We start from the raw sequence: 144,179 nt of genomic DNA on the forward strand, positions 1-144,179 counted from the left end.
GAAATCATAATACTACCGGCATACGGGCCTTTCTCAGTCGACAGCGCAGCAGGTAGGCTGAATTTCTGGACTGTGGATGTGTTGAAAATAAATCGTAGAGTAACGTTCGTACACCTGTTACGCGCACCAAAACTATACATTATGCAGTGTACATGCGTCATTGTAAAATGTAGCCTACATTATGACAGTATTTATGTGTAATACAAAAAACATCTTATCATCATTGTACCAATATATTCATAAACAGATATCGAAAGCGTAACAGAAGTAACCATATCCTGATAGGCTCTCAATTTATAAGAAAAAGAATTGCGTTTGTTAAGAGTGGGAATTATAAAGCTATTGCATTTATGCTAACTTTGTAGTCACTTTATTTGTTTGGGAAAACTGTTCTTGATAGGCTTAAGATTGTTGTCTACTTGTAAGTTTAGTTGAGGCACTTAGAGCATATGGTTGATGGGAAGACAACAGCATGCTCATTAGCCAGGTGTGGAGAACTAAGCCCCCCATGGAGTTTAAGTAATAGTCAGAATAACACACAAGCACACACGGTGTGGTGATTCACTCTTGGCTTTTTAATTAAGATTCAACCACTGTTTGCATTATCTGATGTAACATTTATTAGCAGTAATTCTAGGTATTAAATAACAGTAAAACATGAAATACATTATCACAATTGTTCATATTCTATTGAGAAAACACATGATGTGCAATATCTTTGGCAAATGAGCAAACATTTAATTTCATCTGGCTTCAACAGTGACTCAGTAAAGTAAGCATTAGCATACAGCTAATCAGACTTAGGTGAAGGTCAATATGAGTTTTCCCATTGTTGTTTGCTTAGTTAAATAACTAGCTTGAGAGAAAGCCTTTGTTTACTGTGTTGGGAGGATTGAGAATGCTCAAATGCTACACTCTGGAAGGTGTGGCCCCAGTAAATACAGCTTTATGCCATGATGTCATGGTATTTTTTTGTGTTGACACTGAGGTGTAAATCAATCCATATTGCATTTTGTCATATATTTCATCAAATGTGCAAGTGTGTGCGTGAAAGAGGAGCAGTGAGACATAATGTGTGTGTGTGTGTGTGTGTGTGTGTGTGTGTGTGTGTGCCCGAGAGAGAGAAAGAGAGAGAGAGAATGTGTGAAACCAGTATCATGATCATGATATTGATAACTGGTACTTGACCAAGGAGGGGATGGTTATATTTACCTGTAAACGCTGACCTGAGCCACCCATAGCTCAGACGGCTAACTATAGCCTGGACTGGACTGACCAATGGCTATCTAGGCCCTGTAGTATCTCCGCTAGATAAAGTCTGTGCCATTCTACAGTATCTACAGTACAAAGTCAGTGTTCTTTGGGCTGAACTTTACTGTTGGTTATCTATAGGCTATGTCCCACCTCTGTCATATCATATGTCTTTGTGTTGTGCCTGTGTGCCAGTTTGGCTGGTAATCATGCTGACTGGTGATATTTGCGTAAAAACAGTGAATATTCAACAATGCCCTGTCTAGTTCTTAACAGGGCTCTGCTCTGCCTCCGCCCCTGGTGTTCGACAAATGAATCTCGCCGAAAAAACGCGGACATCGCTTTCAATGAATGTCCACTTCAGTGCATTGTCCACACGTGATAGGCAACAATGTGTGATATAATACAATAAAACATTGTGTGAATGCAAACGATGGACTGCGTATTCCACTACACCAAGTCTCTGTATCTCAAGCCTTCGTATCACGATCACAGTGCCAATGAAGAAATTGTCTAAATATTGAAATAAAATAAAGGCTCATGTTGTGACAGTGACACAGCTTATTTTGTCAAACGAAATTAAAGATATACATTTAATATTGAACCCTATGTGAAGCTTCAATGCTTAAGGTAACTTTGTTTTATTTTTCTGGTCACATAGCATGTTTCATATTGTGTGTTGATAATGCATAAGTGGACATGCATTAGACATTAACTGGTGCACATTTTTCAGAGATCCTCATATCTGTTATCTCACTTTGCAAACACTTTGTGGAAATGACAACCTCTCCAGGGGCGAAGGCTGAGCAGAGCCTTGTTAATGAGTAGGCAGGAGCCTTGAATATTCACTGATTTTATGCAAATATCACAAGTTAACATGATCACCAGCCAAACTGGCACACCTGCACTCTTTGTGATCATATTGTTGTGTCTGTGGTCTCTGTAATACATACTGTATCTCTATTGTGTCAGTACTACGTGGTTGTCTGTGTGGTCTACCGCACGCTTACAAGTATTGTATTGTATGTGGCCTGTGTTACGTCTGTGCACTGGGATCTCTCTGTGGAGTTTGACCGTGTTCTGTAGAATGTTGTCTATGACTCAGGAATTCTAATACCTGAGCATTTAGTTTGATGCCTATTGCTTGTGATCTATCACAAATAAATAACAGTTCTTATTATTACACAGGTCATAAGAGCAGTGACATAGTTTAAATTTTTGATGAAGTCTCTGTAGAGTAACTCTCTGTCTCTCTCTCGCTCTCTCTCTCTGTCTATTTATTTATTTGTGTGTTTGCATGTGGTGAAGCGCCCAATTCGTAATGGTGGCTTTGGGAGGCACATAGACAGCCTAAGGCTCCTGCCATCATAATAGCAGCCTCTTCCACAGCCCCATGACAGTTCATAATGAGCCTGTTTGTTTGTTGTGTCATCTCATTGCCTCCCCCCTGCTATTACTGGTCATTGACCTCAGTCTAGTCATAACACTGACTGTTTTAAATTCAACGGAAAGATATCTCAAGAACAAGACCATGTGCACACTTTGGCAAGGGCAGATTGAGGCTGCCCAGGGTGTGTGGAATGTTGGAGGGAATGCCCCTTTACAGATTATATTATTTGATGTTAAAATAGCACAGAAACATTAGATTACCAAGTCAGATTCAAAAAGATTAGCTAGTCAAATAAAAAAAAAAACAGATGAACAAAATGCTGCGAACAAAGTTAAACTGGTGGTGGATTGAAAAAAAGCAAATTAAGGGACAGGTTCCAAAGCACTTATAGGCTACCAACATCACCACCTCACCCCGCTCCTAGTACACACGCAAAGGCCTACATCCTGCATCCTAACCACACACTGTATATTATGTATATGTTTATGTTTATGTAATTAAGCAGACACTTTTGTCCAAGGCGATATAACAATACAATTTAAATACAATTATATAATACAATTATGCAATTTATTTAAATAAACAATACACATTGGTAGGACTACATTAAGGATAGTAATGACAACAATAATGTCAATACAATATCAACGAACATACAATATTACAAAAGGACTCAGTATAGAAATGGTGGCACATTTGTAAGTCATGATGGGGTGACCTCAGGAGAACACATTTTTGTATACCTATGTTGCTATGACAGCATTCAGCTCTAGCAACCAGTGCCATGGTAACGCACCTGGCTTTGCCTACCTTATGCAAATGAACAGGACCACAGACTTGAGGTGTGGTCACCTGTTTTCATGGCTGTTTAGTATTTCTCATAAGTTATTGTACCAAAGCACTTTATGCACCATAGTGGAGCTAATGGTTGATCTGAGATTATTACCTACTAATGCCTTTACTCATTATTTAATCAGAGGGTTGATAGGGGAGGGTGTTCCCATAACAAAAGGAAATAGGTCCTGAAAATGACTTCATAACCACTTTGCAAAGATATCAGATTGATAAGGAAGAGGCAAATTATGTTGAGATTATGCTGGGATATCTTCTTACCTTTTGACATGCTGAAATGTTATGATAAGATTTTATCAGTTTTCCTGGGGAAAAAATAGTTTGTTGTCTTTGTTTTCTTATCATTCTTTGATACCACACCCAACTCAGGGCCAGATGTACTAACGCTTTTGCGCCCACTTCAGGCTTATTTGTTTCGCAATGTGCGTGTAAAATCATTGCGAGGTATGTACAAACAGGCAGCAATGATGTAAAAGCGCAAACTGCCTGTCGCGGGAGCTGAAAGTGGCAGATTGCGTTTGTCATGTCATGCATATGCATTCATGGGAGGATCCAGGGGAAAGTGGGAGTTTAGCTTAAAAAGATGGGAGGGGAAGAGTAAAGAGTGCCTAATTATGTATTCCGCGGTATGTACAAAGACTGCTCCTGAAAGCGCACGTCTATTCTGCGCCTAAATATATCCGCCTTGTAAAAGCAGGTGTTAATCCAAATTGCAGTTCAATGTGTCAATAAGAGAACCTTTCAAAGACAACAGAATCACTATTTAGAGCAGCAGTTTTTGTGGTGAAAGTATTTGTACTACCAAAAGCAACCTTAACTTTCGTTGGCCTTTCGAATGTCTTACTTTCATTTTCACGTCATTCACTTAAACTTTCCTACTTGCTACAGTAGATTTGACCAATTTTCCATAGCCTACGTGCACAAGTACTTTGAGTAGAACTGATCTTCATTATCTCCCTGCTTGTTTACATCTTATCATGTATGGTATATTTCATGATCGCTAAACGTTTGATTCTTTTTAATGTTGTCATCAGTTAGCTTCATTCAACTGTGCTTGTATGTAGGCACTGCCATTAAGTTGTGGACGTTCGTAAATTGCGTTTATGGGCGGAGAAAGGCAGAGAAAGGCGCAGTTTACACTAAGGATTGAACGATTGATAAATACGCCGGAAACTTGGGTCAGAGAGCGTTCGCTATCTGCGGTGTGTCCATGACGTTGATAACGCTACGTTCGCAAATGTACGTACATCTGGCCCTCAGTACGTAGCGTTATCAGCGTCATGGACAAACCGCAGATTGCGAACACTGTCAGACCCAAGTTTCCGTCGTATTTATCAAACTAGTGTAAACTGCGCCTTTCTCTGCCTTTCTCCGCCCATAAACGCAGTTTACGAACGTCCATAACTGAATGGCAGAGCCTATACAAGCGCAGTTGAAGGAAGTTAACTGATGACAACATTAAAAAGAATCAAACGTTTAGCGATCATGAAATTACATGTATACCATACATGATATGATGTCAACAAGCAGGGAGATAATGAAGATTAGTAGTTTTACTCAAAGTACTTGTGCACGTAGGCTATGGAAAATTGGTCAAATCTACTGTAGCAAGTAGGAAAGTTTAAGTGAATGACGTGAAAGTGAAAGTAAGACATTCAAAAGGCCAACGAAAGTTAAGGTTGCTTTTGATAGTACAAATACTTGTGGTATTGGTGTTCTAAATAGCGATTCTGTTGTCTTTGAAAGGTTCTCTTATTGACGCATTGAACTGCAATTTGGATTAATACCTGCTTTTACAAGGCGGAAGTATTTAGGCACAGAATAGACGTGCGCTTTCAGGAGCAGTCATTGTACATACCACGGAATACATAATTAGGCGCTCTTTACGCTTCCCCTCCCATCTTTTTACACTAAACTCCCACTTTCCCCTGGATCCTCCCATGAATGCATATGCATGACACGAAAAACACAATTAGCCATGTTCAGCTCCCGCGACAGGCAGTTTGCGCTTTTACATTATTGCGGCCTGTTTGTACATACCTCGCAATGATTTTACACGCACGTTGTGAAACAAATACGCCTGAAGTGGGCGCAAACGCGTTAGTACATCTGGCCCTCAGTGTCTTTTTTACACACTCAAACACAAAATATGATATGTATTGTTCCATACAGATAGGAGTATTAATGTAAGAGAGGTAGAGAAGGAACCTGTTATTCTGCTTCTCAGGATACCACACCCTCTCCTACATGTTACCATCATGACACAGATATGCCTTTACTTTGGCCACCTTTACTGTAGCCACATCTTGACTTCATTCATACAAACTTGCACATAGACACTTGCTTGCATGCATGCACACACACACACACACACACACACACACACACACACACACACACTACACACACCACCCACACACATTCTTATATACACAGAAACATCTTTCAGCTCTGGTTATATAAGTTAACCATTGTAAGGGCATCACAGAGTCAGTGGATGTCACTTGTTCACATCACCACTGGTGCGCTAGTATCGTCATTCTATTGTGAAAGAAAGAAATTAAACACTTAATTTCAGTACATCAAAAAAAGCCTGGCGAGAACTTTTGAACTAGGCTGTGTGGTTAGATATTAATTAAATTGTTTCCTTGGCTTGGAGAGATGATCCATGATGTCAGGCATGTCATGTTTGTACTATCAACACAAGCCCACACATCCACCAAGTCTGTCAGCAGTGTTCAAACAATAATACTTAACACTTCACCAAAGCATGCCAGTTTTTAAACCAGTTCTTCAAAGTTGACTTAACCCTGAATTTGCTGTGGGTATTTGCAAGGGGTGAGTCTTTGTGTGTGTTTGTGTGTGTGTGTGCTGTGTGTGTGTGTGTGTGTGTGTGTGTGTGCTCTGTCAGAAGGTTTAAGTCTTGTGTATGTGTGTGTGTGTGTGTGTGTGTGTGTGTGTGTGTGTGTGTGTGTGTGTGTGTGTGTGTGTGTGTATCTGAATGTGTATTCTTGAGATGTTGGTTAAACACTGTTGTAGAGTGTCATATAAAGTAGGTTAACACTCAGTATCCGTTCTTGCCTGGGGTGTTTACCTGCTCACAGGGCTGTTGGCTTTGCCAGTTTTGACAAACCACCAGCGTCTGTCAATGCGGCCAGGCTCTTTGAGGACTTTACCGCCTTTTACATGAAAAGGGACCAGCGATGTGAGCTGCCCAAGTGTGGAGAATGCACTCCGCCATCCGTGGCAGTGCTGTAGTAGTGCTGAGTGTGTAATGTTATGGGTGAAGGGTATGTATGTGTGTGTGTGTGTGTGTGACGGATTGGAGCAACTTGGCTTTGAAGGGTTTACAGACTACAGTGTGAGGTTTGTGTCATACAGCTGCATGGACTAAAAGGGCCATGTATGTGTGTGTGTGTATGAGTGTGTGGATGTGTGTGTGTTTGTGTGTTAGGGATTCACCGATTGTAAAATTCTGGGCAGATATCGATACCAATGTATAAAATAACAATTTGCCAAAAACCAGTGCTGATACCAACGTTTTTTCTTTCTTTGTTTACATAGTTTTTGTTATTAATTATTTCCTTCAGTAGAGTAGAACAAAAACATTAATGAAAAATGTATAACTGAACAATTTTCAAGTATAAATTTGCAGATAGCTGATGTCAGTCAGCAAGGGTGATATTGGCTGCTACCGATGTTAGCCAATGGTGCATCCCTTGCGTGTGTGTGTGTGTGTGTGTGTCTTTATGTAGTATTGCTTGGCATGCTTACGTTGCTGTTCATGCGATGATGTGTTTGTGAGGTGATGATGATAGTGTGTGTGTGGTGGAGAAAGTGATGGTGTCTTGTTTATATCTAATATGTGTGTAATATATACACATGCATACATATCTATATTTATATTTCACAACTACTGTGCTTTAGTGTTGCACGGTGTATCGATACTAATCGATACTCACGATGCCTTCATGCAAAAAATGATATGATTTCCGACGTTTTTAGAATCGATACTTTATTAAAATTAACGTTCTGTGTCTGCGTGAACTACTGCTCTCACTGCTCCTTGCACGCATCTAGGCAAGTGGGCGTGTCAAGCAGGCAGCTCTGAGTGAGTGAGTGAGTGAGTGCGCAGCCAACGTCAACATACAGTAGTTCTTTGCCGACCGTCCTCGGTCTTGTGGATAAAACAAAAGGTGAAGTGAAATCTGCAACTATTTCGGATACATCGCGAATAGTGAAGGCAAGCCATCAGGTACACAGAGGCCCGTTTGTGAAATATGTTTCAAAGTCATTTAAAAGCAGTAGGCTACGCATGGAACTTGGCTTAACACCTCGCAGACATATCCCAACATTTTTGTTCAAAGAACGACAGGTTAACGAATATGCTATAGAAAACACGACTACATGGTTAGTGGCAAGTTCTTCTCTTCTGTTTTAGTCTAGCCTAAGTGAAACGAGTATGGTTCTCTGGGATAAAGCTAACCTTCCTTCATCAATGAATTTTGACGAGACATAACGAGCTGTAATCATTTTGACGAGACATAACGAGCTGTAATCATTAGGGGTTTGCACGACGTGTCATCAGATTTGGACGTTGCCATATTGGAGATACTCGCCTCATTAGAAAGCATTAGGCACTGAAGTAAATCCCTAACATCGTCAAGGAAAAGGGTTAGTTATTGCCGTGTTTTAGGTTGTACCAATAGGTCAGACTGAGAAAAACATCTGGTGTAGGTATCGACTTCCAAAAGTTATTAAAAAACCAGGGAGAAAGGAGAATAATGCCAGAAGTTATCAGAGGAAGGGGGGCTTTGTGGTTGAACTTGGTACTTCGCTCCCTCACCCAACTCATATGGATCTGCGCTGCCAATAAAATGTAATTTCTCGAAACATCACACATTTTCTTGTGGTCCAAGTCCTGCCCTATATGCCTTTGCATCTTTGACGCATTTTGATGAGCTTTTCTGTTGTTTAGACACAATCACTTAAGATATCCAAAGTGCATAATACTCGCGTGTGCCGCGCGTGCTGGGTTACCATGGTTACCGGCCAGAACGTGACGTCCGTGCAAACCCCTAATAGGGTGCTAACGTGATGAAAGTGCAATGTTCACGCCAGAATAACATTACCATAACTTGTAAACAATCTATTTCATGTTCGGTCAGTACTACTGGTAATATTTGTCATGCCATATAGACTGCAATTTGTTCAATAAGTATTGCCCAGATGTAGGATAGGATACCCGAAATGCGCTAATTAAAGCCCACAGCATATAATACCACCAAAGCGTGTTGAGTCCTAATAATAATAGCGGCTTATTGTTACGTGGTAGCAAATCATGTTATCAAAGAAATAGACGTAGGCTAATGTAGGAATGCACACAGACATATTGCAACAGGTAATGGTGTAGGCCTATCTGACGAAGACCTGAGTGGTTGGAACGTCGTACTTGTACACTGGGCTCAAAGAAGACTATCCTCACATTTTTCCCTTTGCAACTGTCAAAGAAATTTTTTTGGTGCGAGCAGCACCAAATTCCTGGGGGTGCACATCAGTGAAGACCTCTCCTGGACCACCAACACTGCATCACTGGCGAAGAGAGCTCAGCGCCGCCTGTACTTCCTGCGGAAACTCAGGCGAGCAAGTGCTCCACCAGCCATCATGACCACATTCTACCGAGGCACCATTGAGAGCATCCTCTCCAGCTGTATCGCTGTGTGGGGAGGTGGAAGCTGCACTGAATACAACAGGAAAGCCCTGCAGCGCATAGTGAACACAGCTGGAAGGATCATTGGTGCTTCACTCCCCCCCCCTGAAGGACATTTACACCACCCACCTCACCCGCAAGGCGACCAAAATTGTGAGTGATGCAAGTCACCCCGCCGCAATCTGTTTGATCTACTGCCCTCTGGGAAGAGGTACAGAAGCCTGCGCTCCTGCACTACCAGACTCACCAACAGCTTCATACACCAAGCTGTAAGGATGCTGAACTCTCCCTCCTCTCCCCCCTCCACCCTCAGCTACATAACATCCTGGACATTGAACCCACAATGGCCATGCACTACCCACTTGCACACTTGAACACTTGCACACTTGTACACTTTACAACTTGGTGTTGTTGTCCTGAAAAACACAACACTTCTGCTGCTCCTACATAACTTGCACCACTATGCCACTTTCTTTATTACTTAGGGTCAAACAGAACTACCCAAGCCTTTTATTGGCCTGACTTTGCACTAGTATTTTATTGACTGTCTATGCACAATTTCAACCAAATTTTGCTGCTCTTATTTTTTCATTATTATATGTGCCCTCTTATTTACTTATTTACTTACTTTTTTGTTTACTTGAATGTTATGTTTGTCTGTGGACTTAAATTGGTAAAATATGTCTTGTCTTCACCGTGGGATAGTGAGAAACGTAATTTCGATCTCTTTGTATGTCTGGAACATGTGAAGAAATTGACAATAAAGCTGACTTTGACTTTTTGACTTTGAGAAATCCCATGAACACAGGAAGGCCTAGGGAAGCCTATACTGTACATCAGATGGCCTAAAGATTAGGCCCCTCTGCATAGCATTCAGTGATTTGCATGCAGTAATTTCAACACTGACCTTGATCTAGCCTAGTTTGGCTATTTAAAGCTACTTTATTGGCAAAACACAACACAATGTAAATGAACTATAACAAAAAATAAAGGACAAAGTAGGGCTACTATTTTACTGACTATAAAAATAATAATTATGTAGGAAGTTTAGAACCCAGAATTTCCCTGCACACTACAAAAGTGCACCGAATTCAACACAAATGACTCAATACACTTGGAGGAGGTATGAGTCCTTTCTTTTCCAGATATCTTAGGATTTCGCCGTAGTATCGTTTCAGTATCGAGCATCGTGATATTTATGGCAGGTATCGTATCGAAGTCATAATATCGTGGTATTGGTATCGTGACAACACTACTGTGCTGATCTACATTATAGATCACATAGTTAAGGGGTTCAGAAGAAAGGCAGAAGAGGAGGAGGAGGACTTTGCTTGGTGTGAGCCTGTGCCAGTGTTCAAGTTGAGCTTGAGACTCTCGCAGCCCTCCTGTAGCAGGTGCAGATTGAGGGCTAGATGGATAGATCAGTCATCTCTTCCTGCTCTCTGGCACGGAGCAGGACCCTTCTCCCTGGAGGACCTCTTACGGCCAAGTGAAGGAATAAACCCCACCACCACACACACACACCACACACGCACGGCTGTATGCACGCACACACACACACACACACACGCACGCACACACACACACACACACACACACACACACACACACACACACACACACACACACACACACACACACACACACACACACACACACACACACACACACACACACACACACAAAATCCAATTTGTTTAAATGGAACAGGGACCCGGCAGCAGAATGGCCCTGCGCCTTCAATCCCCTTCAGTGGTGCTGGGAGCAATCGCCGGAGCTATCTAACTTTTCTCTCTTTCTTTCTCTATCTCTCACAAACACACACACACACACACACACACAAACACACACACACACACCTCCTTGGCCACTCTTCCTTGTGGTCCTTAACTCTCTAGTGACACTCTCCCCCCTCTTTTTTTACCCTCCTTTCCCTCAAGATGGAACGTTTCAATTTCCCCTGCACTGAAAGACACCCTGAAATGATTGGGAAAATTGGGAGATTTTTTTCTCACTTCTGTTTTCCATCAGGTTGTTTTTTTAAAAACATTTCCTGCCTTTACTATAATCGTTCTGCCATATTACGAAAGTTACTTACCATCACCAGGAACTGAAGTTGAATACATAATAACATACGTGTGGATACTTCATGCTTCAAACGTAGAAATTCTCAAATGCCTTAGACATATTTTTTTCATGTAAACATGCATATATCATACGGTGCAATGTGAACCTGTCTGGCAGAGGCTGGTGAAACCACACACAATTCTTTTTTGGAAAGGGCTGGAAGTCAGGTGTGTGTCTGAGCAGCTGGGTGTCGGACATCTGTGCTCTACTGGGCACAGGGGTTGGCACTCAGCTGGCACATCACATTCAGAGAATCGAATCACACACACACAACGTTATTTTCACTCTCTGAGTGAACGCCCTCAGCAATTGAAGCAGAGGGTTAGGCCCAGGGCTGGTCCGTAGTTGACATTTTGCTCTCAGGAAGTAAGAGTTAAAAATCAAATTACAGACATAATTGTCCAGCTATTTTGAAACACCATAGAAAAAGAATCTATAACCTTAAATGAGATCATCCAAAATGTTGGTCAGTATTCTCGTTCTCCCTCCTCCCTTCCCTTCTAATTGTCTCTCATTCAACCTTCACTTCATTTTAAAACATTTTGCTCAGGTGACTTCATTTACATTTAGTCTTTTAGAGGACTTCAGTCCTCTGGCTTTGCTCTGTACTCCTGAGTTCCGGTTTGTTCTAGTGGGTTCTGTTTGACAACAGGCCTTCTCCCTTCGGTGTCCTTTCCGTACTGTTGGTACCACTTCCCACACGAACCAGCATCTAGCGAAACCGTGGAGCGAAATAACGCAAACATTAACCGCCAATGAAACACAGACCATAATAAACAGACCATAATAAAACCCTGCTTTTGTGTAAATAGAGGGAAAAAAATGAAAAAGCCCTCAACGGAGTACCAGTAGGCTGTAATTGCATCTTGGCGCTTTTGATCTGTGTAACAGTGGAATTGAATGGTGCCAGAGTGCTTGCATGCTAGTAAAGTCAATTAGATACAAAAATGTCTTGTTGAGAATCTCTTGTTGTTTAGTATTATTAGATGTTTCTGAGGATATCTGCAGGCAGCAGAAGTTGAATTTGTGGCATTCTGCTTGTAATTTTAATTAGGACCATTGAGTCTATGTGGGTGAATAGACATGAATGTATTACCTTCAAGAAGGCTGTATCTCACTAAAGGCCCAGTGTTGATCACAGTCTGACCCTACAAGCGCTAGTCACACCAATCGTGCCCATTTGTCAGTCCTTACATCTGTAATCACAGGGTTTTGACGGCGGGCACCGAAGACTGTGAAACCCTTTCAGACATGTTCCCACTGGGCTAATCACGTCTCTCCGCAGGTCGCCAGGTGTCTGCCACTGGCTGCAGCTGGGCACTAATTATGAGACCAGAGCGATTAGCGGTAGCGTTGGTGTGACTGTCAGGCATTGGTTTGTGCATGTGGCACACAGTAGGTGGATGGATGGGTTGGGCAGGGCAAGAGTCACAGAAAAGGGATTGAGCTCCACATCTCCACAGTATCCTGTATTGACAACCCCCCCCTTCCTCCGACTCTGTGGTTGTCAGAGAAATTGAATTGAACTCTCTGGCGCAATATTTTACTATCCTGTTCCTAAATTAGAGTTTTGTCAGGCTCATTTGTTTTTGCGCTAAATGAAGAATGCTCTGGGATAACCACCAGACCGAACACTGTACTTATCATTTGAGAGAAAGTGGAGCACTCCTAATTATGATGGCTAAACACATTTGTAGGTTCATTACTCCAGTTAGTCAGTGTTGCAAATCTATGGCTCTCTATGAATTCAATAAAAAAAAATAACATCTCTGAATGAGTTACTCTCATCTTGTTCTTCAGCATGAGGTGCCTCAAGTCATTATGTTAATAACTACACATTTAAATGACGAAGCCTGCATCAAGTCAGTTAATGAACCAACAGAATGCAAATACTAAGCATTTGCACAAGACCACATTATTTACATGTAAATTAGAAACCCATAAACCACAGTGACGTGTGCTTAGCGTAACCTGTTTGCTGGGTGCTAATCCTCTCACAACCTGCTTGCACCACATTAGTTATTGCCCGTAGATCCTTCCCTATTGCAAAACTATTGGGCAAATCCAACTGGTAGTTCAGCTATTTGAGGTCAGAGCTGGGCTTTGACTAAAGCCTGTGTTTCCAATAAGCACTGCGTCAGCTGACAAGTTTGCCTGTGGAATTTAACACTGCTGCAGTGAACACTCACCTATGAACATGCTGACTTTGAATAGCAGAACATTTTTGAAAAATGACAAAATACACAAGTGTGTGTGCGAGTGTGTGTGCGTTTGTGAATGTGTGTGTGTGTGTGTGTGTGTGTGTGTGTGTGTGTGTGTGTGTGTGTGTGTGTGTGTGTGTGTGTCTTTTTGTTATTAGCCTCTGGAGGGTGGGTGTACGTACGGGCATGCAGAAATTAAATAAATAAACAGCTTGAGGCCATTTTGCAAAAAGGCTTACTCGTGTTTGAAGAAGATAGACTAGGATAAAGGTTTGGCAGCACTGACGCTCAGAATTTGAAAAAGGCTGTGTCCTTGCCATTTTCAAGGAGCTATTTAGATGTAACTTAGTGGGAGAAGAGTTGACGCTTTCAGGGATATGTTTTTTTTTCTCTCGGTTTGCTCACTGAAGTGAAATGTATGGTGTCCTTCTCCAGAGCCCTCAACATAAAGACAGGTCAGAAAATGTTTACAAAGTGAATGGGAAAGAGAGAGAGGCAGATGTGTTTGCTGTCGACTTGGAGAGGAGGATAAGATACCACAGAAAGGAGAAGTTACAGAGAGAATGTGAGAATGACTAATGACAAAGTTTGATAATGGTAAATGGACTGCATTTGTATAGATAGCCCTTCTTTCCGAAGCACTTTCATGCCTCACATTCACCCATTCACACACACACACACACACACACACACACATACACTGCCATACACGTGTTACCGGCCTCAGACCTAGGGGAATCTGGGCAGGTACAAGGCCACAGGCTGGATAGCACTGTGGGTTGGAAAGAAGTGGAGATACAGAAATTATGTCTTTCTCAAGTGCTGGACGTGCCATGTGTCACCACCATACCCACCACGCCACTGCCACATACATACTGTACAGTATATGGCAGGAATCATGTGTCAGAGTGAGTGGGAACCTCAAAGACAAAGTTTCTCTGTCTCTCCATCTGCCTCTCACACAAAATAATAATGGAACAACTCTAGAGGCGTATCACTGTGGGAACACTGCCAAAGCACTCTTATTAAAATACTGATAAAATACCAAGTGTGCTTAAAAAATTCCAAATGCCTGCTTTTCTTGTTGCTGCATCTTTTTGACTCTACAGAGAGAGGAGGCACAACTAATGCATTCCCAGAAATTAAAATGCGTCATTTTGTGATGTAGCTGGTATTTTTTTGTGATGTAGCTGGACCATTTTTCTGAAGGATAAATCTGATGTGGTCTTGGTCTTTTGGATCCGGGCCTTAACTAGGCCTTAACTGGGCCCAGTCAGGGCCAGGTAAAATTCTGTGTCTGCTGCTCTCTGGGCCCTGACTGACCTTCACTATATATACCCCCACAGGCACTTCATGACAAATCTACAGTATATGCATAGGATAGCTATAACAGCTCCACTCTTCTAGAAACACTTTCCACAAGGTTGTGGAGTGTGTCTGTGGGATGTTCTTGCCCATTCATCCACAAGAACATTTGTGAGGTGTTCGAAGGGGTTGTGGTCAGGGCTCTGCATGGACAAATCACGTTCTTCCACACTAAACACACCCAACCATTTTTATGGACCTGGCTTGGTGCACCCTCTGACAGTAACATGCCTGAATTCACTGAGCTCTTCAGAACGACCCATTCTTTTACAAATGTTTGTGAATTCAGACTGCATGACTAGGTGCTTGATTTTATACACCTGAGGCAATTTTATTTTATTTTTTTATTTTACCTTTATTTAACCAGGCAGATCATTAAGAACAAGTTCTTATTTACAGTGATGGCCTGACAAGAAGCACAAGCTTCTTGGAGAAGAAGGGGAAAGGGGCCGTGAGAAAGGATAGAGAAGCAACAGTACACAAACACAGCTGTCCAGACATACAACAAGACAGCAACAGGGACCCACAGGGTTCACATAAAAACTACTCAGACATACAGGCACGAGCAAAGAACAGGGTTACATAAACAGCACAGAATATATATATATAAAAAAAAACAATTATGAAAACATAAAAACAAAAAAAGAAAACAATTGATTGAGAGGAGGGTCAAATGGAGGGGAAGCAGTTGCAGGAATCTGTGAGAAGGTGTGAGATGGTGTCTTTGAAGGCTGAGATGGAAAGGAATTTGACCAGTCTGAGGTGTTTTTGTAGTGCATTCCAGTCAACGGCAGCAGCTGACTGGAATGATGCAATGGGTCTGAATGAAAAACATTAATTCAGTGATTAAGTGGTCCATACAGTGAGCATTTCAGACAGTCTGTTTGACTTTGGGCTCACATAGCTGGGGGCAGCAGGTGTTCTGAGCCGAGAGTAATATTGATCTTTCCATGCCTCAAGGCTCCACTGCTACAGTGTCTCCCCTTCTAATGCTGGTATGAGTGAAAATTTTCTTTTTAAATGGTTTTAATTTTTTTTTTCTTTTTTTTTTTACCTGACCCTCCCCAAAATATGTTTTGTCTCCTCCCAGCTCCTGTACCCAGCTGACCAGATGGGTTGCAATTGCTGTCGGATGATCAAAAGGTAAGAGTGCATTTGCCCACTTCTAATTCATCTATGATTGAGCATAACACCTCAAAGCGGCTCTTGTATGCCGAATGCTTTTTACTGGACACAGGAGATAAAGAAAAAAAAAGAACTGATGGTGGGGGATCTGTCGCAGCATCTTAAATCACATATGGGTTCAGTGCCCACAAAGACCCAGGTTCAGTTCTGGCCTGAGGTCATTTTTCGATTCCACACCCCATTTCTCTCCTACTCATCTCCTCTTTACTCTCCATTGTCCTATAGACCCTTTCAACAATAAAAACAAAAACAATGTTAGAACGTTCTATTTGGGCCCCAATCTACTTCCTCTGCATTAAGATAACATATGGAATGTTAAAACGGAAGCCTTGTGGGGCCAACTATGATGCTGATAATGGAACTCTCTTGAAAGGGATTTATCTTATCTTATAAGATAAGATAAATCTATGACTGTAGAGGCCATGTAAAGACATCATAATAGAGATGACATCATAATAGAGATACATCAATATGGCTCCTTATTGTTTTGAACCATATGGTCCACGTGTACATAATACGCATATAGGGTGCAGATTACAGATGTACTAAAAGATGCTTTATGAAGGGAGTGAGCATAGGTGTGACCAAAGGATTGTCAGTGTCTGTTTTCTGGATGGAGTTTGAGTGTTTAGGAGTTGCTAACATGCTGCTGTAGCAGGTGCTTTGCTTGTGTGTCGGCCCAGGGAGGAGAGCAGGGATTAGGTGGAGTTTGCACTTGCTGTGAACCCTGGAGCTGGCCACTAGTTTAAAAGAATGAGCCAAATTTTTGGGATATTAGCTTATTTGCTGTCTGCCCCAGAGTTAGATAAGAGGCTACCATAGCTGCCAACTCTCACGCATTGACCGTGAGACAAACGCATTTGATTAGTTTCACACACTCACACGCCACACCCACGATTTCTCACGCTGAAGTGTCAACCCGGTCGGTCAGGTGCCTGAAAAATGAGTTTAGCCTATAGATCTACCTGTTGAGCCACGGTTATGCTTTCAGAGACGGTGAGAGGGTTCAAGAGCACCCCCTGTCTGTGGAATTTTCTAAATTTTCTCTCATTTGCGATGCTACTTCAAAAGCCATCCCAGGCGCATTCCCCCGGCTTCAGGTAGGCCTATGCTTTGAGTATTTTTCACGCTGAAGTGTCAACGTGGTTGGTCAAATACCTGGCAGATGAGGTTCAACTAAACTAAACCTATACATGATATCACACATCATGTGAACGAGCGGAATCTAAGCTTTCCAATGATATTAGCTTGCTGTGATAAATGGTTAGAAAAAAATTATCATTGAACCGGCGTGCAATTTAGGCTAATCATATTTGCATTTTGCACACAGTGCACACCCATTACTCTCGGTTGTAATATCTCACTAACCCTTCACACAACATGTGGCAAACCTAATATCACAATAAACAGCAAACCGTACCGAATACGAGGATATAAAGCATGCCTCTGTTTTTGAAATTGCAACACATTTCTACATAGCCTCATTGGGGCGAAATTATAATGTATTCTAATGTAAACTATTTGTCAGTAGGCCTACATACATTTTTGTAAATTGCTCAGTAGATTATCCCACTATCATGGTTCTTATATTGTCAGGTTCCAGCCAATCCCACTTACACAGATAAATGATATTTATATTGCCATGCTTTCTAGTGACATTAATGCAAAAATATAAAGAAAATCAAATAAGGAGACACAAATATTGATATAAAGCCTGACATAAGCCATATGCAAACATTCACATCATGCAGATATGGGTACATCCTGAAAAAGGAATAGCCTGTAGGCTATGGCCATTACAATGACCAATATATTATCTTAAATGAACTAGCTGAAAAACACAGGTGACCACTTCTGCATAATTTCATGGAGTGCTGAACATTTCTGAACTGTGAAATGGACCATATGTTTTTGTGGTTGTGAACTTATTGCAATATCACCATAACTATTCCACCTGTGTATGCATGGTTATAATTCTGAAGTGCAAAATAGCTTAGGCTACAGCACAAATATTTCCATAAAATAAGCAAGTCTGACCTCTGAATTTATTTTTAAAAGTGCACCAGATTGATGCATTTAAAAGTTAAAATATACAAACATTTCTTAAATTCTTACAAAACACCCACCCACTTTTTAAAAGTGTTAGTTTGGACCCCCACTATTGCCGTCGAGAAATACCAGTGCTGTTTGTGCGCCAAATAAATAATAACCTATAGGTTTATGTAAAACTCCCCATTAACAGCATCCGTCACTAACCACAGCTAGACTGCACAATGGTAGGCCTTCAAAAGCATGACATTTTCGCTTTAGTTTGATATTTAATTTACTGTATCATCATTGAGCGTCCGCAGTGCTGTAATGGAAACCTTATTAACAGCCAAGTAGCCTATATATTGAGTTATTTTTAAATTATGCATGATTTACTTTTATTAATTTCGTAGGCTGGCTTTATTTTGTTATATATAGAAGTATCTAAATAACCTGGTAAAATGTACCAGAATTCAGGAAATTGCATCTAGTCCAAAAAAAAAATTCTGGGGGAGGACCCCCATACCCCCCACTGAAATGTCCCACCCACCTTCAGAATGCCTCCATCGCCCATGGTCCTAGCATTAGGCTAGATCCCTTTGATACCAATGTTAATTTAACTCTGGGACCCTGGTCCCTACACCTGAGAACCAATGTACTTTTTTTTTTTTATGCGGTATAATGCTGAGCAGAGCCAAACAAACATTTCCGCAGCAAAATTTTGGTTGGCCCCACCAAATCTCACTCCAAGGTTTTTTGAAAAGTTGGCAGCCCTGGGCTACATACCCTTCTCTTCTCTGTGTGTCAATAACCTAGTCTGACAACGTTAACCTAGCTTAGCATAATTTACTGGAAGTGGCTTAGACAAGTTAGCCTACAGCTAACCTATAGCTAAAAGGGAGCCATAGGCTAACTGGTTTCTAGCCGTCTTTTCTAGCAATATATCCAATCCTATCTCTGCTGCATCTCACCTTGTTTATGAGGAAGATTTATAAAGAATTGTCTTAGCTCACATTGACCTCAGATACCTTTCTCTTTTCTTTGCTTGCCACCTTTCTCCCTTTCGCCTATTCCTAACCTGCTATACTGGAGTAATATATCACTCGTGTTTATTTTAAGGCCTCACATTAGTTATTAGTTATGTCCTCCCCTAAACATTACTTATACATGACCATTTAGCAGATATTATGTAATGTGTGAATTTATAACCTCCGGTTTCGTTACCCATCCTTCTCTCATGAATTGTTTATGGTGAGATAAGGTCAGATTTATACTGTGTATTATATGGCTGGGGAGTGGGAATTCATTCCCTGTGGTTCCTGGTGTGGTTAGCTGGATTTGGGCCACTGTTTCCTATTCTCTTGGAAAGATATACTCAGATGCTAGGTCAGTGGAAAGGACAAACAGGACTGAACAGAAACACACACACACACACACACGCACACAACTTCTTAATTGCTCTCAGTGTCACATTTCTGGGCTTAGCTTGAGAAGGCTAAACAGATTGAACTCAGGGGTCATGCAGATCTCTCACTACACACACGAGACTTGGCTCTCTCTCTCTCTCTCACACACACACACACACACACACACACACACACACACGCTTACCTGCCTCACCCTACATTTTTAATAATCAACAGATTTAGCAGTGTAATTATAATGCTATAGTGTTAATGAGGTTGCATTTCACTCTTTGTGTATGTGTGTGTGTGTGTCTGTGTGTTTCACTCTGTGTGTGTGTGTGTGTGTTTTACTCTTTGTGTATGTGTGCGTGTGTGTGTGTGTTGGCAGTGCAAATATTTTAGTAGCTTTGTCTGGGTGATCCAGTGGCCTCACCTCATCTTAGACTTCTCTACACTATCACCCATCCCACACAGGAGGTGTTTTCCAACAGTTTGACCAGTATTGAGAACAGTTTGTGTCCCTCCCTTTCATAATGAATACCTGTCCGTCCAGTCTTTCATATATCCCCACAAACCAAAACCTAATAAAGCCTCTTGTGGTTAATATAATTGGGGAATCCAAATATGCGGTATTATCTATAGTATTTCCTCTTATCTGTAGTAAACTGCTAGCTTGGATTACAACAATGTCATACGTTTTAGAGGGTGAGTAATGAGTAATATCTGGTATGGTAAGAGAAACAAAGCCAGGTACTGATAGAGAAATGAATGTGAAGAGCGAGAACAGCAGATGGAAGAAGAAAGTTAGAGAGAGAGAGGGGAGATGCTAAGCAGAGAGGACAAAGATGCAGCGCTTGATCTCCAGCTGCTGGCTACATGCTTTGCTGTGTGTGTGTGTCCCCCACCTTCCACACACCACGCACACGCACACACACACACACACACAACACATACACACACACACACACACACTCTTTCTTTATCCTTTTAACCCCTCCACTTCTTTGTTTTCACCTGCCATTCACACTGTCTCCCATGACCGGTACAAGTACACCATTACCATTAGTTATTAATGGATCGTGTAAAGGTGTGTGTGTGTGTGTGTGTGTGTGTGTGTGTGTGCGCGAGCAAGTTTGTTAAACTACAAAGACAAAAGAGCTAAACTCATGTCACATAATACAAACAATGGTTACACATGAACATGCTAAAAACCTACAGTGTATTCCCAATATTCTTAGAGAGCAACATCATGGCAGAGTGAGGATATGCCAGTGGCGTTCCACGCAGTATCTTTCAGTAATGTAAATATAAGTGGCAAGTGTTGAAAACATGTGACTTCCTGAAACAACATGACCATTTTGATTAGGAAGACAGAAATAGGATCATCAATGAGGAAACCAAAGATATGGAAATCACACAGGCACATTTGTGGCCATTTCTCTGCTGTCTAATGGTTGCCTGCCAACGCACAAGCTTCAGACGTCATACACCTGGATAATAAGCTCCATGCAAAGTCTGGTGGATATTCAAATCCAGTCAGTCATCAGAAGTATGGGAGATGCACAGGGATCACTGTATGGTGCCCATTGTTAATACAGTGGATGGCTTTGTGTGTTTAATGATCGCAGGCAAATGCCAGTGTAGATTTGTTTGTTGTGTTTGTGTTTGTAAATAGTGATAGGCAGTACCCACTAGTGTTGGTCTAGATGGTAGAGGATTATCTGTTGTGTGCATGGGGAAAATGAATGATTATCTGTTGTGTGCATGGGGAAAATGGATGATCATCTGCTGTGTGCATGGAGAAAATGGATGATTATCTGTTGTGTGCATGGGGAAAATGTATGTAGTGGTGTTTTTTTCTGAACAGAACAGGAATAGATTGTAGTATTCACATTTTGATTGTTTTATTTCCCTCTCTCTCTCTCTCTCTCTCCCCCCATTTCTGTGCTTCTCTGTCTCTCTCTCTCAGCTACATCTATGACCCCTCGGTGCCAGTGGACGTTCATGGGCGTAAGAGGGACCTGCCGGGCAGCTCGCTGTACGTTCCCCACCTGCAGGAGCCCGAGGACAGCGACAGGCTCCAGAAGAAGCAGGGCTTCTACAACCTGGGCTACAGCAACAGCGGCGGCGTCGGCTCCGGCCCCAACCCGGGCGCCGACGGAAACACCAAGCTCGACATCGAGAACAACCACATCAACCGCCTCCACGGAAACAGCCCTCCTGCCGGCAACGCCAACCCGGAATGGACGGGCGTCGGAAAGGGAGGAGGAGGAGGAGGCAGAGGAGGTGGAACGGACCCTGACATACTAGGAACTCCACAACACAAGGAGCAGCCCACCCTGAGATATGCCCCTCCGCTCCCAAGTGTGCCCCCCATCTACCAGCTCCCCTCCTCCGGCGGCCCCACGCGGCCCTGGGACAGAGAGCTCCTGAGTGGCAACGCGGTGATGCGCATTGAGCCCTACATCCTCCAGGACAGGCTGGACGGGGTGGAGTGCTGCGTGGACGGCCGCAAAGACCCTGACGACGACGACGACGAGAGGGAGAGTGGCGTGGGCAGCACCCCCGAGTACCTGGGGGACACGGGGGACGAGGCCAGTGTCCTCTCCGGGGACATCAACACCAGCTCCACCAGCCTGTCCTCGGCAGACACTAGGCCGGGGACGGGGGACGACAGGAGGGGACAGAGAGAGGTGGACGGACGGGAGGACAGGGACGACTGCCAGAGCGTCACGGACTCCATGGTGGCCGAGGCTCTGGCCGCACTAGAGGCGGCCACTGCAGGCGAGGACTGTGACTGACACCCACAGGGTCATGTGACTGAGATGGGAATAGATAATTTTGTAAATAAACGTGGAGACTGTTCGGTAGTTTTTATATCTTTGATGGTTCTACAAGGCTTTTAGAAAGCCTCTGTAGATCAGCATAATGAAGTTCCATGTCTGAATGAAAATTCAAGTCTTGCCATAATGGTGGACAAAGAGTGACTTGAAACTGTTTACGAAAATCTGCTTGTGACTTGGCTGTGAAAGCTCATTTCCACTGATAAGTGAACTAGATATTTTTGCCACTTTGCCAAGGAGGCTCTACCTGAGTAACTCATGCATTTTCCATGCGCACCTGGGGAATCAGACCTTACTTCAAACAAACCTTCCTTGTTCCAAAGTTCCAATTGTTCCAATTCCCAAATATTCTATACAACCATTCTGAAGGTTAACTGCCATGTTTTTTCCACTCTTGCCATTTTAAAAATACCAAATATCCCAATTGTATGTGCACCGATTCTAATGGATGACATACTCCAGTTTGTGTGTACTTAATGGGCACTCTATTCTTTTGTTTTAATAATAAGTCTTTTGTTGTAATCTGTATATTTATTTGATGTCCCAACTACAATTTTCTCATGGACTTTTGGTTCAGGCTTCATGGGAACCTGCATTTTCCCAAACCCAGACATTCAGACATGCTTTTGTACCCAGGCCTTGTGTATGTGATAGTTACAAAAAAAGAGAAACTATCTTCCTGTTATTTATACACTGCGTATAATGCAATGATGTCAGCGGTAGCGCTGCCTGAGGTCCAGACGTCTGACACGTGACTGGGAGCTGGCAGACTGTTGCTCGGAGCGATGGCGGCGGGGGTGTCTGTCTCCGGTCTGCCGGTACGTCCTGTCATCTCATTGCGCACATGTCGTCAGCGTCTGTGCCGCCGCCGCAGCCCACTCGGCGGGGCAGGCAGGTGTGAGTCCAGGATGCCACCGCCAACGACGACTCGAGGCTACCAGGCAGGGACTCCCTTTGGCTGTGATCCCAAGAGTGGCCTCCATAGTGTCAGATATCCGACATAAAGAAGTGGCCTACGAGAAGGACCCTCGGGAGGGATAGCGGAGGGGGGCGAGGGAGACATTTGGAACGCTGCACTCGGTGGAATAAGCACATGGATGCAGGACTACAGCTCCTGCCATGAACAGCATGAACTCCTGCTCCATCTGGTACATGTTTGTTTTTCAACAAGTATGCCTTTCAATGAAGGAAGTTTTTGGATATTCAGACTGAAATGGAGACAAAAATCCAGTCAACGTTTATAGGCCAAATTCATTTCTCAGTTCTGTTCTTTTTTTATGTTACGTATGTCTTGAAAATAGCCAATGAATGTGCTATGAAATGTACTGCCAAGTAGCTTGAAATGAAGTCCACATATGACTATTTTTATATCAGGGTGGATGACTGTACATTGGAAAGAGGAGTGAGTGAGATTATATTTTTGTGGTTCCTCTCTACAGTACCATGGAGGCTTCTCAGGAGACTGGCAGGAGGTGTTGTCTTGTGTACAATGGAAAAATAAATAAAATATTTGATTTCATCAAGGCATGAAACTGCCACATGATCAGCCATCTAAATGGGGATAAACTAGATGTACCGCAGAGCGGTGCAAAATATGACCGCCGCCCAGTCCAGCACATTTTTTCCACAAAAATAAGTCACATGAACGGAATTCCACGAAACTTGGCGTGCATTCAGAGGGTGTCATAATGATCCTACACTTCGTGCAGTTTTGACCATGTTAGGTCACAGATACCTGCGATTACAACACCTCATTTTTACTTTTTTGTTTTTAACTAGGTGGCGCTATACATGAAATGAGTGGTTATGGAATGGGATGACATGGCCCCTTAATATCAACATACAAAAAGGTGGTCCTCCTAAACCCTACGGTTCTCGAGATATTCACAGAAAACTGTGTCTGCCCTATCCTCCTTTCGGGGGGTCCAGTCCAGCGGGGGGGCTACAGATTAAAACGAAAAATGTGTGTCTCGGGAATCCTTGATAGAAAATTGGCCATGCGAAAAAGAAAAAAAAATCTGACTAAACCTCTAAGCGGCGGTCATAATTAGACACATGAGCCTCAGTAAATACATTATGGCCACCCCTTCAGCAAACTCACCTATTTATACACACACACACACACACACACACACACACACACAATTGTGTCCTTAAGATGTGGAGATATGAACTCACATGCTCTATGTTGGTCTGTGTGTATACGTCTGCCTTTATCCATTGCCTGAGAGGCAGCAGTTATTGTTTTGTATTTCAACGTATCATTGGCTCACATTACACAAGGCAGCCAATAATACTAGATCTGTGATTGTGGTTGTGTGTATCCGTGTGAGTCTTAGCAGACTAGACCCTGAGGTCATGAATAGTGACAGGTGAACATAAACTTCTCCGTCCAAGACTGTACTTTAGACATCGACACCCACCCACCCCCCTCCCTCACCCGTTCCGCAGTGGAGAGAAAAACAAGCTAAGTTTGGCCTGGCCTCCTGATGGCTATTAGAATGTTTTTCACAGACTGACCCCATCCTAATTATGCCGACTCCCTGTGATGTCCGCTCTCTTAATAGCCCCAAAATAGCCGCGGCTCTCTTGTCTTGTCTTGTTTTGTTTTTTTTCTTCTTCTTTCTCTTCCTCCCACTTGTCTTGCTCTCTCACCAAAGTGTCACGATTTCCTCTTTCTCTCCCAAGGCCTTTTAAGGTCAGAACAGAGAGCTGTTTTAGAGGTTAGTTGTGACTTTGGGTTACTTCTCTTTTTCTCCTTCCTCCCGTCTGTCCGTGTCTCCGTCCATCATCGATCCCATTAGGCGTTTTTAAAGAAGTAGGAGCGCTGTTAGAGGTTGTGGTGGAGCACCCATCTACCTCCACCAGTGGCATCAGCCCCTCCTGATTTAAACTGCATTATAATATGTATATACTAAGCACAGAAGTTCTCTATAACGGGAGCACTTAATGTAAAATGGAGCTGAAGCCACTAATGCTAACCTGTCAGCAGACACTGTAGCGCATCTTATCTGGGGTTTGGCTGAGCTGTTCAACTCAGTCCAAATGACAAAGGTCCAAAACAAAGCCTGTGATTTCCCTTTTCCTGGGGGTGCATGCAAGAATAGCCTGTATTAAAGCTTGTAACCTTATCACACTTTTCCTCATTGGTCAAACAATATATATTTGCACCAATCATAAGCTTTAGTATTGGTGCATGAGTTCACATATTTTCTTCTCAACCAAAGATCTTGTCAATCAGTGTGTACATCACATAAACACTAACGCCTCTATTTAGAAAGCTGATGAACAGAAATCTTCAAATGTGGCTGTATAATCTATGGTAAAAGCTGAGTGACCTTTAGAGGGAAGCCAACTTTATTGTGAATGCACAGAAAAACAAGAGCCAAAATACCACAAGCACTAACTGTCACATTCACAACCCTAGAGCTTTGCAAATATCTCATAACCCGTGTGACGGGTTCTTAGTGGTCTTAGTAACTCTATAAGCACTTGCCACTACATCATATCTGTACTTTTAACTTGCATTAAATGTATTCTGGTGGTTGTCCTGAACAGAATATGAAAAGGTTACTGTTGGAAACTGCACATGATGCCAGCACATAAATGTAATAAAGTGTAAGCACATTTCCTTTGAAGTCCTTTTCTATGAATACACCATATCAGCGTTAGCTCAAACATGTAAAAAACTCATTACTAAGATCTGCTTGGAAAGTTTATGTGGCCTGTGGTTCCTGGAATGAGATACATAGTCCACACAGATCCATAAACTAGGATGGAACACATTTCTGTTTCACTTGAGACCAAAAGGAGCAGTTAATAATTGACGCATGACTAGAGCTGGCAAAGTCAACATTTACCCGCCCTCTCACGTTCAAAGGGTTAACCATTAATGTCACCTTAAAACTGACCCAACATCCCAAATGAATGAGTATCTTGTTGAGTCGTAGAGTAAACACACATGGCAAAGGGGACAGTTTTGGGGGAAACGAAATGATAGGAACACAGTCTGGGTCACCGTAGAACATAGAATGAGAAGGAAGTGGTTGAATTCTGGATGTGAGCCAGAGGACAAGGTCAAACCCACTGACCCTGATAATGGCCAAAAGAGATTAATAATTAGCCAACTGGGTAAAAAACACAAAGACCACCTGTATGCAATTATATCTAACAGGATTATATATCTAGACATTAAGTCTAGATTGATACATACCATCTATTGGTTAGAAGAATGCAGCTTGGTTTCGTGTCCACCTGTTATGAAAAGGGAACAAGAGTCACTTTCCTGTGCAATTCAATAGTGGAAAGGAACTAACACTCACCGTTGGAGTTCACTGGCCTTGTTAAGTCACCCTGTGTAATGACACCATTTCAAACACCCTGTTAAACTAGTTCTTCTATGACAACACACTTTTGTTTGAGTTGACTGTAACAAAAACTGTTGTAGCAAAGTGCACTTTCTGTTCCACTCCATGACTTAAAGTTAAACCTTGTCATTTTGGTATTAGTTATACCTCACAAAAGCCAAAGCCAAAAGTCTGGTTTCGAAAAGTTTATAGACAGACACTGGAGAGTTATGGAACCATACTCCCTATGCATGGTGAATGGTTAAGGGACAGTTTACAAAGTCCCCTAAAAAGGAAGCTGAAAGGAATTTGGAGTCGTCTTCACACGTTGGAATGTTGGACTCGGGCATATAGTGGATACTTTCAGTGTGGAAGATGGAAATCAAATCTATAAACACCACACTTGTCTCGTTCAAAGCACTGCGGTGGAGAGTGTGTGCTGTGAGCATGGGCTCCTCTCCACCCGTGCATCTCATTGATGGTTGAGAGGTTGTGAGCACTCTCCGCCCCCCTACGCTGCAGGCCGTACTTTACACTCCTTTGCATGGCGCAGAAATGCTAATCTGCTCATGAACACAGGCTCCACTCAAACCTGTGATTAGCCCAACTGCGTTAATTGAGTCACGCTTAAATGAGTTGATGCTGCCATCCACCTATCTCCTGGTTTGCTCATTCAGGCCACTTCTATGACAGGCCCGAAAGGAGAAAGGAATTACCAATGTCGCTTGGTGGTGGAAATAACAAGATCACAGGAAATCCACAGTAGACAGACAGGCATACAGTAAGTGTACGGACACACGGTATCACTCACCTTGCCCTTTATTAGAGCATCATAGGCAAGCTGAAATGAACTGTATAATTTTACCTCTTGGAAAAAACAGAAAAGAAATCAAGCATCACTACCATCGTAATCTTTTTAATGTATAAATGCATTGTACAAAAAGGCTCTTTGCACTCAAGATTCCACAACTCTTCCCTTGCACATTTCTCAATATATTTATTAGTGCTTTTATTATGAAATATTATTTGCATTTATAATTACAATTTTTTTAAACTAAATATTTGTTTCTTTATTAAATATATTTTACACACAATTTATATTTATAAGTCTCGCAGAAAACAGTGGAACTGTCAAATACATGCAGACTTAAAAGACACTAGGAGGCCCTGATGCATAATAGGATCAGGGAATGACCCAGACTTGTTTGTGGAAGCTTACCCCAAAAATCACCTTGGGGATCTTCCACCTTGTACAGGGTATTGTTTATATGGGGTTATTAGTTTCATGTTATGTCTAAGGGAACCATTATAACTAATTATATACAATTTAGGGCACTTTTGTTTTTTAAAAGATTTTCCTTTTCAGACTCAAACAGGGTTATGATGAAAGTGCATAAACCATGAGGATTAAAATGTTTAAAATTTAAAGAGATGTGGTTGGATTATTCTCCTGCTCAAAACACATGTGCAGAGACAGATGACGCATCATCATACAGGGATAACCAATAACCAAGGAGGTGAGCAACTCACATTGGGTGCCACTGGTGTAAGTTCAGTCCCATACAGCTTCAATGCATGATAGAAAAAGGCCATTTTTTCCATTCATTCAGATTTCATGAATCACAGTCAGTCAGTCATGCTGTGCACACTTATCACAGCACAAACCACACCCTGTTGGAAGTTTTTGCCTCTTATTGTCAATCTGGTGAAATGCTGAACTTGCTTTGATTGAGACAATTCCCTAAGGCAGAGAGCTGTAATAAAAATAAAAGGATCAACTCTTTGGCTGGACCTCTGAAACAAAATAGTATTAAGTTCAAGTCCAGCTGTGCGTTCTCTGTCTGCCCCCAATTTTGGACAGACAGATAGACAGAACTATTTTCATCCCACAAAATGAACTATTGATTTCAGCATCACACAGGGGAAATAAGGAACAAAAACTGAACTCATCACTTGGAATGATGGTCTTGGAGCCTAACAAGCACAAAGAGCTTTTTTAACAATTTTAAAAAAAAAAAAAAAAAACAATCCTGTACAAACTGATGAATTCATTCACAAAGGAAAACAAATAAATACAAAGAAGGTGTGTTACAAAATTGTACATTTTTTTTGGCAAAACCTCAAGTGCACAGATAGCAAAACAAACACACACAAATATTCTAACTTGGCTGTCCCCTAAAGCAAGGCCACTGTTTTTTGTTTTTTTTTCTGAGGTAATTTTTTTGGCTTTACAAATAAGCTATGTTTGGCAACATCGTCACAGACTGGGGTAGACCGTCATGACCATCATTGAGAAGCTGATGCGTCTGCAGCTTCATTCACTAACCTTGTCAGATGGCAATGCAATGAAACCACACGCTTTCACTTGAGCCTTGCTTTCACTTTAAGTCATGCCAACATCAGGCCAACAGAAACTGGTCCGTCTACCCCTATGACAGTATCAGCAACAACCAAACAGAGCGAGACAAAAGCAAACAAAACCTTGTTAAAATATCTGGTCTTTGCATCTATTCTTTTCATACAAAAACACACACCTCTTGTACACACACACCAAGCTGTTAACTTCCGCAGCACATCATCAAATTTCCACTAAGACTCAAAACCCTCGCTGGTATGGTCTGTCTTTACTCTTTATCCACCTTCAGTGAGGGGCATGGAGGACTCACTATGCTCAGTGAAATGCTAAACCAAACGAACGCGCGAGGAAGCACGAGAGAAGAAACACATTCACCACCTCATCTGTCTGAACGGGTCAAATAAACATGACAGAAAAAAGGAGTGATGAAAGGAGGAGAGGGAGAAGTGTTTTCCGTTCACTAAAATCAAAAAGATGAAGGGAAGACAAGTGATTTATAGTTAAGCAAATGCTTTGAACAAGCACTTGTCAAAAGCGTTGTACATTAACACTAGCAAATATTCACAGAGGGGATATATCTGTAGACGGCTCCATGAATCTACTTTCAGTGTGAGGTAATACAACATTGTGAATTTAGGTGTCCAGTGTGATACCCGATTACAAACTGGCAGTTAGTGTATAAGCAGGACTTGCATTTATCTTCATGGAACAGGACATAAACATTCGTTGATAAGATAAATGGCTAGCTAGCTTTGAGTAGCATTTGGATAAAGACATTATATTATCATTATATTATTCTGTTACATTTCTTTTAGGCAGTTAAGCATTTTGGAGTGTGTGCACAGCGATCAGTCTTGTCCAGGTACTTGGTTCCAGGATGTGTATTTTGTGTCAGCGCTCCAGAATACACACTGAGGAGTCTGAGGTGTCGGATAAAAGATTGTACCCTGTGAGAGCTGAGTGTGTGAACTCCAGGACCTTTTTGTAGTCCTTTTTGCAGTCCTTTTTGTAGTCTCAGTGAAATGAAAAAGAAAATGGCTCCAGGGATCACACCCGCTGCAGCTGCCGCCTCCACCACCGCTCATGTGACATGATGTGGATTTGGATCCTATGACCTACTGGAGACATCAGGTCACCACCCTTCCACTCTTAAACCCCACACACACACATACCTCTTGTCTGACAGTGGCACCATGAGGGTTTAACCATTAACAGTTGCGCCTCTTCACTTGACAGTGATGTTTTTTTCCCCCTTATAAAGGGCAGGTCACGACTGAAAGCGACGCCATCATGTGTTTGTGAAGGGAGGGGGGTCATCACGGCAATGGATTGAGTGGGGTCGAAAGGTCATCCGACCCTTGTGCTTCGGTCCGTGGCCCTAACCTGCTAATTGACCTTGGATGATTTAGGGCCTTGATCATGGTCGATTGGGACAAGAAAAAGCTTCTCTTTTTTTTTATTCTCTTCACTCTGTCTCTCATCACCACCTCAACCACTGTCAATCATCTCTGTGAGCCAGCCTCTGATTGGCTGGATTATGGCTAAGGAGGATGGACAAACTCCCCTTACCGACACAGCTGTCCACCAACGGGAGAGTGTGTGTGTGTGTGTGTGTGTGTGTGTGTGTGTGTGTGTGTGTGTAGGTGATGCTGGCGTGTTCATACTGGTTGCTGCTGTGTGTGTGTGTGTGTGTGTGTGTGTGAGGGTTTTTCAGACCGCTGATGTGTTGTCTCATTGGCTGGTCATAGCTTGGATTTACTTTGGGATTAAAATGCATTATAAACGTTTGTTTTCAGTCTCTCTCTGCCGGTGCGCTGTGCCTCTCCTCAGTCTGTCGGCGTTGGTCCTCCAACTTCTCTCATCTCACTTTGCATCCGTCTCCTCCTAGGACAGAGGCAACAAAATGCATTTTCACTTCAAAGACCTTAAACTCAAACTCAATAACACTTAAATGCTGAATGCTTTTCAGATATATACTGTAGGTGCAATGTTGTGTCATGAGTATAAAGCTTTTTTAACTTTAGTTCGTCTTGGGCAGTCCATTGTATATCCAGATAGTGTTTCAAACAAAACTAGACTGCATTTCCGGCGGGAACTGCGAAAGTGTGCTTGCCCTGGTCCGGTCACCAACGTGAGCAGACAGTGGCATACGCTATGCTGAACCTGGCTTGATCCAGGCATTGTAACAGTGCCTTTCAGTGTTGGAGCAGTGGCAATATCTCAAAAGCTCTAGGAGAGGGCTATTTTCCTAGAGCTTTTGAGATATTGCCTTGCGGGTTGAATGCGGTTCGTTGGATTTTACCTTTGGCCTGCCTTCGAATTTAGCTTCTATGACTGAGATCAAATCAATAAAATAAAATGACAGCAGTGATTGGCTGCAAAAATAAATAATGTCACGTGTCTTGCGCCTCTCAAACTGGGCTATCAGGTAACCTACAGAATTTGAACCTACAGGAATTGAAATTATGAAATATGACCAAGGCATTAAAAAGCTGCTTGTTTGTCAGGATACTTTTTCACTGATTTATTTAAAAAAAATATGAGCTATGAGTGTGAATGTTATATATTCCATCCCATGAATTATGTTTTACTGGTTTATTTAGCAAATAATCTATATGGATTTGCTCTATAAAGACCTTGTGTCTGTTTGGGATTGTTTTGTGAGCCTGGGGTTGTTTTGAGAGCCTATTGATGTAGCCTATCTCAGATGTATCTCAGAATAAAGGAATACTTCATATTACTCTAAACCACCGTCTGTAAATCAACTGTATACTACGGTCTACATTGCACTATATTTCTTAACCTGTCTCTGTATATTTCATCACCTTTCTATACTTTTCCTCACATTGCAACACAGCTCAGATCTTTGGTTGCTGTGAAGGCCAGTCGTTCTAAATGGATGGTTGCTATGGCCAAAGGCCAGTTCTATCTCTGCCGTTGTCAAGCGGGTATATCGTAGAATTAACCTTATCTTATTTGAAACATCTCTATTTTACTTAGCCCACTTCCATACAGTGGGTCCCATTAAGAAGTGGCCACTTCTTTTCGCGCTTACCGTGATTCACACAGCAGCATTATTAAATGAATCTGTCACCATATGCCTATGCCTACGTTTGCAAAGAAAACATTTTAATTTGATTCACATGAAACGTTACATTTAATGTACATGTTGACAATGAGTAGGCTAGTTTTGGTCGTTGGTGGTGTTATTGCATCTCTTAGTTATGCCTACAATGCAAGTTCCCTCGCGATTGGAAGCTCCTGTAGACAATAGTAGACGCATTTCAAAACATCGCGTTAGGAGTTAGGAGTCCTCGCCACTTCTTTTAAGCTGTCACAGACTTAGGTGCTACTTTTAAGGCTAAAGTGCTTCGTGAATTACTGTTAGTAAAAATAGCAGTCCTAAAGTTACAAGTGACGAAGTTACGAGTGCAAGGATCTCATATCAAATGACCATGGCATTACGCTAAACAACATAAATCCCAATTAGCAACATACACCTCCTCCCTATAGCTAGCCACACAAGAAATTAATGATACTAAATCTCTGCTTAGCATGCTTCTCCGCTTAGCATTCTAATAACAGAAGGGGCACATTTATGTTGACCACTACAACATGACTCATTATGTCTGTAACTCTATAAACTTTCATAAAGGACGCACACCATCCAGCACATACACATGGAAACCGATATTTTAGGTAGGCTACTTGGCCACGAACTCAAAACGTGTCTCTCTGAAGCTCTGTTCTAGAATCTTTGCTCTGAAGGCTGCGTTGCTAGGCAACATCAAATAAACGAAATGAGAGTCTTTTCAAGGTAGGCTATTAAAAGTGTACGTGTGATTACGAATGGATGTGTGTGGTTTGCAATTAGAATAAACAAGAAATAACATTTCCAATAATTTCCCATGATAAATTACATAATATTTGCATCTTCCTTACTTGTGAAGCTCACACCGTAGGCCTATTTAGTGAAATGTAATACAACGTTGCCACCTAGCGTTCAGATGTATTTAACATTAACGTGACATTTCCTGCTTATTCTTTCGTCAACTCCATGCTTTTAGGAAAACAATCCTTTTATCATAGTTCCCTCTTCAATGAGCGACTACCAGCTCATTTTTGTAACAGAGATAGCTGTTTATTGTCCCTAGGTTTACAGAAACACCTATTCATATTAATACGTATGGAGTGCTGCCGACCACTGTCATGATTAACAATAATGAAAAATTTAATTTGAATACCGTCAATGTGAAAATAACTGTACTACGTCAGCAATAAATAGCTAATGTTCTCCTTGACATTTCAGTTCGTAAGTCCATACCATCCCATGGCTGAGCAAGGATTTCATGATTGGGCAAGGATGCCCAGAGACATTGTGCATACTTGGAAGGCATTGTGATAGGAGTGCAACTGCAAAGGTGCAAGGTGGCAGTTACCAAATACGGGTGGGTGGTTTGCCAAATGCTGGAAACTTTTGGAATATTTCTTTTTTCTTTTTTAGCTTATGCACCCTCACATTGGAGTCCCGAGTTCATATACAAAATTAGGTATCAATATGTGACAGTGTTCCTGAGATATGGAAGACTTCCTGTTTGAACACCCGCCGATTTCGTTTTGGCTGTGACAGGCAAACGCTTCTGAAAATCAAAATCCTTTCAGTAACTTTTGTGAGGCTTGGTCCAAGGATCAAATATGTCAAGTTTAAGTGAAGTTCGGACCAAATTTGTGACCTGTGAAACTTTAGTTTAAACTTTCTATTCAATCAATATGGCGGAAGAATGACAAGGGTCAGTGACATCATTTTCAATTTCCACACTACACCGGTTCCGGCCGGACGTTCCAGAGTTGAACCGGTGGCGATATCTCAAAAGGTCTTGGAGCAGGAGCTGGCCAAAAATCGGGCTTACAGGTATAAGAAAATTTAAGAAGAACAATAAGTGTGCTGCTTTGCAAGCACACTTAATAACATGTCTTAAATACAGCAACTACCTTGAATGAAAGAATCATGTTCACAATGGGTTCAGTGACCCAAAGACAAAGAGTGTCAAATGGCCCTGATTCTTATCCAGTTGCTGTGTGGCCACCCACTGCCCACTGAAAGTGGACCAGCAATTGGACTCGTACACTGCTTTGTGGAGGGAGTGTCATCTTCCCCTTCCCCTGATAACTGATGTGTGTGTGTGTGTGTGTGTGTGTGTGTTTTTGGGGGGGGGGTTGGCTTCTCACTTGTGCCTGTGAGGGGCGTCGCTCTTCAGGGGCTGCATCTTCAGTGGGAGCGGCGGCGGACACCGTCCCGTTGGGTTCGGTGATCAGGAGGGTGCGGCGCTCCTTACCTGTTTTGGGCTCACACTTGGTCACCCGGAACCTTAGAGAGTGGAAAAGGAAGGAGGGGAGAGAGAGAGAGAGAAACATAGAGAGATAGATGAACAAGGTAAAGTGAGACAAGGAAAAAAAGAACCCATACAGAGAAAAAAGGGATAGAGTGAAGTGAGAAAGATCAAGATGGAATGGAGGGAGAGCGAAAGACAAACATCACTGGTTAAATTGTTGTTCGACTTTACTAATGCATGACTAACTCATCTAACATATTTCTCAAGGGAAAAAAACTCTACAAAAAAAATTACTTGTAATGAGTGACATATTTGGTACAATATTTGGCTTGAGTAATCAGCCCTAACATTACGCTGGCTGCACTTACAGACTACACTGATAGCAAACTCAGACCCATTACAATCATGGCAATGGTGGAACAAAAACACTCTATAATGGCTGGTCTAATTGGGTTCAGTCATACGCTAGCCAGCGGCAATTCACTTCGCTTCTTCATGAAAGCATGTGCAATGAACAAAGTCAAGTGATTGTTAAGTGTTATGGTTGTCTGAAGCTAAAAGAGGCATCAGAAAATGACAAGGGTCTCAGAAAAAAAGAGCTGTGCTGCTAGCTTTAAAAAACATCCTTGATGAAGATCAATCCTATAGAAGCTAAATGACACAGAACCATAGCATCTACGGAGATCAATATAAGTATAAGTATATATACTCTTTTGATCCCGTGAGGGAAATTTGATCTCTGCATTTATCCCAATTAGTGAAACACACACAGCACACAGTGTACACACAGTGAGGTGAAGCACACACTAATCCCGGCGCAGTGAGCTGCCTGCATCAACAGCGGCGCTCGGGGAGCAGTGAGGGGTTAGGTGCCTTGCTCAAGAGCACTTCAGCCGTGCCTACTGGTCGGGGTTCGAACCGGCAACCCTCCGGTTACAAGTCCGAAGTGCTAACCAGTAGGCCACGGCTGCCCCCATCGGAGCGCAAAATCAGATACAAACAACCTTTCACAGAAGTGCACATAATACATCACACACACACACACACACACACACACACACACACACACACACACACACACACAGAGCGTTTTTCAAATCCTAATTGAATCAGTGCATTAATAACCAGGGCAGGTCAATGCGACCTCTCAGCCATGTGGCTCCATTCTTCTGAATGGGGCAAATGAAAAAGAGGTGCACTTAGCATTCAGGCCCGGGCTTTACAAACGACAGCTAAGGCATGAGCGCTCGCTCGCTCGCCACATAACACCTCCATCCAAACACACACACACCTAAGAGTTGAAGAGCTGGGGAGTCACCACTTTAATATGTGGACATCCGAATGCAAAAACAAGCATTAGCTTTATATTATATTTATATCAATGATGAATCTATTTACAGACCTAATACACACATACACACACACAAATATGTGGAATGTTAAATGGGAGTGCCACACACAAAGTAACATGTATTCATGTGCAGACACACACACACAAGCAAATGGGGCTTTGTCAATTCTCAGCAGAACAAAGAAGACTGACATCTCCTCGCTCACCCACTCATTCACACCGGCTCTGGCCTACATACGAAAAGGAATGGCCATTTTAAAAAAAAGTTATCAATTCATAATGACATGCCACACACACACACACACACACACAGCACGCCCACACGCATACACACACACTGTGCGCACAGACACAAACATGCATGTGCACACACACAAACATGCACACACAAACATGCACGCACACCACAAATACATGGAAAGTTACAGATTGCCAATGTTTTCACATTTTCTCACACATATGCATTCTTACACTTCTTTCACTGTTTGTTTATTCAACCAATCTCACACAAACACAAACACACTCTCGACCACTCAAACACTCACTCACTCACTCACCGGCCTACAGCGAGCACGGTCACCTCCCGCCGGTCAATCGGCTTCCTCGCGGAGTTTCGGCGCATCAGTGGCCACTTCTTCTGGCTGCAGCGGTTGCAGATGTTCTTCTGGGTCACCGCGCCACCAATGGTGTGCAGGTGGTTGCACGTGTGCTTCGTCGCCGCGGCAGCGGGCGCCCCCGGAAACCTTGGTGACCCCGGTGACACTGGGGTCCCTGGCGTTGTGGGGGTCATAGGAGAGGTGGGGGTGACAGGGCTGTGAAACAACACACACACACACACACACAAATAGAAACTGGTGAGGATGATGGTTTATGGAAATAGCACTGGCGTGTAACATATGACCGATCACGCAGCTACAGTGGTGGCGAGAAGCAAGTGCCCATTCATCATCCGTGTGTGTGTGTGTGTGTGTGTGTGTGTGTGTCACAGCATTCCGATCATATAACACACCTTTCCAAACGCCACTAAATCCCACACAGCTCAGCTTTACTCACAGAATTACACACAACCCCACAAGCACAGTGTGTACACACACACACACACACACACACACTCATGGCTATCCTGGGTGGGCGCCTGTGCGGGTAAAGGATGAATGTCCTGGGATGTGGGGTTAGAGACTTAAACAAATGTACGAGTGAGTGAGAAAGAAAGAAAGAATAAAAGAAAGAAAGAGAGACAGATACAAAGAGAGAGAAAGAGAAAGAGAAAGAAAAGAAAGAAAGATAGAAAAAAGAAAGAAATAAAGAAAGAGAGGGATACACAGAGAGAAAAAGAGCCACGCCCCAGTCCCAGCCTGATGTCCACCTACTCCCCCCTCTCTCTCTCACACACACACACACACACACACTCACATAAATCCTGGCCGCCCCCTGCAGTGCTGTGGGCTGGGGGTGTGTGTGGGGCTCTAAGTGTTCCGCTGGCAGGCGGCCGAGCGGCGGGCAGCCGTCTAGGAAATGAGAGTGGAGCCTCCCGCCAGCACACACCAGCCATCGCCGCCAATACCTCATTCTCTCTCTTTCTCTCTCTCGCTCTCTCATTTCATCCAATGTGTCCATTCATCCTTCAATTTCACCCCCCTCCTCTTCCTTGTCCCCTTGTGTTGCCTCTGCTCCTTTTCCATTTGAGTTCTGTCTGCTCATCTTTCAATCTTTTATCTGTTTCTTTTCATCCATGGACATGTTAGTCTATCCTTCCATCTGCAACTTGATATTTTTCTCTGTCTTGTTTCACATCTCTCCTAATCAACCAGTCAAGTTCTTTTAGTCCATCTCTTATTAGATGGACAATTCCTGGCCAACCCTCTTCCTCGGCCTTCACATTTTTCCCTTTCAGCCTCTCTCTCTCTCTCATCCCTTTCACTCTCTTCTTTGTCACCTCGGCCACCCTCCATCTCTCCTGTCGTTCTCCCGCTCCGTGCCTGGTGTCACTGGTAAAAATAACTCCACTTTGCCTCGCTCCCTCCCAGCTTCTTCCCCATTCAGAACCCAAGGTCAGCACCATTCTCTGTCTGGATGGACAGAGGGAGGAAGGGAGGCAGAGAGATAGAAAGAAAGAAAGAAATTACAAGAGAGCGAAAGAAAGGGTCCTTCACTGCCGACACACAACACCCGCTCCGTGCAAGATGAAAAATGAGAGGTTCTCACATATCATGTACTTTGCTCCTTACTCATCCTCTTTCTCTCTCTCTCTCTCTCTCACACTCCCCTTCTTCACACCTTTTCAGCTGCTTCAGTGAGTCTAACCAGCAAGGACGACACACACACGCACACACACACACACACACACACACACAAAGGGCGGCCTTGCTAGGCAGGAAGATATGACTGTACTTAATGTCAGTAAATACATGCTCCCTTGATGCTTGACAGAGGCAGAATGCGAAAAAGAATTCAACAGCTAACTTGATTGTCCTTGGCGATTTTCTCGCCTGGTGGGGCAAACTAAACCACTTACAAAAGATAAAAAGTTTGAATGCATGGCTTCCATCAGACCATTTTTAGCAGTGGCCCCTGTTGCGGGGGTTACTGGGTTTCCTCAGTTAAGTTCCACTGGGCCTGCACTTCACCATTCATGGGCCTAATCTCCACTGATGAGATTTACGTTAATTAAGTCATCACTCACCCTCCACCCCACACACCCCCACCCCCCCCACACACACACACACACACACACACACACTGCCCACCCAAAGTCTCTTTTAAAGGAGTGGAGTATTGGGGAGAGTTTGCCAGTGTCTCTTCCTCAGTCTTCATCTCTACTTAACACATAATGTAATCTCACCGGCTCTTCTTTACACAGTTCGGCACAGGCCAGTATTAGTCCAGTGGCCAGTGTATGCATTTTATAGAAAACACTGCCACCTGGTGGGCCTATATGTCATTACAACTAGTCTTCAACAGCCATGCAATGCAGGAGTTTGGCATAAGAACCTTTAATGTAGTTATTATAGGGCGTTTCTAATCCTTTTCTTGTGTGGTTAGGATTTCTGGTGTCCCCTTGTACGGCTCAGGTCATTGCTATGCTAGCTGCACTGATGGTCCACCTTACTGTGTGAAGAGAAAATTGGACCCACAGATTATTACTCTTTTTATGATTCACTGAGTTTAAAAGGAAGGGTGCTACGTCAAAGCCACATGCAGTTCATGAAAACGTCTGATCAGAGCACCCTATTCTTCCGCACCCAACAAACCAATTTCTGCAGTCATTCAACAATCTGCTTTGAAGACAGCCCAGACAAAAAAAGGGTCGCACAAGTCAGCCAGCCACACCAGGCCTGACATGACATGACAATGTGTGCTGGTGAAAAGCACATCCTGTTAAACCCGTTTGGCCCAGGATCAAAAGGCCCACTGACAGATGTCTGGATTATGTCTGTCTGGTTCCTAGTCCACTGTCTACGGCCAATGGGCCTGTTTTTGTGTGCGGCTCAGTTCTACTGTGTGTTTATTTATTTATTTATTATATATATATATATATATATTTATATATATTTATATATATATATATATATATATATATATATATATATATATATATATATATATATATATATATATATATATATATATATATATATATATATATATATATACACACACACACACGTGTGTATATATATAGTGTGTCCGTGAATTAGTTAAACACACTCAGCACACAGTGAGGTGAAGCACACACTAATCCCGACGCAGTGAGCTGCCTGCTACAACAGCGGCGCTCAGGAAGCAGTGAGGGGTTAGGTGCCTTGCTCAAGGGCACTTCGGCCGCTTCCTACTGGTCGGGGTTCGAACCAGCAACCCTCCAGTTACAAGTCCGAAGCGCTAACCAGTAGGCCACGGCTGCCTGCCTGCCTGCCTGCGTGAGTGCGACCGTCCTCTTACCCTTCAGAGTCGATGCTGTTGTCATTGATCATGGCTTTCAAGGCATCTGTGTTTGCTGAAAAAAAGGGAAAAAGAGGAGGTAAGAAAACGTCTAAAAATACAACACTAAACAGCCTTAATACCCAGCACGACAATAATTAGTGTGCCAGTGAGTCAGATCGAGATATAAAAGAAAAAACGAGAAAGATTAACACATGGTGCTGATATTAGCAGAAAAACATGTTCAGACAGTACCTAGCCTGAGCTGTTCACATGAACCATGGCTTTCAAGGCATCTGTGTTGTGTGTATGTGAGCATGTGTGTGTATGTGTGAGTGAGTGAGAAAGAAAAAGAGAGAGAGAGAGAGAGAACAAGAAAGAGAGAGGGAGCAAAAGAGAGAGGGAGAGAGAACAAGAAAGAGAAAGAGAGCAAAAGAGCCAAAAGAGAGAGAGAGAGAGAGAGAGAGAGAGAGAGAGAGAGAGAGAGAGAGAGAGAGAGAGAGAGAGAGAGTGCTGAAATTAGCAGAAAATCACGCTTGAGCAGCCCGCTCGGATAGGGGGGCATTTATTGGGTGATGGGCAGAGCTGATAACACGCAGAAATAATTAAACGCCACACAATCACTAGAGCCACTGCACAGCCCAGCCCAGCCCAGCACAGCACTGCACTGCACAGCACAGCCGCGGGCTGCACTGGGGAATCAACACTGCACGACACGAGCAGAGCATATCAGAGAGAGAGAAACAGCCGTCATGGCAGACGCTAACAGACCGGGACCACTGACCTGGATCAGAAAGAAAGAATAAGGACTCAAAACATTGCAGATGTACTGAATTGTATTCTTCAAAAGTTGGTGTGGTTGTGTAACTTGGTTAGATGGAAAATTATTGTATTTGTATGTGTGTGTGTGTGTGTGTGTGTGTGTGTGTGTGTGTGACAGTACCACAGCACAAAAGTCTCTCTCTCTCACATAGTGAGAAACAGGCAGAGAGAAAGTAAGTGTGTGAGTGAATTTGCATGTGAAAAGTACCAAAGTATTACAGTGTTCGAGGAAAAGTCGAAAACTAACAATGCGTGTGTGTGCGCAAGTGTGTGCGTGTGTATGTGGGACGAGTGAGCGAGAAATAATGAACATTGTAAAAAGAGTTGTGCTTTGCATGAGGGCTGCTCTGCTCTGCTTTGCGTCGGTGTTCCACGGCTGACTGGCTCTCTGAGCGATGAGGAGTGGCTGCTCCCACACACAGAGGGCCACACCGGGACTCCACACGTTCAGCACTGCGGCTCTTAAGCAAGACTTCCACTATGCCTAAACCATAGCCACACACACATGTGCACACACACACACACACACACGACTTCACTTATCACAATTGCCAGTGTTTGCCACAGTCATTCAGTAGCACAGAGGCAGAGAGAAACACATTGGTCATAGAGAAAATTGCCCTTATTAGGCTATATTGTGGTGCTAACACCAAACTGAACGCCAGCTTTATAACTTTATCTGTGAATTCATCTGACATTTACCAAAAGCAAGCTCATTTACCATGGTCATGTTTCATTGCAGTTCTTTTATCCTAAAAGAAACACACACCCCTAATGTTTGCCACTGAGCATGGTGATTTCATTATCACGTGTGGCTGCCAAGCCAATGAAACTCATGTCATGACCAGGGTAATCTTTCCATCTTTCACTTTATTAGTTTTTCAAAACTACAGCACTGCCATCTAGAGGCAGTGCTATGCCTTGCAGCAGGACGGACCACTTTTTAGTGCTTCGATACTCGGCCCACCATGGATGGACACATTCTTGTCAGCTGATGTGCTGCACACCACTTCATTACCAACTTAATAACTGTTGGTCCTTCTCATTTCCACCTGACCGTGTCGGCCCCTTACAGTTGACCGTGGCTGTGGAGTGGCTATCAAGCGTGGCACACAATTTTGACACGCTGAATCGAGCCTCTCTGCACAGTGCCACTTTAGATGTCCCAGGGCTCTTCAGCGCTGCCAGTGCCTGTCTATGGAGATTGCATGGTGTGGTGCCCAAGTCTAAATACCTGGCAGTGATGGGTAGGCGTGAAGGAGGGGAATTTGGTTTACAAAGGGGTGTCAAAATTCATCTGATGTGGACTGATGTGGTAGTGTGTGCTTCTGTTTGTGTGCGAGAGAGAGAGAGAGAGAGAGAGAAAGAGAGAGAGAGAGACGGAGAGTCTATGTGTGAGAGAGGGTATGTGTGAATGTGAATGTGTGAGAGGATAGTAGTGAGAGAGTGAGAAAGAAAGAGCGAGAGAACAGAGTGAGAGTGAATATTTGCATGTTTGTTTGTGTGGACCCATGTGTGTGATGTGCAATGCTCCTGTATGGGAACCACTGAGGGCAAGATTGGGTGTCTAATTTGAAATTTAATTTGAATAAATAAATAATGCACTGCTCAAAGAAATAAGGGAACACTTTTTCATAGGAGTACAGCATCAAGTCAATCAAACTGTGGAATACTGATCTGGCCAGTTACGCAACACAGGTGGTTGTGAATCTGTTTCACCTACTTTGGTGTCAGCGAAATTAACAACAGGTTCACTAGAGGGGCAACAATGCTGACCCCAAAAAACAGGAATGGTTTTACATGTGGTGGCAACTGATTGTTTTTCCATCTTTATCCTTCTTGACTGATTTTTCGCATTTGGCTAGGGTCAGTGTCACTACTGGTAGCCTAAGCCTGTACCTGGAGCCTACAAAGGTTGCACAGGTAGTCCAACTCCAGAGTGGTACATCAATATATTCCATTACCAGAATTATTGCTGTGTCTAGCGCAGTCTCAAGAGCATGGAGGAGATTCCAGGAGACAGGCAGTTGCTCTAGGAGAGCAGGGCAGAGTGGTAGAAGGTCCTTAACCCAGCAGCAGGACCAGTATCTGCTCCTTTGTGCAAGGAGGAAAAGTAGGAGCCCTGCCAGAGCCCTACAAAATGACCTCCAGCAGGCCGCTGGTCAGAATGTTTCTGACATTGTGATCAGAGACAGACTTCATGAGGGTAGCCTGAGGGCCCGATGACCTAGAGGGACCTGTGCTCACTGCCCAGCACTGTGGAGCTCAATTGGCAATACCCAGAATACAAAATTGGCAGGTCTGTCACTGGCGCCCTGTGCTTTTCACAGATGAGAGCAGGTTCATGCTGAGCACATGTGACAGACATGAAAGGGTTGTGAGATGTCGTGGAGAACGTTATGCTGCCTGCAACATCATTCAGCATGACCGGTTTGGTGGTGGATCAGTCAGTGATGGTCTGGGGAGGCATATCCTTGGAGAGACGCACAAAACTCTACGGGCAATACAACGGCACCCTCTTAGGCAGGGCTCTACACTAACATTTTTTTTTTCCAAGTTGAAAAATTTAGGAGCACAGACAAAAATTTGGGCGCACAGTCAGTTCTGAACTTAAACATAATCTAACATTACACTGCAGCTAACACTTAAACATGCCAGTGCACTAATTGCGAATATTAAGAATGACTGACAACATTTAGGCTACAGGAAATAGATCAGTGCCTACTTTATTTTCAGTCTGTTCTATTTTCCTACATTGTGTTAATGTAAAATAGTATAATACATTACCATATTTGCATTTAGCCTGTATATCAAGTTTCCTGACAAATGTAGGCTAATTAATTTATTTGTGAATCCATCTGTAGCTAATCCAAATATGCCCATGGTGACCTATCTGACTGCATAATGCCTATTACTACTAATAAAACATTCCATTTTCTCTTCCACAAAACCCAACATAGGCTAATCAAGGATATATATATTTTTTATACTTTTACTTTTTATTTGAAATATCTGCATTGATGGGGGCAGTAGGCAAACGTTAGGCCTACTTTCGTTTTGCACTTCAGCTTGTATTCGGTTTAAACAAACAAGCATGCGTGGAAGCCAGGAGTTGTCAGTAGCGTTCTACCTTTGAATAAAATGGGAGTATTATGGGAAGCTACTTTTGTGCCTGTTAAGCTACAGCTATATTTTGCATATTGCAGCCAATAATCAACTGGGCTAAAAGGCATGTTAGGTTACCTTTTCTTCTCTCACTGCATTCTCAGAATCTCATCCTGTTCCTCCGATATCCGATGCATTCGGTGGATAGAAGAACTAATTTCTTCAATCTTTGCATCTTGGCTGGCTAGTCTAACTTTCCACTTTTTCTGCGTGCTCTTGGATTTGATATAAGCAACTACTAGCCCAGTCACAACGCCAAACTGCTAACGCTGATGGGAGGTGTAGTTTTATGCTGCATTAGACGTGATTCTATGGTTTGCACCAATAATGTTGCGGTGTATTTTGTAGACAAACATTGACATGGTTAGAAGTCATTACGCCAGTGCCTAAATATTTTTTGCACTTTCGCCGCGGCATCATTTTACTTCGCGTAATGAAAGTGAAATGGGCGCACTGTAGAGCCCTGCTCTTAGGTATCGTTATGACTTCCTCAGACCCATTGTATGACCCTGTGCTGGTGCAGTGGGCCCTGGGTTCCTCCTGGGGCACAATAATGGCCTGGCCACATGTGGTGAGAGTGTGTAGGCAAGTCCTGGAGGATGAAGGAATTGATTGTCTCTCACACTCCCCTGACTTAAAGGGAAACTTGGCAGGATTTCCGCCTCTGCTGGAGAAATTGTGCATTATGCTATTTCAAACTGTGGAAAAAGGTAACGATAAAGCACATGGATTTGTTTACAAGCTAGCAAAACGGTTAGCATAAGTTTGGCAGACAATGTGGATGTTACAAGGTAAGAAACACGATTTAAAACGAGTTTCTTGTTTCTCACTTCTCTTTCGAGGCGGTGATCGCAATGTTGCAAGGTTGGTTTTCCAGCCTGGGGGCGCTAGGGGCAGCGGGAAAAGTCACCATTTTCACCGGAACAGGTCATTTAACCATCCAAATGATTTCTAAACGGGTTTATTACGTTAAAATAGTTGCCAAGTTCCCCTTTAAATCCAACAAAACACCTCTAGGACATTATATTTTGGTCCACTCAACACCGCCAGGTTACACCACAGACTGTCAAGGAGTTCAGTGATGGCCGTATCCACATCTGGGAGCAGATCTCCCAGGACACCATCAGCTGTCTCATTAGGAGCATGCTCCGACATTGTCAAGCATGTGGGGGGCGTGCGGAGCTTTAATTCAGCCCTCTGTAGGTTGATAATTTTCATTTCCAAAAAACGATGTGGCATCCTTTCATTCCTAACACATTAACCAGTCCATTTTAGTATAGAATAGATATCCAGCATGATGTTTTTCCCCCATTGAGATCTGATGTGTTTTCAAAGTGTTCCTTTATTTTTGTTTGAGCAGTGTATAATATAAATAATAATAAAATGATTAATGATAATACTACTAATACGCTTCACATGGCTGTGAAACTACTATTGTCTCAAATTTAATTACCCAAAATATCCAGATGACAAACATCTGTCGTCATCTTTTCTGGCTCGTTTGTCCAACTCGTTGTTTGTTTTTATTGGTCACTTCCTTCTCGTTTAGTTTAAACAGCAGACAGGGAGTTGGACACAGAGCTGCAGCAGATCTGTGGTATTTGACATTTACACAGGTCTTAGAGAGGGAGATGGAGTGGAACATTTTGGATGAAAAGCAGGAGTGTAAAGTGTGTGTGAGAGAGCCAGACGACACAGAAAAGTGTCTCCAGCTCCAGAATTCAACACTGAATTCAATTCAAACTACTTCTCTCCAATAAATCCTAAGAGTTTCTTCTTGGTACACGAGTACATGGACATCTTACCATTACACCTCCAGGAACTTGTATGACATACCATTCTAGATCTATAGGCAGATGATAGCTATAACAGCTTCCACTTTTCTGGAAAGGGTTTCCACAAGATTTTGGTGTGTCTGTGGGATTTTTTGCCCATTCGTTCAGAAGAGCATAACGAGGTCCGGCACTGATGTTGGTCGAGAAGGCCTGGCTCACAATTTCTGTTCTCATCCCAAAGACATTCCTTGGGGTTGAGGTCAGGGCTCTGTGTGGCCAGCTCTTCCACATCGAACTCTCCAAATTATGTCTTCATGGACCTTGCTGCGTGCACCCTATGACAATACCACGCTTGTGTTTACTGAGCTTTTCAGAACGACCCACTCTTTCACAAATGTTTGTGAATGCAGAATACATGACTAGGTGTTTGATTTTATAAGCCAATGGCAATGGGTCTGAATGAGTAGCTTTGAGTTCTTCCTTCATCCAAACAACTTTAAAGACAGACAAACAGACCGAAAACAAATCGGAAGGAACGGAAAAGTTTCCGTAACAAGCACACCAGTTGAGTGGATGGACCTTTGAACTTCTGCACGGTGCTAGGTGCTAAGTGGCACTATCCTTCCTGTGGACTCTTGCCCAATGGCCGCCCAAGAACAATTGCTATAGTAACACACTCACACTGCGTATTAGTGTGCGTCAAACTCAACGAGACGGTCACGTGAAAGTCACCTGAATCTGGAGTGTGAATGTGACGGTTTTCTGACACACCATACCAGACACACACTGGAACACACATGCACATGTGTGCAGTGTGCAAACAGACACACACTCACACACTTCCTCTTACTCTTTGCCTGTGCTTTTGTCAGTATTTGGAGAATTTCTTCTCATGTGTTGAATCACATTCTCTCTCACAGACACACTTTTCCTTGATTAAAGGTAGCCTTGAATCCCTACTCAAACTACCACAGAGACTAGAGGCATGACACCCTACACTGAATAAAAGAGTGTCTCAGTGGACTGAATTGCTTTAGCCTTCACCATCTCTGCAGTGGTCAGTGTTTAGCGCTCACCCACAGACCGGAGTGGCCGGCCTATTTTAGGCACAACGGCGACACTCATTCACGCAACACAGCGCTCCTTCATTCACACGCTCCCACGCTACCTTCATTTTTCATGATGTAGTGGACGATCTGGCCCACAGTGTCCGTGTTGCCCTCGCTGTAGGTGTCATTCAGATCTGAGGAGAGAGACAGAGATGGCCGGGGGAGAGAGAGAGAGAGAGAGAGAAGAGAGAGAGAGAGAAAGAAAGAGAGAGAGAGAGAGAGAGAAACAACAGAGAATGTTGTCATTTCAAAAACACCAAAGATAATCATAGACTTAGACAATAATAAATTATAGACTAAAAAATACAGCTCTGGAAAAAATGGCAAAACTGCACATTTTTCTGGATGTCCTCCTATGATTGCTGATTGACATTCGAATGAGTTGACGGTCATATTCAAATTTGCAGTGGTATCTTGATTTTGAATATGACTGTCAACACATTTGAATGTACTTAGCAACCGTAGGATGACATCAGAAAAATGTGCAACGGTCTCTTTATCTTTTCCAGAGCTGAATATTCCTGTACACATATATTATCCAATCAAGGACACCAATTTGTCTGAAAAACTAACATCCTACTAATTTTTAATTTCAACACCCATTGCTTTCAGGGAAAAAAGCTTGGTGAATGCATGATCAATGTGTGAGGCATAATGAGTGATTCCAATAATAGCAATCTGTCACAATAATCCAGCTCTTGCTCTCCTGTTCGTCAATGACATTTCAGAATGAATAGCATCTGGGACTGGCAGCTGACCTGGCACTGCTCAGACAGATTCGGTTTTGCGGTTATTTGGTTCGGTGCATTAGAGGAGAGCGTGTTTAGTAAATCCCATTGTGTTTTGGATCAAAACCACACTGACGTTTGACACGACAGCGTTTCGTTTGGCCTGAGTTATTTGCAACGATGGCTGTGAGTGGAGCAAACATACATGCTAACAAACATCACTTGTTTGTTTGTTTCTTTTAGTATTAGAGGGGTGTGTGTGTGTGTGTGTGTATGTGTGTGTGCCAACATAACCCCCTAATACTGTATGTTTGTCTATCTGTTCCTTGTCACTAATCCTTCAGCTAATAAACTGGCTGTTTGCTTGTCAGAGTTTAACTATGAGGATGCTGAAAGTGAAACAACACAAAGGCAAAAGACACCACATCCTGTGTGGCTCGTGGCCAGGTTTACCTGATCTGTGATCATTTTTGCCCTTTTATTGGTTGAAGTAAGGGTCAAACTAAACTAGACTGCATTTCCGGCGGGAACTGCGAAAGTGTGCTTGCCCTGGTCTGGTCACCAACGTGAGCAGACAGTGGCATACGCTATGCTGAACCTGGCTTGATCCAGGCATTGTAACAGTGCCTTTCAGTGTTGGAGCAGTGGCAATAAACAATTTATCCTGGTCTGAGCCCCTGCTCCGGAGCTACAGGGTTTTCCAGCAGGTAAACTGGGCGTGGTTAGGTGGCAGAGCCAAACAATCCTGCAAGTTCTCCACAGCACTTTCACCTCAAGGACTTTGTGCAGATTTAAGTGTACATTTGAAAATGAGAAACAATATTATAATAATAAAAAAAAAAAAATAAAAATATTTTTTTCAACTTTTCACCAACAGTATTCTAACAACACTCTATTGTAGTATGCTAACCACCACAACCTAGCGGTATTCTAACAGTACTCTATTCTAGTGTGCTAATCTCTACAACCCAATAGTATTCTAACAATGCTTGATTCTACAGGACTATTTATTTGTCGTGGATAAGATGAAAGGGTTTGATAATGGAAGGCAATGTTTCCCAGAGATGTGTGTGTGTGTGTGTGTATGTGTGTGCCAACATAACCCCCTAATACTGTATGTTTGTCTATCTGTTCCTTGTCACTAATCCTTCAGCTAATAAACTGGCTGTTTGCTTGTCAGAGTTTAACTATGAGGATGCTGAAAGTGAAACAACACAAAGGCAAAAGACACCACATCCTGTGTGGCTCGTGGCCAGGTTTACCTGATCTGTGATCATTTTTGCCCTTTTATTGGTTGAAGTAAGGGTCAAACTAAACTAGACTGCATTTCGGGTGGAACTGGAAGAAGTGCTTGCCCTGGTCTGGTCACCAACGTGAGCAGACAGTGGCATACGCTATGCTGAACCTGGCTTGATCCAGGCATTGTAACAGTGCCTTTCAGTGTTGGAGCAGTGGCAATAAACAATTTATCCTGGTCTGAGCCCCTGCTCCGGAGCTACAGGGTTTTCCAGCAGGTAAACTGGGCGTGGTTAGGTGGCAGAGCCAAACAATCCTGCAAGTTCTCCACAGCACTTTCACCTCAAGGACTTTGTGCAGATTTAAGTGTACATTTGAAAATGAGAAACAATATTATAATAATAAAAAAAAAAAAAAAAAAAATAATAATATTTTTTCAACTTTTCACCAACAGTATTCTAACAACACTCTATTGTAGTATGCTAACCACCACAACCCAACGGTATTCTAACAGTACTCTATTCTAGTGTGCTAATCTCTACAACCCAATAGTATTCTAACAATACTTGATTCTACAGGACTATTTATTTGTCGTGGATAAGATGAAGGGTTTGATAATGGAAGGCAATGTTTCCCAGAGAATTGAATTGTATTTGTGGTGGTAGGTGAAGGGGGGGGTTCTGTGTTGGAGTCAATAAGATAAACAGCCTATAATTATACAGTTATACTTGCCTTGCACTACAAGTCCATATTGACAAGTAGCTGTAATGTTATAGTGTGCTAACCACCACAACCCAACAGCATTCTATTCTAGTATGCTAACCTCCACAACCCAACAGCATTCGAACACTAATGCTTCAAGTGGGATTTGAACTCTCAACCTAAGGATCACCAGTACAAAGCATTATCCCACTGAGCCTCTGTCAATCCTACATGTTGGCCAGTCACATTCACATGGTGAAAATGTGTATTGGTAAACACACAACAAGAAAAACTCCAAGCATACATTTGACAATAAAATGAAGGGCTTCCTTAAAAGAGTATACCTGAAAACTTTTTGAAATTCTGGGGCAATTAGACATTTGTAGAGAAGAACACTAATGGATGAAATAGAAATATGATAGACTTAATGATGAAGGAAAAACAGTAAACAAAGAAGTTCCCCTAAATGTCAGTGTCTCGGTATTCTGATTCTTGGCAACTAATGACTGTGTATGTTGATTGCCTGATGTCATTCAGGTGCTGTTCAAGGGTGTGAATCTTCAATAACCAATAGTATTCGAGCTAGAGCCTAAAGCACGACCGGGGATTCGAACTCTCAACCTAACAAACACCAGCACTAGGCATAAGACTAAGAACGCAACCACTAGATGGCAATGAGATTACTTTCCCTCCCTATTGTTGTGCTGAGTTCTAAGAACAGAGAGTTCAAGTTAAATGTTGTGCTGAGTTCTAAGAACAGAGAGTACAAGTTAAGTGTGCACCCAGACAGACAGGAACTGCACGCTGTCTGTGTGTGTGTGTGGGTGAGATAAGAGTATTTCACAATGAAGTCGCTAGGGCTGAAACGATTCATCGAGTTACTCGAATAACTCTATTACAAAAATTACTCGAGGCAAAAACCCTGTCTCGAAGCCTCGTTAAATTCCAATGACGTGCACTATACACGCAGGGATTTGATTGTACCACACGGACCGTTGTTCAGGAAGCACACCACTAGCGCGTGAATCGTGATACATTCTGAATTTAGCTGGCGCGATGGCGGAGTCAAGATGTGTCTTGCAGGGAATGTCTAAAGTTTTCAAGTGAAGTTTTGGGATCTTTACATACTCAAAAAGGAAAAGAACACAAGCATCTGAACCGAAAACATCCACTCCATGCTGTTTCACCAAGCGTCAATAAAGTAGGCTATCTAGCCTATCTGCGTAGCCTATAGCCTACAATGATGTTTTAGTGATTTTAATCACATACTGTATTTGTAGTGATGTCGTGATATACCGGTAATGTTTAGCTTTGATGTTTTTAAGTAGTAAGCTTAAGAACCCCTTCTTATACACACATGCATGCACCCTCATCTTCCCTCACGCACCGCATGTGCACACACACACACACACAGGTTGCTAGGTTACCATAGCAAATAGGCTCAACCCAGAAATGATTTTTTAGAAGCCTAATGGTAAAATTATTTGTTAGTAGCCTAATGGTAGGCTATTTTTTAGTAGTCTAATGGTAAAATTATTTGTTAGTAGCCTAATAGCAAATGCTGCAGGTGTAGAAATCTACATAAAACAGATATTTACTTTGATGTCAGGTCTAGATTACAGCATGAAACTTGTTGTGCATATTAATACATTACATTGCTTTCCCTCTTCTCCCTCCCAGCACTTCAAAACCTAGCTGGGCGAACAAAGCTGTCCATACTAAGTCATGCACAAGAGGCTGCAATTTTACAGAGCGCATTTTGAACATTATTTAATTGTTGGCACTGGCACTTATAAACACTAAATAGGTAAATTGCAATAAATGGGCTTAGTTTTGGAGTCAAATGTTGGAGTTAGAATAAATACCTCTGTGCCAATTGCTTGATCATTTTACAGCCATGTCATTTTCGTTATGCATTATTTGTTTTGGTTGTTTAAAAATGCAAAAACAAAATTTTTCAGATTAATCGATCGATAAAGTGCTAGATTAATCGATTACAAAAAGAATCGATAGCTGCAGCCCTAGAAGTCGCTATGTCTTGCTTCCTATTTTCTGTGTGCATTTGTACAATAAAATACACAGCTTTTGGGCTGCAGTCAGAGACTGATGGTGTGAGGAATTCTTCCTTACATTAGCAGGCTCTCCTCTTGGTACCAGAGTTTGTGGGCAAAGCCATACTACGTGTTGTGGTTCTTAATCTATATATAATATTTATATATACTTTTTTGATCCCGTGAGGGAAATTTGGTCTCTGCATTTAACCCAATCGGTGAATTAGTGAAACACAAACAGCACACAGTGAACACACAGTGAGGTGAAGCACACACTAATCCCGGCGCAATGAGCTGCCTGCTACAACGGCAGCGCTTGGGGAGCAGTGAGGGGTTAGGTGCCTTGCTCAAGGACACTTCAAACTCTTCAAACTTCAGCCGCGGCCCACTGGTCGGGGCTCGAACCGGCAACTCTCCGGTTACAAGTCCAGAGTGCTAACCAGTGGGCCACGGCTGCCCCCAAATGCACCCATATGTTGGGGTTATATTCCCTGACAGTTACCAACAATGTTAACAACAAACTCAGCTTCACTGCTGCAAACAAAGTTGGCTATAACGAACCAGCTAGCCTTGTGATAAAATCTTTACCTTTTGTTTAGTCCACTGAAAGTTATCCACATATCAAACGTTTAAATACACAGTTATGAGGAATTGTTTTGGGGAAGCAGTTGCACTATATCCCACTTTTGCTGCCTTTAAGCCACTTAAAGCCTAGATGAGCATTGCGCATACGTTACAACTTGACGTGATGGTGAAGCTAAATACCCAAGAATCGTCACGTCATAAAAGTTGTAGGCCTACTAAATGCAAAAACTTAATGACAGCTTGTTTGTGGTGGTGTAGTGCTGCCTAATTGAAATGGGATAGGCAAGGGGTATCTTATGTTCGGCTATTACGTGTGGCACATTTATTGGGCTTTTAGCCTCTTAATTTATTTGATGAGGAACTGAGAAAGATACCAGGTGCAAGTAATGAGGTGCTGTGATGTCATAGAGGCCCAGCATTCCGCCATTCATTTCAATGGGGCCCAAAAACGCTGAAAAACAGGAATACCGTGAAAACGACAAGGGCCAGCGACACGAAAGTAACAAGCAAGTTACACCGGGTCGGGCCTGAATATTTGGAGTTCGAACCGCTTCGATAGCTCAAACGGTCTAGGAGCAGTAGTTAGCACAAAAAGTGGGTGAACAGGAATAATATATAAGAAAACTTAAGAAAAAATATAACCGCAAGCGGTGATTTAACGGGGTCCGAGCAATGAGGTATATCAGATTTCAAATTTTTTAAATTGTTGTTCAAAGTTGTTGAAAGAGAAACAAGGGTCCTGAAATTGGATTAGATCACATATCTATTCTTGGTTTTGATCAGGATAAAACCTTTGTGTTGTTCAAAACTTTAGAGTTGGATTGGAATAAATTTGATCCATAAAATTAGGATTACCCTGTGCTGTAACGTTATAGCGTGCTAACCTCCACAACCCAACAGTATTATAACAGTATTCTATTCTAGTATGCTAACCTCCACAACCAAACTGAAGGAACTGTAGGGGGCGATGTGGGTTGAGGTAGAGTGAGTGTGTGGTGAGCAGGCAGAGCCTTGGTCAGAAGGCTCAATGGTATGGAGTGATGACACGGAGATAGCAGGTTTCGGTGCAACACAAGTGAACTTTATTTGAGTTTCAATTCATCTGTTCTTTGTTCTTTACTTGTATGTGTGCTGCATCAAAGAGAAAACAAACAGAAAATGGAGTAAATCAGTACAGATCCCAACTCACAACAATAAACTGAAATCATATGGCTATATAAGGTACAACTCAACAATACTTGACATCCCAAGTCAACCAACATCATCTAATCATCTCTCATATGGGACTCATCAAACTAACAAACAAAGACCTTAACTTTACACATGATGGCAGAGCTACTCTACAAACTGATAAACATCACAAAAGTCATAGTGAGGGTCATTAAAGTGATGACTTACGTTAACTCAAAGACGCACACAAAGCAGGACACACTGGAGTGCTGGGTTGAGATGAACAAAAGAGTGAACTGAGGGCTGAGCAAACAATTTATCCTGGTCTGAGCCCCCCCTCGAGCTACAGGGGTTTTCCAGCAGGTAAACTGATGGTTAGGTGGTAGAGCAAAACAATCCTGCAATTTCTCCACAGCACTTTTACCTCAAGGACTTTGTGCAGATTTAAGTGTACATTCGAAAATGAGAAACAATATTGTAATAATAATAATAATAATAATAATAATAATAATAATAATAATAATAATAACTAGATGTACCAAGAGAGCTGCATAAAAAATATGACCGGGCCGCCCAGTCCAGCACATTTCTTCCACAAAAAATAAATCACGCTGAAAGGCCTATATGATTCTAACTGTCTCACTAAATTGCATTATCCACACTCAATTCTCATTGGTATCTGCTAGACAACAAGTACCAAAACATGATTAATTCATAGATTTCACATGTAAAATTGATTTTATACAACCCCACCCCCATCTTGCCTGTTCATAATTCTGAGAAATTCTTGAATTGTGTGCATGTGTGCGTGTACATGTTTATGTTTATGTGTGTGTGTGTGTGTGTGTGTGTGTGTGTGTGTGCGTGCTTGTGTGTTTGCCTGCGTATGTGTGTTTGTGCATGTATGCGTACATATGTCTACTGTGTGAGTATGTGTCATACGTATGATAACTGTGAATGTATGTGTGTGCGTGTGTATCTATTTATGCACATGTGTGCACATGGAATGGGTTAACATGACCCCTGGAGGCAAACATACAGAAAAAATTGGTCATCCTTGGCCCTACGGTTCTCAAGATATTCACAGAAAACTATGTCTGCCCTACCCTCCTTTCAGTGGGTCCAGTACAGCGGGGGGGCTACAGATCAAAACAAAAAACGATGGTTCCATGCTATCCATGTGGGGTTACATGCCCACCAAGTTTCGTGTACCCCGGTCTTTCAGTGTCCTGGGAATCCTTGTTGGTGTACGGTCACTAAATGTACACATAAATTATTTTATTGTAAGGCCCCCCATGAACGAAAGTTCACAAAACTTGGCATACATTCGGAGGGTGTCATAATGATCCTACACTTTCAATTTCATGCAGTTTTGACCATGTCAGCCAGAGATATTGTGATGAAAACACCTAATTTTTTTGCTTTTTAATTTTAACTAGGTGGCTATATACATGAAATAAGTGGTAATGGGATGGGTTAACATGCCCCCTTAAGACCAACATACATAAAAAAGGTGGACCTCCTAGGCCCTACGGTTCTCGAGATATTCACAGAAAACTGTCTCCGGCCACCTACAGGCCAGTTGGTGTATAGTAACATAAATGAATTTATTGTGTGGCCCCCCATTAACGGAATTCCACGAAACTTGGCGTGCATACAGAGGGTGTCATAATGATCCTACACTTCCAATTTCGTGCAGTTTTGACTATGTTAGGTCACAGATACCTGCGATTACAACACCTCATTTTTACTTTTTTGTGTTTAACTAGGTGGCGCTATACATGAAATTAGTGGTTATGGAATGGGTTGACATGGCCCCTTGAGATCAACATACAAAAAAAAGGTGGTCCTCCTAAACCTTACGGTTCTCGAGATATTCACAGAAAACTGTGTCTGCCCTACCCTCCTTTCGGGGGGTGCAGTCCAGCGTGGGGGCTACAGATCAAAACGAAAAACGATGGTTCCATGCTATCCATATGGGGTTACATGCCCACCAAGTTTTGTCTACCCCGGTCTTTCAGTGTCCCGGGAATCATTGACGGAAATTTGGACATGCGAAAAAGAAAAAAAAAAAAAAAAAAAAAAAAAAAAAAATATGACCGCCGCCTATATGACATGCGGTCATAATAATAATAATAATAATAATAATAATATTATTATTATTATTATTATACACACACACACACACAGACTTAGGTAGTCTTTTCACCAACAGTATTCTAACAATACCACCACAACCCAACAGTATTCTAACAGTACTTGATTCTACAGGACTATTTATTTGTCGTGAATAAGATGAAGGGTTTGATAATGGAAGGCAGTGTTTCCCAGAGAATTGAATTGTATTTGTGGTGGTAGGTGAAGGGGTGGGTGGGTTCTGTGTTGGAGTCAATAAGATAAACAGCCTATAATTATACAGTTATACTTGCCTTGCACTACAAGTCCATATTGACAAGTAGCTGTAATGTTATAGTGTGCTAACCTCCACAACCCAACAGCATTCGAACACTAATGCTTCAAGTGGGAGTTGAACTCTCAACCTAAGGATCACCAGTACAAGGCAAATTCTGGAGCAATAAGACATTTGTAGAGAAGAACACTAATGGATGAAATATAAATATGATAGACGTAATGATGAAGGAAAAATAGTAAACAAAGAAGTTCCCCAAAATGTCAGAGTGTCTCGGCATTCTGATTCTTGGCAACTGATGAGTGTGAATGTTGATTGGCTGATGTCATTCAGGTGCTGTTCAATGGTGTGAATCTTAAATGACAAATCCTAAAGCTCTAACAGGGATTTGAACACTCAACCTAAGAAACTCCAGTACAAGGCATTATCCCACTGAGCCACTAACAATCATACACATTGGGCTGTCACATTCACATGGTGAAAATGTGTGTTGGTAAACACACAAGAAAAACTCCAAGCATACATTTGACAATAAAATGAAGGGCTTTCCTGAAAGAGTACACCTGAAATCTTTTTGAAATTCTGGGGCAATTAGACATTTGTAGAGAAGAACACTAATGGATGAAAAATCAATATGACTTAATGATGAAGGAAAAATAGTAAACAAAGAAGTTCCCCTAAATATCAGAGTGTCTCGGCATTCTGATTCTTGGCAACTAATGACTGTATGTTGATTGCCTGATGTCATTCAGGTGCTGTTCAATGGTGTGAATCTTCAATAACCAATAGTATTTGAGCTAGAGCCTAAAGCACTACCGGGGATTCGAACTCTCAACCTAACAAACACCAGCACTAGGCATTATCCCACTGAGCCACTGAGAAATTCTCTGTGAGAATATTGGTGAAGATTAGATCATTTTTGAAGCCTGTGAAACTTTTTATGATGTTTGGCTTTTCTCTGAAATTGTGGCAAAAGTAAACATTTTTAGAGCATAAGACCAGGGTGAAAAAGATGCATCTGAATGTAGAGATTAATATGATGAAAGAATTTTGAGTCTAGGTCAATCTGGTAAGGAGAAATAAGCATTTTTGACAAGAGCGCCACCTTTGGGTGCAGTACCCCAAATTTTGGGTTATGGGTAGTGGGGAGTACTGGTAACAATACTTGAAAATGTGAAGTTTCTAGGACTTACAGTTTATAGGAATATAGGTGATCTAAGAAAAATGGCCTAAGTGGTCTAACTTTATTGGCCTATATCTCTGAAATGGAACAAAATATCAAAATTCTGAGCAATAACTTTTGTGAGGCTTGGTCTAAACATTGTCTGTGAGAATTTTGGTGAAGATTTGATTATTTTTGAAGAGTGTGAAACTTATAATGTTTGGCTTTTGACAATGAAATTGTGTCAAAAGTAAACATTTTTAGACCATAAGACCAGGGCCAAAAAGATGCAGCTGAGTTTAGAGATTAATATTATGAAAGAATTTTGAGTCTAGGTCAATCTGGTAAGGAGAAATTAGCATAATTAACTTTTTTTTCTCAATAGCGCCACCTTTGGGTGCAGTACCCCAAATTTTTGGGTTATGGGCAGAGGGGGGTACTGGTAACCATACCTGAAAATTTGAAGAGTTTTGGAGTTACGGTTTAGGCTGCAGTATGACTTTTACAGAATTTTGGCCAAAAATGAACGGTACAGAAAACAATAGGGGTCCTGCAGCTACGCTGCTTCGTGAAACGAAGAATATCAAGTCTGACGCAGAGCTGGCCATATTTCTCCACAACAGGTAGCCTAGGCTAAACTTCATCTGCATCGCTAACTTCAGCTAAATATGTTACGTTGGTTGGAGAGGTATTTTTTGTTTCCGTAATGTGTAGCTGGGTCATGGTTGGAGAAACGTTAAAGCAGCTGCAGGTCAACTAACGTTAGCTAAGTCTTCATTACATCCGGCAACCCAGAAGAGGCTCGCGTCTGGTAGTCTTGAGAACGTTCCCCAGTGTTTTGATTTTGGCCTACAGAACGTTCGGTAACAATCCTACAAATCGCACCTTTAATAACTAACATCTGTTCATCATTACATAAGGACAGTAAAACCCCTGCACTCCCTGACCTGAGTGACTCACAAAGAGAGAGAGCGTCAGCAGAGATGGGTGTGTGTGTGTGTGTGTGTGTTGATCCATATTCCTGGCAGAGAGCGAGCTTTGCCTCAAACTACCCAGGCAGAGATCATTTTAGGTGAGGCGGAGTAGGCAGTGACTAACTTTGTTGCCGCACTCCAGACACTATGCACCACTCCGATTGGTTAGTGCCTTGACCTGAGAGTACACACTCTCACAGAACATCCATCATTCCACATGACTTTCATTTCATGTCCCAATTCATTCATCTTAGCACTCATTCATGGTGTCAAAAATGCATCCGCAATGGGAGGGTTCGTTTTCCTTGATCCAAAATGAATTTAAGCATACCTCCCCTGCTGCCACCACACTTCAGGTAACTATCACCAAACTTCCACAAAGACAGATTGCATGCAAACACCCTGAAAATGAAAGCTAGGATGATTCCAAGGCTAAACGGCAGAAGCCAGTAATTAAAGTCATGAGTCGCACAGGTGAGTGAAGCGTTACGGTCTGGGGAATCTAATCAACACTGCATTGGAAGAGAGCTTAAAGGTTTTAGGCCCCAAAAAGGCCCAAACATAAATAATCACATTAATCTAATCTTTCCTAACGATCCGCTAGCTGTCTGCCCCATAAGCAGGCCGTCAAAAAAACACTCTCTGTAGGCAGCCTAGGCTCCGGTACACAAAAACAATTGCAACCAACAAGGGTTGGCAACCCACTCAAAGGCAAAATAAAGTGTTTCAACCAATAACCGATGAGATGCACGTCTAGGAGAGTTTTAATTGCACGGGAGGGAGGGGGAGGGAGTAGCGAGCTAGCTCTCTGTTTTGTTTGAACATCAACAGAAGTGACGTATCCCCGCTATCGCTAATACAACCTTTAAGTCTGCAGACTTTTATATAGTTTTTATGCCACACAAGAGGTTAGAGTCACACAGAGGTCAAAGGCCATTTTGGAGGATATCAATCACCCATGCCATTCAGAGTGTAGACTCCTGCCATCAGAGAGGAAGTGTACTTTTCTTAGGCAGGCCAAATCAAACATATAACAGAGATCATTTGTCCACTCAGCACTTGGGTTTCTAAACAATCTGTGGGTCAGGTTGCTGTTGCCCCCCCAGCCCAGGGACATAAATATGATTCAATCCAGTGATTCACATGAACTGCAAGACATTACCAACAGCCCATTTCCCGTCAAGACAATAGGCACAGAAAATAACTCTATTCTGATAAAGAGCTATTACTGTTATTATTACTCTAAGAGAGTCTGTTAGTTCCGGCATCTATGGGCAGTCACTGGGCAGTCATTAGACAGAGGCCAGGCTAACCCTGAGGCTGGCCGGACACGCATGCAGCAGGAAGAGAATGTAAGTGGGTCAGCCTGTTTGAAAAGCGGTTTGATGACCTGCTTAGAAAGGAAAAGCCTCTCTTATGGTCAGGACATATGAAACCTCCCAGGCCAGCATGGCGTCATCGCATAAACACACACCCTCACAATTGTTCATGTAGACTCAGAAAGCACTCAAACTCAAATGGAGAGGCATACGTAAGGGTTACTTAAATTATAGGAAGGGACGGGATATGTGTAGACAACTACTATATTAGCGTTACAAACTAACCCCATGCAGGAGGATTATTTGAGTGCTGCGTCTCCTCATTAGAGAGTCTCTGGTGGTAGTAGTAGTAGTAGTAGTAGTAGTAGTAGTAGTAGTAGCAAAGTCCTTTTAGGCAAGTCCCTCCACTCGGCGGCCATATAGCAACGCTTTTTGGGCACTCATAGAGCATCCTATTCAGCAGAAATGCGCCTGCGCAAGGCTTCACGACACCAATTATGCTCCAGCGGCGAGTTCACAACACATGATTGGCACGATGTCTTCACAACACACCATATGATTGGCTCAATGTATTCACATCACACCACATGATCGGCTCAATGTATTCACATATCAACGTTTTGCCGAGGAAGGGGTGGGATATGTGTAGACAACAGCCATATTGGCGTTACAAACTAACCCCATGCATTTCTATGGAGGATTTTTTGAGTGCTGTGTCTCATCAGAAAGTCTCTGGTAGTAGTGGTAGTAGTAGTGGTAGTAGTAGCCTAGTGGTCACACACACACACACACTTCCATGTTTGTTAAGACACACATGCGCACAAACATACAAAAACACACACACACACACACACACTGCCTGCCGCGTGACCCCTATTGAGTAGAGATGTGCTTCCTGTGCAGATTTCTGGCTCCTGCTCAGCTCTGTGTATTGTTGTGATGGTAATGGGGGGGTCGAGGGGACCGAGTGGGAGAAACAGAGGTTTCCTCATCCCACCACCACCGCAGACAGAGGTCTTTCTGAAGGCATGGGACTCGCAAACTACATCCGCGGTCACAGTGACCCAACATGATACAACATTGAGCAAGGAGTGAACGTAAGACCAAGAGTGTGGAGAGACCGAGAGTGAGAGTGAGAGAGATATCAGTTTTAATTCTGAATGAAATGCTCTTTATTTCTCTTTTAAATACAAAAACACCAATAAATCCTAAAAATGTAAAATGCAATATTAACACTTAGGTCAAGGGATCAAGCAGTCTATAAAAGAAGAAAAGTGCAATTAAAAAAAATGCAATTCATCATCTGCAACACAGCACTCACATATCTGCACAAATGATCCAAGGACTTTTAATTGCTTCCTTAACCAATCAATTAATATACGAGATCTCAACATAAAGCATGAGAAAAGACTTACAGTGAAATAGATACAGGGCTCCTGATAAAGAGGCCGACAGGAGCACTGGAGCGGGGATTGGCAAGAGAGAACTAACAAGGGGGTGTAACCATGAGAATGAGTTAATGGCCAGGGCCGAGAAATGGGGAAAGAGAGAGAAAGAAGGAAAGCATTACCAGGGCTCTACAGTGCGCCCATTTCACTCGCACATGCGAGTAAAAATGATGGCGTGCGAGTGCAAAAAAATATTTAGGCGCACTGGTGCGAATGACTTCTAACCATGTCAATGTTTGTCTACAAAATACACCGCAACATCGAGAAACATGTGCAAACCATAGAATCACGTCGCGAATGGAGCATAAAAACTACACCTCCCATCAACGTTAGCAGTTTCGCGTTGTGGCTCGCTAGTTGTCGCTTCTATCAAATCCAAGAGCGCGCAGAAAAAGCGGAAAGTTAGACTAGCCAGCCTAGATGCAAAGATTGAAGAAATTAGTTCTTCTATCCACGGAATTCATCGGATATAGGAGGAACAGGAGGAGATTCTGAGAATGCAGTGAGAGAAGGAAAGGTAACCTAACATGACTTTTAGCCCAGTTGACGTATTGGCTGCAATATGGAAAATATAGCTGTAGCGAACAGGCACAAAAGTAGCCTCCGGTAATACTCCCATTTTATGTCCGGCAGCCATGGGGTCAGACCTGGTTTTGTCGGTTAAAGTTTTTTTTTTGCAGAATCTTGTAGACCAGGGGTATCTCTAAGATTTAGGAGGGTGCCCAGTGATATCCCTTGGGCAATTTTGTATATTAACCCTTTCTTGTTCAATGTATTGAATACAAGGTAAAACACTATAGGTGAATAGGGTAAAAAAAAATAACTAACAGATATCACTATGAAACTTCCCCAGTTGAGTACTTACATTAATATGGAAAAAAAATGTATTACAAGTTATCTGAAATGTAATGTTTGAATATGCAAATTAGGCACAATCTAATTAAATATGTGCTGATTTGCATAAAGTTTAAAAAGAAAAAATCTGAACATTAGATGAAGCCGGGTTCAAAATTACTTTTTCATTGTGTTTACATATTAGATGAAAAGTCTTTTACACAGGACATTTGTATTACAAGTTTTCTGTAATTTAATGTTTAAATATGAAAAAGCCCAATGTGCCAAAATCATGAAATAGGATATACCTCTAATTTCAAGATGAGTAGGCATACTCATATTAAATGCAAATCAACTCAATTAAAATGTACTAAAATACAATGTTCTGTGTGATAGTTTTTCAGACAGTACATTCAAATTTGGACAATTTAACCCTTTACTAAGTGAATTAATGAATTTCTATATTTCAGATAATGCCAGTCAGGGAGCCATGGGGTCAGACCTGTTTTTGTGGGTTATTTATTTATTCATTTTTGCTTAGACTTGTTGACTTGGGGTGGCTCTTTAATATTTAGGAGGGTGCCCAGTGTGATATCCCTTGGGCAATGTCCTACATTAACCATTAAAGCCCTATGTGGCGAAATCATGAAGAAAAAAAAAATAGGAAAAGCAAATAATCAACTCAAATAGAATGTACTAAAATACAGTTTGCAGTGTGATAGTTATTCAGACAATACTTCATGCATTCAAATTGGGAAAATGTAACCCTTTTCTATGTCAAATAATGAATTTATAATTTCAGATATTGCCTGTAATAATTCTGAATATGTACACTTTTCCTAGTATTAGTTCTGATAATTGTCCAGTTCTGGCTCATCCTACCCTAAAACATGCAGAGAATATTGTGCAAGGCACCATTAACCTGGCAACTGCATCTGTTAGAGCTACAAGGATTTTCACTCTTGCAGCCACATCTGATCATCTCCAAAATGTAGTTTGGTGCGAGTTTGACATTTTCTGGTAGACTGGTTGGGCTTAGTAATGAATCAATGAATCTTTCTTCAAATGGCAGTTGAATTTCCAACTGAAGTATTCCTTCGCTTCAGGCTCCATATACTTCAATAGCCTACTTAAAAATGAATATTCTCTTTTTGAATGACGAGTTTAGGCTCTGAGCATAGACTACTACTAGAATAAAAATAAATGTATATTTTATACATAGGATTAGAACAGTAGAACAGACACCCTGTAGAAATCAGCTAAAAGAGGGTAGTTTAGGTTAACAGTAATCATTTACATAGCATACATGCAGTAAGTCCTTCCACTCAGCAGCCATATTGTAGCACTTTTTGGGCACTTATCAGGCATCCATTTCGGCGTGCGCAAGACTTCACAACACCAACCTTGCTCCAGCAGTGAGATCACAACACATGAAAGGGGTCGGATATGTGTAGACAACTGCCATATTGGCGTTACAAACTAACCCCATGCATTTCTATGGAGGATTTTTTGAGTGTTGTGACTCCTCATTAGAAAGTCTCTGGTAAACTTCCATCCACACCTAAGAGACGTGCTATTGAGAGATGCTAGCACGTAGCATCCGTGGATTAGTTTCCTCTCCCACTCTGAGAATGAAATCGGCACTTCAGAAGCACCTACATACACCAAACTTTCCAGTCTTATACCTAACTATATTTAGAAGGCTTCTACAGAGGGGTTTGTTGATATGTTATTCCTAGCCTTTTTATATTACATTTTATTCCTAAAAACATGGCGAAAATGTATTTTTTTAAAAGGCTATTGGCAGTATTTTCTGATTTACGGAATAAATAAAAAGATATCTAAAATTCCCTGTGTAAAAGACTTTTCATCTAATATGTCAACACAATGAAAAAGTAATTTTGAACCTGGCATCATCCAATGTTCCGATTTAGTTTTTTTTTTAGTTTATGCAAATCAGCACATATTTAATTAGATTATGCTTAATTTGCATATTTAAACTTTATATTACAGATAACTTGTAATACATTAATATGGAAAAGAAATGTAAGTAATCAACTGGGAAAGTTTCATAGTGATATCTGCTAGTTAATTTTTTTACCCTATTCACCTGTGGTGCCTCGCCTTATATTCAACACATTGGACAAGAAAGGCTTAATATCGAGAATTGCCCAAGGGATATCACCGGGCACCCTCTCTAATCGTATTGTGTTACCCCTTGACAGCAAGAAACAGCAAAAAAAAAAAAAAAAAAAAAAAAAAAAAACTTTAACCGACAAATCCAGGTTCACCTAAATTATGGCATTAAGCTGCCGGACTAGTAGAACGCTACTGACAACTCCTGTTTGCGTTTGCTCACGTTTGCCTACTGCCCCCATCAATGCAGATATAAAAAAAAAGGATAACAAATATATATATCCTTGATGGCCTATGTTGGGTTTTGTGGAAAATGGACTGTTTTAGTAGTAGTATTAGGCAGTATGCAGTCAGATACAGTAGAACACCATGGGCATATTTGGATTAGCTACAGATGGAAATGCAAATATGGCAAAGTATTATATTATTTTACATTAACAAAATGTAGGAAAATATAACAGACTGAAAATAAAGTAGACACTGATCTTTAAAATCCTGTTTCCTGTAGCCTAAATGTTGTCAGTCATTCTTAATTGTTAAGTCATTCGCAATTGGTGCACTGGCATGTTTAACTGTTAGCTGCAGTGTAATGTTAGATTATGTGTAAGTTAAGGCTTAGTCCACACGTACCAAACCGATCTTTTTTTCCTCCGTCTTCCCTGGAACCGTATCAAGAATATTTGCGTCCAAACGGATCCATCTCAACACGACTCAACATCGCACTTCATCCCCAGGCCTATAGGTGGCACTGTGTCTTTACAGAAATTCACCAAAACTTGCAAAACTTGCGCTTTAAAAACAGACAGAATAGGCTACGGCGAAATGGCTAGTGCAAGGAAACCAGAATTGTTTGTGTGGACTGATGGTGAACTGTCAACTGTATTCAACTGTAAAACTAATAAAGTTTGTGAAGGGCAGTCCCGTCCTTTATTTGGCTAACGAGGTAGGCCTACTAATCACCTTTACTTTCTTTGGTAATGTCATGTATGAAAACTAGTATTGTTAGGCAATTTACTATTCAAACCTATCAAACCTTAGTAACAGTCAATAAGTCATCAAATCGGGCAGCTGAGGTGTGGCTAAGCGCCTTTGTATGACATCATCGTGAATGCATGTATATATGTTGTAAGACATGTAAAATAAATGAATGACACTGGCACTACGTAGCCTTTAACCGCTGTCTAAACGCTAAATTCAAGCGTTTAGTCCACCAAATCATAAGCCATCGGTGGGCGGTTTCAGCATTTCTCTTAACTCTGGGACCAGGTTTCAGAAAAGCTGTTCATCGGTGAGTTTCGCGTTTACAGGATTTCAGGGGACCAGGTTTCAGAAAAAAGCGCCGTTTCAAAATTCGCTTTGGACGCCTTCGGCCAAGACAAAAACCTCGGCGTTTAACCTAAAAAGCGTCTCCATGTGGACAGGCCCTAAGTACAGAAGTGACTGTGCACCCAAATTTTTGTCTGTGCTCCTAAATTTTTTAACTTGGGCGCACAAGTGCTCCTGGAAAAAAATGTTAGTGTAGAGCCCTGATTACTGAACCATAAAAGGTGGAAAGGAGAGGGAGAGTGAACGAGTGGGGGTGGAAAGGAGAGGGAGAGTGAACGAGTGGGGGTGGAAAGGAGAGGGAGAGAGTGAACGAGTGGGGGTGGAAAGGTGTACAGCTGAACAAGTGTTTGTCAGGAGGACAAAAGGGCTATGTGACACAGAATGGACTGAGAAGGGGTAAGCAGGGAAACAGAGCCATCTTGTCTTCTGTCTATAGATCCAAACCGGTTTCTCTGACAATACAGCAAAGGCCCCTGAGCCATTATTATGAACCACAGCAACTCCCAGACACAAATGCATACACATCAAGCCCTCATTCTCACAGACTCATACACATTTTAGATACTTTATTCAATTCCACATTACAAGTAAATTGTCATTAGGAATCAAATGTTTTGAATGATCAAACAGATTAAACCACATCAGCACATTGTTATGTGTGACAATACAATCTCAGGGGTACAGAAAACATCTCCTTTTCCAAATAAACATGCTTCCTATAATGGCTGAAATTGAGCAGTACTTTACCAACTGTTTGGCTCTTGTTTTCAATAGCCCCCCAATACAAAGTCCCCGGGTCGCCAGCCTGTGTACATGCCCTAGACTACCAAACACTAGCACAATAAGCTGGCATCTGTAGCCAAGGTTTTCGATGATAGATATTAATGATTGATATTTTACAGTCTTAGAAAGGTAAGAGTCCAAACATAAACAGATCAAATGCACATGCTACTTCAAATAGCTTAACTGTTCTGGAATGCTGAGATATGACAACAATATCTGGTGTATTTGGTATTCCTACAAGAGTGTTTGCAGGTGAGTTAAACCAATCAGACTGTACAGTAGTGTTTTTATAGAGCTTTTCATCAGCCACACAGGGAATCTGAGCAGCAATGAGATCCACAAGTCTGTTGTGTCTGGCAATATACAGTCCTTTAAGTGATGTGCAACTGTTCATAATGTGGGCTACTGACTCCAGGTGTTGCGGGGGGTCTTGCAGCATGCAGAGGGGTGAATGGATGGAAGGAAACCACAGTGAAAGGTTGTACTTGGTGGGAAGAACCTGTAGATGTGCTTTTATACACACACACAAACATTATACTGTATAGAACAGAACTCACATTCATGGGGATTCATGAGGCAAGTCTGCTGATCTAGGAACAGAATTCTAGTGTCTACATCTAACACACTCAGTGAGCCCCTTGCGAGATACCTCCAGAAACCACAGTGTATGGTTCCACTCAGGAGATAAAAGGAAAATCCTGAGGACTCACTCATGATAAATGCCCTCCCCAAGGCCCACTAAAGCATGACACGCATCTCAACCTCAACACTCCTCTGAAACAAACAGAACCCAAAAGACAGGCCCTAAAGCAGAAACACTGATATAAAATAAAGCTACAACTACAGCAGAAATTAAGAGGTCTCGGAACACCATGTATTAGTGTACTCATGCACACGCCATGCATCGTGCATCAGGATCTAAAACACCACCCAATAAACCCCTCTATGGTACTGTAACCCTAGGCCGTTGTATTGCACATAATTGCATTGCACACACGACTCTTAATTCTTTTTAAAGTATATTTTGAGGTTTTTTGCCTTTATTATGACAGGACAGTGAAGAGACAGAGAGGAAGAGAGTGGGAGAGAGAGAGAGAGAGAGAGAGAAAAAGAAAGAAAGAAAGAAAGAAAGAAAGAAAGAAAGAAAGAAAGAAAGAAAGAAAGAGAGAGAGATGAGGTGGGTGGGATCGGGAAATGACCGGACTCCAACCCGGGTCCCCGTGGGCACTTGGACCCGAATGTGGTACAGGCACTGAATAGGCAGTTGCACCACAGCACCCCACCTAACTCTTTATTTCTTAACTTAAATGTAACCTTCACTCATAGTCACTTTAGTCCAGTGCAGGGAGCCCCCCGGGGTCATCAGGGAGAGCATCTCAGACTTGACCCTGGAAACCCACAGTACAGCTCTAGGTCTCTCTCCTGCTCTCTACACCTGATTAGAGCGTGTTACATTTCAATCAAAGATGTCATGTTCTCTGATCCGCAAGAGGCCTACTGGGTTCAGACTTGGTCACAAATAGCCAGCTGGACTCAAATCCTACAGTAACACCTCATTGGCTAATTCCAGCGAGGGGTTCACAGGTACAAGGACCTCCAAAAGAGTCCACAGCAGTCTGCAAAGTGTTGCAGAACTCTGCAGTTGATTTAACAGTTTGCAGAGTTCTGCGAAGTGCTGATTTAAGGACCCATATGTGATTTCAGCATTTCATGATGACCATAAACATTAATGAGACAACCCATTAATACTATGATATAGAATGTCATCTCTGGGAACCAACCTGTTTTGCCACCTAAAACTGGTCATGACTGCCCCATTGCTGTCTTCCTGGTTGGATGTGCCATTGACAACTGTTAATTGGTACATTCTACTATGGTGCACTTTTCGCAAGAAATGAGTCACACAGTGGTTGGCTGGCTAAGAGACTAGCAAACACTTGCCTTACAAGACCAATGTACTCACTGAGCTCCAAGGAGCAACCACAAACACCACAGGCTACTGTTCTAGTGTAGCATGTTTGTTTAAGAACAGTATGATTTTCTCTTCCTGTTCTTCTAGCTTCAACAACAAGAAATGCATTGTTTTTTCATGATAACATTCCACTGATAAAGTGCATTTTGTGAAAATGTCAACATCAATTCAATAAATGCAATAAAAAGGGGAGGGGAAATGTGGCGAGTCATTTTCTTTTTAACATTTTGCTATGCACCAACCCTGTTGGCCAAACCACCAATTCATACAAAGTAGGACTGAATGGGCCAGTTAATGTATGGAAGAGCCGACACACAGAAACCCCACACCACATTTCTTAAACAAACGCCTACCACTGGAACCCTTTAGGCTTTTCCAACACAAAGCTTCCACAGATAGAAATTCCAGAGTCATCTGACAGACTTTCTCTGTATCCCTCCTTCCCTCCCTCCCTCCCCCTCTTCCTCACTTCTGTCTCTCCCTCTATAAACAGTTTCCCTTGACTGTTGAGGGGAGTGTGAGAGCAAGCCCCAAGTCTAAACATGACATGAATCCAACCACATTCTTCACTCTGAGCCAAGAGTCCATGCCCACACAGGACTGCCACACGTTCAGGTGGCAAGGTAATGGAGGGAGAGAGAGCAGGGGACTCATAGAGAAAAAGACCCCCCACACACTTTTCCACATTTACTTAACATTAGTGGCTGATTTTTATTAGCATATTGCCACTGTTTATTTTGTATTCATATTTTTCACTACAAAGACCATTATTATAAGTTTGGTTTAAATCTTGAGTACCGTATGTTGTACTACTATTCAGGGACCACACTTCGCTCCTCCATCCTGACTATTTCGCCTAAGCACAGTCAAACCAACAACAACAGTGCGACGTTATTAACAGTAAAACAAACTGAGGCTCTATGGGAGTGTTAGAGAGCTACATGTAGCCTACAGTACATTCACATTGACTGGTCTTTCTTTTGAAATACTGACTTTAAAGTCAGAGAGATTAATTAACCTTTATGATTTATAACCGAGGTTACATGTAATGGCAAAACGGCATGTGTAATTGAAGTTAGTGTACAGTTCCTCTCCATCCTTGTGTTTTTTTAGGTGCTATATGCTTCAGCAACACACTGTGCTGCATGGTTATGTCAACAGAGCCCAAAATTAGATTGTGAAAGGGGAGGCCGATAGAGAGATCAGATGTCTGAGACATCTCCAATCTGTTTCATGATCAATTCAGGAAGCGCCCCCTCACAACATTTTCATAAGACATCCACAATCCATCAAGGAGAGGATTTAAGTGCAAAACTACAGCAGCATTACTAAATGCCATCTTAGAATGTTTTTGTGTGCTCTAGACCAGCGGTCCCCAACCGGTACCGGGCCGCAGGACATTCCTAACCGGGCCGTAGCCTACGACATGAGTTAAAAAAAAAATGCATGCAAACTAAACTAAATTTAATTCGCAATAATGTCACGTTTTTACATGGCATAGGCCTATATGCAGTTGTTTGATTGCACGAATGTTTGCATTTTGCAAGGTCTATTTTCTTACGTCTGTCTGTCCCGCCTTAAACACTTTTACATATTGCCTTCAGCGCTGCGCAGCCACAGGTCAGCTCACTTCACTTGATCAGTTCTTGGCGAACGGTAGTGTCACACGAAGTTAGCTAAACTGCTAAAATGAGCAACAAAAAACAAGCATCTTTAGCAGGTCACTGGCCAGAGTGTTTGAGTTGCGAGAGCCGCTGCAGAGATTTCTTACAGAAAAAAAGTCACCGTTAGCTGCACATTTTAGTGATGAGGACTGGGTGTCAAAACTTCGCTTACCTGTGTGACATATTATTCGGTTGCTTAATGACCTCAACCTGTCACTCCAGAGGAGAATGACGACTGTCTTTAAACTGGCAGATAAAGTCGCTGCATTTAAAGCCAAGCTTGATTTGTAGGGACGACGAGTGGACCGGGGTGTATTTGATATGTTCCAAAAAGTAGTGGGGGTTTTGGGAGAGACTGAGGCAGGGCCCTTTCTCCCGCAGCTGGTGCGCGATCACCTTGTTGCGCGATCACCTTGTTGCGCTCTCAAATGAGTTTGAGCTTTACTTCCCATCCTTCAAAGATCCACGGCAAACTAATGAGTGGGTCCGCAACCCATTTGTCAATATCCCGAATAGTCCTAACTTGTCAGCGCAGGAGGAAGAGCAGTTGATCGAAATTGCAAATGACGGTGGTCTTAAGAGTGTGTATAAGGAAACCTCTCTGGCGGGTTTTTGGATTCAAAACCAAAGCAAAATATCCCGAGATAGCCGTAAAAACGCTGAAAAACGTTTCCCACCACGTATCTATCGCGAGGCCGGTTTTCGCAATGACTGCAACTAGACAAATTGCGCAATCGACTGGACATTTCAAACACACTGAGGGTGTCACTGTCTTCCATCACCCCCAGATGGAAGCTTCTTGCTGCAGGGAAACAAGCAGGGCTCCCACTGATTATATTCGTAATGCACGTTTAGTTCCCATGTTTTGTTCCCATATTTTGTTAAGCATGTTCACACTTATAGATGTAGCTTCAAGTTGTTCAATATTCATAGTTCATATTGTTCAATTTTCACTTCTTCAAGTTCACGTTTTTCACAAGAGATCGTTACCTTCACTGTTCATACATAACTGGAGCTAGCTCTTTTCAAGTAATGCATGCACAACACATATGGAACTTGGAACCCCCAAACCCCCCCCCGCCGGTCCGTGAAAAAAAAATAGGAATCAAACTGGTCCATGGTACATAAAAGGTTGGGGACCCCTGCTCTAGACACTAAACAGTCACACAGTGTGTGTGTGTGTGGGTGTGGGTGTGTGTGTGTGTGTGGGTGTGTGTGGGTGTGTGTGTGGGTGTGCGCCCGCGCGCACAAGAGAGTGGGAAAGTGAGGGGTTAAATGAAGTCGGCCATTACAAAAGCAATAAAGCTTCCAATACTAACAAACGTCTCTCCCAGTATAGATAACACCTTTATCTCATTCTCTCTTAAAAGCATTACACAAGTCCATTCCGACGCATAAATGGGGGTCAAGGTAGTGGTCTCTGCAGATCGATGCACCTTTTTTTTTGCATTTCAACATGTCAGCCTCTCCCTACCACAAGACATGCCTCTTCAGTAACGTTGAAGGCGGCGGTCAGCTATCTTATCTAGGAAATTTGTCAGTCAATGTGACCGGAGCTCTTGCCCACGATTCCCCACACTATCACCTTTGTTTGGACACAGTGGTCTGTCAGCAGTGATGCACAATGACAGATTGGCGGAGGGCAAGTAAGAGAGGGATATTGCCTCATGACTATCCGGTTGTTAAGTCCGACGTCATAGCTTTTTCGTCTAAAAACGGATACTAGCACAGCCAACCTGTAAACTCAGTCATCACCTCTGTTTTAGTGAGGTTTAAAAAGAAAACAAATGCTTAACTCTAACAGAGTAATTAGTGCAGCTGTGCAGACAGACGATCTAAACCAAGGGCAACGTCAGCGAAAATAGGATTTTGTTGGATGCCAGCTAGCTTAGCCGTGCTTGTGGAACGTTGGTAAACCTCACTCCCCGACGCCTCAAGAGTGCTGCTGGCATGCGAGCCAGTAGCCTGGGCTATTGGCTCAATTGTTAGCGCGCTCGCCTCCCGATCCGAGGTGCTGCTGTTCGCGGGTTTGAGTCCAGGCGTGTGCAGGGCTGAATCGCGCAAGTTCAACACAACGCAGGTTACATTGGTGCTGTGACCCGGATTGGGAGTGAGGTTTAAGGGGGTGAGTGTAACGGATGCCAGCTAGCTTAGCTGTGCTTGTGGAACGTTGGTAAACCTCACTCCCCGACGCCTCAAGATTGCTGCTGGCATGCGAGCCAGTAGCCTGGGCTATTGGCTCAATTGTTAGCGCGCTCGCCTCCCGATCCGAGGTGCTGCTGTTCGCGGGTTTGAGTCCGGGCGTGTGCAGGGCTGAATCGCGCAGGTTCAACACAACGCAGGTTACATTAGGTTAAGGGAGCAAGTGAGTTGTAGAATGACAATTTACCTATTAGCTACTCCGAATAGCGGAAAAAAATGTTTCTTTTACAGTCTATGGGAAAAAACTGGACCTGGAAAAATAAATTTCTGGGCACATTATTGCATCACGACTTAACAACCGGATTCACGTACAGTCACCTGTGGCGACTTATCCAGAAGCAGGTAGCTGCTGGTCAATGTATGGGTTGATAGAATGAACTGAAAGCACATAGTGATCCACATCCACAGTTAGCCTTTGTGCTATAATCCTCTGACTCACATGGTGGTCAAAGAGTTGAGTGGAACATGCAATTCAGTTTCAATTCCTACTGGCTGAAAAAAAGGGGAATCGAAAGCCAGGGGACATCAGGTTTTAGCTGTTGTGGAAGAACTTCCTCAACATTCACTCAATGCTGGTGGTGGATGAGGATGACCGAATCCATTTTCCATGGGTTAAATTATGACAACTTTAAACATCCTCTAGAGTGAAATTACAGTCCTCTAGCATAAAATGTGCACTTTTTTAGCAACCCAGCAGCCTCTAAACTCAAGCTCTTCTGAATGGGTACTGGTAAGGGCAGCCCAGTAGTACAAAATCATTCACAAAATCATTAATAAAGCTTCATGCACACAGCAACTTTTGCCCAACCTTACCAAAGACAAGGCAAACCAAACGCAATTCATATTTGACTGCTGAGCTACAGTCCTCTTTACACTCTCTGCACAGAGGAAAACCTAACCAAACAGAACCTCTGACGGAGTGTAGAGGGTATATTGATCCTGCAAATTGGTGGACACTTTCGGTCCTTTTTGGTCTTCCTACCGCATCATCTGCCATTCAGAGATCTAACCCTAACTGAGGTACATCCCAAGTCAGACGGAACACCCCCGTTTTTCAGTGTGGTAGCTCCCACATGCTACCCCTACCCCATCCCATCCCCTTGCTCACCTGCTCTCTCCAGGTCCTTCTCGAGCTCGTCCTCGGCCGCCTGCGCGTCCTCGGCCTCAGTGGTGCACCGGTAGCCCTTCTTCTTGAGCGCATGGCAGATGAGCACCCCCAGCAGTCCCAGCAGGAAGAAGACAGGCACGAGGCCGAACGCTACGTACTCCGGACTGCTGCCCGAATCCTCTGCAGGCGTGCTGGCGTCCTCTGGGCTGCCCGCTGTAACAGATAAAGCGCGATGGACAACTATTCGTAAATGTGTCCGAAGAATTTCTGTCATTTATGTGAATATATACTGTACATACAATGTATGATCATGCATCAATACAATACAAGACTTTCCATACAAACATATTACAAAGGGTACTGACGTTTTGATCAAGCAGTGGAAGTTCAAATCGTTCTTCTGTTGTATACCTACTAAAATTTCACTCTCATAGCTACCCTAATGGTAGTGATGATGGCTGATGAGAGAGAGAGAGAGAGAGAAGAAAGAAAGAAAGAAAGAAAGAAAGAAAGAAAGAAAGAGAGAGAGTCTACACATATGGTGCTGAAAATGGCCAAGTGAAACAGCACTGCTCCCTGAGGAACACTATTATTGAGTTATAAATACAAACATGCGGTTAAAGCACTGGAGACTATCTCTGCACTGCAATTCCATAATGCCACTGCACCATAATACTTTGGTGATGCATGTCTGTGTAATGAATGACTGATTCACAAAGCTAGAGGAGAATAAAACCGTGACAGACACAGCGAGAGAGAGTACACAGAGCAAAGAAAGGGAGGGGGGGAAAAAGAGAAAAGAAAACAGTAGAGAGAGAGAGAGAGACAAAGAGGGAGAGAGAGAGAGAGAGAGAGAGAGAGAGAGAGGAGTGACTGTCTGACTGCAAGCAAGCGAGCAAGCGGGACTGCCAGCCAGCACAGCAGTCAGACGGTATCACTGTCGCAGTCACGGTCATCATAGTGCTGACTAAGGATGGCTGCTTCCCCCAGTAACTTTCCACTTCCCTCTATCCATACATCCCTCCCTCCTTTTGTCGCTCGCTCCATCTATCCATCCGTCAGTCACTTCACTCTGTAATTAAAAACTATTTCATCAACAACTCAAAACTGGAAAGGTGTATACATACATGCATGCTTACATAAATCAACATATCCTACCAATTAGATTACCAATATGCATTTGCACATTCACAAGCACATACAAATGTGCACACATGCACCATAAACTATGCAAAAGATATGTAAACACAGTACAAAAACACTTAAGCAAAAACAGGCCATGCATCTGTCTGCACTTGTCAGACAGGCCCCCAGTGTAGGACAAACAGAGACTACCACACACACCAGTGCAGAGCACCAGGCTTTAGTGCCCAGGGTCAGCTGGCGGGGAGACCGCTGTGTTCTCTGGGAAAATGACGCAGCTTGCCTGCTGGCCCTGGCCTCCATGCCCCAGCCTTCCACCGCTCCGGGCCTCCATGCACAGCCTCGGAGGTCCCCCCTCATCTGTTTCCCATCCAGCCCAAATCCCCTCCATTTCCTCTCTGTGGGAAGCCAGCCCCTTAGGGCTAGCCCTCTCACTCCATCCCACCACAACACCACCACTGTCAAAGAGCTCTTCTTTCTTTTTTGGGGGCCAAGCAGCAAAGCTGCGAAGTCCCATTGTCTTTCTACTGTACGTTTTCCTATTATTATTATTCCACCATTTAAGTCTATGGCAGCCCATAGAACCGTCCGGTAAAAAGTTCTGAAATTTGCCACACTGATTAACCACAGTCCCATGATTCATTTCACCAAGTTTCATGTCGGCACCTCAAGCGCTCTAGCGCCACCAACAGGCCAAAATTGGACATGTGTTCACGCACTTAACTTTTGACCCTATAGGGGGCGCTGCACTTAGCCAATTTGCATTTTGGCTTGAAACTGTTGATGTGTTTGGAATTAAAACTTACTAGTGGTGTCTGTTAATACTGTAGGGGGTCTTAAGGCCGACAAATGCCAACCTATGATGGCAGCCAGATTGATTAGTGACATCTTGGATTTTGTCGGAAACACAAAAACATTTTCACAGGTCATACATTTGATCCGATCTTCACCAAAATTGGCACAGACCATCTTCAGACAATGCCTTATCAGTGCATTACTTTCTGGAGCAATTGACAAAATCATTTGCCCGTCACAGCCAAAAGGTGGCGAAGCCGCCAGCAAAATAGGCCTCATCTCAACCAATCTTTGGTTGTTTGACATGAAACTTGCTGTGACTGCTTATAGCTATATGTCTGATGTAACAACATCGAGTTGCCATGACAACTCCAGCTTGGCTGCTTGGCCCCTCGTTGCTGCTTTCAGTTATATTTAATATCTATTGTTGCCGTTATTTTGTTGTTGATGATAGCACTTCCTAAAACACTTGGATTCTTCCTATAGCACTTGGAATTTAACATCTCTCCTGTGTATATTAGAAAATTATTTCTCTCTCTCCCTCATTTTTATTCTGTCTCTGTCCATCTGCCACTCTCTGGCTCCCACATCTCTCTCCCATTCTGTGGTGCTCTGCCCCCCACCTGTCTTATCAGTTGCTGTTGTAACTGTACAGCTCACCAAGTCTTGTTAAATATGTATGCACAGACTCTTAAGAGCTCTCGCTCACGTGCACACTCACTTACAAAGCAAAGCCACACAACGTGCACACTCACTTACACAGCAAAGACACACACACACACACGTAGCACTCTGGACTTGTAACCGGAGGGTTGCCGGTTCGAACCCCGACCACTAGGCCACGGCTGAAGTGCCCTTGAGCAAGGCACCTAACCCCTCACTGCTCCCCGAGCGCCGCTGTCGTTGCAGGCAGCTCACTGCGCCGGGATTAGTGTGTGCTTCACCTCACTGTGTGCTGAGTGTGTTTCACTAATTCACGGATTGGGATAAATGCAGAGACCAAATTTCCCTCACGGGATCAAAAGAGTATATATACTATACTATACAATACACTCACACACACACACACACGACTTTCCCATGGAATCATCTGGTCTGGTTGGGAGGTCGTGTTTGCGATGTGCTGCAGTATGACAAGGTCAAAAGGTCAGAAGCTCAGAATGCTGCAGCAGAGCTATGCAGCGGCCCAGCCCGACTGTTTTCATTCTCTCCACCGCGCGCAGCATTCCTAAAAAAATTAAATCAAACAGGCCCGCCTCAAGCTGACAAAGAGACCATTGTCCACTGTGTCTGTGGCATTGTGTGTCTAATATGTAGAATGAACACACACACACACACACACACACACACACACAAAATACACTTTGGCCTGTGTCTGTGCATGGGTGTGTACAAAAGACAGAAAAATTTATTAGCGTTTTCTACTGCTTTCATTTACTTAGTGTCTAAGCACACTGCACCAATGGGCATACTAGAGAGACATGACATGACAGAGTTTGAGGGAAAGTGACAGAGGGAAAGGGAGAGAGAGAGCAAGAGAGAGAGAGAGAGAGAGAGAGAGAGAGAGAGAGAGAGAGAGAGAGAGAGAGAGAGAGAGAGAGAGAGAGAGAGAGAGAGAGAAGATGAAGAGATAAACAGAGACAGAAAAGACGAGGAGAGAAACAAACAGGGAGCGAAGCAGCGACCATGAAAGATCAAACAATAAGACAACAGGTAACGTGAACCACCTTTGGTCACTCCCCCAGTTGTTGCCGTGACGTGTGTGCCTGTGTTGCCCTACCTTTACATTTCTCATTAACCTGCCCTGCTCTGCTGTCTCCACACAGGTGTCTCCACTGACAGGTATGCTAGCATGCTTGTGAGTAATCACATCCAAAGGAACAATTAGAGAGAAGCCTTACATAAACACTAACCATTACATAAATACTAAATAGCCTACTATATGACAGGTGGAGGTGGGAGTAAAGAGACAAAACAAGACCAGGAATGAGAGACGAAAAAGGAAAGACAAGGCGTTTTAGACTTTGTTTGTATTCAAAGAAACTTCCCTTTCTAGGTTTCTAGGACATGAGTCAAGAGATACGCATACAAGCGACGCCAGAATGCACTTAGAGACAATAGATAAGACGTCAGGTTACCAAAGAAAAACATACAACCGTCAAGTCATTTGTAATAAAACATACTAAAAAGGGAGCCTCTTCTGAATGTATGAGTGTCACTGTGTTGTGTCAAGTCCTACATCTCATCTCAGACATTAACACTCATTTATCTGACATTTAATGCCCTTTTCCAAATGCCATACGGATGCATTCAAGACAGAATGAAATGTTTTAACAAGAAAACTTGCTTGGAATCACATTGTGGGGATCCGTTTTCTCTTCCTACATTCTTTTGAGGCTCAAAGACTACATCCAGTCAACACTGAATGAAATCCTGGCCAAGAGAACTTCCACTTATATCTCATTGTATTAGTCTCTCTATTCTCCTCTCATTTCTGGACAGGGTAATAGAATCTCTGTAGAAACCTCCTGACCTGACCTCTGCAATATGACAGAACAAGAAACCAAATACAGTAGGTCCACTGAAAAAAAGCTCTGCAAGAGATACATAGCCTTTAATTACTACTCCTCACAAACTCTGAGGGAGTGGTATTAGCTGCTTTATCAGCTACTAACAGATGCTCATGCCTCGAAGCCAGGCTTGGTAAAAAAATAAATATACGTATGTCAATACGTATGTGTTTGCGTGTGTATGAGGTCGAACTTTAGGCCAAAGATAGGCATCAGGCCTTCCCTCAACTCACGCACGCACACACCACATTCCTTTTCGTCTGTACGTATATGAATCTTCACATTAACTGATACAACTTCCTCTGGCCTTCTGTTAAGTCCCTAGAGTCCACACTAGAGTAAGCAACAGTATGCAGCTCACGTTGGAGCGCGTGTGGGTTTTCCCTAAAAAGCTTATGCTGGATGGCACTCGCTAATGAAATGAGCCCGCGGATGCAGTTTTTGGCTCGTGCAGACAACAGCTGCGCGGGTGTTTGAGAGGAGAGAGGACGAGAGGTCACTATCGAAAGATGTCACATGTTCAGAGACAAGGACAAGTCCAACCTTAAATCTGTAAACACATGAATGACGTATAGCTGGAACCAAGAGACTAAGGTAAACAGTTTAGAGATTTCAGGATTTTGGATAGTATGGTTCTTTACGCACGGGATAACTATTCCTCAGAATTAGGGCAGACATGCATGAACTCCAAAAGGATCTAAATACATGTAGGAGCATGACTGCACATGTAACATTTACCCGAAATACAGCTATACCCATACATATATCCTACGTCATCCTTTGCAGGGTTGTGTCTACACTATCTACTTGGGATATGGGTTTTGTTTAGAGAAGGGAAACGTTAGACTCTGGTCTGGAAGTACAGGTATTCAACTGTAATTAGCCTACACAGACTAAAGTATGTGGTTTAGCCTACTATAAGCCAAAGCAAGTGATGCACTTAATTGAACCTCAACAATAAAAATCATACGACTGTTCTCAATAATGCCATCACGCAGTTGTGGCCAACATCCACCGATAGACCAACGCGAAGCTGCACTGAACTCAATTACTACCGAACTGGTAGATCCCTGTATTCCACAAAATAACCTGAGTGTGGTTGGGGTCGAAAACAGACTTTCTCGGTGACATTCGTAGTCTACATGGGGTAAGGGCATGGTCACGGTAATTTTGTCAAACTGGTCAACTGACAGTCCCCTATCCAACTACGCCACAATATGTAAACTCCACAGTATTTGAAACGAGTTGCGGTCGTTTGACACCAGCCTATTCCATCTTAAGGGCGTGTATAAACCATTTGAAAGACAGTTGCGCCCTTCAAACACTATCTGCAGTGGTTTGAATATTTTTTTTATATCAAACGTGATTTGCACTCACGCGTTATACCGCTCGTAATTCCTGAATCCCCCATCAGCCTCGCGGATGCTGGGCGAGGATATGGTCAGCTACTGGGGAGCTCTGCTCAGTCGGACGGTCTTGTGTCGGATATCTTGGGACTTGCTCTCCCTCGGACCGTTGTTACTCAGTATTTCCTCATTCTTACCAAAGCAATCAGGAACATCCCACTTTTAAAGCTGCAGTTTGCCTTGAAAGTTGCAGGAGGCCCACGCCCCTAACTGAGGATAATCCAGCGCAGAGTGAACACTTGAGAGATAAACTAATAATTGCCTTATATCTGGCCACGTTGTTTCAAAACCTTGCTTTCACCCCTGTCAATAACCTTCGTTCCCAGTAGTTGGCGGCATTTTCGATATGGCTGCAGTGCGCCGGAATATAGACGACAAACAAAAAACTGACTGACAGACTGCATTTTGGGTAATGGTGTTTTTAGAGAATACCAACAATTTTTGGATAATTGTCATACATCTTCAATTTGCTCCTTACAGCTGTAAAGAGTGTTTCAGCGCTTCTGACTGGACCCAGTCAATTACAGAACTCTATGATTATTTATTACACTAAACAAACATGTAATTTTTTTAATAAGATAATTTAATGTGTCCAATGCTCAATCAAATAACTTATGCGTTGTAACTAGAAAGGTTCACAGATGCAGGCCTAATAGTTTCTTTAAAATATCACTCCGATTTGAAAGTAGTAGCCTTATATTTGTCATTTGCGTATCATTGCATGCAGAGGCGGACAGAGTATACAGCTTCATTACTTGAGTAAAAGTACAGATACCCTTTGCTAAATTTTACTCAAGTACAAGTAAAAGTACAACAGTCAGATGTCTACTTAAGTAAAAGTACTGAAGTACTTGTTTTTAAAAGTACTTCAGTATCAAGAGTACAAGAGTAGCCTACATTTTCTAAATATTGCATTACTACTGCCACAGTGCTTACATTTATGTACAGAAACGTCATATATGGAGTTATGAAAAATGTTAATGTTAATACCTTGGAGAATGTAAAATGAATTGGAAGTAAAATCAAGTCATTTTCATCTTTTTACCATGTTGCCAGGGATGGGCAGTATTTCTAATACATGTATTTAAAATATGTATTTCAAATACAAAATACTATTTTGTAATTGAAAGACTTGAAGCGAAAACTATCATTAACTTGTTCAGAAAATTGAAATAGTCTGGCGAGGTGGGGCCATAGGTTGGCACATTCCCAGGATGGACCTTCTGCGTCTTCATCCATTGTTTCGTCCATGGTTTCATCTCTTATCTAAATCTGACCATGGAGTTGACTTTGGCGGAAAGCTGAAGGTGATTGCTGATAGGCTGTCCTAATCAGTGGCGCCTGCACAATCCAATCACGTTTGAGAGGGAAACAACAAATTGAGGGTTTCCGAGATTTTTTTTTTTTTTTTTTAGAAGTAGTAACGGGTACTCACGGTTATGGATAGAAATGTAGTGGAGTAAAAAGTACAATATTTGCCTTTCAAATGTACTTGAGTAGTCATGAGTACTCCCCAAAAATGATACTCGAGTAAAGTACAGATCCCTCAAAATTGTACTCAAGTACTGTACTCAAGTAAATGTACTCCGTTACTGTCCGGCTCTGATTGCATGTAAGAATATCCAGTAGGTGTCAGACATTTACCATTCTCCGCATTGTGCTCACTTCAGATCACAAGCTCTTTCATAGAGTCATTTATGTTGTGTTATGGCATTTGCTACTTCATTTGACTTGATTTTAAATGAAAAGATTATATATTTTTTTCTTTCAGTCTATTACACATTTATTTGAAAACAAAAACAAAGAAATATAAAAAGTGTCATGATAAACATTTGGTACCTGTATTTTTTTGATTACATATGAAAATATTTGTACAAAAATGTCAAGTCTATAGCATTTTTGATCATCTTGAAAATCAGGGAGACAATTATATTTTGAACATTCTATCCCCCAAAAGTACCATGTCTTAGTTTTGGTTTATTCACTTATACCCCTCATTCATACCACAATTTAAAAACTGCCTTTCTGAGAGACACTGAACAGTGCCTACTTGGCACAAATAGGCAACTATGTTCCCCAAAGATTTCACATTAAACAACACTATAATGAACAACAGTATCTTGTCATGATAAACAAGTTGTAATTATATACACACACATACAAGGGCAGACCAATCCTTCATAATTTCAAGGCACCAAGTTTTGGGAAACTTCAGCTTGATGTGGTTTGTAACTGGAATCCATGGCATGAACTGTGGCTGTGGATTCTTAAACCCAGACTGTGCACATTTCACCTTGACACTTCTGCCACATGGCAACATAAAGCATTAGAAATATGTTTCTTGTTAATTGCCCACTTAACCAATTTTCAAGAACCCATTTTCAAATGGGCCCCGCTTGTCACTTGTCATCTGGGGGTTAACCTTTCAGCATGGAAGTTTTGAACATTCTAACAGAGGATTCTGTTCTGCAATGTAACATTCTAAATGTTGGATTCAATGAATCCAGATTTAGAACGTTCAATTTCCAACATTTAACCCGGTTAAAAGGCCACCACTGATCCTCTGGCTAGCCTGAGAATGTTTACTTTTGGTTTCAGTGCACACTCACACCCAAAAAATAAGGGCAAATGCTATAACAGCCATGTCACACGGCCAGACCACAGACTTGAATCCTGGGACATGATCTTTTGATTGTTCAGCTGCACTGCACTTAAGCAAAAGGTTTTGTTGGACAGAGATGAGAAGGCGCCTACAGACGGATCAGAGATCCCTCCTGTGGAATGCTTTCCCTCATTCTCACTGTCTCAAGATCAGCACATGTGGTGGTTTATTTAACTTAGAGGGGAAAAGAGCAGCTAACCAGACGAAACTTCACAATTCTTCTTCTTCTTCGTTCTTTTTTTACCACTTGATTTTTACTAAGAGGTACATTACATTGTGTGCTGTGCAGACCAGGACTAAAGGAGGTTTTGTATTATTATTAAAAAAGGTGTTTTCACCATGTCATATCCATGGTCTTTAAAATGGACAAAGATGTCCTCTGATCTACGATTAAAACCCTGTTCCTGTGAGCAGTGACCAGTGCAACACGGGCCTTCATGAGGCCACTGAAAACAGTCCACTTCTCCAGCATACATACATACCCCTCCCCTCCCCAAAAACACACACACAAAATGAGCAACTAATGCACAGAACGGCCACTACGCTACATAACGTCCACAAAGAACTCGCTGGGGTTGCCCATGGCCAGGTGGAAGGACTGCCGAGAGGCTGTCAGCTCAGGGGGCACGGACGCCAGGTCTCGGGTCGGGGGTGCGCCGGGGGGACCCCCGGGCGTAGATGACGGGAGGGGGTGCAGGGCTGGGTGCGGGTGGCCGGGGGCGGACAGGTGCTGCCCGGGATGCGGGCCACCCAGGGCCGGGTGCGGGTGCTGCGGGACCATCATGAGCATCATGGGGTTGTAGGATAGCTGGATGCCCGGCGGGTACGCCATGTGCGGGTGGTGGGGGTGCGGCGGGAGTGGTGGCGGCGGCACCCCCCGGAGGAGCGAGGAGGTCGAGCGGACGCTCACGTGGCTGCCGTGCTCGCTGGGCGCCGACTGCGAGCCGTGGTCGCCACCGCCACGCCGCAAGCTGCTGCGGGTGGAGTAGTCGGACTCGCTGCCGCTGCCCGAGCGAGAGTCGCCGCCGCCGGGGGACTTCTCGTCCCGCCCGCCGCCCACCGTGCTGCCGGCTCCGCTTTTGGTGCTGCCGTTGCCGCGGCGTCGCTCGCCCTCGCTGCGCGTCGAACCGCTGCTACGGCTCCCTGAGAAGAGAGAGGAGAGGAGAAAGCAGGAGAAGAAAGAATAGAAGGTGAAGTCTAGATCTTCTAAACCAACATCACATCTTAATTGCCCAGATTACAATGCACTTGTCAGTATGGTACAAAAAGAGGATCGATAATCAATGTTCAATCAGTTCCATCAATCAATGATTCATCAGTGGTATTAAATCCTCCTAAAAAAGTCGTCCATTAAAAAGCTCATGTCATACTACTAAATCAAGTTTTATGCGACACAAACTGATTTGTTGTGTATTACCTAGAGGTAGAAAATGTGTGTCATTATCATGCTTGCCTTTGTGTGTGTGTGTGTGTGTGTGTGTGTGTGTGTGTGTGTGTGTAGGGTGCTATATGTCGGAGGGGATGGGGGGAATTTACCCCCCCTCTGGTCTTGATATCCTTCCCTCTGCTTAATTATTTTCATCACCAGGGGGGACAACATCTATCCCCCTCTGCCCCTCATATTGATTAATGCTACTTCATGTAAGTAAAGCGCTGCAACGTGAGAACCGTCTAGTACATAATAATCTGACATCAGAAACGCACAGTCATTGTCAGTGCTCGTGCTGCTGACACAGTGGCTGCATAATGACTGGTTAATTTGGCCTTGATCATGCAGGACATTTCAGAATGTCGACTGTGTAACCAATCATAAATGGCTAGTTTCAATGGAAAAGTTAGCTGGACAAATGAAAGAAAACGAGAAGGATTCGGTGCAGCATATGGTCATATTTTAGAACCTTCAAAATCAGAGAACTGATGCAATGAGATGGAGGACAACTCCACGTACAGTAGAACATATTGTCTGAAGCAACTTACATTGCTAACTAACATTAGGTGAGGAGATATTTGCTGAATGTCACAAAAAGTGTTACATAGAAATTGCTTGGCATCGCTTATTCAATGGCTCTCTACTGAACTACCTGTAGTTTGCGGAGGACGAACGAGAAACCACTCCAGCCAGTAGGCCTAGTGGACAAATAACTTTCAGAAATAATCTGTACTGCAAACACAAATGTTGGTGGCTATTTATTTAAATTATCTAGCGGGTGTTTTAACAGCTGCAAGAAATAGATGCTTCATGGTCATGGCCCATGTTCTGGTTTGTAAATCATTTTCATAAAAGGGCAAAAAGTTGCCCTATCATAACTTCACTCTCAAAACTCTTCACTACACTGTAGCCAATTAACTGACAGTATGCCAGTAGGCTATAAATAAACACATTTATTTTGTCAACTTTTGCAATACTACACACTTGGCTACGGAACGCAAATCTGCAAGAGAGAGAATGCACGTACGCAGCGATTACAAAATGTGTAGGCTATTTGGTTACCAACAAACAATGTTAGCCAATTCGCTAACTCAAGACATCAATACCATCATATAGAAAGTTTTTTTACACAACAAAAACAGAAAGGATGGAGGCAGCAAAGGTATAGGAGACATTTCAGATGGGCAAGGTAAATTTGCTTGTTAAAACGTACCCTAAGCATTAGAGGAGCTGATTATCATACCGAAAGAGCACACTCGCTGTTCATACACAAGTCATACACAACAGTAAACTAAAACTAATCTAAAGGTTAATGTTACAAAGGAATATAGGTTATTGTTAGCCATGAAATTACTAGGCTATGAATCGTTCGTTGGACGCATTGGAATGTCCAATGCATTTCAGAATGCAGATACACTGTGTGTGTGTGTGTGTGTTGCCCTCTCCCTCACCTTCGCTGTGCTGGCTGCCGTTGCTGCCGGGCGCGTAGCTGCAGCTGGAGAGCTCGTGGTAGGGCGGCGGCTGGCTGGAGTAGGCCTGCGGGTACTGGTAGGGGAAAGTGTGCAGCAGCGGCCAGGGGGTGGCCCCGGCAGGGGCAGGGGCGCCAGCGTGTCTTGGTCCGAGGCGCCACCACTGGAGCCGTCGTTGTCGTTCAGCGTTAGGTTGGCCATGTCTGAGGATGGAGGGGGGAGGAGGAGGAGGACGACGGAGAAGAGAGGACGGGGACAGCATGTAGGAGAGGTGGTGGTCAGAAGGAAAGAGCCAAGAAGGTAAGAGGGAGGAGGAGGCAGGGGAGAACCAGAAAAAGGAGGAGGGGGGAAGTAGAGGAGGTGGTGAGGGAGAGCCATATGGACAGAAGGAGAGACACAAGAAGGTAAGAAGGGGTAAAAAGAGAACATAAATGTCAGCTGTAATACAATCACATACAGTTTATCTTTTTGGTGCCTCATCCTTTTCCATGACGTTAGAGAGACACTCTGAAAGAGGACCTAATGTACTTCAGTGATCCAGTTGCACTTCCAACATTGACAGAGACAATGCAGTAAAACGTAGCATCACTTGTGATCAACAAATCACCTATTACTGTTAGAATAGTGGCAATTTCATTGAACAAGGCAGGAAATTGAGAGCTTAGCTGCAAGACAGACTGGAGTTTATGTCATCCACTGTCAGACTGAAATATGTACACTGTAGTAATTTAAACTAATTTAGATGGATAAACGTGGTACTTACAGTTTTCACAGTCACTGAAGTCTCCAAAGATGTAGTAGCACTGCTCTGAGAATGTGATCTTGTTGACGGTGTGGCGAATGAAGCCGGCTTTCAGCAGGTTGCTGGCATATTTACGTGCCTCACGGCGGTCCTGGAATCCCTCAATGTGGTGGTATAGCCACTCCACCACGTCTGATCCTACACACAGATGCACACACACAAATTCAGTGGCCAACACTCACTTGTGTAAATACAAAGATGCTAGACACCCCCCACTTTAACCTTAGAACTCCAATAGTTCCTTCTTTGTCATTGACATTTCTAGCCTTCATTTCTCCCATCCTGTGTTTCTCTAACTGCCCCCATCCCACTCTCTCTATGTATCTCTCTCTCTCTCTATGTATCGCTCTCTCTCTCTATGTATCTCTATAGTATATATATATATATATATATATCTCCACGTACCCAGGAAGGCGTTGGGGATGGTGATCTTAAGCCACATGCGGTCCCGCACCTCCAGGCCGGACTCCGGGGACGCCATGGCTTTGGCCACCGACGCCATGTCCGAGTGTAAGGACAGGTTGAACTCATCAAAGCCTGCAGGAGAAAACAGAGGGATGAGTGAGTGGCGAGGTTGAGAAGGAGGGAGGAAGGGAGAGACGGAGGGAGGGAAAGGTGACTGAAAGGATGGTTGTGTGTGTTTGTGTGTGTGTGTGTGTGTGTGTGTGTGTGTGTGTGTGTGTGTTTGTTTGTTTGTGTGTGTGTGTGTGTGTGTGTGTGTGTGTGTGTGTGGTCGGGGGCGCTTGGAGAGGAAAAAGGAAAGAGAAACGATACGAGAGGATGAGGATGGGAGAGGGGGGGCGAAGGAAAACCCGACCCGATAAATCACTGACCCCTGCCCAGCGGGGAGAGGAAGTCGTGCAGACTGCAGAGGAGGCAGCCAGCAGACTCCGGTTCCCTCCAGGACAGGAGCACACGGGCAGGCACGGAGCCAAGGGCAGGGAGACAGACGCACAGACGCAACGCCACGCAGGAGGAGACACATCAAAGACTAGCAAGATCAGCCAAAACTGTTCAGGAGGTAGAGAAACACTCCTGGGAAGAGGACCAGCACTTTTACAGAGTTATAACAACAGTTTGGCTAAAACCCATTTTGGCTCCATCTGATCACAACAGACAGCACACTTCAGTTACACTAAGCTATATCCCTCCGTTTAGAGTCCATTTATCGAGAAGGCCCTTATCTAATACCCCCCAGGCATGTCATCCGTTATTTCACACTTCGGTTCGACACAATCACTCTTCTCTGGCCTATCTTACGAACAACGCTTGCTGTTAGTATGACTGAGCAAAGCTTTGTTGTCATGTACGTGAATCAGGTGTGATGACGAGAGACACATTCAGTACAACACCAGCATCTACTAGCTGATCCCGGATCGACAGTGGGTGAGAGAAAAGGAAGATAGAGATGAACTGATAGATAAAATGAGAAGAAGAATAAATAGCAACGTGTAGAAAAAAATGTGATGTATTTGTTGTCTGCACTGACACAATGAGATTCCAAGGTGGTGGAGGAGGATGTGTGTGTACGTGTGGTGTGCTGGAGAGGAGAAGGGTGTGTGTGTGTGTGTGTGTGTCAACACTCACGCTCAGTCTCGGTAACAGAGGAGCTGGAGGTGATTGTGCTGAGCGAGGAGCTGCCGGGGTAGGGAGGGAACACCCCTGTGAGGGCCGCTGAGTGAGTGATCCACGCTGCTGGGTCTATGGGCCGGATTGGCTCATCTGAGAGAGGGAGGGGGGAGAGAGAAAGAGAAAGAGAGAGAGAGAGAGAGGGGTAGTGGTAATTTTAGTTTAATTCCATTATCAGCATCTATGGGTATATCATTGCAAGAAAATTCATAATAAAACAATATAAAATATAGACAAGCAAACAAATAATATTACATAGATAAAACAAATCTGAATAAGACTCTTTAAATCTATATTTGATATAAATTCTGAACTTGTGGTGGCGAGAGAGTGGGTGAGAAGGGGAAGTAAGGAAAGAGAGTGGGAGTTGGAGAGATGGAGGGGGATAGAGGGAATAAAAGACAAGAAAGAGAGAGCATAGGGATGAGAGTAACAGGCAGAATGACGCCAGAGTCTATATATAAGCTTATAGTGTCCTTGAGTTAATAAGGTCATCACGGCTAAGTATTATGATTGAGGGGGTAACAGAACACTCACTGCGCGGAAGAGTGAAATATCCCTGAGGAGAAGGATCCCAGCACTTAGCCACCGTCAGTATAATTGGTCTGTGGGACACACACAAAAACTGTAGCATCAAACAAACTACAGAAATAAATGACAGGACACACAGAGACAATCACACTTCTTTCAATCTGACATCTTCTGAAACTTAGAGAACTCACCCTGGTTTGTGTACAATGTCCCTCAGCACCCGAACAGCATCGTCGTTGCTCATGTTCTCAAAGTTGATATCGTTCACCTTGTTGTAAAACAATGGAATTCCATTATAGCAACTCTGATTACCACAAGTCACAGGTTAGTGCATAACAGGACCAAAATCTGAAGGTCTAATAAAATAAAAAAAGGCATATGCAAGCACATATGCAACGTACACACTATATACAAAAACTTACACACACACACACACACACCTGCAGAAGCATGTCTCCGGGCTCGATCCTGCCGTCCGCGGCCACAGCCCCACCCTTCATAATGGAGCCAATGTAGATGCCTCCGTCGCCCCTCTCGTTGCTCTGACCCACGATGCTGATGCCCAGGAAGTTGTACTTCTCTATCAGACACAACGCAACGTGCCACCGACACAGTCAACCTCCACACCACAGTTCGGTTTGAATCAAATTGTACTTCTCTACCAGACACACACACACACACACACACACAACGCAACATGCCTCCTCCTCTCTCCAACATGCCTCCTCCAAACCATAGTCTGTTTGAGTCATTTTGAACAGTTTTAATCAAATTGGAAAAGTAGTGTTAATTACATGCTAAATCTCTAAAGTGCACGTTTATAGTATGGCATTATCAATACTGTGCTTTAATGTACCAGTATGGAGAATAGAAGATGATTTGCATACCCATGTTGAGTGTGACAGTGATGATATTCAGGGACATCGTGGAATCTGTCATGCTGCTGAATGATGACGCCTGAATTCAGAATATGAGAATATTTTTTTTTTTCTGTAACAGCCCTTTTCGTTCCAGCCTCTAAATCCCAATTAATTTGCTGCCATGTTCAAAAGCGAGATCAATTTATTTGTCAGTTTCAAGTCTCAAAATTCAAGGAGCAGTGCAAAAATAATCTTTTCATCTGTATGGTGTATGTGTGTAGTTGGTAGGGCTGTCTTACTCGTTCTAGCCTCGGGGGGCGCTGTTTCCTGCGTCGGCGGTGGCGTTTGGGAAGCCGGGAGCCTGTACTCTGCTCTGTGGTGCTGCTGAACCTGAGGACAGAGAACAAGGAAACTCACACCACACATCACTGTTGCTGACGTTTATTTCCACAGGACACCAACTACATAAAGCCCACGAGACTGAAACAGAGCTGTTGCAGTGTCTATCATGTTTAAAAGAATAAAAAGTTGAACAAAGAAAGGTGTCATACTACATAATAACCACATGAACTACAATTGTTTGGATTGTTTGTGTCTCTCATGTCATGTATTGTCAAATCAGTAGAAGAAAATGTTATGGCATAACTGTCTAGCTTTTCAGCCAGCTAATACAATTTCCGATGGACCATCACCTGTGACAGAGAGAGAGAGAGAGAGAGAGAGAGAGAGAGAGAGAGAGAGAGAGAGAGAGAGAGAGAGATACTTTATTGATCCCCAAGGGGAAATTCAAAAGAACGGCTATTCTAACGGCTATTGTTTTAGTGTACCTGTTTACACAGACCCGGTTGGGTGTTGCACCTAGTGAATGAGCACGTTAAGATGCTGAAGGATTTATGCGTGTGTCAAAGTTGAATAAAGAGTTGCCCAGTGGGGCATAAACAAGATATTCAGTGTCCGAGTAAACACAAAGGGAGCAAAATATAACAGAAGATGCCGTTACACTGAAGCTCTCTCGGAAATATATGTGCTGGCTGAGGAGAATTCCATGGCGTATTAGTCCATTTCTCTTTTATAGACAGCTCCAGCAGTCCCAGCTAGCACCAGAAGAGGGAGCCCATAAGTCCAGTGTTTCCCATACATTGACTTATTTGTTGGGGCCCACCACAATATCAACATTGACCACCACACAATGATTTTACAGGTTGTACTAAATTGTGCTTAAATCTGGTTAGCATCATAACCACGCTGCGCTAATTTGCTAAAAACTGTTGCATTCAAGTTAATTATGCAAACCTACCACCACAAATTCACTTCTGTGGGAAACACTGAAGTCTATGGAGCTTGTCGAACGCAAAGCCAAGATGATTAGTGGGAGTCTAAAAGGTTGGACAAAGTTAACTGATTTTGCACCTCATCCATGGTGGTACATGGGTGCAAGTACCTACGGACACCTCTTCATTTAGAAAATATTAACCATACTGTCATGTCGTACAGAATCCATGACGCAAGAACACAATTGCTCTCCTGCACTCAAAGCTGGGAAATAGATTGAACAGTATTCAGCCTGTGGTGATGACAGAGGGAATTGAGACACACAGAGACAGTGTGGATATGTGGGGTAGCCCATAATTTGTTTCTGCTATGGCAACAGAATGGCCACCATGACAGCTGGACCCCGCACCTGCTCATGGTGTCATCGTCGTCCGAGTCGCAAAAGCTGGTGGTCTCCAGTTCGCTGCTCATCACCGTGGTAGCGCTCTCGTAGCCTGCAAGGTGGCGCTCTAGGCGAGTCTGACCATTCACCCGCGGTCCTGAGAGAGAGAGAGAGACAGACAGATGGGAGAGAGAGATATTTTACTGAAGTGATATATCTCATTTCCTCATACAAGGTTCTCCCACATTTTCGCTGACAACATTTGAAAACCTTTCCATAACTATTCAATGACCTTCATTTAAATTTCCATGACCTTTCAAAGCTTATACGTATACAATGGCTTACTTTACACCACAGGTTATGAAATGTGACTTAAACAACAACATTAGATGTCAATGACTGCTCCATCCTGCTTCAATGACTACCGCCCTGTGGCACTGACACCCATCATCATGAAGTGCTTTGAGCGGCTTGTCATGTCACATATCAAAGCCATTCTCCCCCCCACCCTGGACCCCTTCCAGTTTGCATACCGAGCCAAGCGGTCTACAGAGGATGCAATCTGCTCTGCCCTCCACCCAGCCCTCACCCACCTGGAAAAAAGAGACTCATATGTGAGATTGCTGTTTATAGACTTCAGTTCTGCATTCAACACCATAATACCACAACAACTCATCTGCAAACTTGACAAACTAGGACTCAGTACCTACCTCTGCAACTGGCTACTGGACTTCCTCTGTCAGAGGCCCCAAGTAGTAATGCGGTTGGCAACAATACCTCAAGCAGCATCACACTGAGCACAGGGGCCCCCAAGGCCTGCGTGCTCAGTCCGCTGCTCTTCACCCTGCTGACGATGACTGCACTGCAACCTACAGCAACAATCACATAGTGAAATTTGCTGGACGACAACTCTGGTGGGTCTCATCACCAAGGGCTTACGAGACTCAATACAGGTTGGAGGTCGACCATCTGACCACGTGGTGCAGGGACAACAACCTCCTGCTGAACGTCAGCAAGACCAAAGAGATTGTTGTTGACTTCCGGAGAGGTCACACCCAACACCTGCCACTGACCATCGACGGTGCTGTGGTGGAGAGAGCGAGCAGCACCAAATTCCTGGGGGTGCACATCAGTGAAGACCTCTCCTGGACCACCAACACTGCATCACTGGCGAAGAGAGCTCAGCGCCGCCTGTACTTCCTGCGAAAACTCAGGCGAGCAAGTGCTCCACCAGCCATCATGACCACATTCTACCGAGGCACCATTGAGAGCATCCTCTCCAGCTGTATCGCTGTGTGGGGCGGAAGCTGCACTGAATACAACAGGAAAGCCCTGCAGCCGCATAGTGAACACAGCTGGAAGGATCATTGGTGCTTCACCCCCCCCCTGAAGGACATTTACACCACCCACCTCACCCGCTAGTAGGCGACCAAAAATTGTGAGTGATGCAAGTCACCCCGCCACAATCTGTTTGATCTACTGCCCTCTGGGAAGAGGTACAGAAGCCTGCGCCCCAAGACTACCAGACTCACTAACAGCTTCATACACCAAGCTGTAAGGATGCTGAACTCTCTCCCTCCTCTCCCCCCTCCACCCTCAGCTACATAACATCCTGGACATTGGACCCACAATGGCCGCCTGCACTACTCCACCTGCACACTTGAACACTTGCACACTTGTACACTTTACAACTTGGTGTTGTTGTCCTGAAAACACAACACTTCTGCTGCTCTTACATAACTTGCACCACTATGCCACTTTCTTTATTACTTAGGTCAAACAGTATTTTATAGTATTTTACAGTATTTGCACTAGTATTTTATTGACTGTCTATGCACAATGTCAACAACATTTTGCTGCTCTTATTTTTTCATTATTATTATATGTGCCCTCTTATTTACTTATTTACTTACTTTTTTGTTTACTTGAATGTTATGTTTGTCTGTGGACTTAAAATTGGTCAAATATGTCTTGTCTTCACCGTGGGATAGTGAGAAACGTAATTTCGATCTCTTTGTATGTCTGGAACATGTGAAGAAATTGACAATAAAGCTGACTTTGACTTTGACTTTGACTTTGACTTTGACAAATGTGTTTTCTTCGCCTATATTCTTTGCCCATGATGGAAGCAATCAAATTCTGTGACATGATGTAAGCTATCTCCTACCTACGTCCCCTTATCATCCTACATCTACAATACAAGAAGTGGCATGAGAAAGGTCTAAAAGGAGGGAGAGTACAACTTGTACAAAACGAAGAAGTGGCAAAGGTGCTGTGGTAGGAAAGAAAAAGACAGAGCAGATCGAAAAAAAATACCAGGAAGATGGAAAGTAAAAAGAGTGAAAGTGAAAGACATTAAATAACCAACCAAGTGACTTGGAAGAAGGATAGAAAACAAACTGGGAAAGAATGAGGAAGTGAAAAGAGAGCCCTGCAGCTGGAAAACAATGGAAAAGCTGCATCAGAACAGAAGACTGATCATGCGGAGGGCAGAGCAACAGATGGAATGATGAAAGACAGAACGACTAAAACAGAAGAGGCATCCATCAATTGAGGGTGACACGTTGAGGATGTCGGGTCCTAATGTAGTGGGGCATGGAGTGGCTTGGACCAATCACAGCGGCAGTGAACAGCTCAAGTCACGGCCGAGTCCCCCCCAACCACATCAAGGCCTGGAGAGAAGGAAGCCTTAAGTCCTGCAGACGCCGCTTTCAGAGACACTCGGCTCTGCGGTCTGGGCCCGGGGTGTGAGTGTGTTGTGTGTGAGCGAACAGGGGAGCAAGAGTGTCTGTGTGTGTGTGTGTGGGGGGTGCATGTGTGCGTATGTGTGTGTGTGTGGGCGAACAGGGGAGCAAGTGTGTGTGTGTGTGTGTTCCATGTAAAACTATGCCATTAGACTGCTCTTTAGTGTTGATCTGCAGCCCTGATGTCCCTCATGTCTTGCTGTATGATTCACTCTGTGTATCACTCTCTGTGTGTGAGTGGGTTTCCAGATGGTCTATGGCTTATACCATGCTGTGCCATGTTCCGCTAGGGCTGATATCTCTCCCTGGTTAGGATTTCACAGAAGTGTACATGTATACAGATGTTAACCTGAAGCTAGGCATGTAAGCATGTGCGTATGTCAAATGTATGTCTCTGTGAATACTTCATATCTTCGACTGACGCATGTATGCGCAATGTGAGAGGTGCTTAGTAGATGCATTTATCCAAAGGGGCACAGACTCACAGCGGTGGATTTGAGAATCAATGTGACCGCTGTTACAGCACGTCTGCAGATATACCAGCCTATGTGTCTGGGTGAGTCACTCCTGATGTGTGCATGTACGCGCATCTGCTTAACTCATTGAGTGCCAAAAACGTAATATTACATTTTTCCTTCCCATGCGTTGAGTGCCAAAAACGTAATATTACGTTTTTAGCTTTTTTTTTTTAATTACGAAACTAGACACTCAAACACACCTTATATGTGATTTTGGGAACTCTGTGATGAATGGAAATGAAATATATGACGATCGAAAACCCATGAAAACGCACAATCTGGACATTTTATCTGGACATTTTATCATAACTCGGTTGCCGCTTTGGGTCGAATCAGTGACGCATGCACGTCAGGTCAAAACCAGGCCATTTTCGTGGGTCTATCACTAGGTGGCAGTCTCGCCAGGTCTCGCTGATCACTTCCCGGAAAGTTTACTGTAGTTTACAGGCAACACTTCATATTTCATGAAAGACGTTATATCTCCATTTCTAGAAAAAAACAGCGATTTTGATGAAAACTAGCCACTGTTTAGCTTGGGATTTCTCAGGAACAGAGGCGTGTAGAAATACACGGTTTGTACCCACTGAGAGCTTAAAGTCTGACCTTTTAAACAGGCTTCAACAAGGACAAAGCTTCCGAAAACAGCTTGGCATTCAATGAGTTAAGTATATGTGCATGACTGCCTCGAAAATGTTTAACAGAGTGCATGCATCACACTGAATGGGAGATTTGTGTGTGTGTGTGTGTGTGTGTGTGTGTGTGTGTGTGTGTGTGTGTGTGTGTGTGTGTTGCCCACCATGCTGGTCCATGCCCTCTCTGTGTCTGGGCCTTTCCCTCCTGAAAGACACCACCGACTCCGTCTCTGTCTGGTCGTCCAGCGTTTCCACACTTCCTGCTGCATTAGGACTGAAGAGAGAGATGAAGAGGTCAAAACACCTTTAAATATTAACAATGAATTTGGTAAAATCCTATGTGAGGCTTGGCTATATTAGCTGCACATTTTTCTTGTAACTTAAATACTACCACATATTTCTGAACAAATTAAATTTTGTGAACATGACCTTTGCAGACATCACCATTGACTTTAGCAGTTGGCACCAAATTTAGGTTTGATTACTATGGATATGCACAAACATTGTGGTATGCCTTTAACTCTGTGCAACTGTCTCTGCCCCCCTCATGAATGAACGTGAAGGCAACCTACTGGAAGGAAGGGGGTCTGGAGTCCCCGATGCCCCCCGTCCTTTCGGCTGGTGGGGGTGGCAGAGGCGGGGGAGGGGGAGAGGGGGCACGCACCTCCACTGGTGGCACAGGGACAGGGGCCTCCGCAGGTAACGGTGCAACTGCCCCATCGGACGACACCAACTAAACGAGAGAGATAGGTAGATAGAGAGAGAGAGAGAGAGAGAGATAGGTAGATAGAGAGAGAGAGAGATAGGTAGAGAGAGAGAGAGAGAGAGAGAGAGAGAGAGAGAGAGAGAGAGAGAGAGAGAGAGAGAGAGAGAGAGAGAGAGCTGTCAGTGTTCCAGTCTTTAGTACATTAGGAGGACAGGAAGGTCCACATGCTCCGGAAAAGAGCAATATTCAGGAGTTTTCACAGGCCACACAGCTGGCACATCATAGAGCGGACATCCAGCTCTTCAAAGACAGATGTCCTCTAGCTCTGGTCACAGGAAGTTGTAGACTACAAAGACCAACATAAAAAGCGTCAAAGAGAATGCAGGATGATGATTTAGAGTGGAAGAGTGTGAGGGAGACCGGCAAAAACTATGAAAAGAAATATACAATGAACAAATGAAACATAAAAAAGACAGAAAAGAGAGACTGGAGGGGAGGAACAACCACAGACAAGAGAAGAGTGTGTTTATAGCGCATGTCATACAAGACAATTCAATGTGCTTTTACACCATCAGAAAACAGAGAAATAACAAGCAATAAGGACAAATTAAATAATTAAAAATAAAATAAATTAGAAATAAAATTTGAACAAAAAAAAAAAAACTTTATTAAATAGATCATTAAAAGTCATAAAACTTTTCTATTATAGTTATAGTGTTATAGTGAATAAATGAAAAGTCAAAAGAGACAGATGAGGAGGAGAAGACATTGAGGAGACTGTAACAGAGGAAGCTGCTGTGGGTGCAGCAGGTTGATGTAATGTCACGCAGGCTGAGGTCACGGTCCTTCTCACGGCAAACTGGATTTGGTGCAGCCCCACGCAACTAAAGGAGCCGTATCTGATATCACAGTGAGCCTTATGTAAGCGGGAACATAGTCTCTCCCATCAATTACAGAGTGTGTGAGACACAGAGAGGAGGAGAGGAGGTGTGAAGAGCTGAAGTGCACACACACACCTGGGTTTGGAGGGCCAAATATAATGGATGTGGGAAATGTATCTGCGTAAGGGTAAAGAGAAAGGGTATGAAGGAGGGAGTGACTATGCGTGCGTGCGTGCGTGCGTGCGTGTGTGTGTGTGCATACATCCCTGGAGAGAGGCAAACCCTTCCAACTGTTTTCGGTAACAATTAGCCCCATTTCAACCCCCGCCTGGAGTCCTGTTACTGTACTTGACTTTTGAAAAGTGGCCTGGCTGGCGTCTCTCTGTGGGCCCCTCCTCGCCACTCAGACCCAACTGCTACCTAGAGACCCGCCTGCCCACCCGCCCGCTTTCACTCTGGCACCCACACAGAGCAGGGTGATATCTAATGGGCCATAATTGCGTTTGACTTCGCGACTGAGATAAGCAACACAAAGGAAAGACAATGACTGTGACTGTCTGTGCGAGGACTGAAGAGCCCTCGCTCACGAAATGTTTGTCGGAGGTGTGAAGGTTGTAAGTTCTGCAAAGGAAAACTCTCCGCAGCAGAGTCCAGATGTGGACCCACCTCCTCTCTCCCCTTGTTTTTTTCCTTAATTTCCCTCTCTCCCTCTTCCCTCACTCTCCCTTTGTCTTTCTATCCCTCTCAGCTCCATCTCTCTTTCCCTCTCTCTCTCTCCATCTCTGCCCTTCTCTCTGTCTCTCCCTCTCAATCCCTCCTTCCCACTGGTGCACTTTCCCAGTGTCCATCTCTCATTTCCTCAGCCTCTCCCTTGTTTTTTTTTATCCCCCATAATGGCTGCGGAGGCTTTGTCTGCTGGTCTCCTCTGGGAGTTCTCACCCTCTCAGTCTGGCCGTGATATCGCATGTCGTTCCCAGTGGTCTCCCTCTCCGAGTGTTTGTGTGTGTCAGGCCCTTTCCTAACGCCAGCGACTGGCCTCTGCTCCAGCCAGCCATCATCTCAAGCCCTCAAACTCAGACAAGTTTTCAGCTCCATGGTCTCAAAGCAGCTGGGGAGATACAACTTTTTATTTTTAAAAAGTCAATATTTTTCATTCTCCGTCTATGCTCTGCCTCCTAGTTTTTAATTTATAGTGGATACAATTTACAACATAGCTACACACCATTTCTGCCTGCACAGCAGTGGAAAAAAACACTCCTCCACCACCATCAATTTAACTAAGCACCTAAAGATGACAAGAAAGAAAGAAAGAAAGAAAGAAAGAAAGAAAGAAAGAAAGAAAAAAAAAGCAAGCAAAAAAAGTACACCGCATGTGCTGACAATTTCTATCACTTATTCATGCATACCAGTGCCAAAATGTTCAACTGACAAGCAACTGATTTTATTAAGCAGTGCCGACAAGAATCATATTCTACAGTGCAGCGGAAATAGGTTTTGGCAGAGTTGTATTGGAAACAATGGAATCTAATAGTCTGTTATAACCAGACTCACTACTTTGTTTCATTCACGAAGAGTCTGGCCTCTCGCGTTTGGGAAATGCTTCCAACCCTAGCATCCTAACGGGTGTAGACTTTGTACTAAATTTGAAATCACAGCCAAACCAATCACATTGATCAGAGATTCCTTATGTTACATCCTACTTCACCTAACCTTTACAAACAAATAAGAAAGGCCGGCGACGCAACGGCGACTTATGGCCAGCGACCAACAAAATAGAATCTATTGAAGTGAATGGGGCTACGCACACAGCAAGTGGCTGTCGCATCGCTCTAATTGGCCCGTTTCTATTTTTCGGGGCGATTTTTGATACACCATACACAGAGAAGGCACTGCCAGTGCCAGTGCCAGTGCCGCCAACGATATCTGTTTCACACGTGGCACGGAGGACTGGCACAGATTGACCAAACACAAACATCTTCCAAAGGTTTTTCCACACACAGAGCCATTCAGGGCCTCAAACAAAGCTATGCGCATCAGACAAGAGATTTTAGAGAGCGCTTCGGACAGAGACTGAAATGTGCGGTAAAACAGGCGTGCGAAAAATTTCCATTGTTTGACGCAGTAGGCCTACCTTAAAAGACCCCTCAGGCCAGACAGACTCAATCATGTTGAGTCTTTTCTAGCGGAAATGTCCATCAAGCAGAAATGTGTGTTCCAAAACATTTCTTGCACGGCCCAAACTTGTGTTATGGTTCTGCTAAAGTAGTTTGTTGTGATTAGCCATGACAGAAAAAGAGGGGGATCGTGTTTCCCCATTTCTGTATATTTTTTTTCTTGGTGTTCGTTCCGACAGCTTGGCGACCCAAGTCAACTGATGCATATTAAACTGCCTTGTGCGATTCCAATCCACAAACTTTACAGACGTCTCAGCTTGACAGGGTTACTTCTCGTGTCACTATGGTTAGCTGGAATTGACTACCATGGCAAGTTACCATGGAAGTCAGTTCCAGCTCATGCATTCTGCGGATGGTGCTTTGTGCTAAACTCCCTGCTTACTTTGCAAGACGGGAGGAAAAAAGGGTTTCAGTAATGGATCCCTATAGATTCGCTTTATACTTCTCTCGTAAATCCACAGCAAAAAAAGCTCTATCTGTCATTTTTTCCCCCCTCTTCAACTATAAGAGAATTGCTGCTGGTTATTCCATTATTGGCGCATTCAACGTAAAGCTGAGTCAGACCGTTTTATCAGAGATCCAGGGGGGAGCCGAGGCAGAGCTGTTCCAATGACCCTTCATGCACCTGGACATTTCCACATTAAGATGAAGTTTAGAAAGAAAGGCTAACCAAAGAAACTGTGATGAGGCTTAGAGTAGGATATAATGGTAACTAACTATCTGAACAGACAGTTGTTGCCCTTGTCGTCTTTGTGTTGCACTCAATGTGTAGGTTTCCCTTGGATTGTTGGTGTGACATAAACAGGTCTCGAAACCAAATGTTTTTAAGTTCAGCCGCAAAGCTGTTCCAGTGACCCTGCACACATCTGACCATTTTCAAATTAGGCTGAGGTTTAAGAAGCGAGGTTAAAGGGATATTCCACCATTTGGGGAATTACACTCATTTTCCACCTCCCCTTGAGTTAAACAATTGATTTGTACCTTTGTCAAGTTCATCCAGCCGTTCTGAGTCTGGCAATACCACTTTTAGCTCCAGCCTAGCATAGATCATTGAATCGGATTAGACCATTAGCATCTCGCCTGCTAGCATCACGTTTAAAAGTGACTAAGATTTCTGGTAATTTTCCTATTTAAAACTTGTCTCTTCTCAAGTTAGAAAGTGTAATGTGTAATTGTTTAACTCAAGGGGAGGTGGAAAATGAGTAATTCCCCAAATGGTGGAATATCCCTTTAACAAAATTAATTGGGAGTGAGGCTTGGACTAGAATAAAATGGAAATGGTCTGTAACTGAGCTGTTAGCTTTTCTCTCTATTGCACTAAATGTGCAGGAGATTTTCAAAGGTCTGTTGGAGTGACTTGCGGTCGCAGCTCTACAACCAAATGTTTTCAAGCTCTATATCCATCCAAACCTGTGCCAAAACAGTGCACTTGTAATCCCTGTGACATGAACTCATGACCTTAACATTCCAACGCAAAGCTCTACTCCCCCAGACAACAGAAATCTGACACACACCACACAGGCTGCACACACTACATCAATGTCTAGAGGACAATGGCTTCAAACTCAAGTACAAGCTAAATCTCTAAGTCATGCACCAACATAACACAATACAACAAAACAAAAAAAAGCTATTCCGATCTGCGCTCACCTAGTTTTCCCGAAACAGGCCGGTAGACAAAACAAACATGTCTGGATAAGCAGTCCCTTCCAAGCAGAGTTAAGCAGAGCCCCCACCCTAGACAGCTGTTCGAGGAATAAGCAATCCCCAATCTCCTTCTGAAGCTCTCCTGGCCAGACAGCACAGGGAGGGAGACACACACACACACAAAGACCCTGGGCTAACGGACGAATGCTTTACATCTACAAAGTGCGCCTGCCGTGTGTAAATAAATGAATGAATGAATGAATGAAATGCTCACAAGTCATTTCTAACTAGGAAATAGTGGGCTGTTTTGCCCTAAAAGATATTAGTTCCCCATACCACACTTGATATTCTGCCATTGTGAAGACCTTTTCACACAGTCAGTGGCAATCATGCTCCTCTGTGATGCACCTCCATTTGAACAATGAGCTCTTAGTAAATTGCCCTTGTGGAGTTCTGCAGGCTTCTCATCCATCTGGAGGGGGCTATGAGAGTGTTGCATGATGGGAAGGAGCTCATAACGATAAGAGTCTCTGATTTTGTCACAGGGTAACAGGGAGGTTACACCGGGCACGTAACTGAAGCGTTCCGTTCGCGCAGCGTCGGCAGCAACAAGCTTCCACTGTATTCAATGGAACTGGCTACACTAGACGTGATAGCAATGCATCCATTCGGAAAAAAAAAAATCTCTACAGTCAAAAAGAATACAGATCACATGTTAAAAGAAAGATCTTTAAATGTGTTTGAGGATACTTGTTTGGAACTGGGTTTAAACTAAGTATTAGGTTTGTTCAACAACTAGCCTACCACTTGAGTTGTTAACACTTGAGTGGTCTAACTAAGTTTATCTGGGCAACAACATACCTTTGGACATAGAAAAGTCAGGGGAAAAACCCAGTTAGCAGATCACATCCTATCCTCTGTATTGACATGCCTCTTTTTCAGAGAATGACAGCCGAAGACTAAACAGATTTAGTGCTGGGCCAGCAAGGTTCTGAAGCAACTGTTGAACTCTCATTACCAGGTGTCCTTCACCGTTCACACCACAGCATGAGAGTATTAGCCTGGCGGGCCATCCTATATCATTGAAATGTATAGTCTGACATCGAACCATTCACCTCGCTTAATCCAAGGGGCGGGCAGAGAATTGTCTTTCAAACTGCCTAGGCATGCAATAGGCCAGCGCTACGACCATATCCGTATCCGGTCGGCAAAACGGCAAATACATCCTTCTTCGAAAGGAATGACTTAAGTGCATTGTGTTGCTCAACTTTCAAAGAAAAGCACAAGTCCAACTTCTCCAAAGTTGACAGCAACGCCGATTCAAACAACCGCTCTTCGTTCGCCATAGCCACCTTCCTTGTTGTTCACCGTCGCAGGACTGTCGTTATCCTGTTATGCCCGCCTTAAGACTCTCTAACAAAATAGAGCGCTGTGATTGAATAACATCCACGGTGTTAGCCAATAGAAATCCCTATGGTTTGATACTAGACGTACAGGCGGAGCAAATTAATTTGCCGCCGCTAGGGTGCATCTAGATTTCTAGGCTATGAGAGTATGGCGCGGTCCCTTTACTGGTGATGCCATTCTACCACTGAGGATCTACTTTCTGTCTGACCCTTGAGAATGCAACTGACACCAGCTCCAAAGGTGGCTGTAATTGATCAAGAAAAATTACAGTAATGTTTTTGGTCTCTTTTCTTCACTGTAATATACATGGTATGAGCACAACAGACTTATGCCTTGTACTCCTGTGCTTATAGAAACGTGAAATTCTCTCACACTCTAACTCCAGGTAAAACTAGGGCTCTAAATCAACTCTAAATATCTCACCCACATTAATTTGTGCAAGGTTGCATCATGTGATTCAATGTCAGTGGGTTGTTGGGGATGCAAGTGTTTTTGTTGTTGCAAAAACTAATGTGCTTTGTATAAAAGGTAACAAAAACAAAATCTCAGGAATCGAATCGAATCAGTCAGCGACCGACCTTATTGTAGTAGAAAAATGTGTCTTACCCAGGAAACCACGCGTCCGTTGAAGCATGGCAGCTTAGCATTCTCATCTGAAATTTCCTCCTTCACCACCCTGTCAGGAGTGCACAGAGAGGGCAGTTAACAAACAGGTCACATGCCGTTCATCTCTCTCTTCTCTCTCTCTCTCACACACACACACACAAACACAAACACAAAACAAGGGTCTGCACATATGGTTCCAGGCCTATCAATTCATCAGATTATAGCCCAGTTTGAAAACAGAGGAAAGGTTGTGGCTTCAGTGGATATGTGCAGTCATGAGCAAATAGGAGCAGGAGGAATGAGCAGGCATCTTTATAGGAATGCCACCACGGCACACAACAACAGCCAACACAAGACCGCAATTCATGCAGTCTGACCACTGACCACTCATTCAGTCGACGAGAACTCATTGCATACTCGTAATTTCCCGACTATTAACTGAGGTTTATACATCAATTTTGCACATTTCTTCAGCTATGAGGTTAATACGGGGGCAGGTTATACATGGGAATGTAGGCCATTTCTTTTCTTCATTTTTCATGATGATTAAAGCACGATCTGATTATGATCCACTGGGCACTGGTTAATAATACATGGTTTCGTCTTTTCAATTTGCATAAAACACTGTCCTAAATACAAAATGTGTGTGTGTGTGTGTGGGAAATTACCGTACCATCAGGCAACAGAACAATTCCAGTGATACACTAAATCTGTTTCATGCTGTGGTGAAGTTGTCATTGTGCAGCATGAATGGAGGATCTGAGTGCTCAAGGAGGCTAAATCCTGGGTAGTCTTCTCACTCCGACAGCCCATCTCTATCCCACCCACTACCTGTCTCGTCTCCACTGTCCTTGTATATAAATAAGGGTTAGAACTTTAAAAGTAAGCAAATTATCTGCTTCCACAATACACTATTTAAAATAACATACAATGATATAGCCGAAAGTTGTGATGGTTGAAGTTAGGCTGGTCTTTCACATGCAACTCTGTGCATATAGACTAGTTTCTTATCATCTTGTTTCTGAACATTTTGCAAAGGCCAAGTGCATCATGAGCACGTATTTTTAGGGAAACAAAAACTAGCCTTGATATTGTGCCTCAAATCATCCAGTGAGTACTATTGTGAAGCTTGAGCCACTGTTGCTGGAGCTCAGTCAGGTTGGAAGGGATTGTGCTTTAAGAGCCGATGGATATGAAACTGCAGAAACCTCCCACCTTGCCAGCAATAATCAACTCCATGTTCCTGTGAAAAAAGCCAACAAGAAAACAAACCAGAAAATCCTGCAGGCAAAATGGGTGCTGGTAGCTAGTTCTTTGATATAACCGACAGTCATGAATTTCCTGAAGTCACCAGCCTTTTTAGCGCACCGTTCTTACAGTCTTTGAAATGTTTTACTGAGTCTGTTTTATTGTGTACTAAACCTTTTCAGTTCCCGAAGTTGTGATCATTTTAAGGCTTTTGAAGCCCCGGAATGATTGAAGACACGGATGAAGGAATTCTGATCCCAAATCAGCATTCCCCATCTAACAGGCTCCACAAATACAACAAACCTACATTCCATGCAACAAGGTGACATGTATCTGGTCTGTAAATTGACGGGAGGATTAATTTCTCCCAACAAACACATAACTGGTAGCCGAAGTTATTTGGCACAACACTTTCACATTCCTAGTCAGGCATTCACTACCCCCATTCCCCTTTCCTCCAACTTTCCCTGTACTGTAACCTAGAAGTCCTGAGTTTTACACAATTGTGCAATACCTCCAACCCAATCCACTGGGCTTTACAAGAGAGTCGTTCCCACAATCACAAACCGCACACACTCACTCACTAACTCAAATGTACACACTTCACTGCCTCATTCAATGGCCACCAAACCCCAAGCAAAGCCTTCTTGGTGAGGAAGAGAAAGCCTCACACTAGGGGGAGAAGAAGCCATGGTAATGATGTGAACGATGGAGCGAGAGAAAGTCTGAGAACGAGCAAGCCAGAAACGCCAGACAAAGAAAGAAAGAAAGAAAGAAAGAAAGAAAGAAAGAAAGAAAAAAAAAAGGAGCAGAAAAGACAAACAAGAAGGGGGGGGGGGTTCTCAGAGGGAGAAAGAAAAGAATAGCACAATAAAAAAAAGAGAGCGAGGGACAGAGAAAGAGAGAGCAAATAAGGGAGAAAGAGGTGAGAGATGGAGCGAGCATGGGAGGGATGGAGAAAGAGAAAGGAGAGCTGCTCAAGAATCTACACTGAAAGACTGCCACTCAGAGAGAATACTCGTTCTGCCTGCCCAGACCAAACCACCTCATTCCCAGCCGGTCCTAACTCCAAACCCCCACCACCACTACTACTAGGACGACTCCGCCCCAACCACGGCTGCTCTCTTCCTGTTGACTCTGCCTCAGACACCCTAGCAAATGGCCCCTGTCCAGCCCCGTAGCGTGCCCCTCCACCACCCTCCCCTCCCCGCCCCTCTGCTCCAGCCCCGCTGCTGCCACACACAGACAGCCTGACAGCTGCCGCTGGCCCCTGGCTCCACCACGCAACAGGAAACACAAACACCAGGGCTGCCACACACACACACACACACACACACACACACACACACACAGAGGCCCCGACCCTACACAGCGCAGTCGTATCACTTTACACACTATACCCAACCCATACTCAGTACAGGCCAGGCGTTACATTTATGCGTGTGTGACGTATTTGTGACTGTTGTAGTGAGCGATACCATACCAATATGATCTGCACTGGCATCTGGCGGAGGTATTTTAACGAGGAGATGATGAGCCTTTCACAGAGGCCATCCAACCTGCCAGAATCAGGACTAACTTTTAAGGACGCACTTGTGCTCGAGCTGATTTGGTGACTGACTACCCCATTTGTGTATTGGTATAGGGTAGGCAAGTCAGCATGACCAACCAGCATGACTGATCAGCGTCATCTGCAAATGGTTACACTTAATTTGAAGTGTGTGTGTGTGTGGGGGGTTCATACTTGCTGACAGTAGGCATGTGGCCTTGCTTCAGTAGCACTAGGTCAACCCTGACCAGAGACGAAGTGACCAGACCAAAGAACTTTCACTTAAACATTTATGAAGATTTACAGCTTCTATACACTTTTTCAAAAGCTACACATCAACCACAAACAATTAACGGACTGCCTAGTGCATGACAGATTGTGTGTTGGAGCCATTTTGATATTTATGTTTGTAAAATCATTTGACTTATTAATATTTATAAAATCCCAATGACATTAGGATAATATTTATGTTCATTAAGTATGGTTTATAATTATGGTGAATATGGTTTAAATGTACGTATTTCTAAGTGTTGAAACTGTCTGGCCAATTAAGCGTGACGTCTTGCTGTCTGATTGACGGATATCCAATATAGGTCTGGGACACCTTTGGCCAGGGAGAGCGGAAGTGGCAAACAACTTGATGTAGTGGCAGCGTTTCGACGGCCGCTTCTAAAACGCACGTTGTCCAGAGTCATCCGCTCTCAGAAGTGGCCGCCGAAAAGCTGCCACTACATTGTGTAAGCTAATCTTTGCGTGTAACTTCAATGAAATTTAGTCACGTTAAATAGAAAGAGATAATATGTATTAGATGAGCACCTTACATTTCAAGGCTTCTGGAATGTTTTCTTGCCTGACTCGCTCCAGTAGTCTCTTTTATAGAAACTATTTCATCTGTTTCAGATGAAATGTGAGAATTTTTACTGCAACATTTCTTCCAGTGATTTCTCTTGTGTGATTATGCACCATTGACAGGTATTGTGGGAAAAGTGGACAAGACTGTGTGGCTGTGTCTCAGCACATCACTCTCCCTTTGGTTCCATGGTTGATGGGCGATTCCTGTCCTATGGTAACAGGTGGCATCGCAAGAATGATGAGAATAGAAGAATAAAGTGTTACCACACAACAGGTTTCAAATCACTTTGCAGTTCGCACCCTCCCAAGACATTAACTTTATTTGAATGCTAAGGCATATCAAGGCAGATTAATCTTCCAGCATGCTGTGTCTGATTGGTAAAAAGCAATAGTTTAAGGACTTTACCGATCACTCTTCAGCCTACCTCTCCTTTTAGCATCTTCATTCCTTCGAGAACTTAAAGTCTGAAAGTCTTTTAGATTGACTGGTTAACTAAACTCCCAATTCAGCTGAAGTTCCAACCAAGCATGCACTAAAGCCTTTACATGTCTCCAGAGGAATTTAGGGAATATTTCATAAAGGACGAAGATGAGAGAAGCTGGTCACCTTTTGTTTAAGTCACTACTATCAGTGATGCAATGGCCTTTACTCTCTCTCTAGCAACACGGTGCTGTAGTCTAATCATGATTGTTCTTAAACTTCCAGATTGATTGTTTTGATTGTCACGCGGCATTGTCAGAGGTGTGCGCTCTGGCGTCCTAAAAAGGGTGGAGTAGCCTAATGGAGATTGGGGGAGGGGGCTGAATGAATTGCAAGGACAACATTTTTCTAACATAGCAAAGCCTAATCCCTATGGAAACGGCCATTTGAGAAATTGCGCAACACGAGGAGAGCGCTGGCCCCTAACAGTAGAAGTGGTCAGTTGGCCTTGGCAGATGCCTATGGCTGGTAAAGCCATTTAAACCTCATGTCACAATACCATCTCATAATCTACCAGACTGTATTCTACATCTTATTAAAGACCTTCTTTATATATTACGAAGCTAAATGTGATGCTGTGTAAATATTCTAATAATTTTTGAACCCCCCAAAATTATTCCGTCTAGACTGCAACTTTTGGAATGCATTCAGCTGCGGGAGTGACTTTGGTCACCAAGACGAGCATCAGCAATCGTCTGCTAGGACACAACTTTTCTCAGGGTAGGCAGAGCCAGCCAAGGTTACAAAGACACAATAGTTGTTTGACACTATTTTGAAAGAAAGACATTGGTTTCCTCTTACAATTGATGTTCAATATCTAAACGCATCACTGAAATTAATAAAGTTAACGTTATGAGTTGCAATCCCAGTCACGCTCTCTTACTTACCCGAAATCTTGGTCCATAGACTTGAAGAAGAATTTGTAGTTTGGTTTGTTCAAGACTTGTTTAAAATCCAACAAAGTTATCTTTTCGGCCGGAATTGGAATCTTCACCAAGTAAGGGGTCTCCTCCTCGTCGATGTGATATATTATTTTAGTTTCCGCCATTTCGCCAGCTCCTTTTCTCTCCTGTCCCACAAAAGTATGGAAGACGGATGGGATAGCTAGCTAACCAGCTAACTGGCTAGCTGATAGTAGCTAGTGAGAGGAGGAGGTTGGTGAGAAGGGAAAACGCGACAGGACAACCACGCAAAGTTTTCAATGGCCAGAAAATGTTTTCGAAAAGTTAACAAAACACAAGACGCCGCTACCCCTGTGTCGGCATTCGACCTTTCAACGATTGTTCCTTAACCTTCTCCGCCGAACGGGTTAAAACCGTGGACGCACGCCTAAATCTGCAGACAACTATTTTACATCTACTTCTCCCCCAACAACAACACGGGAGGGGGGTTCAAAAAAGTTTGGTCGAATGCAGGCCAACGTAAGGGACGTGTGACGTAATGTAGTGCGCCCCATACGTTCACTCAACGTAAGGTTGGGTTAGGGGCACCGACAAATCTCTGCACCGTTTTTTCTACAAGGAATATAAACTCTCAAGATTGCACAGAAGTTGGTGATGCTCTTGTAAACCATGAGTAGGCCTAGTCTACCTTTTCTTGTTGGTGTTGACATTATCCCTAAATTCACCATTTACATTCACTCAAATTCATGCAAATTCTTGATTCAAGTCACATCTATAGAGGAAGAATGATTACAATCAATCATGGGTCACTTTAAGACAATGAGCACTTTGTTCGTGTTTATACAATCAAATGTAATACATCTGGCCTTTTCTGCTTTGGGCGAAACGTCATTTACACGTGCGGAATTCCAAAATCTAAATCCTAGTCAATGAAACAATGAAATTATGAAACAAACAAGAAACGTTTATTTTCTAATAAATCAGAAGAAGGCCTGGCTATGCCTCACCATGTCAGGACACAAAAGAGACATTTTTTTTAATTGTTACTTGGCCAGAGTCGGTCCAATTCCCAGGATAAAAACATTATTACCAGTCACATTTCCTCTCCCGAGGCAGTACATAATAGCTCACAGATGTGTCACCAAAAGTGATGCTGCTGAGATGCTGCAAATGAGATGGATGTCTGCGGACGAATTGCAGCAGTTCACAACTGCTTGTTAACCAACAGAGGGAGCCAAACCACACAAAGTGGCAGCCTCCCGATAAAGCCCACAAGCTTACTTCACACAGGGGTTAAAGTATCATAAGAGTAATTCCCCCTTTCATCTCCTTTGAACACACTGGGTACCCATTTACCACTAGGGGGGTATCAAATTAGTGTAAAACCGACAATAAGGGCATATGTTTATTGTCTATGGCTATGTCTATAGTATGTCTATGTCTGTATTTAAAGCATGTCTATGTCTGCATGGGAAAGTAAGAAACGAAATTTCAATTCTTTGTATGACCAGTGCATGTAAAGAAATTGACAATAAAAGCCGACTTGATAACCTGCGATAACAACATACAGTCCAAAACCAGGCATTCCAGGTGGGCATCTGTAATGTCAGAGATTCTATTCTCCTTACTGTAAATCAGAGTGGCCTCAAATTGACGCTGTTTGAAGCCGGCTCAGTCCCAATTCGGCCGTGTGTGTGTTTCTGAAAATAAAACAGATAATAAGTACGTGACTACGTTAAATAAACCACTGCCTATTTAGAGCATGTTACACCGTTATTTTAATGTAAAGAAACTACATATGTTGTTTTAAAACAACTCAAAATGTTAATAAAATGCCATAACCATCGTCTGCACAGCAACAGTGACAAAGAAAAGGGCAGGCCTAAAACATAATCAATATAGTGGCAATATTTTCTATACAAATTATGATACACAAACATTATTACAATTTATTACAGTTTGTATCTGTGTTTGGTAGTTCTCTGTGGTCAAAAGAATGAGACATTACACTGGGTCATAGCTATTGAATTGGACACATAAATCTGACGCTGGAGAAAAACACAGAAAAACAACAGAATAGGCCTAACTCTAGCACTGCACTCATACAACATTCCAGCATTACGATGTGGTAAGTCTGCAACAAATAGGCCCTCTCATCATCAATCAGTCAATAATTAAATGTGTAGCAGTACAATTTTAGTGGGCCTATGAGTTATAATATTTATGAGCGCTTGGTATTGTTGCTGAACTGAAAAAATACTCTAACACTGTAAACAAAAGAGAAAACAGCACATACAGTGCAAAATGCAGTCCGTATACCTCATGGTCGTTGCTACCATAGAGGACACCGAGGTCATATCCTCGGTATTTTTTTTTTTTTTCAAGTTTCGTTTCATTTATTAAGTAGGCTACAAATAGCCGACGAGACAATTATCTTAGCATCAACGCACCGTCACGTGATACCTCTGACATGTCAAAACGAAAGTAGAGTCGAGTCGGCTATCGCGGAGTGTGTCCTAAACTAATTAATGAACTCAACGCAGCTCACATAAACTTAAAAATAAACTTGACGCCTTGTTAATTTCTGCCAGTAGGCTAATCTTAATTCACCTGACCTGAACAAAGGCTGTCACAAAGTTAACGTTTGAAAAGCCAGCAGAAGTTGAGCAGACAAAGAGAAGGAGGGAAGGTGATAAATATAGGCCTAATGTTTGAATACAGATAGGGCTACCTATGAGGCTTCGGAAGAACCTTTGGGGTGCCCAAAATTTCTAGCGACGCCCCTGACCTCGGTATTTGAAAAATCCTGGCTACGGCCCAGTGGCGATTCTAGACATTTTTAACAAGGGTGGCCCTAGTGGGGCACTGATTAATTTAAGGGTGGCATGAGGCAAAACATCCAGATAAATAGAAACAGGATCAAGATGTTAAATTAGCACAAATACATTAGGAAAAACATGCACTAAACACCATACTCATCAATTGAAGGGCAAAGACCATACTCTCACATACTGTAAAATGTATTTTGTATTTGAATAAAATGCAAATACAAATAAACAAACATATTAAATCTAAGTTGTCAATCAATGGGTTATGCTGAGCTAAAACAAATTCCATCATGGGGACATTAAAATATATATTATTATATTATATGGCTATCTATGGCCATCTATTTTGTAAAATAATTTGACCTGCTTTTTTGTCTGAGCTGGCAAAGAGCTATAACAAAGTAATCCAAAATCAACAAACACCTCTCAACTAAATGCTTAAAATACTTTTGTATGAAACAGGAATGAAACACCAATTAAAGACTAACCTTAATCTAATCATAATGTTACATTCATAATGTTACAGACCCTAAGGCTCAATCCCATTTGTTATGCCCCTAGCCTACCCCTTGTCCCTCGAAACATAGGGGTGAGAATTGGATATAGGACACCATGCACTAGGGGACAACTGGGACGATCAAAACACGTTCTAATTACACGTAATTTACAAAGAGACCACACCGATAGTTAATATTTTGTCACTAGCAATAACTTACATCTGTCTTTGGTCAAATACAGTTGCCCTTTCAGCTCTGAACAAACCCGTTCAGGAATTCTTTAAGTGAAATGTTTCATTTATCGATAGTTAATATTTTTCATTTTCATTTATCGATAGTTAATATTTTAATATTTTTTTTTCATTTACCGATAGTTAATATTTTGTCACTAGCAATAACTTACATCTGTCTTTGGTCAAATACAGTTGCCCTTTCAGCTCTGAACAAACCCGTTCAGGAATTCTTTAAGTGAAATGTTTCATTTATCCCTCCTGGCCGGGACGAATAAAACAGGCAGGACGAAATAAACATAGTTTAGCATAAGCTACGTAAACTTCCCAACATTTAAATATTTCACATCAAATCCTTGACTGGTTGAATGGTCACCAGAATTCATATCGCTGTAGCCTAGCCTAGATGCGACAAGTGTTTATGAGTGAGCTTGATGAACCATAAATGAAAAGTTGTCTTAACATTAGGACCAGGCTTGGAATTTCATAATTTTAGGGGCAAGGCCACTTGGCCTTCAGTTGGGCATGTTTGGCAGGGGGCACAAAGGCCACACGTCAGGACACCAAGGCCAAAGTTAACTATACAGTAACAGTAGACATAAAAATGATCAAAGTTGTATTTAGATCTATTCACAGCAGTAGACCTGTATCACTGTATGAAACGTGACAAAAACATGAAACATGACATATTATTACATAGGCTACATCATCTGATTTTACAGATATCTAGGCTGTATTTAACATTTATGTTTTATTTGGCCTGCTATGAAATTTAAAGCCCAAAGTTGGAGACATGCATGTAGAAATTTGCTGCAAATTCAAAACCGGATTACTCTGGAATTGCTATCTGTACAGGGGGATGCTTTCCCGACAAACACAGGACGTCCCCCGGACCTCATGCCGACATTCACGACGTCCCCGATTGGTCCCGAACGTCATGTTCTCTAGCGGACGTTCCGCGACCTTATTGACGTCTGGAGCAAGTTATCGTTTGGTTATTGCGTGACGTCCGGTGCAGGACTTTCTGGGGACGTCACCGTCAGGTCCTTCGGATGACATTTGCATTTGGTCATTTCAAATACCTCCTAGGGATCCGACAATAACGTTATACCGGGGACATGGGGGGGACGTTTGTTTATTCACACATGGCAGCGGAGTTGAGAGTGCTCTGGCTACCGCCTGCAGGACGGAGACATCACATCCATGCACGACTTCACGTTATACTTCTGGGGATGACTAAAGTAGCCTATCTATCTATCTAGTCTCTAGCAGTAGCTGCATTAGCCTACCGTAGTCTAAGGCAACATATCATACAGTTTATGAAGTTGTGCGTCTAGCAAAGTAGAACCATATGTCTACTTTGCATAGATGCACAACTTCATAAACTGGGAAAAGGGTTAACGTTAAACTCAAAAGTATATGTGCTACATAATTCATGCAGACATGCCGAATTATGTAGCACATACATTTTGAGTTTAACGTTCATGTATAACGTTACAAACTAGGGAAGGGATTTTATCAAAATGTTAGCTGATTAGCTGCTTGGTGTAACGTTAGCAAAGTCGCTGTTCTTATCTTCTGGCTTAGCCTACAATGCGCTTTTCTTCAGATAACTGTCACTACGTGATGCATGTAACATGCTCTAAATAGGCAGTGGTTTATTTAACGTAGTCACGTACTTATTATCTGTTTTATTTTCAGAAACACACACACGGCCGAATTGGGACTGAGCCGGCTTTTTGGTGCTGAATACGATGCAATAAAACTAGAGAAATGTTAAAAACAGACCACGTAGCATTTGTTTAGGGTTGTATAGAAACAGAAGCGACTACTTAATTTGTAAAGCAAAACGATCTAGCTCTACATTGCAGAAGAATTAAGGATACTGCTTCTTCATGACTTGTTTAAATGTCATTGTAATTTATTTGACGCATGCTCGCGTTTAAAAGTGTCACGCATAGGCCTAGCTGTTACAGCAGCTCCTTGTGGAAACAGCAAAGAGTGCACATATCCGATGAGATTTCTAACGAGGAGCAGAAGCTCTCTGCCTCACCAGAGCCTTACTGTTTATTAATAAAACAATGATATAGAATAGAAACATCAGAATCTATTTATTTCATCTTAAAGTTGGCTATAAAGAGCATTCATAGCCTAGAGAAAACGATACATTTTTCTTTATCTGCAATGTTCCAGGAAGAAAGGCTTACATTTATAGGCTGTCCCTGTTTGATCACAGCAGGTCCAAGAAAACGAGTGGATATAACGTAATGCATTCTAGTTATGTTTCATGTACTTTATTTCATATTGAGTTTTGCTTCCCAGCATGCATTGCGATTCATTTAGTATTTTTGGCTATTATTAGTTTTTAAAATTTTGAAACAATATGGTTTTAACAATTTATCTTAGGCTAGCCTAGGCCTACTCTGATGATGTTTTGAGGTGAGTAAAGTTGATTGCGTAGTTGTATAACATGTCATTAATGCGTGTTCATGTTCCATCTACCTCTCTCGTAGCAACGCTGAGATTTGCAGGATGTAATACCATACCAAATCACGCTTCGTGTTTTTTTTTGTTTTTTTTACCATCGCGGAAATATAAACGTTGCGCGCATAACGTCGCGGTGACCATTACAGGACGTCCTCTTAAAGTCTCGTGGACGTCTTTTAGACCTCCCGAACAGAGGTCCGCGGGACGTAAAGGGAACCCTACACAATGTCGAGGAGGTGACGTTCGCCAGGGGACCTTTGTGTTCGGTAAGGTCTGTTTATTCTGATATGTTTGTATGTAGGCTATTGTTTGTATGGGAAAAGTTCGCAAAGCATTCCACTGAGATGAATGGGTAGGGAGATGGGCGTAAAACTGTTTAATAATATGATTAAATTAAAGTGACTTTTCTCGCGAACCGTTTATCACAGCAAGTGGCTAACATTGTTTAAAAGCTAAGAAAAAGCTCTTTAATGTGATGTGATACATGTAATGTCTGTGTGATGAGTAGGCTACTTCGCGAGTAGTTCAACAGAGAAGAATGGGTGAATTTGGACGCTCTTTCTTGCCGTGCGTTGTCACTTTCTCCACTGCGTAAAAGACTAAATGAATTTGCACTGTGAATGCTAAGATTATTTTGACAGGTCATAGGTTAAATTAAAATCTAAATTAAAAATTAGTCGGATGCAAAGCAGAATATTGAAAGAAGGGAGCACCAAGGCCACAGTGGCCTGTGAACCTCCGATTTTCAAACCTTGATTAGGACAGTATTATCATTAAACGCTTTTATAAAAGTAGGCCTACAGTTAACACTTAATGACCTAGCAAATGTTGGCTGGGCAGGCTAGGTACAATAAGCAGGTGTGAAAATTAGTCTAGGATGACGTGATTCAACAAACGCAACTTGTGTGTGTGATTAGATAAATAGGCACTGGCGGATGCGATAGGTAAATAGATATCTATGCGTGTTAACACAAGCAGTAGCCTGTAGGCCTAAACTCACATGCTAAAAACAATAAGTCATGTATAATGGCAAGCTTTCCGAAGTCTGTCTGACACTTCAAACTAGCGCTGCAAATGCGTCAATAAAGGTCCCGCCTTAGACCGTCATAATGGCCAATCGTAGACTAGGATTTCGGGGTGGCAACTGGGGTGGCCAATCGAATTTCAAGGATGGCTTGTGCCACCCAAAGCCACCCCTCTGGCTCCGCCCCTGCTACGGCCTTGGTAGACCTGCGAGATAGGGTTGTGTGAAGACACTGATCTGGTATATAATAGCCTGGGTGCCAGCCGAACTTAGTCCTGCCCACAACATTTGAGGTCGGGAAGTTCGGTCTGGCGCATTGCTCCATTGTGGAGCATATGCTCGGCCTAGATCTGGCAGACCAATCAAATCGGGCTTTACGATGATGGACAGGTGAGCAACAGCGCCTTGTCTATCACGTCATCGGAGCACGCTTACCTAGCGTTCATGGTCTTCGGAAAACCCTTTTTCCCAGTGAAAACATCATCATTCCGCATCATTCACGTCACGTAATGTGTGAGTCAAGAGGTCGAAACTGGGGCTAGATTTTGCTAACAGAGTTGCCCAGTTAGGGGCTCGTCATGACTTTTGTCGTCACGTTGTAGTTCGTTTGTAGTCCATGTGGCCTTTCATGTCCAACAGTTTTACTGTGAACTTGGGAATTTGCCGTTTTTGCACTTGAAAGCTGCATATCTTTCTTTCACAAGCGTCTTACACTATATTTTAAGCAAATACAGTTGTTTATTTAGGATTAGTGAGTGTATGTTTTAACCTTTGTTGTGGCATCCGTGTTTGTCACACATTCCGACGGTAAAGCACATGAACACTTGCTGTGGGAAAAACAAAGTAGCCACGGGGGCGGTCCTTGTCATTCCCAAATGCCATGAATGCACCATTAGGCCTAAATGTTTGCAACAAAAACACTGTGGCTAGAAGGAGACATGGATTTTAAGACCCCATATGGAAAATTAATATTATTTAATGAGGTTTTATCACTGAAAACTTTTATTTCTGAAAACTTTGGCCAAAGTTGAGATGTGGGAAAACTTATGGTTTCACTTTCATCAAGGGAAAAACAGCGTGTTGCATTGTGACTTGTTGTTCCCTCATTCGTTTGAAATCTCTGATTGACAGTTCGAGGGCTTTTCGACAGCCTTTCCATGTTTATAACATGTTTGTAGCATATCGGTGTTCAACAGAATTATTTTTAAAAACCGAGGGGATATAGGCTATCAGTTTTTTCCTAATAGCCTACCCTATCTCTTAGATTTTGCTAATGAGTGTTGTAGGAGATATTGACGGCATAATAACTTTTACAAAAGACCAGAAAACAATGTTAAGGCATTTGTGGAGAAGAAGGATGGTTTTGTGTTCTTCCTACACCTCACGGTAAGCTATTTCGTTGCTCTGATTGGTTAGGTCTATCCAATTGAGTGCAGAGGCATTCCCCCCCTTTATCGGTTGAAACACGCCCCATAATTATGTCCCAATGGAGCAGTATCAGACTCATATTCTGACTAGAATTGAGTATGGCTACGTCAGGCTACTGATCTGGGGAAGGATACAAAAAAGATTTGGAACAACCAACAGTCTTCCTAGATCTAGCCTCCCAGCCAAACTGAGTAATCTGGAACAAAGGGCCTTGGTCAAACAGGTAACCAAGGACCCAATGGTCACTATGAATGAGATCCAGAGTTCCTTTGTGAAGAGAAGCTTAAAGAAGGACAACCATCAGTGCAGCACTCCACCAATCAGGCCTTTACAGTATAGGTCAGACCAAAGCCGTTTTTTGCAGACTCTCGGACCATGAGAAGTAAAATCCTGGTCTGTCACTGAGCTGCACTGATGGTTGTCAGATAACAATAATGTGGAAAACTTAAAAAGGGTCTGAAAACTTTCCAGTTGCACTGTATTTACTTCCAACACAAGCAGGATGTGAAGTGAGCAATTGAAAAAGCATTTATCATTACAGTGCATAATGTTTGAAAACCACTGGGTTCCCTACACCAGTGAGCACCTTCGAATACAGGATCTTTTGAACTTCTGAGCACTGGACTCTTCCTTTATAATGTGTGTTAAGTTAAGTGTTAAGTGTGCTGTTGTTAAGGGCAGCTTTTAATTAATGTAAAATTAAAATAAAATATAGCTGCAAGCAGCAATGAGGGCCAAGCAGATAAGCCGTTGAGCAGGAGTTGGGATTGGATTGGACTGGACTTGACTGTGTTGTGTTAGATTGGATTGGAGTTGATTGGATTGGATTGGACTGGACTGGATTCAAAGGTCACCAAATGTATTGTGTGTCCTTAAGATGTACTCCTAAGACCACATACCAAGTTTGGTTTAAATCGGTGAAAGTGTTGATAATTATAGCACCCCTAGTGGTCAAAGGTCACCAAAATAATTGTGCAGTCTTAATATGGGGTCATGACTCCACATACCAAGTTCAGTTTCAATCACTGAAAGTGTTAATAAATATAGCGCCCCTAGTGGTCAAAGCACACCAAATTAATTGTGCATCCTCAGGATGTAGTCTCAAGTCCACATACTAAGTTTGGTTGCGATAGGTGAAAGTGCTAATCATACTGCCCCTAGTGGTCAAATGTCACCAAATATATTGTGGGTCCTTAGGATGTGTTCACGAATCAACGTACCAAGTTTGGTGTCAATACGAGAAAGTCTTCCTAACTATAGCGCCCCTAGTGGTCAAAGTACACCAAATGCATTGTGCGTCCTCAGGATTCGGTCCCGAGTCCATGTACCAAGTTTGGTTTTGATACGTAAAGGCGTTACTGAGATATGAGCTAATTTCCTGTATCTCTATCTCTATCTCTACTTGCATGAACGCACGTCCAACTTTGGCCTGTTGGTGGCACTAGAGTGCTCGAGGTGCCGACTTGAAACTTGGTGAAATTAATCATGGGACTGTGCCTAATTTGTGTGCCAAATTTTACAACTTTTTTACCAGACTTCCATTACGGAATAATAATAATAGGAAAACGTAGAAACACAATGGGTGCCTTTGCAGCTTCGCTGCTTGGCCCCCAATTACAATACCCTTCATACTGGAGTTAGCGACTCATCTCTTGCGCGATTACAGTTTGTCCAATACGCAGCTGCTAGACTGCTTACCGGGACAACAGGAAACAAGAACATATCACTCTAGTACTGGCGGCTTTGCACTGGCTGCCGGTTAAATATAGAATCCAGTATAAAGTGGCATTGACTGGTTTTATATTAAATGGTCATGCTGAAGATATGTAACAAACATGTTAAAGCTATACAACTCATCACAACCACTAAGATCTGTATCCCAAGCACGCCTGGACATACCATGTTCGCGTCTCACACAGAAAGGTGACTGTGCCTTCAGTGTCCATGCACCGTGCCTCTGGAACCGTTTACCACACGAGCTCAAATCAGCATGATCTGTGACTCTTTAAATCTTTACTGAAAACCCATCTCTTCCGACTTGCATTCAACAGCCATTGAGTCTGTAGGCACTGTGGATGGAGATCCTATTTGAATTACGTCTGTATATCTGTCTCTTTTTGTCTGGAGGTATCAGTTGTAGTTGGTGTTTGAATCTTCTTTTAAACTCTGTCTTTTCATTTATTGTGAAACACTTTGGATGTAAATGTGCTATATAAATTAAAATGAGTTCTTCACTCATAAAAATAAAATGTAACCATGTTCAGATCAACAGGTAGCTGAAGTTACGCATTAATGATGCAGTGTAGTATCAGACACCATGTCCCAGAATAGTTTCCTACCAGCACACATAAACAAACATAAACATTTTAAGACAAGTGCTGAAGAAAAATGTGTTACTGATGAATATATTGTGTCAGTTCCAGTGTCAATGAAACATTTGTTCGCCCATGTTTGCCCAAGCTTCTTAAAGGCCCCCGAACACCGACATGAGTGCGGTACACTTCGCTTTCGAGTTTAGGCCCTGATTAGATTTCATTATTTTCAATACAACCTCACTACCGCCTAACCCTTTTGCGTCACTGTGTTTACAATTCAGTTACATTTTTGTCGGAGCCGCTCAATAAAATGCATTGTTTATTGAATGCTTGTCAGTTTGGCGTGTGTGTGTGTGTGTGTGTGTGTGTGTGTGTGTGGGCATGTGACAGAAAGTGGCGGCGCACTCATGTCGGCGCCTATGAGTGGAAGCCCTCAGACAGCAGCAGAGCAGGCATTGTCTGAGAATGAATTATGTTTCCATTATTACTTGGCAGAGAGGAGGCTGACATTACTTTCGTCATAGGATATAAATCTCCACTACTTGATGAACATTTGGGTGGCCATGTTCCTCTCTTTATTGAGACAGTTTATCATTAGCCAATGAAGCATGTGAGGTCCGTGGTACACATCCTCTTAGGGAGAAACTCTTAGGTCCAGCTTCCTGTAGCATACATGGATGAACTGAACAATTCGGGAAACGTGGCCAATGTCATCCAGGTCAACATGGCTTCCTGTCATGTGTCAATTCCAGTAGACTAGATGTTGTTAGTGTGTTTTGTTTTCCCAATAATTTCAAAGTAAATGAACTTGAAACAGAACATCCATCTTGCTTTGCCACTTGCACATGATTTACAGAGAATTCATGATCAGTGGTTCAATGAAGCTACACATTAATGTTACAGTTTAGTATTAGGCATTAGGCTACACTAACAATCTTGGGCACTCATGAAAACTGTACTATGTCAAAAGATACATTACATATCGAGGCTTGAGGCTACCCCACTGTCAGGGTCAATGAAGTGGGTGTCTCTCGCGCTCTAGCCCATTGGTGCTCACGGAGCATGACCTTAGAATCAGTCGCAACTTTCGGGTCATTGTCAGGGTGTTGTCGCAGCATGGTATTGAGGGTTCTCTGACTCGGAGGATTACTTTCCTCCTGGCTGTCGGATGTGGAAAAGGCTGGGTCCAAACACCACGGCGATCACACAGGTCAGCACAAAGACGACCCAGAAGACCACGGCCAGCATCTGGACACAAAGCAGGGTCCGGCGCTGCTGCCCACTGCCCACGCGCAGCGGCCTCAGCTCCCCGGCCCTCCTTGACCTCTCCTCCTCCTCCTCGGTCATCTGCTCGACCCGCAGGCTGACCGTGGGGAGGATGATGAAGCGGGCGTCACGCTGCTCCAGCGACACCACCACCCGCTGGGCCACGCAGAAGGACATGGGCTGTAGGCGGGACAGGATGCTCGAGTTGGGGGGCAAGGAGAGGGCATCGCCGGCCTTCAGGGGGGTCTTGTGGCGGCAGAGCGGGCAAGAGATAGACGGTGTGGCGTCCGGCTCTTGGGAGCAGGGGGAGGAAGACAGTTGGATCTGCTGCAGGCACTCGGTGCAGAAGACGTGCAAGCACTCCAGCATCCGGGGGCACTTGCCACACTGGTTGTACTCCTGGTAGCATATGGGGCACTCCACCTCGGTGGCGTCACCCTGCGCGGGTGCCTGCTCCTGGGCATGAGTCTCACCGGAGAGCCCCATGTTTTGGATGACCCCTGGTGCCTCCGACATGACTTGGGACACCAGTAGATGCTGCGCTGATAAATGGGGCTTGTTGGAGCAGATGGAGGTTCAGTGGAAATACCCTTTGGTTTCTTTCACTTCCCTTTGTGTGGTGGGGAGGAGAGGCACTGTGAGAACACTGAAAGCACAAATTAAAAGTCATGCCACGTTGATTTGGCACTAACACAAGGTGCAAAGGTGTGGTCAAAGGTTTACGCAGGTCTACACAACGTAAACATATTACCAGAAGAAGGACTGAAGGTGTGTGTTTTTTTTTTAGAACAATCAGCCCTGTGATGGCTTTGAAGTGCGATTCTAAAACAAACTTGGTGTAATGCATTGTGATTAATAATAATATAAATCCCTTAATTTCAACGACCTCAAGAGACCACCAGTTATTTATTCCAATGTCTACTTTTGTATATCACCATGCATCTATTTGTCACAGATGTAATCCTTTTGTATAAATATATATTTTAAAAAATACGTTTTTGTTCATTTGAAATGGGTAATGTAACAGGAAGAAACCCTTTAGAGTCACTCCACAGAGCAGAAAAGGTCAAATGCTGAGAAAGTTATTTTATACATAACACAATACAACTGATTCTTTTGGTAAAGGGTCCAGACAAAATTAGTTTCATTTGGGAAGGACAGTGTTCTCAGTTCTCTTTTGCATATCATTTCATAACAAGAGATGTTCCACAGGCAAACGAACAAACCTCACATAGGCCTCATCATGCTCAAAGCTATTTGGAATTGGTAACATTCTTGGGTTTGAGTGGAGGCTGATGTAATTCAAAAAGGACATTTGAAACACAGTGTGTGTGGGTGTGTCTGTGTGTGTGCGTAACAACTCCAATGTGCACTTTCACCACACAGCACTTCTTCTCTGGAACATCCTACTCTGTCTGCGCTGTAAATATTGACTGTAGTATGACCGGTTTTGAGTGGGTGTCAGTGGCCTCCAGGGATAAGGGCATCACAGACGCAGCTGTGCTTTTATGCTGAATACTGCCTATTGTTTATTTAACTGTTATCAGGTTTTTTTCTTCTGGAGTCCTGAGTCCGATGACATCCCTGTTGTGGCAACAGTGTGCTCAACTCAAGGGGATATTTACCTGGCAACAGAGTTCCCACAGCGTTTTATACCTTTTGGCTGGAAGTATTGGTGCGAGGCGAAACACTTCCCTCCTAATGTTTGTGCACTGCTTGGGAGTGTACTGTATCAAGTTGTTTGAAAACTCTCAAATTTCTGTTTTTATTATATCTGTCTGACATGCACACATTTGACACCACTCTCTCTAAAACGCACCTGCAGGCCATATTATTTACACTTAATAAGTTCCAACACACAAACAAGTTAAGTCCGTAGTCAAAGCTATTCTTTCAGTTAAGAAACCTCTAAAATCTAAAGTATCTAATATCAAACCTGACCTTTATGGACTTTGAAGTAATTCATGCCTTCATCACAACCAGACTGGAGTACTGTAACTCTCTATATGTTGGTCTCAGCCAGGCCTTCCTTTCCCGCTTGCAGCTGGTTAAAATGCCCCCCCCCCCACACACACACACACACACTAGACTGGCTCCTTCTCTAAATATACTCACATCCCATCTCAAAGCCCATGTCTACTCTATAGCTTTTAACTCAGTTTAAGCCACCCCTACAATATTTAGATTTTAGATTATTATCAAAGATCCTTAACCCTCTCTGTTATTACCTTGTATTTAATTTCTTTTTGTTCTTGATCCTGTTTTCTGTTTGTTGTTGTTGTTGTTGTTTGTGACAACTGCTTCATGTAATACTATTATTTTCATTTAGGATCTACTTTGTATTGTTATTACTTTTTCTTTTACAGCACCTTGGTCAACTGTTTTTCTTTAATGAGACATTAACACAAATGATAACTTCAGTTGTAAAGGTCATTAAGACATTTAAAGCTTGCTATAGCATTGGATGATGATTATGCCATTGGTTGATTGATTGTGAGTCATAGCTCTAGAAAAGCGTATCTTCTGGCCACACAAAAACGAGAGTTCATATTACCAAATAGCACAAACATCCAACCTAATTAAGTGAAAAACAAGTGACAACATGAACAAAATGCATTATCTGTTGTCAGGCTAAGTAGAAGATCACTTGTGATGCTCTGAAAAGGCCTCTAAATGATAACACAGCTGGGCTATCCATCATATCAGCATATTTGAATGGTCACTCACCTCTCTACAGTCAACTCATTATCAACTCCTAAAGACCCCACCGTTTCTCCATTCCAGTGTTGAGCAGATGCTGCGGTGGAGAGCAGTATACCATCTATCACTAGCAGTAATCTGTCAGTGCTATTCAATCCCTCTCCTGCATTCTTGTCATCTACATCATCACATTTTCCCTTCTCTCTCTCTGTCTTACACCTTACACATCCTAATGCATCTGAATCTTCCATGAAAACACTTAGGTCCCCTTGGAAAACATCTATACCCCCTCCCCTCCTACCACCACTATATTCCACATCTCCATTCTGACATCGTACCCTGGTGGCTTGTCCTCCCTCTCCTATGCCCCCAGGTTGACGCTGGTTCCCCTGACATTTATCACCTAGCAATGCTTCATCACCTAGCAATGCTACTATAGGAGTGGGAGTTCATACTCCTAAGCCCCTCACCAAATGCCAGCATTGATCTGTCATCACAACTCATGTCTGTGGATGTTCAATAAAGCTCTGATGTGTCCTTTGCAGTGTCTTCCCTAAGGTCTGTACCATTATTTGCACCACAAAGCCGTTCTATTGATCCACACTCCGTTGTAAAAAGATCTGTATGCATTGTTGTTGAAGGGTTCATCTGGACCCCTGGGCTCCTCCTCAGTAACCTAACTGGCACAGACAGTGGGACACAATTTGAAAGAGACTGGCAATGAGTAATGATGCACGTTACTTTTGCCCCTTGCATTGTGGGGAACCAATCACATCGGTGTATCTGATATAGGCGGGCCAGAGGCGAGCTAAACAGATGATGACAGCGCTGCAACGTTGGAGGTCAGTAAACATTGGTCATAGTGTTATCCAATTGCGTCGAAGTCCGGAATCATTCAGAGTAAACATTGGTCTAGTGTTATCCAATTGCGTGCAGTGAGATTTTCAAATGCATGCTTGGTGCCGCCTCTCGAGTTGGGCCATTACATTGTTCGTGGCCAAACCCTTAATCTTTCTAGATTACCAGGGTCTGGATTTTCCAGGCTATCAGTTATCAGCAATATATAAATATGTATGAATCACCTGTCCCCTCTTCCTTGTTACTAGTTGGATATTAGGGGAACTTCATCCGCAAAGTTAAAAAGTCAAATGCCACCACTGTCTGCTAATGGTTAGCATTGCTGAACTTCGGACTTTTGTCACCACTCCTGTTCCTGTTTCAACCGTTCCTTCCCAGGCAAACCTCTCTACCTTATATGGCCTGTTCCTCAATCAGTGTTTATGTGGACATGTTCACGTGGGTCTTGGCTATGCTACTCAGAACAGACAGAAGAAGACAGGCCTTAATATTCTAAAACATGTTGGCTGAAATTGTGAGAAGGTGATGTGAAATGAAAGAATCATGAAATGTAGCCTGGGGTATGTTTGGTTGTCTACAAGTACGAGCACACCAAGGGTGTTTCCTTGAACTTATTATAATGGTGTGTCTTTCAGTCACCTTAAGGGGAATACCTGCCAGTAAATATTAAATATAGTCAGCCAGCCACACCTTTCACTTGAACCCCTATGGCCCAGAACTGATATCATAACACAGGCCATCTATTCAAACCGACTGTTGCTATGCTCAGCACTAACATCTCCATGCCAGGGCACGCATGCCCAGATTTAATCTCTTTGATGATTCATGGTGTCACAATACACACATATCACTGGACAAAGTAGGTACTTACCTCCTTATCTGGCATTAAATATACTACTTTGTTGTGTTTTTTTATTGGGGGCAATTTCTTCACAGGTTGTAAATGCTTCTATTTTCAAAGCAAAGCAAAGAACCGTTTCATTTTTTCAGAAGAGTTGGATGTTAAGGTAGCCTATACTCTTCCAGGAACAAGGGAAATATGTCTTTTAAAATGTGGCATAAGAGATCCAGCATAGGAATATACTGGGATTGCCACCTGTTGCAACAGAGGAAGTCCTTGAATTGTGTTAGCAAAATAAGATGGCTACAACTAATTGTTGTTTTTGGCCTCAGCCACAGTGTTTATTACTAGAAGCCTGGATTACGCGGCATAGGAGGAGCACCGGGACTTTGCCCATGGGGCTTTCAGTAGAGCCGGAAGCCTGACATCAGTGGTGAAAGACACAGTGACTGAGGCGGAAAAACCACTGGAGTTCTGGGAAATTGACAATGCCAAAGTGTCTCTTTCTTTTGTTGGTGAAGGACTGGGGGATGTGCCGTCTTACACATAAAAACAAAAACAAGACAACACAAACACTTTTGCCCTCTATAGCCAGGTACCAGGTTGCACTCTCCCTCTCTCTCTCTGTATTATTCTAAACACATTTTCAGGCTTTCATATTAGCAGCTGAGCTATGAATTCAACTCTTGCTGAAGATCTGAAGATCAGATGCTGAAGATCAGAGTCCTGTTCACCCTGTACACATCTGACTTCTGCTACAACACCGAGTCATGCCACATGCAGAAGTTTTCTGATGATACTGCAATTGTGGGGTGTATCAGGAACAGGCAGGAGGAGGAGTACAGGAGCCTGGTGGAGGACTTTGTGCAATGGTGCAAACTCAATCATCTTCAACTTAACACTTCAAAGACCAAGGAGATGGTGGTGGATTTCCGCAGGTCTAAGCCCACTCTGCTACCAGTCCACATTGATGGGGTCAATGTGGAGGTGGTTAGCACCTACAAGTATCTGGGTCTCCACCTGGACAATAAACTGGACTGGTCAGCCAACACTGATGCACTCTACAAGAAAGGGCAGAGCAGGCTGTACTTCCTGAGGAGGCTGCGGTCCTTCAATGTGTGCAGTAAGCTCCTCAGGATGTTCTACTGTACCAGTCTGTTGTTGCCAGCGTCCTCTTCTATGCAGTAGTATGCTGGGGAGGAAGCACAAGGATGTGGGGCGAATTGACAGGCTGGTAAGGAAAGTTGGCTCTGTGGTTGGAGCTGAACTGGAGTGCATCACTTCACTATCTGACCCTGAACAAACTGATCAACATCTTGGACAATGAGTGTCACCCACTCCACAGCACTATTGTTAAGCAGAAGAGCCTGATCAGCTGGAGACTTCGCTCACTGCCTTGCACAACTGACAGACTGAGAAAGTCATTTGTCCCCAGGGCCATTGAACTGTTCAATGCCTCACTTAAGGGAAGAGGAGAGATAGACTTCTCTGCATAGTCTGTCTGCCTCTTCACCCCCTCCATGTTTGGTACTGTCTGTCCACTAGCCACTTGTACCACTGTCTTTATGCCTCACTGTTTGCGTGCTATATTAGCACATTAGCACATATGCATAACCCCCTCCATGCCACAGCAGAACTGTGGCCACACTTATACATTTTATTAAATAGTTAAATATATAGATATATAGACTTTACTTTACTTTATTTCTGCATTGTTGCACTGTTGACTGACTGACTTACTCATTTGCACTATCACCATGATCACTATCACCATTGCACTACCACCATGACACTCATTCACACAGAGCACCTTAGAGCACCTTACCATACCTTACTATGCACAGAGAATCACAGGCTCAGTCCCTGCCTCAGTCATTGCAAAGCCTCTGATTTATTAATCACCACTATGTGGATACTGTTTTTAGAATTGATTTAGATTAAGTGTTAGTATAATTTGTATTTTCGTATTTTGTATTTTAGTATATTTTCATATATTGTATTAAGTGTTAGTATAATTTGTATTTTAGTATATTTAGCATATTCTTTATCTTCTACTGTCCTTACTGCTTAGTTGTGTTTTTATATTATATACTTTAATTACTCTTTCTGCTGTTAAAGAATGTGTTTGTGTTGTATGTATGCTGCTGCTGAGACCTTGAATTTCCCCTGGGGATCAATAAAGTATCTATCTATCTGTCTATCTAGATCTCCTGACCTGGATATAACACTGGCAGATTGATTGAAGGATATAACACTGGCAGATTGATTGAAGGTCAGATGGTATTGTTACACTAAACTCATACAGGTTTATAGCAGTCTGCTGACTCTGCAAGTTCTAGCAAAAGGTGTTTTTACAACAGACAGTGCCTCACTTTTCAGGATGTTCACTGTAGCCTCATCTATCTATCTGTCTATGTATCATCTCCCTATTTGTTCATAACCACACGACTGTATCGGTCAACATTTCTCAATTATCTTGCCAAGTTAGGGTACATTGATTTCGGAACATTTTAAGACTCCCCCGTCGAGTTGATTCACTTTTCCTGTAGCTATTAATTAACTTTGCACGCTCTTCCCGGGGGAGGTGTGGCTCAGCGCTTAGGTATTCCAGTCTCTGATGGATGAAGGGAGTTTGCCTTTCGGTCGTTGACGTCACATTGGTGTGTCGTGTTTTTTGGCAGACAGACGAAGAAGGCGTAGGCTAGGGACTCCTACGCAAGCCTCATCATAAGCCTATATATGACACATCTTTCCCCCTGTCTCATATGACTGAGACAGCTACTCCGGGAGAGAACATGGAACTTGAGTGCGGAGTTTGTTACCAGATTTACAACGCCGGGCGACGGTGTCCGCGAGAACTAAGATGTAAACACAGTTTTTGCGAATGCTGCTTAAATTTACTCGCTCAGTCGACAGCACATGAGATAGGCCGTGTGTGTACCGCTGATGTACCAGCTGAAGTTACAATTGTCTGCCCATTGTGTCGGTACCCTACCACCCTCCCTGGTGGTGAGGTGAGAAGACAGCTACAGGTAGACGAAGACCTGTTTGAGCGCATGGTATCAAGTGGTGTCCTCGATGACAGCATGTCTGATGATGAAGAGGATCCAAAGAAGTCTACACAAGAAACAGTCCCCAAACGCGAGGAGAACATAACGGAGAGCAATTCGGATACGGATGTGGTGCCCCCGTCCAGAGGGAAAAGACTTTGGAGATCCTTCAAACGTTTCTGTAACAAAGTCCTAATCGGTGGCGGTGACGACCCGGGAGACAGACATCGTGAGTGTTTTTTCTTCAGTTTTTTTCACTGAAAATTATATAATCCACATTTAACAGCTAGCGACAGCCTGTTCTTGAAATAGTTGACTTCACTGACCACTTTCTTCCTCTTCGTTTCTAGATGTTTCTGATGAAGAGATGAGGGATCTTGTGTTGATGGCGTGTATGATGTGAATGAAGATGGACCTACTTGCATCCCTTGAGAGACTGATTTCTGAATGTTGGCCAACTAAGTGTTTCATGTGATACACCATCTTTGGTCCTTCTCAAGTGGTTAAAATGGACCACACCTGGTGCTGCTTCGGGATTCTGAACAGAATATCCTTAGGCCTATTGTGTTTTGTTTTTTTTTTGTGTGTTTATTTTTTTAATCAAATTAATTAAAAGAATGCGTCTTATGAGAATCTTAAGAACATTAAGTTATTATGTATTTTTTAAAACGACACACAATGCGTGCCTCTTGATAAACATTGTTTTGTTATACTGCATAGTTTGACTTAGGTTAGTGTTTTATACTAGCTGAAAATTATCGTTTATTTATTGAGCTAATATTTTAAAAGCTATTTATTTTAGCCCATGTATTAGTCTGATTATGTAATTAGACCGCGCTGTTGTTCATGCAGAATAAACGACGAAACCTCACCTAAAGTGGTCTATTCATTTTCAAGTATGCTGCCGCCACCTTGTGGTATTGAACAATGCATTCTCCTGGAAACCTTTCAAAGATGAATGGTATGCCTATCAGTCATATCCAACCATGCACCAAGATCAGCAAAAAGTGGTGTTCAAACTTTAGACATGCAGTGTTTTTACCTTCCCCTTTACAGATAATGATAATAACATCTACTCACATTGCACATCAATATCTCTAGAAAATCACAAAAACGACACACATCTTTGCATGTGTTGGTTGTTAACTCAGGACATCTCACATTCAGGACGGTGCACCGTGGCTTATATCCCCAAATACAGAGGCTATGATTCTAATATGGTTGCCCATTGACCACTGTGTTAAGCCACATACACCCCATGTGTACCCCATGGAGCATCGCACCCTAGCACAAATGCCGCTGCCTGCCTGCTACGGCCGAGCCAACTGCTTGCTGGCTCTTTGTGTAATGATTGCTGCGTGACCTTACTAGTACTTTGGTATGCTGTGGTGTTGAGTCTGCCCCAACACACATGAACTAGCTGTTTCATTCTCCTTCACACCATTCACAGGCCCTGGGAATTTGTGCACTACTGTCTAACATCTCGGTGTGTCTGTATACGCCTAGAGGCTAATTTATTTGCTTGTGTACACAACATATTTGACATTGCTTTGTTGATTGCTATAATGGGGGACTCGTCTTGTGCAGAATAGTAAGCGAGAGACCCTGACCAGCTGAAAAAATTACACAGACACATCACACACAAACAAACAAACAGATTTGTTGAGCGAAACAATCCAAATCATCAACACGCTGTGTCCACAAAGATGGAACCAAACCATAGGCCTCTTTTATGCCGACTAATTATAGGGAGGATTCTGTCTAATCCCCTCAAATTGAGTGCACCCATTTTTTATTTCCCTCAGCTGTAACTCATTAAGTCATCAATTAGCATGCTCAGAGCAGGCTTTGAATGATGAGCCCATGACGTGTCTTCCTTTTGGCCTGTTTGTTGGTTGTAGTCCATGGATCAGCAGGGCAGCATGTTTCTGGGATTGAACATCAGGTACGTTTCCAAACCACATCCTGATTTCATGTTTATGAGCAGCTGAAATGGTGATGTGTTCAGTTGGGTAATTTTTGTTTTCCATTGTTCTACAGACTTGCACTGGTTTATCTGGCTTTAACAGGCATATGTGTGTGTTGTGGTCAACATCAAGAACGTAAGTTAAAACCTATTGACCCATTTTTGTGGTCAGTTTCAAATGTCAATTTATTATGAGAAGCTTTTATTTCATGAATGGAGTCCGACACAATTGGAGATGTGGATATCTTGTTCCATGTGGATTTGCTATCTTTACTTTCTGTGACTGTTTCAATCCAGCCCAAGTCCATGATTAAAAGGATCCTTGATTCTACGCCTACCCTTCCATTTGCTGTGTTGCTCACCATTGCTTAATCATTCAATTACATCTGTGATACAACAATGTCCTTTTGTAATGTAACTTTGGTTGGGCCTATTATATAGGCATTTTATTTTATTTGGAGAGTAATTATTGATGCTTGCTTTGTAGGCAGCTATGTCTTCAAAGGCTTTCAGCAAAGTGGCCTGCAAGCAGTCCGGAGGATGGGGGCACCTGACTCTGCAGAAGATCCCATGGAACTTCCTCCCTCCGGGGAATGGATGGCTGGGTCTGATTGGGTTCGAAGAGAGAGTGAGCGCCCAGCTCCCCAAAGTCACACACCTGGAAGGCCACAACTCGTCAGATGGTCTTCCTCTTACTCCCAGAGTGGTGTGCCATCTACACAGACCGCCATCAGACACCCCAGTCGCTCTCTTCAGGGTAGTCCAGGGAGCACTGACCCAGGACCTGTTGCAGTGGTCCACGGCAGCTACAGGCCTGTTCAATCTCAGTTTGGCTACTGGAGCACAAACCCAGATGAGTCCAGAGTTTCTATCATGCGTCATAATGCTGACTGGCAGGACTCGCCCTCTGTTGTCTCTAGCTCCGCTATAAATGTTCTTGGAAGCAGTGCCCATAGTAGGCAGGCTTCTGCTAGTGTCAAACAAGCACACGTTGCTGAGCAGCCCTTTAAAGAGGCTCTGTCCAGAGGAGGAGCTCAATATGTGAAAATTAAGCTACACAAAAGACCAAATTGGATCCCACATCCCCTAATGGTTCACCACGAAGGCCAGGGGCAGTCCTTGTCTAGTGTAGATGGCAGCTCCTCCTATGTACAACATGGAATGGTAAACTCGCCTATTGAATCCAGACATGTACAAGCCCCCCAAAGCAACATCCGGAATGTTCAGTCAGTGTCGAGCAGAGATGGCTATGGCCTTGACAAACCTAAGACTGGGGAGCTGGGTGATCCAGCCAAACGCTGGTACAGACCATATAAAGTGATTCATGCCAGCAGCTCTTCTGCTATGGGACAACTCAGTGATGCAGGAAGCTCTGTGCCAGGTGGCTACCAAGCACTTAAAAATGCAGACCCTCAAATGGTTGCCAGACCAGATGGCTTATTTGATCAACATAGAAGTGCTGGTGACGTCCGGAAAACCACAAGGGTCAAAACCAGCCGCCATTTCACTGTGCCTCGTTCATCTGTCAATGTTTGGCTTCCTTCACGTTCTGATGCCCTTAGTTCATTAAAGAATAGCCTGGACCTTGTATCAAATGCTGGTGCCCTTGGCAGCTCTGGTTCTGTTCAGTCTACTTACAATCAGTATTCTAAACCTACAGCAGTCAGCGGAAAAGGTCAGAGCACTCGCACAAAGTTTCAGCAAAATGAGTATGACGGCAAACATCATGACCCTAACATAGTTACGCCTCAGTACAGCAGCAGTGCTAAGCCTGGACAGAATACAAATGTGAGGACAAGCAATGAACCTCAGGATTTCAGACAGAATCGCATTGAGGATTCAAAAAGTCCTGTTCAGACTAAACCTAGCCAAGCCGGTTCTGGTGTGAGTGAGAGTGGCCCCAGGCAAACCCAGATCTCACCTGTGCACCACCAGCCTACCAAATACTATTTCCTGAGCCAACCAGGACCAGACACAGCCAAAGGCCACCTGTCTGGCGGGGTCAGTGGTGCAACACGTTTGCCCCAGCAGACAAAAAATAGTGACTATGCTCTGGAATCGAGCTCAACGATTCTTGGGCAGAGACACAAAGGCACCAAGCCCAGTCACGCTTTAACAGGCCCCTACAGCAGAGTTGATGTAGGTGCGATCCAAAGCTCCAGGCAGAAAGAAAAGTCCCGGAAAGGCGCAGCACTTTCCGCCATTATAACTGGCAACGCTGACTTTGGTCCTAAATTTGGCCGCTTAAGTTCAGTCAGCTCTCCGAGAAGAGGATCCGCTCCGAGCCAGGGTATTGGAAAAGACTCTAGAATTCAAACCAGGTTAGGTTATTTTGACATACCATCGATGTCTTTACCAGATTATTTTGGTGCTGATGGAAAAACTTCAGGTCACAGTGGGCCCAGGCTGACCCCTGATGTTCTGAAAACACTGTCACGGTTAGATCACAACATGGCCCGCTTGACTCAGACCAAAAGTTCCACAAGTAGCTTTGTGGTTGGGGCACGTATGAATTTGCCCGCCAGCTCCCAGAAAGGAAAACCCCAGAGGAAATTCAAACCAGTCAGCCTGGCTGACATCGGTGGAAGTGTTGCTATCAGACCAAGAAAGAAGACTCGGTCTGCACTAGAATCGGATGATTATGCTGCTTTTCCGCACCCAGGCGATGTCTCTACTCTTCAAAGCAGTCATTTTCCTGCTGAACAGAACGATAACACCAAGAGAGTGGACGACCAGAAACCAACTCTTTTAAAGACACACAGGCAGAGAAATCGGGATACGAGTGACGGTCAGCATCCTGAGCAAAGTCAAAAGGCCCAACAGAGCTCGTCACACGACACCATGAACATCCACAGACGCTTTACTCCAAGATCAGGCGGTCAGGTCAAGGGTAGGTCCTGGGATGCAGAAAACCAGAGTGTGGTGACGTCTGCAAATTCAGAAAGGAATGGTGGGTTCGGCAGTAGTCCCTCTACAGAAGGCTCCATAGCTCCCCCTGTTGCACATGAGAAACATGGTGTAGAATTTGATAAGGCTGTCCAGTCGGATCCCAGAACTGCACATTTAATCCAGAGTGCAAAATCCACAAGCAGCTTTGTTGCTGGCAGACATGTACCTTAAAAGTAGAGGTAGAGTTTTATTCGAACCATTTTCCACTCCTGACCCCTACAGCAAGACATGGTCATAATGAACTTAAAGCCACTCCACGTTTCTGATGTTGGTGATGCTAAACTGATTGCAGGGAAGACTGTTTCTGGTCTATTGTCTGATGTTAATGATGGTGTTGACCATGTCTAGACCATTTCTAACTCCAGACAAAGTCCAAAACGGTCCATCTGGAGAGGACCAAGAATTACACCATGAATCCTCCAGAGCCTCAGATGGCACAACACTGAAACCTTGAAATAAGTGGGTCTGTTTTGTAGTTCTGCGCAGGCACAGTCTGTCCATCTCTGAGCTTGCTGCCTCCCTCTGATGCTATGGCACTCTCTGTTTTCAGACGTTCTTTAGTCATCCAATGGCTATGCAGGTAATGCATTTATTTATTTATGAAGAATGACTGTTCCAGGTCTCGCTGAGGCCTGTCCACACTCCACAGGGAATGCTTTGGATGGGACTAAAGGCAAACTGCCTGGACAGAACTCGAGCCTGGTCTCCAGATGGTCCTTTGTGATCCTACTTGGCTTATTGTTGCTGAAATGATTCTGTCCATGAAGAATGTTTCTATGAAACTGTCCCAAATCAGTGCTACAATAAATCATTTAAAGTTAAATGCCTTGTCTGTCACTTGTACATTTAAGTGTTGGTACTGGAGTAGCCTATTCCTGCATAATAAAGTGGGTTTTGTTTTTGCTAAACACCATTTGTGGCAGTGTAGAGTAAAAAGAAGTCTTTTTATTTATATATATATATATATAGCTCAAAAAAATTAAGGCAACACTTAGTTTTCCACAATTGTTAAAACACATTTTTTTGAAAATATTCCATCCTTTTCTCCATTCTCAAACTACATTCACAGAATATCTGACAGTTCTTGCAAAATAAAACCCTCGCCTCAAAAGTTTTACTTGTGCTCAGAACCAAACAGTGTCAGAGTACTGATCCAGTGTATGATTAAAGTGTTCCCTATTTTTTTTTTTTTTTTGTGTGTGTGTGTGTGTATATGTGTATATATATATATATATATATATATTTTTTTTTTTTTTTTTTTTTAGGTGCATAACAGTGACTTAACATTTTGATATAAGGTTACATCTTCAAGGACTGATAAAGATGTAACCACATTAAAACGTTAGTCACTGTTATGCACCTTAAAAAAAATATATATATATCTATATATATATACCTTAAAAAAATTAAAAACTATAAATTAAGACATTTGTGTTGCACCGGCATTCTTTTGACTCTACGTGATCTTGTCCTGCCCTGGTTGCACCGAATTGTTGTGGTTTACAGAAGCGCAGAGAACTCTCTCTTTTCTACATAATTTGTGGCAGGTCTGAGTGAAAAGATGTAAGGAATTCCCTTGGCTAAAATCAGTGCAACATGCATTACTTAATCGAGTTTTCCTGGTTTCCTGGATATATTCCTCAAAACAAATTCTTCCATGCTGCCATGTGTAATTTTGAGGGTTGATTCAGATGAAAAACATGGCATGTCACATGGAGTAATAATTTAGTTAAAGGGATGAGGACATTGGTGTGTGTTTGCACGCTTTTCTTTCTGGGGCTGATGACTGATGTTTTTCTCATTAGCTCACTCCTTACTGCCAGAGTTGCTGTGCCTAGTCTGCTGACACAAGTCTTTCCACTGCTGTTCAAAGCATTCAAATCTGTGTTTGTGGAGGCTACTTGGCAGGCTGAGGTTTTGCTTGTATAGGCAGACAATGCAATGGAAAACCTGATAAAGGCTGCTCAGTTTCGGTGTGAAGGCCAACTGATTGCAATCTAAAATTACCGGTTCCACACATAGTGGTGGTGGGTGATATAGGTTGAAGATCTCGGAGATGGGACTGCCCAAAATGACATGGAGTATTGAATATCAAAGACATATTTTCAACTTTGGTCATTTTTATATATTCAAGTGTACACTGCTCAAAAAAAAATAAGGGAACACTTACAGTTTTCCACAATTGCTAAAACACATTTTTTGAAACCTTCAGCATTTTTTTCTGATGTCATCCTACGGTTCCTGAGTGACATTGGAATGAGTTGCAGTCATATTCAAATTTGCAGTGGTCTCTTAATTTTGAATATGAATGTCAACTCATTTGAATGTCACTCAGCAACCGTAGGATGACATCTGAAAAATGTGCAGAGGTCTTTCAATTTTTTCCAGAGCTGTTTATATATGGTCAAAGTAGAATGATGGAATCGTTACTTAAATAATTTAATATGGAAATTGCAATTACAGACACCAAAATCTCTTTAAACTTGCTTAGCCTGCAATTCACTGTTAACCTTTTTGAGTTCAGCTGTGTGGTTGTGCCTATCAGCCAGTAGATGGCGCCTGGTATCCATGAAGAATGCAAGGGAAGGAGGGGGGTTGTTTTCCATCTGTGGTGTCACACAGTTGTTGGGCAGCCAGAGTTTTGAAAAACAAATAAACTAGCCATCATTCATCTGAACAAGTACTCCACCAGTCTTACATAACCAGATTCATAGAATCAGGGTTTTTTTTTTTTCTTCTGGAACGTTCCTGTTTTTTTTTTTACAAATTGTGCACCATAGAAAGCAAACCAACAAAGACAGACGCAAGGCAGGCCACATCAGAGCGATTAGCCACAGAGCGCTCCAAGCCGTGTCAATTGCTACTGACAGATAAAAGCTGAGGAGCAGGTCGGAGCTCAAATGAAAGTTGCAGTGGTCTCATTCACAGGCCTTGCCCCTTGACCCCTTCCCACCAGGAAGGGCCTCGTTGGACGCAAAGGGTCCCTCTGAAGCCCAACGGCTAAGCGGGCGGGCAGGCAAGGGCAGGGTGGCGGAGTGTGAGAGAGAGAGGCCCCTGAGAAGAGAGGAAAACTCGCCAGGGGGAGTGTGTGTGTGTGTGTGTGTGTGTGTGTGTGTGTGGAGGGGGGTGCTGTCAATCAGGAGCACATACATTGTGCAGGGGATTAGTGCCTTGTATAGACCCCCCACCCTCCCACCCCCAACTGCTCATGTGCACATACTCTAACTCTCTCTCTCTCTCTCTCTCTCTCTCACACATTCACACACATACCAGCCCCTGCTTCCTATCCTCTGACCACACACATAAAAAAGCAGTGAAAGGGGGAACTGTCCATTTTCTTTATAGTGTGAGAGGAAAACGGCGTGGCCACTGAGTGGGAGTTGCTCCATTTGAAGTCTGTGTTTTTTTCCCCCCACAGAGATGGAGTCGTTTTTTTTTATGAAGGACTCTTAATTATGGCCACTCAGTGAGGAGGTGCAGGCAATTGGCAAGCTAAGTTTAGTCTCTCTTCGTTCTCGTTTTCCCCCCACTTTTGCTCAGGTTTGTGTGCGAACATGTCCTAACTATCATTTTTTTCCCCCTCTGCACATGGCTCCCCCCTCTCTCTCCCTCGCTTCTTGCTCTCCGTGTCTTTCCCTCCCTCTCCCTCCCTTTCTCCTGTCTGTTCACTCGTTCCCTGGGGTGGGAGGGGGAATTCTGTACCATGTGTCTGGGACTGTGAGAGCTTTCAAGAAAATAAAACATAGAGGCCCCATGGCAGCCCCCTCCCCCATTTTCTCCTCCTCCCTCTCACCCTTCCCTCCTTCCTCCTCCTTTTCCGCACCCTATAATTCCCTTTCTCTCCCCGCTTAACTCTCTCACTCTCTCTTTCTTGCTTACGCTCTTTCTCGACCATGTGCAATTTCACGTGTCTCAAAGCTCAGCTCTAGCTGCTCAGGCTCTAGTGTCTCTATCGCGCTGTCCGCCAGCACAGCTCGTCCTTGTGTGTGTAAGAGTGTGAGTGACTGTTTAGTACGGCTGGGTACGACGCAAACTTCACAGATGCAGCTATAGGCCGGACGTATTCACTCAAGTCAATAAAACCCATTAAGCCTACTGGCCACATTTCCCATGGGGGTGAACGAGTGCAGAGAGAGAGAGAGAGAGAGAGAGGGAGAGAGAGGGAGGGAGGGAGGGAAAGAGGAAGGGAGGGAGTGGACAAGAGAAAAAGAAAAAGTCTTTTTGTTGGGCTAAGTACACTACGTGAAAGAGGGCTGGAGGTCCAGGCAGGAGTGGGGTGAGAATGGGGTGGAGGTGCTTGGTTGGTTGGCTTTGGTGAAGGAAGGAGGGAGCGATTTGGGGGGAGTAGGGTTGAATTAAATGCCAGGGCAGAACTACATGGAAACGTTGCCATGTCTTTGCTGGCACGTCCAGATTAGATTACCTTGCATGTCGGTGGCAATGAGCCCTGCCTGCCAGGCTTGATCGTTGCCCGCCCGTATTGATTAGGCTGGCCAGACCGAACTCGTTCACCTTCTCTCTCTCTCTCTCTCTCTCTGGAGCAGGCCAGAAACGAATATACAACTGCCATAAAAAGAAAGCAAGAAAAAATAAACGACAAAAAGTCCCACCCCTCTCCCCAGACCCAGGAGTCATAAGAGAGGGAGGATATGGCCCATTAGGTTAAAGCGAATTACAGTGTAATTCAGGTTCCTGGCATACTGTATGGACCATGCAGTGGGTAAACAAACTATCAAGGCCTTCATGGAACAAAAATAGCTCCCTTGTATTTTTCTTTTTTCGAGAACGACATTTCTGGGGTGACTTTGCCTAGTGTTTGCCCCAGGGGTGCAGGTTTTTTTTTTTTTTCGGTCGCACACAGAGGGCTATTCTGGAGGCCCAGGGGCTGATCGCGCCGCCTCGGGAACAGGACGAGAGCTCATTTCAGAGACCCGAGTGGCCTTCCTGTCTGGCCGTGCCAAAAAGGAAGCAATAAAGCAGGAAGACTTCCTCGGGAGCTGCCAGCAGGGCCGAGACGTGTGGGGCGAATGGGTTGTGGTGGCGGCGGCGCTGGTAGAAAACACCAAGAGGAGAGAGCGGCGAAGGGTGGAGGCATGCCAAGCGCATTCTAATGTGCGGGTCATTAAGTCAAATTAATTACACACAGATCATAAAGTTAAAGGTCACTGGTATTTACCAGACCAGTCCAAAGCAACCAACTCGCAACGGCAGGTTTGTGAATCAAACCCAGACCAACCGACCGTCAGCAGGTCACATTACCACTAATCCACCACAACTGTCTATCTATGTAACCTGACTGTGGGGCAGGGCTCGAATTATCTTTTTGTCTTTAAGGGGGTCTCTCTATCATAAAAAGTTGGCACACCCCGCGCATAGCCTAACAAGGCGATACAATGAAATAGCCTAGGCGCAAGTGGCGCTTTTGCGCAGTAGGCCCTACAGTATGCGCACGGTGGCCTAGGCTTTACCTTGACACACGCACACAACAGACATAGATTTTTCATAGAAATCAACATATTATTGATTATAATAGTCCATATCTCATTTCAATTTCACAATACAAAGAAATACACTAAACGATTTAATCTGTGCCATTCTCAATTTCACAACGTAACTCATTTAAACCAGACCACCGTCTCAGATAGGCTATCCTCAGTGTCAAACACAATAATGCATGTAGTGTAACTTATCCACAGGGGAAAAAGCACTAACTGTCAGAAATGAATAAAGCCAGCCAAACTATGTTCTAGTAGACTAATGTGTTGAACCGTGGAAAATTAATAGACGATATTGTCGGGTAGCCATTGAATATTCCGACATCAGAGATTGCTGACAGGTGTTTCAACAGGTGTTTCAAAATAGCTGGGAACTTTCTGGAGCTCTGAATGGCAGAGGATAGCTAGATCATCAGACAACACAATCATTGTAGGCTGCATTATTGGCCATAATTTATGGCTTTGTCAATCAACATAGAATAGGTGAAGCGCAAGTTCAACAGCAAACAGGACTTTTCAGCACGTATCAAACCACGTAGGCTAGTCCAATGGACGCTTATGCAAATAGACAAAACACTCACATCAAAGCAGGGTGACTTTTTCAGATTTGCGAGTGGTGTCAAATCGATACGGTTTGCTCATATAGTCTAGGTGGTGTGGTGGTGAAGTGTCATGCTGCGTTCAAGAGCTTAGTGTAGGTCTACGTCCCGTAGTAGCCTAGCCTATATTTTAATTTAACGTCTTTAATGGTAAGAGATCGCACAGGGATGGATAATGAGCGGTTGTTTAAGATTAAATTACAATGCCACCCTGCTGGCATTTCAACATTGATTCAACGGTAAATAAACGTTATAAACGTTTTAAAAAAAAAAAATTATAACGGGTAAATCAACGTTGAATTATGTGTTGGATTTGCAAATTGAATCAACGTTGATATCACAACATTATTTCAATATCCGCCATTTCAACATTGGTGCTGATTTCCTTGATTTCTTATTTTACAACCATTTGTCAACATTTTACAATTAGCATTAAAACAGTGTTTCAACATTGACACAACAACTGACATTATTTCACCTATAATTCAACTTTGATTTTCTTGACCTTTTTACAACCAACGTTGTTTCAATGTTTGTCTACATACCCTTTTACAACCATTTAGCATTAAACATTGTTTCAACATTGTTTCAACATTGACGCAACAACTGACGTTATTTCCGGCTGGGCAGACACCTTCAGATATGAGAGACCCCCTCAGGTTTTTGACTTTGTTGCTTTCATGGGAGCCAGTCCTCACTCTATGGGAGCTCTCAGTGCTGTGTGTTGCTTGTAAATTAGTTTCATGAATACCTATAAAGTCAGACCATGGTATGACTGTGATTGATGTAGTCTAATTGATAGTTTCCTTCCATTTCAATGTAGGCTACTGTAGGCCTATAGTTTCTTTTGATAGAAATACCGAGTTAGGCCTAGCTCTGTTTTGTTAGCAAAGAGCATTTATGCCCTATGTTCTGCCCCCACACAATTACTGTCTGTTTTTTTGCGATCACTGCGGTTTCGGTTTGTTAGTCCAGCTGTTCTGTGCCCGAGCTCCAAACGTCACTGTGCTACTGCAGCTGTGGCAGTTGGCATTGCTGCCGCACATTACCTGTGTGCCCCTGCCGCCCACACACACACCTGCCGGCACTGCGCTGGCAAGACTGCCCGTTCTCCAGACGACTGGCATCAGTCTGCACCCCCCCCAGTCACTCACACATACACACACACACACACCACCCGTCTGAACGTGGTGTCCTTTACCTCAATCTGTTTGGCTCTGTCCCAGACTAACGCCCGACAGAAACAGCCGCCACTGCTACGAGGGCGCTCGGTGGTAGCCACGACAACGTGAAGCAATCATCATTTGCTCTCTTTCTCTCTCCGTCTCTCTGTGTGGGAAGAAAGAGCGGAGGTTATGGCTAGGGCTTCCTTTAGCACTTAAAGCATGGCACTTAAAGCACTACACTTCTGGCAATTGCCCACTCTCGCCTCCTTTTATTTTTTTTGTTCCACCTACAGTTGACTCACTTCTCCCCTTTATTCCTTATTCTCGCCCGGCCAAATAAGTACAAAGCCATTCCTTTAAAGCCACAGATAGAGCAATTCTTCAGTCTGAAAGGCGAAACAGGCATAAGTCTGAAGCAATAGAAGTGTTGACATTGTTGTGGCGAGTGTGTGTCCTCTCTTTTTGTTGCTCAATTGTACTGAGGAGAGAATTAAACTGGACGCACGCAGATGAGCAGATACAGTCATATACAGACAAATACACAGAGACACAGATAGACATGTACAAAGGCGCATACACACACACACACACACACACACACACACACACAGTCACTTACAGAGACACACATGCACAACGAGTCATGTACAAAGGCGTGTGCACACACGCACGCACACACACACACACACACACACTCACGTACAAACAGACACAGGGCTATGCGTGGGTGTGTTGGGGTCAGTGGATCCATGTCTGGCCCTCCTCTCCTGGGGCAGGGAGGTGAAGGCGTGCCTGGATGCAGCGCTCGTTTGGCGCACAGCTGCGAGGCATGGAAGGGCCTGTTCTCACTACCACTGCTAGTGTCGGGGGTAACAGAAGGAGGGCACGGTCATTCCCATACATACACAGGAGATTGCGTATGTGTGTGTGTGCGAGTGGGTGTGTGTGTCTGGGACTGATCTATGTCCATTCATTCTTTTAGAGGGCGCTTGTGCAGTGCTGCACAGCTGGGATTGAGTTACAGACCCATCTGCCATTAAACAGAGGAGCAAAGAGCATAAAGCACAATGCAAAAGAGGGAGAGAGAGACAGAGAGAGAGAGATAGAGAAAAAACAGAGAAACGGGAGGAATCTCTTACAAACAACGTTAGACAGGAACACTGTAGTAGCATGCATTGTTCATCACTAGCCGTCGCGCAGCAAGGTTGATCAGATTTCACAGATGAATGCATTTCTCTGTGTGTGAGCGTGTGTCTGTGCACCGTCTACCAGGCTTGTAGTGCGTGCTTCCCCTGTGCCATGTAGTGACTTGCTTGAATTTTACTTACTAATGTGAATCACTAAGAGCAGCTAGTAAAACACACAAACCACAAAGGACAAATAAAACAGACATTCCATTTGGTTTGACTTTTTTTGCAGTTTATTTCTTTTTCCTTTAACAGCAACCCCCCCAGACAGTGAAAGAAAAAAAATAAACAGTACAATTTGTCTACATCACAGGCAAGAATCATCATCACCATTATCATCATCAATATATAATTGTATCCCACAATCCTTTTCACCAGGAGAAAAGCAACCCCAAGAGCACAACCGCTCGCCAGACCAGCCGAGTTCAGCCTTGACCCAACTGGACCGACACCTCCCACCACCCCTACTGCGTCCACATCCCTGGTCCAGCAGCGGCTATTCCCTCAACTCGGCAACAAAACAATAGAGCTAAATAGCTTGAGGGACTCCTCCCAAAGAGCTCTTCCTGTCCTAAGCTTTCTCTGGCCTGTGTGCACCCTTCCACACAGTCCTTGGCTTGCCTCCCCCCACACCACCACCTCTACTCATCCCCATCCATTCTCACATATGCCACAGTTACCTCAGAGACCCAGAGGACATGACGAGAGGCTTTGTCCTTCTCCTTCAAGTCTTGTTGACACTTGTCAATTTCTTATAAAAGAAAAAGGTTCCAGATCACATCAGAACTATCTCGTACTGGATCCAGATAGTTCCACTTGGTAACTAACCACCCCAATTCCATGTCTAGGGCATGCCGCTTCCAGAACACACACTCAACTAGACTGCAGTTCAAGACTGGTGCCAAATTGAGGACCCATAAAAAGATAATTTAAAAGAGGGAAACAATGGTAAGTGGATACCCATGGCCGTCTTGGGTGTTCTCCATTTTAACAGAACGGTCTTGTGCTGCGTGTATGCCCGGCAATGCGAGGGGAAGACTGGTCCACATTATTCATTTCACCACCTCCACATTACAGACCACTGAGGGTAATTGTCTACACCAAGCGAGAAAAATCTGGAGGCAATGAAGTTGTTTTGTTACGCGTCGCGTCCCGGCAATCATGTGAGAAGGCTTTTTTTTCTCTCTCTCTCTCTTTTTCACGTAAGGCCATTCAGAGTTTGAGATGGCAGGAAGTGATGGCGGAGGCAGAGAAGAAAAAGATCGAACTCCTACAACGCGTTTTTGTACCCCCACCCCCACCCCACAACAGGTAACAACACAAAAGCGTTAAACTCTTCTATGTTCATTAGCAGCAAAGCCTCTCAACCTGAAATGCTGACCCTCCTAGAGGACAGCGAGATACTAACAGAGGATGGGGTCAAACAGGCTGACTGCGGTCATTCAGACGCCGAATACAGGCTGAGGCGAGAACCAAAACAACACCCCCTTCCTCCCACCACAACAACTTAAAAGATTAAACAAATATTCCAAAAGAAAAAAAAAAAAGCTGTTGAGGTCATTCTGTAACAGAAATTACAAAACAAAAACAAGCCTCAAATTGTCATCTTTGCAGTTGTTCTCAGAAGAACTGGGTTGATTTTTTTTTAAGTGCTAAGATGGCATTAGTCATTGTTTCAGTTCATACCCTTCACACACACCCACACACACACACGTCCTGATTGCGTTTTGGCACAGGCTGGCGTCGGCAGTGTGGCCTCCTGATGAGAGTTGTCCCTGACTGGCAGCCCCCCAACCCCAGTTGCGTGCAAGGAGGAGAGGACTCCGAGGGAGGTGTACCACTAAAACAGGACCAAAATAGAACGCAAAAGTACTCACTCACGCCTCAGCACACCTTACAGCACACGCAGAGGAAAAAGGAAGCGGCAGAGACACAGAGAGAAAGAAAGAACGATAGAAAAGGTAGAAAGAAAAAAACAGAAAGAAAGAAAGAAAGAATGAACAGAAGGCACTTTAGTGTAACTGCAGCGTTGATGCACAGACACCGTGAGCAGAAAAGGACAGACTGAGCCATTTCAGGTTAAGTGCTCTTACAGCTCAACAACCAACAAGTACTGTACGGGTGATGGACACCTACAACTCAAAAGCTCGCTCCTGGTACCAGGTCATTCTAAAAGATAACGGACACACTAGTTTCTCTTTGTCTTTGTGAGTGTGTGCGTAGATGGATGCTTGTATTTGTGATACATGTATGCACACATGTACTTGAAATACAAAACGGTATTTTATCATTTGTATTACAACATGTATTTGTACATACAAAGTGACATATTCGACTGCATGCATCTTTGGGAAATATAATTCGTACTGAGCACTTTGCTCATGCTTGCAAGACACGTGGCAGGTGAAAGATCAATGTCTGTCTGCTAAGGAAGCAGACACTTGATCGTTTGAAAGCGTGGGTGCATAGAAAAGCTTCTGTTTCTCTCTGATTGGATGACATGAAATTCTATGCATGTCTTTGCCTTGTTGAGAACATGGCTGGCTTGAATACTCCCTATTTTGATATGATGGATCTCAAAATAGATTAGTAATGTATCTTGATAAACAGTGAAAAGCTGTCAAACATGACCAAATAGGAGATCATGTTGCCATGGAAATATATTTTTGTATTTTTACATACAAAATACTTTAGTTGATTTTGTGGTTGCTGTAAGTAAATATTTGTATCTTATATGAAAATACATTTTAATGTATTTTTTGCTCATCCCTGTGTGTATAGCACGTGTGTACTGGGTGTGAGAGAGGACCGTAGACTAGTCCATCTAATCTAATACAGCTCAGATGTGCAGTAAGGCTAGCTGGTTGCATTGACTTTCATTCACTCATCATCACATATTATTTACAATAAACACTACAGAATGGACTGCAATATTTTTCATCTGAGGTGGTGTTTCTATTTAAAAAATAAACATTTACAAACATACATACAGACACGCACGCACCACACACACACACACACACACACACACACACACACACACACACACACACGAGAGAACAGACCACCACATCAGCCACTATCACGTTCTACTTTGAAGCTATGCTGCAGGGATAGCTAAAGATGAGGCTGTTGACAAACAAATAGGCACTTCTGCAAATACATCCAGACACTACATTATATTCAAGGGCCATCTTCGGGCTTCCCCTGCTCAGCTTTCAACTGAATCCAGTTCAGTTCTTGTGCCGTCCAGATTTCACTGGGCTCGGCCAATACCATTGGCTCCTCAACGTGGCAGTCATGTCCATACTCTCCCACGATTGGCTCGAGCAGTGTGTCCATCAGTCTCAGGAGCCAAAGAGCACCCTTAAGGTGTCTTAATGGTTTTGTCTTTGTTTGTCTAGAAGGTGTTTTTTCATTTTTGGCACTTGTTCTCATTGGTTGCCATCGACGCCAGAACAGTTCTAAACGCAAACAAACGTCTTTGAGTTTTATTCATTTGAGTCTTGCCATTTCTTCAGCTACAGAGGCAGGCTGGACACCAGTTTCTGAGTCTTTCAGGACTCCATATCCCAGAGTTCCAGAGATGCAGGTAGAGCAGGCTTCAACATTCTGAAAGACAGGGAAAAACACCACATAGTTAATAATTGTTGTTAATGGCATTCATTCATTTCAGACTTAAGGCCCATTCACACCAAGAACGATAACGATAACCATAGCTATAAATAAATATCGTTCTCGTTAATATGAATGACGACGTTCACACATAAACTATAACGATAACCTACCACGAAGAACGATATCGCTAGATCACTTTCAGAGCAATTTTCAGAACGATAAAAAGCTAATAGCCAATCAGAACCCATTGAATTTTAACCGTCACATTCATTAACACAAGGAGAGACTTTGTTTATCGTTGTTCAGTGTGAACGCTTTTATCGTTAACGTTAGAGTTATAGTTATCGTTATCGTTCTTGGTGTGAATAGGCCTTTACACAGGAGAGGTGTTAAATTCCTTGTGCTGTAGGTAGGGGATTTCCCACAGTGGGCGATCAACAGCAAAGTCTATTTAACATTACACAGCATGACACGAGATTCAGCCGCAAACGTTCCCGGGATCCATAAAGGTCAAGTAAATTGAGTCAAAATAGCACTTTACACACTGGCTTATGTTTCTATTCTATTTTTTTTAGTACAGTGTCTTTACTTTGGCCATTACAAGTTCATCTGGACTGAATTCATTTCACGAAGTACAGATTTAGGAAACAATTTTAGTTATGAAGCTGTGAGGAGACTGATGAATTGAGAGTTCACTGGAGCCCTTAGAAGAGCTCCTCAAGATAGGCCAGTGATGGTGTAGTCTCTGGCGTCATAGACGGCACATTATGCAGTGATGCAGCAAGACATGCCAAGGCAAAAGCAGATGTGTAAGGACAGAGGCGGCTAGAGGGTGGAAACAGTTGGAGTATGTGTGTGAGTGTGTGTGCGTGAGTCTCTATGTGTGTGTGTGTGTGTGTGTGTGTGTGTGTGCGTGTGTGTGTGTGTGTGTGATATGACAATGTGTCATGAGACCTGGCATAAACCCAATCACAACTACACGTGTGTGTGTGTGTGTGTGTGTGTGTGTGTGTGTGTGTGTGTGTGTGTGTGTTTGTGTGTGTGTTTTAAGTGAGACTGGCCATGCATAGTATCAGAGGTCTTTGTCTGTGTCTGTGTGTGTGTGTGTGTGTGTGTGTGTGACTGACGTTCTTGTGCTTTTGCCCTTTGGGGGTGTTGACGAGCACAAGGGAGGAGGAAGAGGAGGAAGAAATGCAGTCACACGTTACTGCTGACTGGACAACAGAGGAGGAGGGGGAGAGACTCGCCTGGCATGTTACTGCAGTGACAGAGCAGCCACCCAATGGTGTGTGTGTGTGTGTGTGTGGTGTGGCTGTCCTAAGATGACACACTCAGGCATACAGTACGCATGCAAACAATGATACGGATGCTCTCCTTCTCTTGCTCTCTGAAGCAAACACATATGCGCACACATGCATACAGAAACACACACACACACACCACCACTGGGTGGCTGCTCTGTCACAGCAGTAACATACCAGACAAGTCTCTACCTCGGTTATCCAGTCTTACACATCACAGAAATGTAAATATTGTGAGGCTCAAGCACCAGAATACATACAAGTATACAAGTCTGTGCTTTCTCAAAAGAGACTTATGCTGGACATACCACCCCGGTAGTGACACACAAACACACACAAAACACACAGACACAGACACACTTTACTGCAGTGCAGTACTGTCTACTGATGATGAATATCCTGCAACAAGGTATAATTAATTCAAGATCTAAACAGCGGCTTGAAAAGCTCGGATAAATGTATTACTTACACATATGCATGTACACACACCAATCCAGTCCTCCCGACTCTAATTCACTTCGAGGACATGATCTACACTTAAACACTATAACATTCACGGTTGAGTAACTACTAAGTGATGGCACATCTCTGTTGAACTTTGGGTATTACTATGCACTCAACACAGAATGTTAACTTTCTCTCTCTCTCTCTCACACACACATACACACCGACACAGACACAGGCACATTTATGCCTACATATTTTCTGGTAGCTAAACTCTTATATTCGCTGCA

General features: G+C 43.2%; 5 protein-coding genes and 1 long non-coding RNA gene across 8 annotated transcripts in view; 2 read left to right on the forward strand and 4 right to left on the reverse strand.

The window, feature by feature from the left end:
• Positions 1-23,877, forward strand: part of zgc:194930 (uncharacterized protein LOC557813 homolog) — a 24,116-nt gene extending 239 nt beyond the window's left edge. The window contains exons 1-4 of one of the 2 annotated variants that reach the window (XR_007192593.1): positions 1-52; positions 15,987-16,039; positions 21,485-23,506; positions 23,798-23,877. The exon at positions 1-52 is cut by the window's left edge and continues 239 nt beyond it. Coding sequence is in view for 1 of the 2 variants with exons in the window: in XM_048235890.1 (XP_048091847.1) it covers positions 16,008-16,039; positions 21,485-22,316 (864 nt within the window). In the remaining variant the exon portion in view is untranslated. Of the gene's footprint in view, positions 53-15,986; positions 16,040-21,484 lie in introns of both variants that reach the window. The other variant, XM_048235890.1, reaches the window with a different exon arrangement.
• A 6,343-nt stretch (positions 23,878-30,220) lies between these two features.
• rell1 (RELT like 1) lies at positions 30,221-78,612 on the reverse strand. Of its 2 annotated transcripts, XM_048235891.1 has the most exons (7): positions 78,229-78,605; positions 72,344-72,556; positions 46,593-46,667; positions 39,684-39,738; positions 36,302-36,556; positions 34,290-34,428; positions 30,221-30,944 (listed from the first exon to the last, which is right to left on the reverse strand). In XM_048235891.1, the coding sequence occupies exons 1-7, from the start codon at positions 78,260-78,262 to the stop codon at positions 30,924-30,926; spliced, it is 792 nt and encodes a 263-aa protein (XP_048091848.1). In that variant the 5' UTR covers positions 78,263-78,605; the 3' UTR covers positions 30,221-30,923. The 2 variants fall into 2 exon arrangements, with proteins under 2 accessions (XP_048091848.1, XP_048091849.1); XM_048235892.1 differs by lacking the exons at positions 30,221-30,944; positions 34,290-34,428; positions 36,302-36,556; positions 39,684-39,738; positions 46,593-46,667 and adding an exon at positions 65,166-65,907 and having other exon boundaries at positions 78,229-78,612.
• A 1,409-nt stretch (positions 78,613-80,021) lies between these two features.
• Positions 80,022-106,122, reverse strand: dvl2 (dishevelled segment polarity protein 2). The gene is given in 16 exon segments (XM_048236715.1): positions 80,022-82,062; positions 83,800-83,931; positions 83,934-84,020; positions 84,581-84,757; positions 85,025-85,156; positions 86,207-86,341; positions 86,786-86,853; positions 86,971-87,047; positions 87,220-87,359; positions 87,667-87,736; positions 87,939-88,029; positions 89,321-89,450; positions 93,352-93,461; positions 93,760-93,920; positions 100,609-100,678; positions 105,626-106,122. Coding segments are annotated over 16 exon segments (2,340 nt in total). The 5' UTR covers positions 105,787-106,122; the 3' UTR covers positions 80,022-81,463.
• An 11,473-nt stretch (positions 106,123-117,595) lies between these two features.
• si:ch73-335l21.2 (RING finger domain-containing protein) lies at positions 117,596-118,231 on the reverse strand. The gene has a single exon (XM_048235736.1). The coding sequence runs from the start codon at positions 118,229-118,231 to the stop codon at positions 117,596-117,598; it is 636 nt and encodes a 211-aa protein (XP_048091693.1).
• Positions 118,232-124,861: 6,630 nt separating this feature from the next.
• si:ch73-335l21.4 (E3 ubiquitin-protein ligase-like) lies at positions 124,862-126,035 on the forward strand. Its single transcript, XM_048235804.1, has 2 exons — positions 124,862-125,393; positions 125,515-126,035. The coding sequence occupies exons 1-2, from the start codon at positions 124,880-124,882 to the stop codon at positions 125,565-125,567; spliced, it is 567 nt and encodes a 188-aa protein (XP_048091761.1). The 5' UTR covers positions 124,862-124,879; the 3' UTR covers positions 125,568-126,035.
• A 14,769-nt stretch (positions 126,036-140,804) lies between these two features.
• Positions 140,805-144,179, reverse strand: part of LOC125289122 — a 4,974-nt gene continuing 1,599 nt past the window's right edge. The window contains exon 2 of the long non-coding RNA XR_007192571.1: positions 140,805-142,138. This is a non-coding gene — a long non-coding RNA (uncharacterized LOC125289122). The remainder of the gene's footprint in view (positions 142,139-144,179) is intronic.

Source organism: Alosa alosa, chromosome 24 (assembly GCF_017589495.1).
Source record: "Alosa alosa isolate M-15738 ecotype Scorff River chromosome 24, AALO_Geno_1.1, whole genome shotgun sequence".
Lineage (NCBI taxonomy): Eukaryota > Metazoa > Chordata > Actinopteri > Clupeiformes > Clupeidae > Alosa > Alosa alosa.

Coding starts and splice junctions, on each gene's coding strand:
- si:ch73-335l21.2 (XM_048235736.1), bottom strand. CDS start 118,231: ATGTCGGAGGCACCAGGGGTCATCCAAAACATGGGGCTCTCCGGTGAG.
- si:ch73-335l21.4 (XM_048235804.1), top strand. CDS start 124,880: ATGACTGAGACAGCTACTCCGGGAGAGAACATGGAACTTGAGTGCGGA. Junction 125,394..125,514: donor CGACCCGGGAGACAGACATC/GTGAGTGTTTTT, acceptor CTTCGTTTCTAG/ATGTTTCTGATGAAGAGATG.
- rell1 (XM_048235891.1), bottom strand. CDS start 78,262: ATGGGGGATTCAGGAATTACGAGCGGTATAACGC. Junction 72,557..78,228: donor AATTACGAGCGGTATAACGC/GTGAGTGCAAAT, acceptor TATCTGTTACAG/CGGGCAGCCCAGAGGACGCC. Junction 39,739..46,592: donor CTACATCATGAAAAATGAAG/GTAGCGTGGGAG, acceptor CCTTTTTTTCAG/CAAACACAGATGCCTTGAAA.